The sequence below is a fragment of the Panthera onca genome, chromosome C1 (genome assembly GCF_046562875.1).
Source record: "Panthera onca isolate mPanOnc1 chromosome C1, mPanOnc1 haplotype 2, whole genome shotgun sequence".
Lineage (NCBI taxonomy): Eukaryota > Metazoa > Chordata > Mammalia > Carnivora > Felidae > Panthera > Panthera onca.
The window spans coordinates 79,008,593-79,152,771 of record NC_138346.1 but is presented as its reverse complement, the minus strand read 5'-3'; the positions used below and the strand labels follow the sequence as shown (position 1 = coordinate 79,152,771).

The 144,179-nt window shown below is 38.2% G+C and overlaps 2 protein-coding genes and 1 pseudogene across 6 annotated transcripts in view; all 3 read right to left on the bottom strand.

Moving 5' to 3' along the window:
* CACNB4 (calcium voltage-gated channel auxiliary subunit beta 4) overlaps positions 1 to 13,134 on the bottom strand; it is a 256,942-nt gene extending 243,808 nt beyond the window's left edge. Inside the window, exons 1-2 of one of the 2 annotated variants that reach the window (XM_078451292.2) lie at positions 12,852 to 13,134; positions 12,263 to 12,346 (exon numbers count right to left, since the gene is read on the bottom strand). In XM_078451292.2, coding sequence (XP_078307418.1) covers positions 12,263 to 12,346; positions 12,852 to 12,911 — 144 coding nt within the window. In that variant the 5' untranslated portion in view covers positions 12,912 to 13,134. Of the gene's footprint in view, positions 1 to 12,262; positions 12,347 to 12,572; positions 12,800 to 12,851 lie in introns of those variants that run through there. The other variant, XM_078451293.2, reaches the window with a different exon arrangement.
* Positions 13,135 to 26,767: 13,633 nt separating this feature from the next.
* STAM2 (signal transducing adaptor molecule 2) lies at positions 26,768 to 76,845 on the bottom strand. Of its 4 annotated transcripts, XM_060626566.2 has the most exons (15): positions 76,297 to 76,845; positions 59,978 to 60,089; positions 55,416 to 55,500; positions 53,979 to 54,054; positions 53,762 to 53,860; positions 52,689 to 52,835; positions 50,464 to 50,533; positions 49,685 to 49,871; positions 41,360 to 41,454; positions 38,701 to 38,783; positions 38,473 to 38,560; positions 37,407 to 37,461; positions 33,578 to 33,731; positions 30,775 to 30,944; positions 26,768 to 29,368 (listed from the first exon to the last, which is right to left on the bottom strand). In XM_060626566.2, exons 3-15 carry the CDS (start codon positions 55,451 to 55,453, stop codon positions 29,140 to 29,142), a joined length of 1,491 nt encoding a protein of 496 aa, XP_060482549.1. In that variant the 5' UTR covers positions 55,454 to 55,500; positions 59,978 to 60,089; positions 76,297 to 76,845; the 3' UTR covers positions 26,768 to 29,139. The 4 variants fall into 4 exon arrangements, with proteins under 4 accessions (XP_060482549.1, XP_060482547.1, XP_060482548.1 ...); XM_060626564.2 differs by lacking the exon at positions 59,978 to 60,089; XM_060626565.2 differs by lacking the exon at positions 59,978 to 60,089 and having other exon boundaries at positions 38,701 to 38,780.
* Positions 76,846 to 91,674: 14,829 nt separating this feature from the next.
* Positions 91,675 to 93,208, bottom strand: LOC132673760 (non-POU domain-containing octamer-binding protein pseudogene; annotated as a pseudogene).
* Between the last annotated feature and the right edge of the window lie 50,971 nt (positions 93,209 to 144,179).

Below are 144,179 nucleotides of genomic sequence, written 5' to 3'. Positions count from 1 at the left end.
CACCCGGGCCCGTGGGGTTCCAGTGCCCGTGGGGCACTTCCGCTTCTGGATGGCTGCTTCTTGGGTTTTCTCAACCAGGAGCCACAGCTTCGTGAAGCACTAAGAAGTCTGTTTTCTGCTGCTGCCTGTGCTTTTAACAAGGCCACAGACGTGGTGGGAGGCCTCTCCAGGTGGATGTTTTTAGCGTATTTATAAGTTGGATATATTTAGGTTTGCCTGCTTACACTTTTTAAACAACCCGCACATCCACTAAAAAAAAATAACACTGGTAAATGCACTTAATGCCACTGAACTATACATTTAAGATTGGCTAAGATGGTAAAATTTCCTGTTATGTTTTTTTTTTTTTACCACAATAAAAAAAAATAAACCTAATTTTTTAAAACCCAATGTCCTTCCTTTTTTTTTTTTTTTACAACCAGTACTTTTTACTCTTCTCATGTAGAAATAGTAAACAAAATACTTGGAATACGAAATTTGCATTTTATTCGGTCAATGTAAAAATAGCAATAGTAATAAGAATGCCCCTACAAGGTACAATTACTCTTACAATGTGTTTTTGACCTCATTTTTAAAAAGATATTATTTGGTTTAAAAAAATAAATAAAGTAAAAAAGATATTATTTGGTTTAATTTTCATTTTACAGGATCAAAAGCAATATTTATATCATATTAAAGTAAGTGAATAGGGGGGGCCTGGGTGGCTCAGTTGGTTACACATCCAACTTCAGTTCAGGTCATGGTCTCACAGCTTGTGAGTTTGAGCCCCATGTCGGGCTCTGTGCTGGCAGCTTGGAGCCTGGAGCCTGCTTCGGATTCTGTGTCTCCCTCTCTCTCTGCCCCTCCCCCGCTCATGTTTTTTTTTTTTTTTTTCTGTCTCTCTCAAGAATAAACATTAAAAAAAAATTTTTTTTAATGAAGTAAATGAATATGACAACCAATACCAAATGAAAAACTGAGCCTTCCCTACCAGAAGGTCTCCCTATAGCACAGAGACCAAAAGAACAAAAAAAATATCCCCCAAACTAAATCACCCCTCAAGCTTTCTGAAATTAGCAGAGAATATTTGCAGCTGACCTATTTCTCTCCCACACGACTGTGTTGATAATTGACTTTTGTCCCCCAGGGAAGTGCTCAAATATAATTGAGCAGCACCTGCCACATAAAGAGTACAGTTTTATGTACCCAATAAGTCCCATAAATATTGTACTTAGCTTGGGACTTGAGCACTCTCTTTCTCCTTAATTGTATCTCCCAAGGAATAAACATTATAATTACCAGAGTGGAGTTATTACAAACATCTAGATAAAATTTTGAAAGTATTTTGGATTGTAAGTATTCAAGATATTTCTATTATGAAAAATTATTGAAAATGATGGCAATAACTACTTACATTACTCACTTTTTTAATCCCAGTGATCTCATCCTATTATATAAATCCCCTTCTATAGATGACCGTAACTCAGTTTTGTTCAATCCTGATGACAAGGAGGCCAGGGTCAGGGACTTGATTTCCACACAGGTCAAATAGTTTTGCCCCTGACAAAATTGAGCTCTATGACCTGAGACTGTAGCTCCACAATAAATATAAATATAATTATCATTATCCCCATTCAACACCATGACTTGAAAAGCTCTCTGGAGCATAAGCTTAAGGAAAGGCAAGTCCCTTAACACAAGTGAGCCGACATCTGCACATTTAGACCAGGGGTTACAACTAGAAAACCTCAGGCTGGTGTAGAGAATATGTTAATGAAAAAAAAAAAAAAAAAAAAAAAAAACTGAAGCCAATCACAAAAGATCACATTTTCTTATATGATTCCAGTTATATGAAATGTCCAGTAGAGGTAAATCTATCGACATAGAGACTAACAGATCAATAGTTGCCTAGGGGTGGGGAGGAGCATGGAAAATGACTGATAATGGGTACAAGATTTCTTTTGGGGGTGATGACAATGTTCTAAAATTAGATTATGTTGGGGCGCCTGGGTGGCTCAGTCGGTTAAGCGGCCGACTTCGGCTCAGGTCATGATCTCGCGGTCCGTGAGTTCGAGCCCCGTGTCGGGCTCTGTGCTGACACCTCAGAGCCTGGAGCCTGTTTCAGATTCTGTGTCTCCCTCTCGCTGACCCTCCCCTGTTCATGCTCTGTCTCTCTCTGTCTCAAAAATAAATAAAACGTTAAAAAAAAAATTTTTTTAATAAAATAAAATAAAATAAAATTAGATTATGTTGATAACAAAAGACAGCCTCTGAATTCCTGTAAGAATGACTTCCCCCTCTCTGTTCCACACAGACACACTAAGAGGCCAGGTAAGAAAGTCATGCCTTCAGAGTGTTCTAACGACGGTGATTATTTTACCCACCTGTTTGATTTGGAAACATCACCAGCATCTGAGTTGTTGACATGAGCAGGGGCCATTCGAGAGGAAAGTAGAGGGTATCACACATTCACCTACGTAAGCCACTATGAACTTCCATTACTGCTGGTCTTTCCAGTACTAAAAAAGACACTGCAAACAAATTTTTCCTAAGGAGTTTAAAAATACTATTATACTATTTGGACACAGTGAACACTCCACAAATTCACCATTTCTAGTGATTTTGACAACCCAGAAAAAGGCAGATTCTTTCCAAGTTCATGTTTACAAAATCTTTCCTCTCCAAACGAAGGCTGATGGTCCAGCTATTAGATTGCAGCCCTCGAGAAAGATGCCCGCACCCGCAAAGAACATAAAATGAGAAATAACATGGGCCCCGCTGGTCATCCAAATGATTACAGTGATAGGATCAGACACATTCAGTAGTTGTCACATAAGCGGTACAGCCCCGATCTAATTAATGCTTTCGGTGCATAAAGTACAAATGCTGAACGCCCCCTTCAGAGTCAAGTAATCACCTCCGCTCTGTGTATATGGTAATAAGAAAGGACACGTTCAAGAAAATAAGAAAGTTTGTAGATGGGCACATTTACTCTAGTTCATACGACAACGATCTTCAAGGAATTTCAAAGCCAGTTCTATATTCAAGCCAGGTGTTGATAAAATATCAGCCTTCTATATTTCTTTTTTTTTTTAATGTTTGTTTATTTACTTGGTGGGGGAGGGGCAGAGAGAGATGGAGAGACAGAATCCGCACTGTCCCTGCAGAGCCTGATGGGGGGCTCCATCTAATGAACCGTGAGATCATGACCTGAGCTGAAATCAAGAGTCAAATGCTTAACCGACTAAGCCCCCCAGGTGTCCAAGCCTTATCTATTTCTGAAAGCAGGTTGCCATAGCACACAGCTTGTCATTATTGTTACCTGAAAGCCATAAAACTATTCCCTTAAAATGGAATAATTTCAACTTTTCCTTAATCTCAGCTTATATCTCTAGTCCTATCCCCACTCCCTGCCCCAGTTTACATGGTTAAATCCACATACAATTCCTGATGTGTTGCTCTGTAGTCAGGTTCACAACTTACTCTTCTAGAAGGCAGAGTGTCGTATTCTACCTCAATGTTTTCTTGGTTCACAAAGTACAAGAGCAGGTAACTAACTCTGTGAAGCAGGGCAATACCAGTTGCTCAGATCAGAATGTGTTTTTATAGGGGTTCTTTGTGCATAACAACCTAGCTCTTCTTGAGATTTCTCCATTGGCTGTATTCTAACCTGGAGAGGTATTATAAAAAGAGTGTGTAACTGGGATGGTTAAGGAAGTGCTCTGCACGGTCCCACAGAGGAAATGTTGGTGCAACACCCTGGATGCAAAGGGAGTGAAAAGCGTCCAGGTGCTCTGCATCTCTGTCAGGCACACCGTGAGGAAAGACAAACTCAGAGGATCTGTGTTTCCGAGGCCTGTAATTCACTCGGCGCACACACTCCTGCTGGGAAGGAAGCTCCAGCAAAGGTGTGAGCGACGGAGAACATGGCACTGTTCTAGGAAATACTCTGCTCCAAGACGTTGCCTTGAAAACAGCATGCAGAGGCAAACACTGAAAGAAGAATGGGGCCTGCACGCCCGCCCCTCTGAGCACACGCCTTCTGATACTTCCTAGGGTCTTCAGGGAATCTGAGTGAAATGCAAGCCTGCTCGCCCTGGTTAGTAGTCTGCACTGCAGAAATGAGACCAAGAAATGGCCAAACTAGGACGTAGGTGAGGAGACTGGATAATGCTACAACATCAGCCAGAAAAGGTGGGTCAGAACTAGGTTGGCTGCATCCAGGAACACCACTGGGTTGGTAGACTCACCAGAAGTAGGGGGACTGATTTCTACAACCAGCCACCCACACGGTTTGACTAAACCACATTCTCTGTAGTCCACCCTTGCTTCGGCCCTCGATGAAACAGGAGTCTCTGCTCCTTAGCACCTACGGACAGACGACACTGCCTGTGGCACCGTTGGAGTAAGTAAGGGAGGGGAGTCACGGTAAAACCGAGGTTATTTTCAACTTAAGTGTCTGCACAGCATCCTACAACTTTCTAGAAAGATTAAAATTTCAATCAAAATTTATCTAAGGTTCAATAAAATCTTACCATCCTAAAGTGAAGGGATAAATAGTTCTTTATTCTACAAAAGTGAGATTTAGGGAACTCTGTGAGCCAAGAACAGGGACTTAGAGAAATGTACAAGTGACTGGTTAATAGGTTAGTTGCCCAGTAATTGGATTTCTCAATAAGGAGCTTCGTAAATCCCGTTCCATTCCTTCAAGCCCAAGAGCAAGAACAAAGAAAGGACAGTTTGCCCGAGAGGCAGAGCTCTTTCTTGGTCTACCAGGTCTCAATTTGGGAAGATGCATTCCAGATGAAATTCACACAGGAAATAGGTGTCAACTTTTCCCTCGGGTTCATCTCAACGGTACTATCCCATTTAGCCAGGAAGTTCTACTCCCAGAGCAAAAGGAAACTTCCAATTTTGCTAATGAGACGGATTCATCATTGTCTTCCATGCAGCTAAAATATACCAATGGTTGTGCCGGTCCTGGCCAGTTTCCCTCAGGGTCATTCTCCCCTTCCCCTGTGCTGCTTTCTCTCTCAGGAGGGCCAAGGTCTGCAGGCTGCTTCGAGGCTCCCAGGTCAGCGGGCTTCCCGCTGGGCTCAGCCAAGGGCAAGTACTCCAGGAGAAGGGGGAGACAGAGGGTCACTCCTCATTCTCTCCCCTCAAGTGGCTTCTTTAGCAGAAGCTACATCTCCTCTGTAGGTGTGTGTCTCTCTCTTTTAATTGAGGTATGATTGGCAAATAACATTATATTAGTTTTAGGTATGCAACATAACAATACTTCTATATTTTGTGAAATGATCACAGCTCTAGTTAACATCCATCATCATACATAGTTATACATTTTTTTTCTTGTAATGAGAACTTTAAAGATCTACTCTCTAAGCAACTTGCAAATATGCAATACAATATTATTACTTATATGTACCATGCTGTACATTACATCCCCCATTACTTATTTATTTCATAACTGAAAGTTTGTACCTTTTGACCCCTTCACCCATTTCACCTATACCCCCATCCCTGCGTCTGGCAACCATCAGTCTTATAAGCTCAGTTTTTGTTTTAGGTTTTTGATTTGGGGAGGGTTTTTAGATTCCACATACAAGTGAGATCATACAGTATTTGTCTTATTTGACTTCTTTCACTTCGCATAATGCCTTTAAGGTCCATCCATATTATCACAAATAGCAAGATTTCATTCTTTCTTATGGCTGAGTAATATTCCATCGTATATATACATACCACAATTTCTTTATGCATTCATCCATCAATCAACACTTAGGTTGTTTCCATGCCTTGGCTATTATAAACACTGGCTGCAATGTATGTGGGGATGCACATATCTTTTCAAGTTCGTGTTTTCATTTTCTTTAGATAAATACCCAGAAGTGGGATTGCTAGGTCATATGGTACTTATTCTATTTTTAATTTTTGGAGGAATCTCCATACTGTTTTCCACAGTGGCGGCACTAATTTACATTCCCACCAACAGGGCATAAAACTTCCCTTTTCTCTACATCCTCACCTACATTGTTGCTTCTTGTGTTTCTGATTGTAGCCATCCTAACAAGTGTGAGGTGATGTCCTCTGTCTCTTGCTCCTATAAAACAGTACCCCAGTGGCTACAGTATCTACCGGGTGATTCTGGCCCCTGTGTTCCAGTAACAGTTTCCTCTACTTGTCCTGCTAGCCTGGAGGTAACAGTGGCTTCCTGCTGTTGCTAACCTCCAGGGTTAGTTTCCAACCTCTCCCACTGCCTGTTTAACCATGTCTCTACATTCAAGTTCCTCAGTTGCAAAATCGCAAGTAGTTTTATTTCCTAGTTAGTACTGGCTAATACAATGACTACTAATCAAACCAACCAACCACCATGAACCATGCAAACAAAAATTCCATCTCATGATAAAATTGGGGGAAAAAACTACAGTCTTGAGATTCTCCAGTGGTTGCTTTGTTCCTCACGGTAACCATATAAGGTAAGAATATTTCTAGGATCTAAGAGGAATAAGCTCCATATGTCTTTTCATGTGTCCACATCTTTGTGTTTGTATGTCTATCCTGATTATTCAGGGATGAAGTGTGTTGTGGTGGAAAAACTGGAGGATCTGAGTAAGGTCCCCTGTCTCTGTTCTACAACTACTGATGTGACGGTCCCCTGTCTCTGTTCTACAACTACTGATGTGACGTCGGTACAGCCTTTCTGTCCTTGAGTCTCGGTTTTATTTATCTGAAAATGAGGAACTGAAGTACTTTCCCTCTGCAATGTCTTCCTGTTCTAAAATTTTGTGGTTCTAAGTTTATGGATAAATTTTGCATATATGCATGTCTCTAGGCATATGATTATTCTTAGAGCTATGCACAAAGCATATACCTTCTGTTGATGAATCTGCATTTTATTGGAGAAATGTGTCTCCAAATTATAACCCAAAGAAGTTTTTGTCAGCTTGTTTTATTATAGTATCAACTTAGTAACTAAATATGTTTTAAATCTCTAAATACAGTGTGGGCTTACTGAATTATTATCATGATCGTTTGTTTAGCATACCTAAAAAAAGCCAAGGTTCTTTGATCTAGAGTAGATGATTCCAAAGACGGCTGCAAGAGTATCTTCCATTCTACATGCTCTTTTGTAAGGTGACCTTGTTGTACCCCATGGCAAGAGTCTATTTCTTCTTCCTTTGAAACTGAGCTAGCCTTTTGTTTTGATTTAAAGATTGTAACAGAAGGAATGTCATGTAGCTTTCAACAGCAGGTTTTACAAAATCTGCAGCTTCCTCCTTTGCTTCTTGGGATGCCCCTTCTTGGAACCCAGCCACCATGTTGTAAGGAAGTTCAAGCAATCATGCTGAGAGCCCAGGTGGAGGAAGACTGAGCCCCCTGCCAAAACCTCTAGTCGAGCTCTCAGCCAGCAGCCAGCACCAACTGCCAACCACACGTGTGAGGCTATTTTAGACCTTTCAGCCATGCCAGTGCCCAGATAACACCACACAGAACTAACTGGACAGCACACTGAAATTAAAAAAAAAAAAAAAAAAAAAAATGTTGTTGCTTTAAGCCACTAAATTTGGGGAAGTTTTGTTAGGAGGCAATTTCTCCCCATCAAACAAAGAGTTTAATGTTAGAACAGAACGCCATGCCTAAAATATATGAAGCTAGTCCTCATCCATCCGCTCCTTCATTCATCCAAATAAATACTTATTGAACATCTACTACGCTAAATGCTTAGGGTACAAAGACAATCAAGTGCCCCAAATGCAGGTATGTCCCTGCCCCAGTGGTACTTATTATCTGGATGAGGGGACAGACATTAACAGAGAAATCTAATTACTGAGACCTGGCAAAATGCACTCTGGAATGAGGTACGTGGTTAAGGAACTGACATCATCAAAGAGATTAGAAAAAGAAATGAAGACTAGAGGGTGCCTGGCTGGCTCAGTTGGTTGATCGTCCAACTCTTAATTGCGGCTCAGGTCATGACCCCAGGATCATGGCATTGGGCTCCACATCCAACACCGCATTGAGCATGGAGCCTGTTTAAGATTCTCTCTCTGCCTCTGCCCCTCTCCCCCACTTGCACTCTCTCTCTCTCTCTCTCTCTCTCTCTCTCAAAATAAATCAATAAATAAATACGTACATACATAAATACATAAGTAAATATAAAAAGTAGTAAAAAAGAGGTGAAGACTAAACCTAGGTCTCAACAAAGATTAAAAATTAACTTGGCAGAACGGAGAACAAGAGCCCTCCACACAGAGGGCTCAGCATGTACAAAGGGCCAATGGCAGAAGGGAAGGTGGTGTGTGCGAGACCTGTGTCCAAAGCTAAAAGATAATGGTTTAAGATAAGGCTGCAAACTGGTAGGGGCCAGGCCTTATAAGACTTGCAGTACTGATAAGGGCAGCCTTAACAAGGAGAGATCAACAGAATAATCACACTCTGATCAGATTTTCGCTTTGAACCCCAGAGGGGAGAAAACTGGGATAACCTCAGTGAGAATAACCTGGAGTACTCCATCACAGCAACTCTATGTGCAGTGACACCCAGAGTATTACAATATTCAGTGCATATGGCCATTTTGCCCACACCCTAATTCCTTGCTACAGTTCACTATGTTGTGTGTATATATCTATGTCTCCATAAGTAGATTATAAAATCCTTTGGGTACAGGGACTCCGTCTTTTCATTCCTCTTCCATAGCATCTAGCACAGTGCTGGGCACAGAGCAGATGTTTAATAACTGCTTCCTAGAGGAGCCTGGGTGGCTCAATCAGTTTAGCGTCTGACTTTGGCTCAGGTTCGTGAGTTTCAGCCCCACATTAGGCTCTGTGCTGACAGCTTATTTTTTTAAATAAGTGCTTCCTAAAATTTTAAAACATGAATAAAGAATCCACTCACAAATGGCCTGTCACAAGTGATCTCCTAGGAAAAAAATCTACGGCCTCATTTGGAAAGCCATTTCAATGATAGCAACAGTCTTAATGAAGTCATGCAGTTCTTGAGTTCCTTCCTCAATGAAAAAGGAGAACAGTCCATCACATTTCCAAAGAATGCCTTTGTGTACACTTTGAAGACCATTACTGGGTTACCCCCGAGCTCTCTTTATTCTTATCGTGGCAAAATACTTAATCTTCTCACCTTTCCTCAAAGAAACCATTTAGTTGTTTCCTGGATTCATTCCAAAATCTCCATCCCTCCTAGATTGCGGAGACCAGCAATCTAGTAGCCCACGAAACAAGGTCACAGATTCGAGAGAGACTTTGTGAGCAGTCCTCAGAGTGGAGGCAGGCTCACTTTCTCAGTTTGTTTTCAGCCCGACTCACATGTGTGCATGTGTATGCGTGCATGTACACACACAAACACTACAACTTTTTACCAGTTGGAAGAAGACTTTAACAATAATAATAAGTGGCGCCTGGGTGGCTCAAGTCAGTTAAGCGTCTGACTTCGTTCAGGTCACTATCTTGCGGTTCGTGACTTCGAGCCCCACATTGGGCTCTGTGCGCAGCTTGGAACCTGGAGTCTGCTTTGGATTCTGTGTGTCTCTCTCTCTCTGCCCCTCCCCTGCTTCCCGCTCTGTATCTCTCTCTCAAAAATACATAAACATTAAAAAGTGTTTAAAAAAATAAGAAGAGGGGCGCCTGGGTGGCTCAGTCGGTTAAGCCGCCGACTTCAGGTCATGATCTCGCGGTCCATGAGTTCGAGCCCCGCGTCCGGCTCTGTGCTGACAGCTCAGAGCCTGAAGCCTGTTTCAGATTCTGTGTCTCCCTCTCTCTGCCCCTCCCCCATTCGTGCTCTGTCTCTCTCTGTCTCAAAAATAAATAAACGTTAAAAATTAAAAAAAAAAAAAATAAGAAGAAAAAGAAAAAATAAAGATTAAACAATTTTACTAGGTGACAATAAATAAACTGTTTTATTTTATTTGCCAACTGTCCTCTGTGCTTCACCATCAGCCCCATATGACCCATCTGATTCGACACATCATTTTTTTTTTTTTTAAGTGAACGCTTTCCCTCTCTAATTTTGTAAATAACAAGATACAAAAATGAGCAGCACTATTTTACTGGCATCCCCACTGTCTTCTTCATGTGAGAAGGCATCACACAGACTGTGAGATATCACCAAGAAATCCCATCACTTCAGTGTACCAAGAATTCAAAAACAATAAATCGTTAGTCATTCTACAAATAAGAAGGCTCTAATAACATAAACAGCTATTGTGCTTTTTTAAAAAATACTTCTTTGGCACTCAGGTGAAAACTCTTCAATTTTATTTCAAAAAACACAGTTAACTTCCATTTGCAGTAACTTTCCATCGCTTGTCAAAGAAATAAAATCCCTCTGTTATTTTTATTGTAGCCATTACAGAAGGGTCCATTATGTCATTTTTAATCAAGATCATGTGTAGGATACTTACTCAACTGTAAGTGTTCACAAAAATTATGTATTATTTTTACACAGAAAAGAAAAAGATTGTATATATCATACAATTACAACTAACTTCTAAATTTAAATTAGACCATTTTATTAAATCAACAAATCCCAGTTTCAGAAAGATTAATGAAACATATTTGTCCTATACATTGCACTGGTTTAAATTACTCCCAAAATTATTAGCATGCAATACTTTTCACATTTTTAAGACAATACATAGCAACACACTTATCAAGAACTTATCCATGCATTATCTCATTTATTGGAGTAAACTGAGGAAAGAAGGATATTAGAAAAAATATTGATTGTTTTGTTTGTGGTTGGAAGTCTAAAGCATTAGTGAAGTGACAGTTAAGATGAACTCAAAAGTTTTAGTCAAACAGCTCACAGAATACACTGCTGTATAATTAGTATTTCTAAGAATTTGCAACAATGAAACACCACCAAAAATAGGCACCTACAAAATAAACATCAACAAGATCTCAGTCATATAAGTCAAAAATTTTTTAAAGATGAAGAATGTCTTCGCTTTATCAAATGCACAAATGATCTAAGCACTGCAAAGGGAATAGAATGCACTTTTAGAACAAATTCAGGATCCAAAATATATTTACTTTAAGAATGTAAATACTTGGTGCTCACTGAATTAAAAACAGTAGTGGTAACAATCTGTTTGCAGAAAATGAGTACTGCATAATAAATATTATCTAAATATGCTTTATAAACCCTTTAGGAGAAGTGTGAGTCCAATTTTGAATCTAAAGCCCATTTGTCCTAGATAATCTGTTTAAATTGACGATAATCACTAAGGAAACACACCCCAGCTGCCATCATTGGTTAAAAACATATTACACAATGCTCTGTGACCTAGAGGGAAAAGAACTTCCCAAGGTCACTCCAGCAGCCCACAGCAGAGCCTGGGATAAAAGCGTCTTGGGGCCACAACCAAAGTATTCCTAAGCCACCCTGAAAGCACACACCTCCAGAGTTTTTCCGCTCCAAAGAGAGATCAAGGTGACTCACTTTTGCATGATCTCGCTAGCACCCAGCAGCTATGTAGAGATGGTTTCATTTACAGCACATGGGCAGTAGAAAATTAAGGACCAATCTCCTGTGTCAAGGTGAAAGAGACCTAAGCATTCAGTGTAATCGGCGATGTTTTAGCACACAGAACGCTCACTAGAACTACACAGACGGAAACTACAAAGAAAACAAACACGAAGTGTAGTACCACCCAGACCCTCGAACTGAGTGCCGACCTTTGCTTATTTCAATAGAACCAGGTCTGGGCAGTCTTTTTTCCCTAGTTAAGCGAACCAAAGCAGAGGTCCCAAGTGACACCAAACTTTCTGCTCAAAGCGTCTTTCATTTGACCAGAGCTGGCAGATCTCTCCCAAGACCCACACTAAGAAGAGTATTCGAAATACGACAAACAGCAGAGACCGCGACCTGTCGGCCAAATTAAACCGTGTGCGGGGCCCCTGGGGCTCTGGTTACTCAAAGTCAAGTACGCGACTTGAAGACGTTACCACACACGGAAAGTGCAACTAGAAATACTTTCAGTCTTAAATTCAACATCCCTGCCCTACACCGGGTCCCCAGCAACTCGCATTCGAACGCACAAACTTCGAGGGCGATGCGGAGCCGCCCGGCCGGGAAGACTTTGCCCGCAGGGGGATGCGGAAGCAGGACGCAGCGGGAGCTCCCGGCCCCGGCCGGAAAGGGGCGCGAAGAGACTCTACCCGCCGCTCGCACTCTGGGTGGCAGCGCTCGGCTCCCGGACCCCCGCGCCCCGCACCGGGCCTTCTCCCCAACCTGCCGCCCGCGCGGTCTCCCCGCGCCCGCCTCCTACCTGTCTGAGGATGAAGCTGGTCGAAGTGGTGCTGCCATCGGATCTTTTCAACCTGCTCCTCCGGGTCGTGGTGCCTCGGGCCACCTGGACTCGACACACGGGGCCAGAGAGAAGCCGGTGAGGACCGCAGCGCGGAGCCGGACGACCACCCCGGGCCAGCGCCCGCCTCCGGACCAGCTCCCCAGGGTTTCCCAGAGCCCGTACCCCAGTCTCCTCGGCGGTCCCCAGATACAGCCTCCACCCCCACCCCCCCACCACGAGCCTCGACGGCTGCAACGATGCCCGAGGAGAGCAGCCCGCGAGCACCCACCACATCCATTAACAAAGACTCTCGGGGCGCGGGGTCCGGGTCCCCGGCATCGGCTGGGGAAGGCTGCGGGCTCCAGAGCGGGAGCGCTGAGACGGACGAGGTGAGGAGGAGGAGGAGGAGGAGGCGGCGGCAGAGGAGGAGCTGGAGGAGAGGGACTAGGAGGAGGGGTGGGAGCGCGCGGTGGCCGACTCTCAGGACTGGGGGCCCCGCGCTGCCCGCACGAAGGCGGGGCGCGCTCGGGCCGCCGGGGCGGGAGGGGGGAGGAGGAGGGGGCGGTACCTGAGCGGTGGGGGAGTGCGGCCCGTCGGCCGGCCCGTTCTTGGCGTAGGAGGAGGACATGGTTCACAGCCGCATGGCGGGCCGGCGCGCGGCGGGCGGAGGGCGGGCAGGTCCCCGGAGGCCGGGGAGCGGGAGGAGAGGAGGGCGGCAGCGAGACCCGCGCCGGCTCCCGGGCTCCCTGCCCGCACCTCGGAGAGCAAGACACCTTAAAGGGACCAAGGCGCTTCTCCCGCGCCCGCAGCGGGGTCCCCGGGTCACGGCCCGGCAGGCAGAGGTCCCGCGGAGGGGGCTTCTGGGGATCTCGCCTACCCGAGCCGACCGGGAGAAGCGCTCCCCCACCTAGCGAGCGCCTTACATCAGAGCTTTCCAGAGGATGGAGAGGGGGGGAATCTGGGGTGGGGGTGGAAGGATTAAAATAGTCTGCACGGTTTCAAATGAGACAAAGGTGGCACGGTTCATGAATCAGGACTTGGGGAGGGACGCTGGTGCAGTGTGGCAGGGAGTGGGAAGAGCCGACCGGGCGCGCGCGGGTGTGTGTGTGTGTGTGTGTGTGTGTGTGTTGCACTGGAATTTTAAAAGGGCACGAGCAGAACCTTCCTTGCACGACTTCACTCATCAGCCCGCCATGGTAAGGCATGGGGGTTTCTGGTTTGTTTTTTGTCTGTGCTTTTGTACTGTTTGGTCGACTCTATTTTCACAACCCGGAGCCAACACATCCAGGCGGCCGCAGGAGAACCTGCCAGCCTAATGGGAGATGCAGCCTCGCAGGAGACTGGCGTGTCCTAAGGAGTTTTGAAGGTCATGTTAGACCTGCTAAAAAGCCAGAGTTGGCCACGTGCCTCCCATTTCTACGCGGATAGCTGTTTTCAAGGGAAGAAACTCATCCTTGAAACCATCCACGATCCGTGCCATTGTTGCACCCCTTGGTTTCCTCCTGCAAATACATATAAGAGGTTAATTTGAAATCAAAGCAAAAGCAAACTGTGGAGAAGAGGAATTTGAAGTAATAAGAAGAGGGAAGAAAAATATGTGAGAAGTCAAAAATAAAGAGACCTCATTTAACTATAGATACTGTATGAAAAACCCATCAAAATATATATAGTAAGTCAAACTGCTAAATCAGCCCATGTCACCTTGTATCCTAGTATTATTTTTGGTGGAAACAATTGGCCGCATATTGAGGTCCTGATTATGTTACCACCCACCAAACACTTCCTTTCCATTCCCGCCTTCTTCACTTAATCCAGACCTTCATTTCTTTTTAACAGTCTAAAACTAGTCTGTCTTCTTGCTTCCGGACTCTGCGCGCGCGCGCGCGCGCACACACACACACACACACACACACACACACACACACACACACAGATTTCATTCCAACTACACGCTACACACAAAGTCATTTTCCTAAAATCTCTTTGCCCAAGTCACTCCTCTAAAAAGCACTCATTGCTCTCAGCAGCCTACAAAATAGGGTTCAGACTCCATAGTCCCAAAGACCAAAGCCCTCTCCTCTCCCCTGCTTTTTGGTCACCACTTCATTTCTCACTTAATCTCTTCATATAGACCTTCCAGCAACTAGGCAGGTCCACTCATTATTTCTCAAACATACTAAATGCAATCCCATTTTAGCACTTCTGCTTTGGAATGTGCCCTACCCCCAGCCCACCCATCCAGCTGAAGCCTACCTTCACCTCCAAACGTGCCCCAGCCAACTCTTCCCCCGCAGAAATCCTCCTTGGCCACTCACTCCAGTCCTGGATAGTTTCTCATGCCTATGAAAAACTGGAGTATTTTTCCCCGGGAATTTAGTATAGCTGCCTTGGTTTATTAGTTCTCTTTTTTATGAAAATCTCCTAATTTCCAAAACAGATTTTTAGCTTTTTATCTTATATTTTTATACCTTACATATAGTAGACACTTCCTAAAGCTTATGGATAGTAGTACGTCTGCCAATGCAGAACTCCTTCCATTTTTAGCTCTGAGCCATTTTAATAGCTGATATCTAATCAATATATATAGAATGAGTTATTCTGTGGTTTGAGTTTTCTGGTTTTTCACTGCCCACAGTCGCTGACTTGGAGTTTTCAAAAAAGAATCTACAGCAGCCTGACAGTTGAGGTGCACTCTGTACCCACCCCCACCCCACAGCAAAACTGGTGAAAATTGTTTTTGTTTTTGTTTTTTTATTTAAATCTCTGGAATGGCCCTAAGGGTACACAACAAATGAAGAAACATTTATTCAAGAAAATTTACTAAAACTCCGTAAGGAAAGTGAGAGTCTGTGGTATCTGAACCAAGACCCGCTCCCTCTTTCCCTGCTTCTGTCCATCTCGGCAAGGGAGACACTCCGTTCCACACTGGTGCAGCCTGGAACACAGGGCTTCCTCTCCCGTCAACTCCAGTGGGAGGGTTATCTTCTTTGGATGGACAGGACATTATAATTTCTCATCCTGCCCCCAGCTCCTTGTTGCTAAGGTTGAACTCTCATCAAATACAGCAGGGAGGAGGGGCTTCCTTCGTTAGCCCAGCCCCCACTTGTAGGATGGAGGTCTACCCTTGGCACCCTGCCACCGAGGATACTGGGGCCCTGACTGCTCGGTCAGAGGCGAGCCTGGGGGCCTGGGACTGCTGCCCCTCCCTGCCAAGGGCTCAGCTCCTAAAGGGGTGCTGTCACTCAAAGAGAGGTGCACCTTTTTCCCTGCCTCCAGCACCAGAGCTGAAAGAATGAAGGTGGACCCTTACTTCTTACCACATACAAAAATTAACTCAAAATTGACCAAAGGGCTAAGTGAAATAGTTAAAAATGTAAAACTGTTGGAAAAAAATGTACGATAAGGGTAAGGCTTCATGACTCAGATTTGGCAATGGATACTTAGATATGACACCAAAGTACAAGCAGCAAAAGAAAAAATAAATAAATTGGACTTCACCAAAATGAAAACCTTTTGTACTTCAAAGGGCACTGTCAAGAAAGTGAAGGTAAAAATTTTTTAAAAAGAAGGAAGTGAAGGCAACCCAAAGAATGGGAGAAAATGTTTGCAAAGCATATACCGGGTAAGGGACTCCTATCTATAATATATATAAGGAAATTTACAATGCAGTAATAAAAATAATTTAAAAAAAAATTTTTTAATGTTTATTTTTGAGAGAGAGACACAGAGTGTGAGTGGGAGAGGGGCAGAGAGAGAGGGAGACACAGAATCCAAAGCAGGGTCCAGGTTCTGAGCTGTCAGCACAGAGCCTGATGCGGGGCTCAATTTGCGAACCACAAGATCATGACCTGAGCCGAAGTTGGACACCCAACTGACTGAGCCACCCAGGCGCCCCCCCAAAAATAATTTTTTAAACGGGCAAAGAATCTGAATAAACATTTCTCCAAAAAAAGATAGCCAAATGACTGATAAGGACATAAAGAGATGTTGGGCATCATGAGTCACCAGGAGAATGCAAACAAATCAGAACCATGAGATACCACTTCACATGCACTAGGACAGCCGTAATCAAACAGTCAGATAATAACAAGTGTTGGCAAAGATAGAAATTGGAACTGCAATACACGGCTGATGGGATTGTAAAATGGTACAGTTCCTGTGGAAAACATTTTGACAGTTCCTCAAAAAGTTAAACACAGAGTTACCACAGCAAGTCCACTCCCAGGCATATAGCTAAGATAAATCAAAGAATATGTCCGTGCAAAACTTATACAAGAGAGCGCCTGGGTGGCTCAGTCAGTCAAGCATCCAACTTTGGCTCAGGTCATGATCTTACGGTTTGTGAGTTCTAGCCCTGTGTTGGGCTCTGTGCTGACAGCTCAGACCCTGGAGCCTGCTTTGGATTCTGTGTCTCCCTCTCTACCCCTCCCCTGCTTGCACTCTGTCTCTGTCTTTCTCTCTCTCAAAAATAAACATTAAAAAAAATTTTTTTAACTTATACAAGAATGTACATACCAGCATTATTCTTAACAGCCAAAACCAGAAGCAACCCGAATGTCTACCAACTGATGAATGGATTTAAAATGTGGTATATCTATACAGTGGAATATTGTTCTACAATAAAAAGAATGAAGTATTGATACATGCTACAACATGGATAAGCCTTGAAAATATTATGCTAAGTGAAAGAAATCAATCACAAAAAGTTACATATTGTAAAATGCCACTTATATGCAATGTCCAGAATAGGGAAATCTTTAGAAACTAAAAATATGAGTGGTTGCTTGGGGCTAGGGAGGCTGGGAGGTATCGAAGTGATAATTAAAGGTACAGGGCTTCTTTTGGAGGTGAAGAAAATGTTCTAAATTGATTATATTGATGGTTGCACATATCTGTGAGTATGCTAAAAACCACTTTAAGTGGATGAATTGTATGGTATGTGAATTTTGTCAATAAAGATGTTATTTTTATAAGGAACTAACTGTGAGACCTAGAGGAGAGCACAGGCAGTAATTTCTCTGACATTGGCTATAAGAACATTTTTCTAGATAGGTCTCCTGAGGCAAGGGAAACAAAAACAAAAATGAACTAGTGGGACTATGGTCAAAATAAAAAAGCTTCTGCACAGCAAAGGAAACAACAAAACTAAAAGACAATCTACTGAATGGGAGAAGATATTTACAAATGACGTATCTGATAAAGTTAGTATCCAAAATGTAGAGAACCTATACACAAGCTGGAGAGGAGCAAAGGAGGAGGGAGAGAATCTTAAGCAGTCTTCACCCTCAGTGCAAAGCCCGACGAGGGACTACATCTCATGACCATGAGATCATGACCTGAGCCAAAATCAAGAGTCAACGCTTGACTGACCAAGCCACCCAGGCACCCTTTTCTGGAATTTTTAAAAATTAAAAAATAAATAAAGGGAACAGAGTTGATTTCCCAGCTCTACCACTTACTTTTTAAAATAAGCAAGTAGATAAAACTATAGTTATGAAAGAGAGGTGAGAGTGTATGTGCAGACTTAGACATCTAAGTGAAAAAAAAGTTTTAGAACAACGATCACATTTGTGCAAAATAATGTCTGTGCATGTTTGTATGTGTATATATGTGTGGGGAGAGGGCACGTTTTAAATTATATACTTCCATACGATATGAACATTTCACCAAGAATAAAAACTTAATAAGAAGTGTTTTTATCCTATGTACTTAAAATGCTTGGATATTATTTAAAACTACAAAGCAAGTTTGAAGTTTTCCAGAAAAATTAAATTATACCAGGCATGGGGGGGAAAGCTGTTGTTTTTGAAAGTCTTCAGACCTTATATAAAATTAACTCAGGGCACCTATGTGGCTCAGTTGGTTGAGCATCCGACTCTTGATTTTGACTTAGGTCATGATCGCAGGGTCGTGGAATTGAGCTTCGAGTTGGGCTCCGCACTGAGAGGAGTTAAAAATGGTAAAATTGAAAAAAATAAAAGTTAAAACAAATAAAAATAAACAACTCAAAATGGATTATACATCTATGTGTAAAGTACAGAACTATAAAACTTCTCAGAGAAAACCTATAGGACCTTGGATTTGGAGATGAGGTTTTAGATGCATGATCAGGGGTGCCTGTGTGGCTCAGTCCATTGAGTGTCTGACTTTGGCTTAGGTCACGATCTGGCGGTTTGTGGATTCAAGGCCCATGTCAGGCTCTGAGCTGTCAGCACAGAACCTGGATCCTACTTCGGATTCTGTGTCTCCTTCTCTCTCTGCCCCTACTCCGCTCATGCTTTGTCTCTCTCTGTCTCTCAAAAATAAATAAATGTAAAAAAAAAAAAAAAAATTAGATGCAAGTATGATCCAAGAAAGTAAATATTGGTATGTTGGGATTTATTAAAATTAAAAATTTTTTGCTCTGTTAAAGACCTTGTTAGAGAATGAAAAGACAAGTGATAGGCTGGGGAAAAATATCTGTAAGACAAATCTGGTAAAGAACTTGCAAACAAAGGGGCATCTGGCTGGCCCAGTCAGAGGAGCATGTGGAGCTTGATCTTGGGTTCATGAGTCCAAGCCCCACATTGGGTGGAGAGATTACTTAAAAAAATAAAATCTTAAAAAAAAAGAACTTGTTGGGGGTCCTGGGTGGCTCAGGTCATGATCTTGCAGTTCATGAGTTCGAGCCCTGCTGACAGCTCAGAGCCTGGAGCCTGCTTCAGATTCTGTGTCTCTCTGTCTCTCCCCTGCTCATGCATTATCTCTCTCTCTCTCTCTTAAAAATAAATAAAAACATTAAAACATTTTTCAAAAACTTGTAGACAAAAATATAAAAATAACTCTCAAAACTCAGTAATAAGGGGCACCTGGGTGGCTCAGTCAGTTAAGCATCCCACATCAGCTCAGGTCATGAGCTCGCAGTTTGTGGGTTTGAGCCCCATGTCTGGCTCTGTGCTGACAGCTCAGAGCCTGGAGCCTGCTTCAGATTCTATGTCTCCCTCTCTCTGCCCCTCCCTCGCTCATGCTCTGTCTCTCTCTCTCTCAAAAATGAATAAACATTTAAAAAATTTAAAAAAACAAACAAACCTCAGCAATAAGACAACAAACAACCCAGTTAAAAATGGAGAAAAGATTTGAACGGATACCTTACCAAAGAAAACCTATAGATAGCAAATAAGCATGTGAAAAGATGCTCAACATCATTTATCATTAGGGAAATACAAATGAAAACAATACAATACCATTACACTCCTATCAGAATGGCTAAATTAAAAAAAAAAAAACTGACAATGCTAGTTGTTAGTATTAGGAGCAGCAGGAATTCTTATTCATTGGTGATGGGTATGCTAACTGGCACAACCACTTTGCAGACAGTTTATCAGTTTCTTAAACTTTGTCAGGTTCTTCATAAGCTAAACGTAGACTTTCCATACAGTCCAACAATCATGATCCTAGGTACTTACATGATTGATTTGAAATACCACACGAAACCCAGCCCACAAATGTTTATAATGTTATAATGTTTTATTTTTAATTGCCCAAAACTGTAAGCAACCAAGATATCCTTCAATAGGTGAATGGTATAATCATACCATGGAATACTACTCAGGGATAAAAAGGAATGAGCAAGCAAGCCATAGAAAGACATGGATAAACCTTAAATGCATAGTGCTGAGTGAAAGAAGCCAGCCAGTCTGAAGCTTCATATTTTATGATAACATTTTTTTTTTTTTTTTGAGATTCTAAAAACAGTAAACAGGTCAGAGGTTTGGGAGGCAGAGGGTTGAATTTGTGAAACATAGCAGGGATTTTCTTAGGGTGGTGAAATTATTCTGTATGATACTATAACGGTGGATCCATGACACTGCATCAATCAAAACCTGTAGAACTTTACAGCACAAAGTGAGCCTTACTTAATATGTGCAAATTTTTAAAAATTCACTTGGGAAGTTGAGAAGTTCCAGAATGGAATGCAGAATGTAACAAAAGAATATAACTGTATGACAATATATGAAACAACCTCACCGAAGAAGGCTGGTGGGGGAGCAAAGATTGGGAAGGGTGGTGGTCTAAGTATCTTTGGAGATGAGTGGAGTCTGTGAGACTAAAGGCCAAAGGAACTGTGCCTAAGCACTCTACTGCTGCTGATAAAGTTGCTTCCTGAGGTATGGGTTACCAATTCCGAAATCACTATGCATATATACTGGAATTGAACAATTAGGTAAATCGATGGCACATGATGGGAGCCACGTTTTCTATTGTTGGAGTGGACAGTTACAGATAAATAAGGAGAAGAGGCTAGGATGATCCATGTGGTAATGGATTCAAGTTAGAAACATCAGTATGAACCCAGGTGTAGCTCATATAGATAACTATATGGATAAATATTTATAAATTTGTATATATATATATACACAGGTTAATCTACACACCTATTTTCTTGCTTTCAGCCAAGGGCCGAGAAATAACATTATCAGTAGCAACAAACACATGTAGTACCCAGGTCTCGGTTTGTAATACCATCCTTTACCAAAAGTAACCAGGGCACCTTGAAGAAATGGCTGATCCTAAGACTGGGGCAGGAAATATACAAGATGAACCCCGAGTGTCTTGTAGTGCCAGAAAGTAAAGAATGCTTTCAAAGCAAAACAGAACAAAAAGCACAATGACTGGGGGTATGTCAAAGGGACACAGGAACAAACTGAAAGAGCTCCCAATGACCAAAGTTGGAACAATTTGAGCAATAAAATAAAGTAGTATCGGGATGCATCCCAAAGTATAAAATAGTATCCATGAGTCCATAGTGATAAAAATAAATGACTGAATAAATAAATAAGCAAACAAACAAACAATGGAAGAGAAGAGACAAAGCTCCCATGTGGAAGAATTCCAAATAACTTATGTAGATACTCCACCCGTAAGGAGGGAAAACATGACTCCCCCTTCTCAAGTGTGGGCTGTGCATTAGTGACTTCCTTCCAACATAGCATGGAAAGAGGAATTGGAGAAACTTGACAAACACTCCCTCAGTCACGTGATTAAGATGAACATCAACCGTGATGTCAGGCTGATAATATGTACCCTTGATATAACATGAAGAGAAGCGTACTTTACCTTTGTGGCCTGCCTCTCCCAAACCTATAACTCTACGGTCATCATGAGGAAAATACCATACGAATCCCAATTGAGGGGCAGTCTACAAAATATTTGACTGGTACTCCTCAACACTGTCAAAGTCATCAAAAACAAGTAAAGTCTGAGAAAATGTCACAGCCAAAAGAAGACTAAATACCAAATCAAAAACCAAACCAAAACCCAAATCACCAAATGGACACATACCACTCCAGGATAACGTTTAAAGGAAGAATTGTTTTAAAAGTTCACATGAAGGTGCTGGATGATGTAAGTTAAATGCCAAATAATATTCAAATTCTGGTTTTTCTACTTTTCTGTCCCGGGAAAGAACATAGACTTACAGGGACTTAAAATTGGAAGACACCTTGAACAAATCTATACAAATCGGGCTATGTGTGTGTGTGTGTGTGTGTGTGTGTGTGTGTGTAGGGGAGGGTGCCTGTATTTTTAGGCTTCAACTCAACTACTCTCCTAGTTCAAATCAGCCTCAAATAGTTGTCACCTGTTGTTTTCCTTAGAAATCCCTTGAATTTTGCGCCTTTCTGTTCAGAAAACAAAGAACTCTACATGCTTCATTAACCTCCTGCTTTCCCAGATGTTTGACCCCTCCTCCTTCCTCACAGATTCTCACCAAGAGCCAGTCTGTTTACATCAAGCCCTGGTCTGATCAACCCACCTGTATGACAGAACTAATTGTACTACAGCGCACACATTAACTTGATCCAGCCACTATTATGCTGTTCCTCACAGGAGCGTTGTCACATCCGAGGGCATTTTGTAACCATGTGAGCCCTTAGGGGCCTCATCAATCTCAGTGATGTATGTGAAAGGAAGTCATTACATGGTATTACCTGACAACCACAATACACAGATTATTTCACACCAGTACAGTAGAGAAATGCACATGCTTGAGCATCGGATAGACCCAGATTTATAATCCCAGCTTTGCCACTTACTAGCTGTGTGACCTTACCCTCTTCTCCTACCTCTCTACCTAACAAGTGTTAAGAGAATTCAGTGACAATGTGTATGAAAATGTTTGGTTTTTTTTTTAAGTTTATTTATTTTTGTGAGAGAGAGCACACAAGTGGGGAAGAGGCAGAGAGAGAGGGAGAGAGAGAGGGGATCCCAAGCAGGCCCTGCACTGTCAGCGCTAAGCCCCATGTGGAGGTTCGAATTCATGAACCAGGAGATCATGACCTGAACCTAAATCAAGAGTTAGATGCTTAACCGACTGAGCCATCCAGGCACCCAAGTATGGTTTTCAATCAAGCCAAAGTGCAATGTCTGACACTATACAACTAGTTAGTGCATGGCAATGCCACAAATACAAGTCCGGCTCGGAAATTCAAGTCTTAGCATCCCCAGCATATAATAATTGTTATCGAACGCATTAATGAATGCTAATACAGCTTTAATTTTTTCATTTTTCAAAATAGAACAGACAAGAGTAGTTTGGAGCTTTTATCCCCATCTCCATTTTCAGGATCTTTTCTATATCTCATAAGGTTAGAAAAAGAAGTCCCAGTTTTAATCATTAAGTTGGATGCAAATATATTAAATCTAGCCTTATTGACAAAAAACTATGGTATACTCATATTAGAGAATCTTAAGAAGAGCTTATTTGACCATGGAATAATAGACCAACTTAACTTTGAATTTATTTACCAGGCACAAAAATAGTAACACCAGGTTGTAAACACATGTGGACATGTCTATCTCTGTGGCAGATTATAGCATGGCCCACTCTATATTCATTCTCAGTCATCTTGTCCCCTGCCTCCCTCTCTCTTTATAGAGGCTAGAAAGCAAAATACTCACCTTCCCAGACTCACTGGCTCCTAATGGTAGCCTTTTGGGACAGTTCTGACCAATAACATGTAGGTGGAAATCCCGAGGGGAAGGTTTCCCAGGAAAGAAATATGGTGAAGATTATTTTTGGCTGGGGTTCTAAATCCCATTTTTTTCTTTTTTAATGTTTTTTATTTTGAGAGAAAAAAAGCATGAGCAGGGGAGGGGCAGAGAGAGAGGGAGAGAGGATCCCAAGCAGGCTCCACATCTACATGAGGCTCCACATCCACATTGACATGAGGCTCAATCCCATGACCCTGGGATCATGACCCAAGCGGAAAACAAGAGTCGGCTGCTCAACGGCCTGAGCCACCCACACACCCCCTAAGTCCCATTTTTCTATTTAGACAATACGCTTTTGGGGCACCTGGGTGGTTCAGTCAGTGACACATCTGACTTGGGCTCAGGTCATGATATCACAGCTTGTGGGGGTGAGACCTGGGTGGGGCTCTGTGTTGACAGGTCAGAGCCTGGAGCCTGTTTCAGATTCTGTGTGTCCCTCTCTCTCTCTCTCTGCTCCTCCCCCGCTCATGCTCTGTCTCTCTCAAAAATAAACATTAAAATTAAAAAAAAAAAATGCACTTTTCACACTCTGGTTACTTGGAGGGGAAAAAAAATCTATGACAACTGAAAATCACCTCTACATACACTGACACCATTATCATATCTGTTCACCATGGCGAGCTATCTCCTAACTAGATAGCACTGACTCCTGTTTAGGTATGTGACAGAAGTGATGACAACAACGCTGTTACCTTTCAGGACTATAAACTATATAGCTATGGAGTTGATGCATTACAATTATAGCAGTGTCCAAAAGCAGCTGGTAAAATAAGTCTTCAACAAATGGTGTTGGGACAACTGGATATCTATACGCAAGAGAATGAAGTTGGATTCCCTACCTCACATCGTGTATAAAAATTAACTAACAGTGAATCAATGACCTAATTACAAGAGCTACAACCATAAAGATCTTAGAACAGGAGGAAATCTTCATGACTTGGATTTGAAATGGACTCTTTGCAGGAGCAACAAAAGAAAAAAATACATAAACTGGATGTCATCAAAATTAAAAACTTTGTAAATCAAAGAACATCATCAAGAAAGTAAAATGACAACCTACAGAATGGTAGAAAATATTTGAAATAATGTATCTAGTACAGGTTTAGTATCCAGTATATATTAAGAACTCTTACAATACAACAAAGAGACAACCCAGTTAAAAAATAAGCAAAGGATTTACATAGACATTTCTCCAAAGAGGATATACAGTGGACAAAAAGCATGAATGATGCTCAACATCATTAGTCATTGAGGAAATGGAGATAAAAATCACAAAGAGGTACCACTTCACATCTCCTAAGATGGCTATGATTTTTTAAAATTAAAAATAAGTGCTGGTGAGGACACAGAGAAATTGGAACTCTCCTGCATTGCTGGTGGGAATATAAAATGAATGGCTCAGCTTTGGAATTTTGACAATTCCTCAAGAAATTAAACACAGAATTACCACATGACCCACCAATTCCACTCCTAGGTATATATCCAAAAGAACTGAAAATAGTACTCAAATACATATACACACATATTCATAGCAGTACTATTCACAATAACCAAAAGATGAAAACAACCCAAGTATCCATCAACAGAGGTATGGATGAACTGATATATGAACCTTATATACTGTGGTACATGTGGAGACGAACCTCAAAAGACATATGGTACGTGAAAGCAGACACAAAAGGTCTCATTCTGGAACTAGAGGTAGTGGTTGCACAACATTGTAAATGTACTAAATGATACTGAATTGTTTACTTTAAACGGCTATTTTATGTGAGTTCACCTCGGTATCTTAAAAAAGGGAGATGGCTCCCTAGACGAAAAGGTGATCAGTAGAGGTCACTGACTTGCTGTAAAAGTATTGGAAAGCCTTTATTTTCCTCATCAGGATATGAAATGGTGTACAATAAGAAGACCAAATTCCATTCTTTAGTAGCCTTTGTGGGAAATACCCATCCACCAGTTTTGTGTCTTCTGTTTGTCTGCTTGCCTTTGAACAGTTCTCCTTTTCATTCAATACTCACTACTCAAGATGGACAGAAGAGTGGATAGTCATAAATTATAATCTTGTTACCATCTCTGACATAAGGAATTATTGAGATGTGATGTAAAACAAAACAAAAAAAAAAAATACCAGTAAAATGGGATTATGAGGTTGACAGAGATCAGTTTCATTTATCCATGCAATTTCATTAGAATATAGAAAAGATAATAAAAGTGCTACTACTGGACTGCAGACATTTGTCTCTGAACTCCTGCAACAATCTTACCCACTCTTATGGAAGTTTGAAATGGTTGGTACTCAGATTTTGCTGTATACCTTTATCTATGTTTATTAGATTCCTAGGGCTGCCGTAACAAATTTAGTGGTTTTAAACAACATAAATGTCTTCTCTCTCAGGTTGAGGCTAGAAATCTGAAATCAGGGGGTCAGCAGGGCTGTGTTCTCTCTGAAGGCTCTGGGGGAGAATCCTTCCATGCTTCCTCCAGCTCGTGGCGGCCCCAGGCCACCACTGACCCGTGGTAGCATCACTCCAGTCTCTGCTCCATCTTTACATGCCTCGTCTACCTTGTGCGTCTGGGTGTCTCTTCTTATAAGGCTGCCTTAAATCCAGAATGATCTCACCTCAAGGTCCTTAACTTCCAACATCTGCAACCTCTTTTTCCAAATAAGGTCACATTCTGACATTCTAAGCAAACATGAATTTTGGGGGGACACGATTCCTCCCACTACACTATGTAAGCTACATAATTTCTTTTTTTTGACACAGTAAGGTTTTTAGAGAACTCTAATTCAAACTTAGTTTGGTAAAATTAGAAAAATTCTTCTGGGGAAAATGTAAAAAAAAAAAAACAAAAAAAAAAACCCAACTTTAATCTCCAAAAGAAACTAAATTGTACTAACAACAAAAAAATTAAATACCTAGAAATGAATCCTCCCTTCATTTACTGACTAAAACTGATGTAAGTAAATAAGAAAAATGTCTTTTCACAGAAACAAAGCATGATAGGTTGGTGCTCTATTATTTATAATTTATTACTTACAAAAATAACTTGAGCTTTCTCATAACAGTTCAATAAATCCTCTCCTAGAAGTCAAGAGACCAGACACTTATGATTTTTACAATGAAAACTTTTTAAAAGATCTAAGCCATAATATTTTTAATATTCAAAATAAATTTTTAAAAATTTTGGAAGGTGAAACTTTATAATCATCTTCAAAATGTAGTGAAATTTGTTATGTGGTCAAGTTATCAACTACTTGAAATAGAATCAGATGACAATGTATCTGCAAATAATTTAAAATCCTAATTGATAAATATTGTAATTATTTAATATTCAGGTAATTTTGTAAATTACCAAATTACAAGACAATGTTGGTAGACCGTACATTTTCCAAACTATTTTATATATCCCACCACTCCATATATTTTAACACCCAAGGGAAATTCTACATTGATGAAAAGTGATTTTATTATAAATTTTCAGAAATTTTTTCTAATGTACCAAGATTTCATATGAAAATGCAGAAGTTGTTTTTATTTTTTTATAAAACAGCAAGTATGAACCCAATGTAGAAATCTGATATTAGACAATTCCTTTGGCAGAAAACATTTAATTATAAAGAGATCTTAAAATAAATATAACCCATAAGATCATGGAAAAGAAAGAAAAATAACCCTGTTATTTCCTATTAACACCAAAAATATCATCTTAGTACACAGATTTAGTAACATTTTTATACTATCAACAACCTGCAACACAAAATTCATTACAGTATGGCCAAAATAAAATTGTTTTTAATTTAAGAGGGAGAAGAAACTTCTGGATGTATAAAATTTCACAGATAAATGCCAATATACAGTATTTATATACATGTCACCTGTTATGTTATTCCAAAACTACATTTGGTGAACTTAATTGGCTGATCCCAATTTAGTGGGTGTGCCATATTTCTCCTAGTTCAAAGACTTAAGCGGAGTTAAGCTTTTACAATTCAGAACACAATTATACATGAAATATTTACAGAAACATTAAAATAACTTTATTAAATACTGTTTGGGAGGAAAAAAACGTTAAGATTTTCGATATATATGCAAACATGAACTATTATCAAGAGCAGCTTCGTAAATGCTTTTTATGTTTTTTCTTTAAAGAATAGAAGTTTCATTTCCAAAAAAATAAGGTGCCATTTTAGAAGTTTTTTTATAAGTGTATAAACGAATTCACATGGAAGAAAAATACTGGATGAAAAAAAGAACGTGACATACTCAAGGTTAAAACTTTTTCAGCTACTTCTATCTGAAATGAGACAATGACAGAAATTAGGCTTTCAAATACTGCTTGTTTTTTCCTTTAAATGTAGACCAAGTAGTATGTAGACTTTTATTTTCGGACAGTTTCTTTGAAAAAAGAACATACTTATCATTAAATTTCTGTAAATAGATAAATGATAAAAATTTCCAGCACACTGTCTTCAAATGGATCCTTGGCAGAAAGATTAAGGGCTTTCTTTAAAAAAACAATTTAGAAATCTTGCTTCCAGGCAAGTAACCACTTCTGTCCTTTGTTTTCCCAGTCTAAGTACCAAGTACCTGTAAGCATATGTATTCACCATCTTCTATTCCATTGTCTAAAAAGTGGTAGATGATGCAGTAGTGTATGAATTTTTAGGAGAAAACATTCCCTACTGGTTTACTACCTAACTCCTACAGTATGTGGAATCTATTAGCACTATAAACTAATTTATAAAATGTAGGCTTCAGAAAAACTGTCTTGATAGCTTCCCTATCAATCTATTGCCTGCTATTATCCCACAGGCTCAGAATTATCTCTGAAAGCAATGGCCAAATTTTTCAACAGCCTGGCATAGCAATGGTACTTGAATTGCCTCTTTAAGGAAACAACACAGCAATAAGAACACTTATTAATCATGCTTGGGATATATCACATCAAATTACTAGGAATGTCTCATGGCTCAAATTCACATGTAATCCGTAAAAGGAAAATGCAGCATCTCTGCACACACCACACTTATTAGAGGATGGCCAACGTCACTTTAAAAGGTCATTAGTGGCAATTCTAAGTACAAGGGAGCCTTGTTAGAAAAGAAATGTTTATCTGCAGGGAATGGGGCATTCCTTAGCTCACTGCTGGCAGGACTGGGGACTAGCTAAATGCTTTATCATATATCTGCATTTATATGGTCTTCACTGTCAACTACAGAAAACATCTTTGTTCCTTCCAAACTGCTCTTGCTTCTGTCGACAATTATATGCTAATTATTACTCAACATAACCGGAGAGCAAAACTGACAGGACTGCAAACACAACCGCAATTTAAGGAGCCAAGGGAAATATGTTGGCAAGCTAAATGCTCACCCAAAAGGAAGTTCGCCTTTTAAAATAATGGTTTGTGGGGAATACTGAAAAAACATGCAGACAAAAAAAATATTCAAAGGTTTGAGTGCGCTCCCAATTATCATGACATTTTAAGGATTAATGGTTTCTTTAAAGTAAAATTTTATCTCCTGCTGTTCAGTGTCATAAGGCTACTGATTGGGTGTCCAGATTTGTGTAGAGAGATCTGAAAGTAAGACAGGATTAACTGGAAGCTACCTGAAGCTGCCTCTCATCAAAAGTTGACTTCAAACAAATTGGACTGAAAAAATCCTTTCATGGCCTAGCAGAGTAAGGTAAGTTTTTGTGCTTTACTTATTCATGGTTCTTTTGAGTTGAGAAAAACTATTTTTTAAATATTTTCAGATTTGAATCACTGGGGTCAAGTAATACACATACGAAGGCTTTGGAGAAAATGCTTGCCTTGTTCTAAAGAAGAGGCTGCTGATGGTAATTTGTTTGCTGCTGTGCAACTGAATGAGCGGGAGCCGCCACCGGAAAGCCTGCCAGTTGCGGCAAATTGGAAGTAGCGTTCCGGTACGATGACATATCCACAGACATCCCCATCTGCTGTGTGTAAGCAGCTGTACCAGCAGCTGATTGAAGGTTAGAGTTCTGGTTCATGTAAGTAGGGTTGGAAACAGTGTCTTGTCCAGTGCTACAAACAAAATTTTGAAAAGAAAACCAGATTTACTTTGCATTATCAAGGTCATGGTCAGAGATCAATCCTGAGACAATAAAAATTCCTTTTTCCATCTTTGTAAGTTTATGTAACTCTGCTGTTCCGATTATGACTTCATTATTCCAACTAGCCAACACTGTGAATGTAATTTTTAAATTTGGTAAGGAGAAAGTACTCAAAAATGAAACAAAATATAAGATTATATGGCCTATTTAATTTTGTTTTCTCCAAAATCTATCACTGCAAACATATAAAAAATCTTTTGAGGAGATGCAGACTGTGTTTCTCACAGTGGTATCCTTGGTCAGCTATAACGAGAACCGAACTCCGCTCAAGTATACCTTCTGCCATATTCTCCCTTACGCTGTCTCTCAATCCAGCATGGAGGAGACCATCTCTTTTCCTCACAGACTCTTTACACTTTCCTTTGATAGGACACTTTCAGAGCTGCCCTGCTAACTTAATCTGAAATAAGGGCAAGGTGAACAGTGTAATCCACACAGGACCCTGAATCTACCCTCAAGGTAGTCTTGACCTATAGTTTACTTATTAACACGACACCAAAACAAACAAAAGAACAAGTTGAGAAATCACACCAAACTGCAGGACTCTGCTTGTTCTTGTAATTACCATGGCATACATTTTTTTTTTTTAAAAGCTTTGTAATATGTAATTTCAAATTACTCAAATACACTGCTTACAGTATAGGAAGATTAATGTCTATACCGCTCCAGTTTTTTTCTCCATAATTTCTAGTCTCACACAGAATAACAAAATTTTACATTTTAATTGAACTAAATACCAATGTGAACAGGTTTACTTAATTTTCAGTTAATATCTAAAGTTTATGCTTATGGAATTTGGGTGGGAAGAGACCTTAGAGATCATCTACCCATGACTGTATTGAATGAACATTTTGTATTGCTAAGCAAAGTTAATAGAAGGCAATAATTTAAATATGATTTTCAAAACAGAAGTGTTAGTATAAAAAAATCAGACCACAAATTCCACAGCTTACACACACTTGGGAGTCAAAGTTTTCTGATATTCAGGAATGTATGCAAATCAATATGCCTGGGACTACTTTACGAGGCTGATTACAGCATAGTGCTGAGTGTATCATGGGCTTGGTCCCTGTAAGGGACAGTTATCTTTATTTTGTCCCAGGGAACCAGACTTTAGGCCATGTTTGGAGTACCATTTTAGTAGAGGTATCAAAGCTAAGAGCAGCACCATTCTGACTTCATGGGTTTACGAATGGGAAGTTCTGTAACTTCATCTCAATTATTATTATTATAAAGAGGTCAATTTATTCTCATTATGAAAGTGTGTGAAACCTTAATGTATGTAATTACAAAATAACACAGCTCCCCAAAACTTACCTTAAATATGGAGTCTGTGCAGGCTGTGTTGTCACTGAGGAATTTACATTTGGAGGCAGAGATCTCAGTGGACCAATCTGATCTGGTCCTAGGCTGTAGCTTTGGGCCACAGTGACTTGGTGAAGGCTTTGACCCATATAGTTTCCACCATGCGATTGAACTGGGTATGTCTATTAACCAAAGAGAAAAAGTTGACTCACTGATTTCCCAAACATCTGCCTAACATATTTAAAACTTTAAAAAACTTAAATGAAATAAAATGTTACCGTTCTTCAGGGAGCAATCTGGTTCTACCAATCTATCTACCCTAGTACAAAAAGTAGACAGCTTCGAAATTACAGTGCCAAATCTATGGAAATTTGTGATTTATTTGGTTTTTCTTTTATTCTGCGGGAGGTTGAAAGGAAAGGAGGTGGCATATTTTTCAGCAGCAGGCTGGAGTCCATCCAGGTTGCCTATTGCTCAGTGACCTGCCTTGCTGCAGAGCCACAGGAAACTATACACTCCTCGAAGGGCAGCCCATCATCACTTCAAGTCACCATCCAAATGGTGAACTTCACCCTCATCCCAGGATGACTTATTCAACTCCTTCCTAAGAATGAAACTTGAGAGGATAAGAATAAATGGTATCAGGGCAGGGCGCAGATGCTCTCTAGTAACATCTCCTTTATTTTCTGCCTTTACAACAAATAGGACAAAAGCAAAGATGATTTTTAGGTAAAGGAGAAGATGTATCCTCCCTCAGGAAATAGCAAAATGGTCTAAGTCTCTTTGGATATTTCATGTGCCCTACCTAACTTTCAGGGTAGTATCTCCTTTAAGGACCTGTCTACCAAATACAGCATTCAAAACAATGCACATACTTAATAAATAAATATTAGAAGTGATTATCATCACTCCAATTTTAAACAAAGCTATTTGTTTTTTGTTTTCTTTTTTATCTACATACAAGTTTTTAGTTCACTTACACAGTTATGGGGATTTCTGGAGGCAGTTTGAACTCCACGTAATAAACAGAGCTATTTGGAAAGCCCACTGACATGAAAACAGCATGCTAGAAGTGCCAAATCAACTTTAATGTAGTTGCAATCATACCGCTTCCTTTGTCAACATGTAACAATCCACTGACAATAAGCTGGGACTGGGAACTGACCTCTGCTGCAGTGTAGGGTTCCTGAGTAGCCTTTACAGATTCAACTAATGGTGTGTTACTCCAACTTTTTTACTATGGAATTTTCTTCTAATTAGAATAGGAACTTTGAATAGTTTAAATGCTATTATACATAAATAGTATATAAAGAAGTTATGTGAAAAATCAGAGAGACAGAAAGCTTAACTTTTTAAAACCCTGAGTTGTGCTTATTAGCAAAACACAGATTGTAAGTAGTATGCAACTAAACACAGAAACCTGATACAAGAATGACAAATAACCCTTTATAGACACACAAAGAAGCAAATAAAACACAGTTCCATCATACAATGGTGGAGACACTTCTTTTTTGTTCCACTTTCACAGGAGCAGCAAATTAACTCGTTGAAAACAGAAGCACTACTGAATAAACTCCAGCTGTCTTTTGCACCCAGAAATCCTTTCTACCCTCACATATAATGATCCTTTCACCATTTTCCAAAGTTTGGGACATGGCATATTTGATAAATGCATCTTGTCTGATGTGACAGTTACCATAGTAACCATTCTTTTTTACTTAATTATGTCATGTCAAGTCATCTAGATTATGCACCCACATTCTATCTTTTCTCCTTGGTGTCTCCTTCACACCCTCCTTTACATATCAGTTCCCATAAATTAACATGAATTTTGTTCATCCAAATTCATTCTGAATTCAATTGCAAACTGAGTAAAATTTGAAAAAGGCTTCACAATGCTTGATAACGATTATAAATATAAGTATTCACTTCAGCAGGAAGCACAGACAAGGTGTAAAGTCCTGGAAAAAGAAGCTGTTCATGAATGGCTTACGGACCCTGCACCTATAGGCCTGCATCATACCTTGCCACACATGAATTTTTGACAATATAAGTCATTCATCAAAGGAAAAACAGAGAACATGATCTCAGGATAAAAGAAGTTCATTAACTAATAAGCCTTCCACTAATCATGTAAGTCAAATAAACCTTGAGAGAAATTTTTTTTTTTTAACGTTTATTTATCTTTGAGACAGAGAGAGAGAGAGAGAGCATGAATGGGGGAGGGTCAGAGAGAGAGGGAGACACAGAATCCAAAACAGGCTCCAGGCTCTGAGCGGTCAGCACAGAGACTGATGCGGGGCTCGAACTCACGGACCGTGAGATCATGACCTGAGCCGAAGTCGGCCGCTTAACCGACTGAGCCACCCAGGTGCCCCAATCTTGAGAGAAATTTTAAAAGAAATGGTAAATCTTGCTTGTTGAGCAACAGGAACTGCATCAGTATCTCATAGAGAGGACTTGTGATGGGTCAAGCATTGTCTTAAATCAAAGGACTTAAACTTTTAAATAAAGGATTTGTGCTTTATATTTACAAAAGCAAATGAAGAACCAGAACTCCCATCATATATTTAACGATCTCGTTGTTCACATTAAAAATGAACTAAAATTATTTGTAAAATATCAATATCTAATTTCTCCTGGCAAACGCTAATTGTTTAGCCCATATATTTTTTTTTTTTTTTTTTACTATAAAAGATGAGTTTTATGATTTTATTCATGGACCACAGACATTTTGATATTATGCTTTAAGACATTTTTTTGAACTTAAAACTGTTTTCCTCATTTTGAAAAATGTGCTCAAAAATACTCTCACCTGCATTGGAACCCCAGCTGATGAAGGTGGGTAATGTGCTGGAGGATGGAGCTTTGAATAGACTGGATATACTGGTGCTTCATTCACCAACCTGTTATATAGTTCCAGGGCTTCCAAGACTTTTACATTCAATTCAGACAATTCTGAATGCTTCCTGATATAGAAAAAGCACTTTAATTTTCTTCAATGCTTTTCAGCATGTATTTAGGAACATAAACTACTTTTTAAATTTAGCACGTTTTCTATTCATATTTTAAAAGGTTCTTTACATACAATGAAATATTCATCATGAAAAATGGGAGGAGGAATTACTGAATTCTCATAATAACTAGGCTAATATGACTTCATAATATTAGGGAAAGTCCCTTCCACACTTCATAAAAATACAATCAATTCATAATTTTGGTGCCAGGACAATTCTGTTTCACATGTTATAGGTTTCTCTTGAAATCTCAAGTACAAAGAATAATAATTTCTCAATTTTGGAAAAGCCCAAGCTTTAATTAAAAATCTAAGTAAAAGAAAGTACTCAGGCAAGGTCCAGAGCCTGCTCTGAAGCACGATATGACTGAAATCAAAACACACCACAAACAAAATTACACATTTTCATTTGCTTATATTCACTAATGGATCCAATGAAAAAATCCTAATAATTATCCTTGAAAATGCAAATGAAAACAATGTACATATAAACTAGTCTCTACTACTCTTGTTTGTTGGTTTCTTTTGAGAAGGGGAGTGAAACCAGATACCTTACTGTGTAAATAACAAATCCAAGTAAGAGCATTCTCAAATTTGCCCAAGGAACTCTAGTTCAAATCCTTCTGACTTGGTACAACTTTGTCTGTTACCCTGGAGAGTAATAAAGAACTCCCATTGCAACTGACAAGTTCATACGAATTAAATGGCCACATCATGTGGCACCCACAAGCCTATTTATTAAATATAGCTCTTTTTATATATATACAAGGAGGCTAAAAAGACAAGAAGCAGAGGCAGATGACCAGACACAGGGCTACCAAATAAATGACCTGGATTGAGTCATGTTAAGACTTATCATCTTTCCTCTCTTATAATCTGTTATGTCTGAAATAAACAAAAAGATGCAGTTTCCTGTCTTCCATGTGTAACTATATACAGCAAGTCAAACTGTTTTCAGAGATATCATTTGTAAACCATACAGAAAGGATGAGAAATTAGTGTCCATGCTAACAAATATGTGACTAAGAATTAACCATGGGTATTTGGTCCACATAACCCAGTATACTGATGAAACACCAAGGAGAACACAGAAATCACCTTTAAAGATTCAAGACATAACCCCAAAGCAATTAAATTTTTACTGAACTGTGTCCAAACACTATACTATCACAAAGAAAATGGAGCAGAAGGTGTGGATCTCTCCTTCAAAGAGACTGCAATCTATTAGACAAGGCTAAGTACATGGAAAATAGCAAACAATATAAGATGGCATATAACTGCAAAATTATATAAAATTATAGGAAACAGAAGAGTTTAGAGGAGGAGGAGGAGGAGACTAACTTGGGTTGTGGTAAACTGAAAAGGCTTTATGAGAAGCTGGGACTTAAACAGGCACCTGAGGAAGGATGGATAGGCCCAAGTAAAAAGGAAGACTAAGATCAGTGGGACAATGCAAATCAAGTCAGGCAAAAGGAGTGAGGTTACACAATGGAAGAATGAAAAGGGCAATTTGATCACGGTGGTAGAAAATGATTTTCAGAGGGCAGTAGGAAATAAGGTTAAAATAGTCTGGGATATCGTTAAGTTCAGACTATGGATCTCTTCAATAAATCTATCTAAACTTTTTTGGAGTCAATTTACATGTTTGCCTGACATAATTTCTCAGTGTGATAAAGTCTATAAAATCTCATTCCAAACAATTACAGATAGAAAAGAAATGTAAAATTTCTTTTTCTGGCAGTAAAGTTGTTTTTATTAGGGAAAACAAATTGATGGTGATCCAGTCAAGGGAAAAAACGGTATTTTATTCATCTTTGAATGCCTGACAAAGATAAAGAGTCAAAATTTGTTGAAGAACAGCAAGCGTTTTCCAGAACAAGAGCTGCATCTATAGTCAGTGACCATGGGAAAGGAAAATGCCAGCTGGACTACTCAGAAACTGAAACTGAAGAGAGAACTGGTTAACAGGTGAGCTATGACTCAAAAAATTAACTCCTATCAGAAATGGTCACTCTGATTTTTAACTGTGCTAGACCTTTTCCTTTGAAAATATTCCTTTTATCGATAAAAAAAAAGATTATATATACTGTCATATCCTCTGCTTTTTCATTACATAGTATGATATCTTTCTATAATCAATAGATATTTATCAATGATAATGCTTTTTATTGTAGAATGTATGGATGTAATTATTTTTAAATCAATCTCACACTTAAAGACATTTTAGTTACTGCCAACTTGGTTGCTACAAACCTAATTTCAATAATACTGTGAAGAATAAGAGTTAAATCTTTGCGTATGTCCCTGTATACTTAGTATGGGCCTGAATTTACTGGGTTAAAGATTATGGACTATTTTTAAGGTCCAGAAAGGTTTATGATAATTGTACTCCTAGCCACACCTAAGGTAATACTGGCATTTTTCTTCTTTTTTTCTTCTTTTGTAAGTTTATTTATTTTTGAGAGACAGCACATGCAAGTGGGAGAGGGGCAGGGAAAGAGAATTCCAAGCACACTCAGCTCCGCCAGCACGGAGCCCCATGTGACTCAAATCCATGAACCATGAGATCATAATCAGAGCCAAAATCAAGATGCAGACACTTAACCCTGAGCCACCTGGGCGCCCCTGACATTTTTCTTTTTAATCCTCTCCAGTTTTACTATTCACTGACCATTAACACCCTTGCACTGAAATAAAAATAGGAGATGTGTTAAGTAGACATTTAATGCTTTTTCCAAAATAAAAATATGATGAAACTACCACCATCATTTCATTAATTTTTGATGGGTATTTATTTTTCATTTCTGTAGAAGATATAAGGAATTTATAAAAAATGTCTCATGGAAACAGATTATAGTCTTCAGTGACTAGAAAAAATCTTGCTGCTATTACCCTTCTCTGGTAAACGCAGATAAGAAGTAGTTCCTGTTCTTTTTGTGCAGTTTTATACTGTAGTTCAATAAACAGATTCCAGAAAGGGATGACAATGGAACACTAAAGCCTTGTCCTTGTCTTCCATTCACCATAGGTTCTCCCTGAGACTTCAGATAGAAAGCTCTGAGGAACCACAGGAGGCAAAAATCAATGAAAAGTTCCAAATGCTGATAGTCTATCCTTCAGTGCTGTTGCTGTTTCTAAGGAAGAGTAAGACTACATGGAATAAGGAGATTAAAAGGTAACAGAAATACAAGGGAGAAAAATGAGGAGAGGTATGTGGACTGGAGTTAGCTTCACAAACCCAAGGGAAATTTCATTTGAAAGATTTACAAATACTACTTCTCATCACGGAGTAAGACAATGCTTGCCCAAGATCCCAGTTCTCAATCTGTGCTCTATTCAGTTTTTATTCCTCATTCTTCATTATCCCTCAATTCCAGTTCAAGTAAGAAAATGAAAGTTGGCACCATAAGAGCAAGAGCCCACAATTCTACGTATACTATATGGCCATGGAAGAAAACTGCTACCAAAATAAAAAGTACCACCTTACTATTCACTTGTAAGAGTTTTGGAAACTGAGAAACAATTTCAACAGATTGAACAGTTCCACAAAACTCAGTCTAAAATTTTGCCAAAAAACAAGTAATCAAAAGAAAATTATACTTGTTATTCCCTTAACAAAGAATCTCACCGATCAATCTCTTCAAGTTTTTCATCTATCATTGGACCCATCTGTTGGCAGATATCTGTAAATACAAAAATACTTTTGAATCTTGAAGCTTAAACCAGTTTAAGTCAATTTCAAAAGCTTTTGACAATGGACCACACCAATATACAACACCATGCATAATACAAAGAAAATGAAATTTATGCTAGAGAAACGACTATGAAAGACCTAATTTTAATACTGTTCATCACCAATATTAATATCATACAACCAAAGGCAAAGTCATAATCAAAAGAGAAATCCCACCATGTCCCACCAAGTAAGTGCTAACATTACAGACTATGAAATCTGGAGTTATCTTAAAATCTGGAAAACTATTATTAGCTACGTATATTAACTTGAGTCACAATGTATAAAATATATAATTATGTACAGATTAGATGTGAACTTTTTCATGTATTTAAGCCATTTCAAAATCAAACATTTTGTGCATTTCCAAATGTAAACACTGATACAATGAATAGAGTAGTATCCTGTATTTATAATTAGACTTTATTCTACAAAAAGATTTAAGAAGATTTATCCATTTATCAGAGATTTTTCTGATTAAAGGATTAAAAAAAGGCATAAAAACATTTGTTTTAATTGTTTCAAATTTCTGGGGATTAAAAGGACACAGCATGCATCAAATGACTACATTACAAAATTAACACAGACCATATATAATTTCGCCCTTTAAAATCATGATACAAGAGAATTAAAAGAGAAATAAGAATTGCTAAAATTTTAATTTAATTAATTTAATATGTTCTTATTCTTAATTCTGTCCTTTTTTGGATTGCAAATCTCTTCATCCAGTATCCCTGGTGGGTTTACAGAAAAACAAAGACTTCCTTCTTGAACAGGATAGGCAGGTTTGTAACAACATCTTCCAAATCATATATTTACTATTTTACTATACTTGTCTGTTTTCCACCAGAGAGAGAGTTCTAATTTATAGAAGCAAACACAAAGCAGAAGATATTTAAGACATTATAAATAACTAAAATATTAAATGACAATGAAGTAATCCCTAACACTCATTAAGTACCTTCTAAATCCAAGAGGTCTTGGGAGTCTGGTTTTGAATCTGTTGGATCTATACTCTGGAGTACCTGCAGGGCTCTATCCATCTTATCCTAAAAAAGTAAATGGGCACTTTAAAAACGCAAAAGCTTTCATTTCAATGAACATAAAAATTACTCTTTCCAAGTATTCTCAAGGATAATAGATTTTAAAGTATTGATAGTTTAACTATTAAACAAAAGAAGAACTCTACCTCATCTATATAAACAGGCTCAGGCTCTGATTTCTTAACTTCCTCCTCCTCCTCATCAATTACATTCAATTTGTCCACAGCTGCTATGGAAACAAAGTAAACTTTAAGTTCCTCAGCATTTACTTTGGTATTTTAGTTACTAATATATAAGTAGCCTGTGATTATCCGTAAGAAAAAAAAAAAAAGGAACTCTTCAGTCATCACATTTCATAAGTAACATACATTATTTCATGTGTTCATCCACTCATGCCACAGACATTTATTAGCCCTTACTACTATGTGTCAGGTATTGTTCTAGGCATTGGATATACAGAGTGAATAAAACAGACCAGAATCTCTGCCCCAATGGAACTTACCTTCTAGTGGAACAAGTGAGCAATATTAACAGGAACTGTCATTATAGGCATTTTCTGAAAAACTGAGTGTTTTTAACACTAGGGTTAGAGTCAAATATATGAGCTCCTTCAGTACACTTTCCTTGCTATAAAAATGTATTTCCCATATGAACAAAAAAACACTTGATTTCATCTTCACAATAAGAAAAAAATATCCAATTTAAACCTAACTTTGATAATAGGTTAAAAAAAATTTTTTTAATATTTATTTATTTTTGAGAGAGACAGAGAGACAGAGTGTGAGGGGGGCGGGGCGGGGCAGGGCAGAGGGACAGAGACACAGAATCGAAAGCAGGCTCCAGGCTCTGAGCACAGAGCCCAACACCGGGCTCCAACTTGTGAACTGCAAGATCATGACCTGAGCCGAAGTCGGACGCCCAACTGACTGAGCCACCCAGGCGCCCCACTTTGATAATAGTTTTAAAGCAATGGAAAAAAAAAAAAAAAAAACGCCTTTCATAAAGAGAAGGTTAAAAGATAATTCATAAACATACATATCCAGAAAACTATTTAAATGTTCACTAGAGTGCTGCTATAATGTACTGTATTTTAATAAATTTTGATAATAAAATTACAATAAAACCTACCTTGCCCCTAATCCAAAAATCTCTGTGCTCTGTAGGCCACATTGAAGACACTGTGTTCTCTCTGAAGAGTATATAAGGTTTCCAAGAAAATGTATAAATACCCCCCCCCCCCCCCGGAAAAAAGAAAAATCTCTATAACCAAAGGATTTTTGAGTCCTGACAGCTGCTTACTTCAAATGTGTGGCTAACTTTCAAACAGGTCCTAAGGAGCAGAGCTCAATATAACATGAGGATGTACTGAAAAGCCAGAGTATTTTTTACTTTTAAAACCACAGCTCAATCTCTCCAGCCTATGCCAACAGGAAATTTCTATGTAGGATCCCCTGAGCATGGTCTCACCAAGTTATTAAAAACAGTGCCTCCAATTTTCATAACTACTTAGTTTACAGGAATAAAAAGTACAAATACAGGCAAAGTGCTCAGTCTTTAAATGAGTCTTTACATCTTTCAACTTTAACTGAATGCCATCACTCCATACAAAGATGATATTACACACAATGCACAGAGCTTTCACAATTTAAGTTTTTTCCCTAAAACTGATAATACAGACTAGCACTGACATGTCCCACAAGTCAGTATAAGTACATCTAAGAGCAGACCAGACTTTAGAATCATGGCTCTAGCACCTACTAACCTCATAAACCCTCAGCCTCGGTTTCTTTATCTGTAAAATGGGGTAACAAAAGTACCTATCTCACAGACTTGTGAGGATTAAATGAAATAGTGCAGGCCAAGGACTTTGCACAATACCTAATAAATGAGTACTCAAGAGGAGCCTGGGTGGCTCAGCTGGTTGAGAGTCCAACTTCAGCTCAGGTCATAATCTCATGGTTTGTGAGTTCGAGCCCCACGTCAGGCTCTGTACTCACAGCTCAGAGCCTGGAGCCTGCTTTGGATTGTGTGTGTGTGTGTCTCTCTCTCTGCCCCTACCCAGCTCGTGCACTGTCTTTGTCTCTGTCAGCTGTTCTTTACATTCAGATCCCCCCCCACCTTCCTGCCTGTGTAACAAATGGAAGCTTTCTCTGCATGGTTGACAGAAGATCTGAAGCAGGAACCTACAGTCTTAATTATACTGCTGTATTCAAGGTCCCAAGTTCCCTGATCAAATCAAGGTGAGGAAAAGTCTAAAATTTAGGAGTACTCCTAACCCTTGTAATCACACTTGGCACTTGTCAACAAGCCCCCCACCATGCCACCTACTCCCTTCAGTACTATGGTTCAGTGATGAATAAAATCCATATTCTACACTGAACTGACACACACTGTCTCTTAAACCATAATTATGCTGATTTAAATATTTACATGGTCATCACAGATTGTTTTATGCCTTCTATGTAACTATGTACATTAATTCTCAAAGGGTTTAAAATAAAATAAAATAATTCTTGGAAATGACCTGGGATAAATTAACCCCTTAACTTGTTAAGAAGTAAGCTAAACTGTAGTGTCTATAAATAATTTAAAACAAGAGTTAAATGCCAATCTACTTTGTATTCAAAATTGAACCAGGGCACCTGCCTGGCTTAGTCGGTAGACCATCTGACTCTTGATCTCAGGGTTGTCAGTTCAAGCCCCACGTTTGGTGTAGAAATTACTTAAAACAAACAAACTAAACCGTAAACTTCAAATGTAAAAAATTTTAATAGATTTACTCTTCACCCTTAAAATTTAACTTACCTGCCTCAGACTCTATGTTTAAATTAGTTGTTACAAAATTAGATGGGAAGAGTCCTGTTCCTCTGTGATTTTCTCCTTTCCACCAATTGGCATCACTGAAAATACAGTACAAAAATGTCATTTGTTCCTCTACATTTTAGTACTTAATGGCAAGAAGAATTAAAATAAAAATTAAATTTAGCTTATTTTGAAAATAATACCTCATATCCAACTATATTTAAACAGTTCTTATACTTAATAAAAGATACAAAAAAGCACAAATAAAGCAAACATCCATATTCCTATATTAAAATTTAGAACCATTAGCAAGTGATCATATCGGATTCTGGGCTTTAAAATAGTAATAGGGGCGCCTGGGTGGCTCAGTCGGTTAAGCGTCCGACTTCGGCCCGGGTCACGATCTCTCGGTCCCTGAGTTCGAGCCCCGCGTCGGGCTCTGGGCTGATGGCTCAGAGCCTGGAGCCTGCTTCCGATTCTGTGTCTCCCTCTCTCTCTGCCCCTCCCCCGTTCATGCTCTGTCTCTCTCTGTCTCAAAAATAAATAAACGTTAAAAAAAAAATTTTTTTTTAAATAAAATAGTAATAAAAATTATAGGTAACACTGAATCCTCTTTATCAACAACCCCAAGTCCCAATCCCACATCTAACCTGCCAAACCACTACCATAAAGCTGGTATGTGGCCTTCCTGTAAGTGTATTTTTTATTTGTTTATAGATACTTATAGCAAAGTCTATAGGTATATTAACCATTATAGATTTCTACAATTCACTTTATTATTTTCATATCTTATTTATCCCTTTTAAAGACTCATTATACAAACACAGTATATTTGATTTACTGATCTCCATAATGATGGACACTTAAATGTTTCCAGCCTTTTACCATTATAAAGACTGGAGTGATGATCATTCTAGATTCTAGTGCACACAAGCAACAATTCTTTAGGCTTATTCACACACATGGACTTGCTGGGCCAAAGGATACAAACATTTTCCATTTTACCAAATATTGCCAAATATTCTCAAAAGTGGTTGTAGCCATGCACCATCCTCCTTCCCTGAGCAACATGTAAGAATGTCTTTTTCCCTCACCCGTGTTAACTGTCCAAGCAACACTTGCTATCAGACAGGAGAGAAATCCTATCTCATGGCTGTGCTCATTTGCACTTCCTGAGCATGTGCATGTGTTGCTGGCCATTCAGACTGCCTCTTCTGTAAACTGCTCATTCATGTTTTCTGTCCATTTTCCTTTTCCCACTGGGCCATTTATTTGTTTTTATGGATCTATAGGGGTTCTTTATATATTCTGGATAGCAACTGTTTGTCTGAATTATGTAAATGCCTTCTCTCAAACTGTTACTTGTCTTTTAACATACATTTATGGTTTCTTTTATCGCATGGTGTATTTCGTTTCATGTAATCAAATTTAGCAATCTCTTATGGTTTATAGTTTTCTTAAATCTTTCACTATCCTTGAGCTTCTAAATCTGTTTTCCTATATGTTTAATAGTTTTAGCTTTTCTTTTTTATCTCTCCCCTGTGTGTAAGTCTTTAATCATTTGGAATGAAACTGTATGTACTATGTGAAGCTGAATCAAAGTTTTATTTGTACTGTATAAAGAGCTATTAATCTCAGCAAAAATTTATTGAATAGTACATCATTTTTTCTACTGATTTATAATATTCTATCTTAAGCAGGCTGCTATCTGTTCATGAGCAGATGGATCTGGATTTCATTCTGTTGAACAGTCTATATATTTATTTACTACAGCTTGTTAATATGCCTTGATACTTGGCAGGGAAAGTACTCTGTCTTGCATACTTTCATATTTCCATATTAATGTTAAAATTAAAATGTTTTCAAGTTCTCTGGGGGGAAAAAAAAAAAGTCCTGTTGGGATTTTAATTAAAAATGCACTGGGGTGCCTGGGTGGCTTAGCCAGTTAAGCACCAACTTCAGCTCAGGTCATATCTCATGGTTTGTGAGTTTGAGCCCCATGTTGGGCTCTGTGCTGACAGCTGAGCCTGGAGCCTGCTTCAGATTCTATGTCTCCCTCTCTCTGCCCCTCCCCCATTAACATTCTGTCTGTCCCTCTCTCAAAAATAAAATAAACATTAAAAAACTTAAGGGGCAACTGAGTGGCCCAGTTGGTTGAGCATCCGACTTCAGCTCAGTTCATGGGTTTGAGCCCCACATCGGGCTCTGTGCTGACAGCTCAGAGGTTGGAGCCTGCTTTGGATTCTGTGTCTCCCTTTCTCTGCCCCTTCTCTGTTCATGCTCTGTCTCTCAAAAATAAATAAATATTAAAAAAAATTTTTTTAAGTTAAAAAAATAGTAATTAGAAATGCACTGAGTTTATGCATTAATATGGGGAAAATGACATCTTTAGAACATTAAAGTTTTCTTCACCATGAACATGGTATCTCTCTCCATTTATATTTATCTAAACGGGTGCCAGAGTGGCTCAGTCGGTTAAGCGTCCGACTTTGGCTCAGGTCATAATCTCACAGGCTGTGAGTTTGAGCCCCGTGTCAGTCTCAGAGCCTGGAGCCTGCTTCAGATTCTGTTTCCTTCACTCTCTCCGCCCTTCCTCCACTCATGCAGTCTCTCTCAAAAATAAAAAATAAAATAAAAACATTACATTTATATAAACATATTATATGTATATATTTCTTTATATCTTTCAAAGAATTTTATAACTTTCTACATAAAGTCCTTATATATCTTTATTAGGTTTATTTATCCCTAGATCATCTATATTTTTTATTACTACTGAGAATGGCAATTTTTTTCTATTTTCTAAAAGCTGTGATCAAAGCACCCCCTGATTTCTGTATGTTGAGCTTGTATCCGACAACCATGAACTCTTACCAATTTTAATGGTTTGTCCATTGATTCTCTTGGATTTTCTATATGGACAATCATAGAATCCAGAAAGGGTAATTTTGTCCACTCCTTTCCAAAAATTTAACTTATTGAGCAGACATTCTTAAAAATGAAACTTCAGGATGAATTAACTTGTACGATTCTGAAACATAATTTGACTTAAAAAGTACCACAAAGTGGACTCCTGGGTGGCTCAAACAGTTGGGCATCCAACTCTTGATCTTGGCTCAGGTTATGATCTCGCGGTTCATGGGTTCGAGCCCTACGTCGGGCTCCGCACTGACAGGAACCTGCTTGAGATTCTCTATTTCCCCCTTTCTGCCCCTCCCCTGCTTGTGCTCTCTCTCTCAAAATAAATAAATAAACTTAAAAAAAAAAAAAAGTACCATGAAGATGCAAGCTATGTATCATCCAAATTTTTAAAACCAGAAAATAATTGATATATTGACAATTGTAATATATCATGTCTGCTGTCTATTTAGAATGAGAAATTCTCTCTTACACACATGCTTTTTTAAATTAAACCTTCCATGTTAAAAAGGACAGCTGAACTCAGAGCAATTTTTATATAAAACCAGAAACTTCAAACCTATGAAATGGACACACAGATTTGAACTTATCAATAATTTTATGTGTAGCCTTCCCCAGGCTTGATGAAACATAAAAGTAGACAAAACAACCAAATGCCATGTCAAAGCATGATGACTCCTTCCTAGCCCTAACCCAGCTCTACATTCTCTCCACTGACAATGAGTTGATTCTTTGGAATGTTAATGATACAAAATACTGTTCAATTTTTAAATTTCTAAATTAAGGTAATTCAGCACGGTAATTTTACACAAACTGATCATTAAACACAGCATTTATATTTAGCTTTTTATATTAAGTAAAAATAAATCACAGCTGAGTGAAAAATGATAAACACAGAAACTCCACTGTCAATGAACTGATCATTCAGCTAACACTTAGAAAAGACTACCAAAGAGAGGACAAGTGACATTAGACTAAGCAATGAAGTTACAAAGCTAATGGAGATAGGGTTTCTGCCCTCAAGAACGAAAATCTAGTGCAGTATTTTTCAACCCTCTCATACCAGTTAAGAACATGTTACCTTGCTTTACCTTGTAGGATTTGTTTTCTCCTTCTCCCTTCCTCTCAAAATCAACTCATGTAGCAGGACAGACATGTAGAGCAGTGACTGCAGTATAGTATGAAAAATGCCACTATGTTCAGGGATGTATAGCAGCAAAGAGAAACTATTTCTAACTACCGGAAACTAACAGCAGAGAAGATTTAAAGGCTTCTAAGAAGATATAAAATCTACATGGGTTTTGAAGATTAAGCAGGCAGTGCCAGGAAGAAAAGGAAATTAGGGTTATGGAAATAAAAATGACATTCTCTATTACCATTATGACTAAGCAAGAAAATAAAAATACAAAGAAACAGAAAACTGCACACTAACAAAAAACAAAGTTATCCTGGCTCATTTTAGGTCTCAAAAAATGAAAGCCTGAGCCTCTCCTTTAAGCTACTGACTTCCCAACTAAGACAACTTATTTACTGTCTTTTGTAATGACAATGGCTGAAAATAACTGATGCTCTATTTATGGATATGATAATCATGTGAAAAAAACAGAAACATACAAGTAGTGAATCTGGAAATCTTAGTGATCTTGTGGGGATCGTTTCCTTAATGTACGTATTTTTTAATTTAGGGGACCAATCCTTCTAAAGCCTGGACTCCCTTGCAAATCTTCCTTGCAAGTAAAGTTCCTTTTCTTTTCTACGTTTTTTTATTTATTTTTGGGACAGAGAGAGACAGAGCATGAACGGGGGAGGGGCAGAGAGAGAGGGAGACACAGAATCGGAAACAGGCTCCAGGCTCCGAGCCATCAGCCCAGAGCCTGACGCGGGGCTCGAACTCACGAACCGCGAGATCGTGACCTGGCTGAAGTCGGACGCTTAACCGACTGCGCCACCCAGGCGCCCCTCCTTTTCTTTTCTAAATGTGTCTGCCTCTTTCGACAGGAGTTTCCAGGAATAAAGAATCAAATGTGCAATGCCGCAGAGGATTTAATCACAATATGGCATTTTTGGAAATGCAAGAATTCTACTTGATTATTTGAAATAATACATAAAGAGTCAGCAAGGAGTGGTGAGATAAAGCTAAACATGTAGAAAGTGAAAAGCTTTTTTCGTATACTCTGTTAATAAGAAATGTGTGCCTTTTCTATTAGTTCAGTGTTTCTTAAGCTGAAATCCAAGAATGATGTAGCCTCAAGCAACTTCAAGTTCTGTATGTGAAAATTTTAATTTTGTGCTTTCATTTCCACAGCAATATGAAAACAATGAAAATGGTCATATTCTGAATCATTTAGGTGAACTTCTTTCAACTGAAGACTGCCATTTAACTTTTTTTTTATTTTTTATATTTTTTGCCATTTAACTTTAATACCCAAGTTTGCATTTGAGCTTAAAAACCTTTGCAAAGATAATCCATCATCCAGAATGATAACATGTAACCTATAGGTGTTAATGAGGAGGTCTATGGCAATTTTAAGATTGGGGTAGCCAATCAAATGACTGTAATCAACCTACATATTCCACCATATTCATGTTGAGTCTCTTAGAAGTTATTAAAAAGTTCTTTTTTATAGTGTTAAGTCTCCACTGAAAATAGTTTTATGAGTCTAAGTTGTTAAATGTATTTGTGCCTAATTAAACATGTGTGAAAAGACACATGCAGCACAGCAACATAACCCTTTACTCATGGCAAGCCTGTAGACTATAATAGGAGTATAATGCCACGTGAACACCAAATGATGTCAAGGGATACAGTATGCATGAAGGATTCATGACAATTACAAAAGAAAAAGTCAGAGAATTGAGTTATTATAGCACAGAGTAGTAGAAGCCTACTGAAGATAAGTGATAAAGTATCTGTGCCATTAATCAGTACCCTGTAAGTAGCAATTTATTTTCGAATATTTTCTCACTAGATCAAATACTCAAAATTTGAATCTTAGAGCAAAAACTACTCATTTTATAGTTTTCTTTCCATTTATTTTATAAATGTCTTTAATTTTCTAGTTGCATAACAGTATTTAAAGTATAAACTTAAGTTCCTTTGTAAATATTCTAACTAAAACTACACTAAGAAGCCTGACATTTCAGACTGTCAGTGTTCAGAGCCCACACTACTTAGTTGTCGTCTTCTTTTTTTTAAATGTTTATTTACATATTTCTTTAGAGAGGGAAACAGAGAATGAGCAGAGAAGGAGCAGAGAGAGAGGGAGACACAGAATCCAAAACAGGCTCCAGGCTCCGAGCTGTCAGCACAGATCCCGACGCAGGGCTCAAACTCACAAACTGTGAGGTCATGACTTGAGACAAAGTTGGATGCTTAACCGACTGAGCCACCCACATGCCCGTTTATTTATTTTTGAGAGAAAAAGAGACAGAGCGTGAGCAGGGGAGGGGCGGAGAGACAGGGAGACACAGAACCTGAAGCAGGCTCCAAGTTCTGAGCTGTCAGCACAGAGCCTGATGCAGGGCTCGAACCCACGAACCGCGAAATCATGACCTGAGCCAAAGTCTGATGCTCAACCGACTGAGCCACCCAGGAGCACCAATATTTATTTACTCTCATTCAGGAGTCATGTGTTCCATTCTCAATGACTTAAAAAAAAAAAAAAAATTCTTAAAAAAAAAAGATTATTTTCTTGATCACCTAAGAGACCTTCCTTTTCCTACTCTCAATTTCTTGCAAAATTTTTCCTATCCCATCAAAACCAAAGTTCACCTGAAATGAACTCTCAGCTTAAGCCTTCTTTCCCAGATGCTTGCATCCAGTACAAATCTGGTCTCTTCTGGACCCCAACATTGCCTCTTTTATGGCATTCACAGTCTGCATTCCATACTAATACCTGTATAGAAATTTCAACTCCCTTACTTTAGATTTTATAAGACAGAACTGCATCCTCATTCATTTTTTATATAAACAAAGCCTAGTACATAATACTTTTTCAATAACTATTTACTGCAGCAAAGTAACACTATTTTGTGTATATACTCATTTAAAAATGCACCAGACTAAATATCCTAAGTTATTTGTAATGGATACCAAATGCATCTGCAATCTCTGTTCACAGTAATAAGCTATTATGTCCACCCTTTTACTAAATTTCATCAACATTTTTTTTTACGTTTATTTATTTTTAAGACAGAGAGAGACAGAGCACAAGCGGTGGAGGGGCAGAGAGAGAAGGAGACAAAGAACCCGAAGCAGGCTCCAGGCTCCGAGCTGACAGCACAGAGCCCAACATGGGGCTCAAATTCCTGAACCGTGAGATCATGACCCGAGCCTAAGTCCGACGCTCAACCAACTGAGCCACCCAGGCGCCCCTCATCAACTTCTTTTAAAGGCAAAGTAAAAAACAGAATTAGGCCCAATAGAGACAGACCTACCTACCTACCTACCTACATACATTTATTTATTTTAAGTTTATTTATTTTTGAGAGAGAGAGAGAGAGAGAGAGAGAGAGTAAGAGGAGGAGGAACAGAGAAAGAAGGAGATACAGAATATGAAGCAGGCTCCAGGCTCTGAACTATCAGCACAGAGCCTGACGCGGGGCTTGAACCTACAAATCGTGAGATCATGACCTGAGGCGAAGTCAGATGCTTAACCAACTGAGCCACCCAGGTGCCCCATGATCTACCCTTTTTTAGAAGTTGAAGTGTAGTTGACATACAATACTATATTAGCTTAGGTGTACAACAGATATATTCTTTACTGCAACTTTAAGTGATAGAGTAATTGATTAGAGAAGACCTGAGCATAGCTTTTGGTTGCTTTTACCAAAGATAATATAGCTGTATTTCTTCCTAAATTTTTTTACCAGTTTTTTTGATATACACAACTCCCAGTGCAAATGGATTCAGAGGACCAAATATTTATGCTTCACAATTGTGATAAGTAACATTATTTAATACATCTTTTATCCAAGATACAGAGAATACTACCAAATTTAACAAAACAATAACAAACTCACATTACCGAGTCTAACTAACATTTATTTTTATTTTTTAATTTATTTATTTTGAGAGAGAGAGAAGGAGCATAAGCAGGGCAGGAGCAGACAGAGAGGGAGAGAGAATCCCAAGCAGGCTCTACGCTGTCAGCACAGAGCCCGATACAGGGCTTGATGTCACGAAGCATGAGATCATGACCTGAGCTGAGCTCAAGAGTCAGACACTTAACCAACTGAGCCATCCATGCATCCCTGATTAAATTTTATTTTAGAAAAAAATTAAGGTATGAAAAGGCTCTATTATGATTTAAATATACTAAGTCAAAGACCTTAATATCCATATTCTAAATTAAGAATATTATACTTAATAACTTCAAAATATTCCAGAAATAAAGATAGAAAACTTACCTGTCATCCAAAACAATAATAATTTCACCGTGTTTAAAAGTAAGTTCATTGTCCTCAACAGCTTCAAAATCGTATAAAGCTCTCACTTTCCTTGCAACTTTATTATTTAACTGAATTTCTGCAGATGGATATAAGGATTTTGTTTCTGTGTGCTGCTGCTTCTGCTCTTGTAATGATAATTCAATAGCTAATTTGAAAAATTAAAATGCAAAAAACAAGATAGCCAAAATTAATTCTGATTTTTTTAAAGCAAAAAGAAATACTTTTAATGTAATACTTAATAAGAATAAATCAAGTTGAGTATTTTATTTGTCCAATTAAATGCTAAACAGTTAACTTTTTTGGAGTGTGGGAGGACAGGGCAGAGAATCATGACATTTTTTAAAATAAAGTTTTTGCTCATTCCTTATTATCACAGTCTGTCATATACAGCAGCTATTATTTTTATAGCAAACAGATTGTGACATTATAATATGGGTAGCTTTCCATATAGGACAAGCCGTGAACATATTTCTGTGCTTGACTCATAACTTTGGCATTAAAGAAAAGGTGAAATGAAATCTCTCCAAAGGTAAGACATTAAATACGTATTATTGACAATGATTATGAATTAAATCATTCTTGTATCATGTTAATTGTTTTCCTTACTTTTCAGACCCTACTAGATATGAGGCAAAATTGTAAAAGCATACCCAGTTTGATTATAATTTTTATTTAAATAAATTGTTCTGGCAAGGATGTTTTAAGCAATATTAAATTATACACGCTTGAGCATTTACCTTTAGCTATGTCTTCATCTTCTTTGTTTTTGTTCGATGATGAACCATTCTTGGCAGCAGCTGAGACAGTCTGTAAATGTATGAGTAAAATGAACACAACTACTGTTTCAAAGAAAACACAAGCTCTATAATTATTCGCACATGTTAATTTTTAAAAAGCTGACAAGAGTTTCTTCTAAAAGTGAAGTTCTTTGTAAAAATTTAAAGTAGCAGTTTTCAAATACTAAAATAAAATACCATGGTTTTCAAGAAAACATAATAAACTCACAAGGCACAAACTGGCTTACATTTTGCATAAATCTTAGTATATGACACAGATCATGGCATACAGAAAATACTTAAACACAAATCTTTCCCAATTGGACTTTCCTAACCTCAACTGTCCAAGGTATTTTATTCAGTGAGGGACACTGAAGTCTAGGAGAGGCAGCAAGAAGCCATAATAATTACTGAAAAGAAGAGGGTGGATGGAGACAATAGGTGCGGTTCTAGGAATACTTATTAAGCTCTTTTAGTACCATTGTACTTGAATCATGGTGGCACCTCAGGCACATCAGAATTAGGAGGTTCGTGCTTAAATTTAAAGGCATGGAAGACAGGGGTGCCTGTGTGGCTCACTCAGTTGAGCTTCTGACTTCAGCTCAGGTCATCATCTCACGGTTCATGAGTTCGAGCCCCACGCTGGGCTCTGTGCTGACAGCTCAGAGCCTGGAGCCTGCTTTGAATTCTCTCTCTCTCTCTCTCTCTCTCTCTCTCTCTCTCTGCCTTTTCCCTGCTTAGGCTGCCTCTGTCTCACAAAAACAATTTTCAAAAATAAAAAATAAAATTAAAAACAACGTTAAAGCCATGGAAGACAGAGATGTCCAGGATCCTGAACCATCAACCAGTTCGTTAAACACAGGTTTTTACCATAAGAGACTCTCCTAAAGACTGAGAACAAACTGAGGGTTGATGGGGGTGGGAGGGAGGGGAAAGTGGGTGATGGGCATTGAGGAGGGCACCTGTTGGGATGAGCACTGGGTGTTGTATGGAAACCAATTTGACAATAAGTTTCATATTTAAAAAAACACACACACAGGTTTTTAATGACATGCAGAAAGGACAAAGCAGAAAAATGCTTGCTTTTATTACTTATAAGGTTTTTGTCCCCAAATTCTCCCTTGAACCCTTAGTTCTGCTCAGCTATAAAGATTCTTTTTGACTGTGTAGTCTACAGTCTAAAGTAAAATAAAATATACAGTACTTCTCTTAGTTTCTTTCCCTAGTCCATATCCCAATATTAACTGGAAGGAAAGAGGCACTGAAGCAAAACTTAAGATAGTGTTTTTCTCCCACACTTAGACAGCCCACTCTGTGGCTTATTATGCTGACCTTCACCCCTGTCCTACTAAAGCTATCTTCCCATCTCCTCAAATAAATTTCTAGTCTTATAGTTCCCCTTATCTATTTGTAAACCATTCCCTGCAGGCATATTCACTCTTCAAAAAATTGGTGTTGAGCTTTCTCAATTCCATAAACTTGTTTGTATCATTCTTCCCCCAGTAGGATCTCCTCTCCTGTGTACATACTGAAATGCATTCCAGTCTAAAAATTCTACCTCTTTACCATCCCAGTCTGTAGTTGCCTTTCTCTCCTGGCATCCTGTCTTTGTTACCCATCCTACCCATCCCTCATCCATATGTGTCACTTATAATTTAGTTATTTTTCACCTGCCTATAACAATCCAACTTTACTATAAATTTCTTAAACATAAGGGCTCCCTCATACATATATGCCTTTTGTATGACTCTAGACTTAGAGTAGCTTAGAGTAGCATTAAACAGATTATTTACGGCTGATTCACTTTTCAAAGTTCTGATAAGTATAAGACATTCACTCAAGAGGGGCGCCTAGATGGCTCAGTCTGTTAAGCAGTCGGGTCATAGTTTCGGATCAGGTCATGATCTCACGGTTTATGAGTTTGACCCCACACTGAGCTCTGTACTGACAGTGATAAGCCTGCTTGGGATTCTCTCTTTCCCTCTCTCTCAAAATAATAAACTTAAAACAAAAAAAGAAATTCACTCAACAATTAGAACATCTACTAATATAAGGCGCTATTTCAGATAGGCACCCGGAGAGTGGAGGTGGGAAATGATGATTAAGACAGACTTTGTCCAGCCTTTATATGATACGTACCTTCAAAATAGTATAAGATCAACCATGGGTGTAAGTGAATCTCTTACCTGAGAACCTGCTGGAGGAAAAGTAATTCCTTCTTCTTTCATAGATTTAATAGTTGCAGATATTAGACTAAACTGAGGATCCTTCTGAAATTCTTCTGACCACTCCACCATTAAAGATTTCAGTTTTTCACACACTTTAGGATGAGCCTTTTAAGGGCAATGCAAAGAAAGAAATAAAACTATGGTTAAGTAATGGTTAAAGAACTTGAAACATTTAACAAAGAGAATTACCACCAAAATTAAACATCAACGAAAGTCCAGCAATCCTCAGCCTACATAAGTACTTGGTAAATGCCTATTTTTGCTTTAAGATAGAGTTATTTCTTGTAAAATTACCCTTTTAAACATCAATTTCTAACTCTTACTATAATGACAACAGATTTTTTATATTCAGAGGTTATTTCTTGTTTTCTTAATATGCTCAACATTAGACTAAGCTTTTTATATCAACCAAACTAAAATTCTGGAATTTTACTAATAGCAAGAGAATGGTGCTTCAGAGTTTCTATCCCAAGGAAATCAATAACAACCCTATTGTGAAGACACCCCCGCCCCCCGTCCCGGCCCTGCTCTAAAGTAAAGGCCCCCTTTGCTTGTTATCTCTAATGTGAATCTGGACAGAATAGTGGTAGTTTGGACTTTGAAGGTACAGAAACCTAGATCTGAACCTCAGCTGTGCTACTTACTAGTCACATGACCTAGGACAAGTTACTCATCTTCTCCCTAAGGCTCAGTTTCTGTATTGATAAAAAAGGAATGACAAGAGAATCTAACTTCTAAAAGCTATTAAGAACATTAAACAAGATAGTATATGTAAAATTCTTAGAGCAGTGACTGCTTACTAACTCTCAATAAAGAAGAGCTATTATCACTAGTATATATGTTTTGGGAAGAAAAACAGGTTTTGGTGCTTCAAATGAAAACATCAAGTTTTAGAAAAGGAAGTTTATTTCATCTCAAACTTATCTAAAAATTATTTCATTTATAACAATTTTATTAACGCTATATAGTTAAAATGACATACAGTATATGCACTTTTTAATGATTTAAATTCTTCTCTTTTTAAAATTTACCTTATTTTTTATCACAGCACGTACTTCTGTTGCAAAATCACGGGAACATACTTCTAAATGAAATATCTTTCCACAGTTTGCCACACAAGCCCCAAGAAGCTATTAATTAAAATAAAAATCAATATACAAATGTTGAGATATTATCTTATTTAACTTACTGAAATAAATACACATTTAAAATTTGGGTCAAATAATAAATAACATGACTTTTACTTACAGTTAACGCCTGCAGAGCAACATGAGGAACCTTATGATTTACCCTTTTCATTATGGCTTTTAGGCAATCTTTTGCTCTAAGAAAAAAATGAAGAAGGTTAAGGATTTATTCAGAATTTCAACTTAAACATTAAAAATATAAGGCATACCAAATAACTTTAAATTTAAAAATAAAATCCTGCAAGGGCACCTGGGTGGCTCAGTCAAACTTCTGACTCTTTGGATTTCAGCCCAGGTCATAATCTCACGGTTTGTGAGATCAAGCCCCATGTCAGACTCCATGCTAACAGCTCCCTGGAGCATGTTTGGGATTCTCACTCCTTTTTCTCTGCCCCTCCCCCATGTGTGCATGTGCTCTCTCTCTCAAACATTAAAAAAATATTTCCTAAATTGTACACCATAAACTAGTATTACACTGTGTATTAAATAACTGGAATTTAAATAAAAACTTTGTCCCCCCCAAAAAATATTTTCCACTGGCCACTTTCCTGTACCTTAATATTTACCAATGCCTTCCAGTGATTTAGCACTGTCCTCCCCTGCTTGCTTGCATACACGTGCGCACAGGCTCTCTCTCTCTCTCTCTCAAAATAACATTAAGTAAATGAGTAAATAAATAACATCCTGCAAACTTCATTTCATAAAGGATTAAATCTGTAAATGATTCTACACAATCTTTCGTTCATAGAACTGCAGAACTCAAAAAAAAAAAAAAAAAAAAAAAAAAAAAAAGGAGCTTGCTGTAAATGTTGTACATTACCCAATCAAGAGCCAAATCATTTCCAAAAGATCAACACAAAAAAACTATGTCATATAAATTACCTTATTTATTCAAGACAGATTTAGTGTTCAGACAACAAATTCTTATAAAAAAAATTACCGAGACATAGTCTTCAAAGTTTTCAGTATAAACATGTATGAAGGTACTTTGAAAAGTTGTAATGTTAAAACAAATACTTTCATCAGTCTGCTAAACTTCTAAAGTTTAGATCAGTTCAGCTTACTTATTGCATTCTCTCCCAAAAGCACTCTTTTTTATATTCACTTTTTCATATTATTATTTTCATCTATTCATTATCAAAGAGCTTTTTCAGTATATTACCTATTATATTATTATATTTATCTACTTTATTAAAAGGCTCCCATACATGTCTAAGTCACAGGGGAATTCCCTAAACAACTTTCATTGTTAACACGTGTTCCTATTGTGTAAAAGCCCTAATTACATATTTTAATATGTCTCAGGTTTTCAGTTGAACTCTTTTCCATTTGTTCTTTCATGATAAGGTTAGTCCCATAAATCTGGCCACCAGGATCTCTTTACTTTTGTCCCCCAAAAGTAAACAGTAAAATCCCATTTTCCTCTCAAAGTTGTATCAGGCAAAGAGACAGGTAATTAAGCTCCTAGACATTCACCATGCATGACTGGGCATCTTACCCGTTAGGAGTGCTCCCAACTTTGTCACATATGTCCATAATAAGACTCCAATCTTCTGTAGTGTTGTACTCATTTGTGGCTTTTTCTATAAAATATCAGCACACACGAAAATTAGGACATGTCTCAATTAACAATAAAATACCAAAAAAGGCACAGTAGTTAAAACCTTTTCTTTTGCCAAATATAAAAGAACTACAGAAAAATTTCAGAAGATAAAGTATTTTCAACTTTAAATTGTATAGCTATATGAATTAAATGTTCTAAGGTACACCAATAAAATTTCTTCTAAACAGTGAAATAATACTAAATAAGTTACAAATCAGCAGTAATTCTATAAAATTCTAGGGGCGCCTGGATGGCTCAGTCAGTTAAACGTCTGATTCTTGATTTTGGCTCAGGTCATGATCTCACGGTTCACAAGATGTGCTGTCAGCACAGAGCCCGCTTTGGATTCTCTGTCTCCCTCTCTCTCACGCTCTCTCAAAAATAAACAAACATTAAAAACAACAACAACAACAACAACAACGCTTTGGGGCTCCTGGGTGGCTTAGTCGGTTAAGTGTCCAGTTAAGCATCCAACTTCAGCTCAGGTCATCATCTCATGGTTTGTGAGTTGGAGCCCTGCGTCAGGCTCTGTGCTGACAGCTCAGAGCCTAGAGCCTGGAGCCTGCTTCGGATTCTGTGTCTTCCTCCCTCTCTGCCCCTTACCCACTCACCCTCTCTTTCTCTCAAAAATAAACATTGAAAAAAAATTTTTTAAAAACCATTGCTTTTGCAAATAGTGAACAGTAATCCGCATTTTCTTATATGATGACATATATTTTTAAGGCTTTCTTTCAAATTAGAATTTGATAGGATTTTTTTAAAGCTTATTTTTGAGAGAGAAAGAAAGACAGAGGGCACAGAGGAAGGGCAGAGAGAGAGGAAGAGAATTCCAAGCAGGTTCAGCGCTCACAGCATGGAGCCCCCAACATGGGGCTCATCTCATGGTTCATGAGATCATGACCAGAGCCAAAGTTAGAAACTTAACCAACTGAGCTACCTGGGTACCCAACAAAAGCATTGTTTTTAAAGGGCAAAAAAGGAAAATGATTAATAAAATAACAGTAAATTCATACAACAGAATATGAAAATTGAGTTATATATAACTAAATGTTCAAAAAATGTATAAATCCCAAAATATAATGATTTGGTTTATACTGAGTTTAAAAAGCTAATGGCAGAATATATGACATCCACATAAACTTTCTAAACAGTTTTACTGAGATACAGTTCACATCACAATACAACTCACCCAATTTAACGTGTACCATTTGATTTTTTTAGTGTATTCAGAGTTGTGCAACTATCACTATTATCTAATTCTAGAACATTTCACCACCCTAAAAAGAAATCCATACCCATTGGCAGTCACAGCCCAATCTCCCCCCATAATCCCCACCCTAGATAACCACTAGTCTACTTCATATCTCTATAAATTTGCCTAATCTGTATTTCTCATATAAATAAAATCATACATGGTCTTTTGTGACTAGCTTCTTTCATTTAGTAGAACGTTTTCAAGTTCATCTATGCTGAAGTATGCATCAGTACTTCAGTTATTTTTATGACTGAATAATATTCCATTTGTAGATCTACCTCATTGTATTTATCCATTCACCAGTTGAATATTTGGTCATTGTTTGGTTTTATTTTTTTTTTTTAACTTTTTGGCTATGAGTAGTGCAATGCTACTATGAACATCTCTGTGCAAGTTTTGTGTGGTTTATACGTCTCTCTTTGGTATGTACCTAAGAAAAGTGCTGCGTTGTATGGTAAAAAAAATTCTGTATTTAACTTTTTTAGGAAATGGCAAAAGTTTTCCAAAGCAGTTGTTCCATTTTACATTCTCACTAGCAATATATGAGTGTTTCATATGAGGTTGTAAAACATTAAAAAATACACTATCGTCTTTAGTGATACATACATAGGTAGTAAAAATATTTATAGCATACACATAAGAATGATAAATACCAAACTATCCCTCATCCTAGCAGACTAGGATGAGGGATCAAAACTGGGTACACAGAGGGGCGCCTGGGTGGCGCAGTCGGTTAAGCGTCCGACTTCAGCCAGGTCACGATCTCGCGGTCCGTGAGTTCGAGCCCCGCGTCAGGCTCTGGGCTGATGGCTCGGAGCCTGGAGCCTGTTTCCGATTCTGTGTCTCCCTCTCTCTCTGCCCCTCCCCCGTTCATGCTCTGTCTCTCTCTGTCCCAAAAATAAATAAAAAATGTTGAAAAAAAAAAATTAAAAAAAAAAAAAAAAAAAAAAAAAACTGGGTACACAGAGGCTTACTTGTATTTATAAAATTTTATTTATTAAGTTGTACATGAAATATCTAGAGATTATTTTATTCTCAGCATGTTTTTGTGGTCTGAAGTATTTCATAATCAAAATAACAATTAAAAAGTGAATTGTTAAAAAGCATGATAAGAATATAATCACTGAATTATGTTGCATTTTTACTTGATTGACTTTTACAAAATTTCAAAATCAGGAGATACTTCTTTTCTGCTAATATAGAGGGATAAGGATATAAAAATTATGACTTTAGCAATATTTTAAATCTAATCTCTTTTTAATAAACACATAATTTCGAATATGGTCAAACCTGAGTATTATATTCATATGGACTTATCACGGTGATAAGCAGGAAGGATGGTAGAATTCTAGAGCTGTTCCTTTTTTAAAAGGAATAATAAAAGCCAAAAAATAAACAGGCTTAGCAAACAGCTATACTTTACAAGTAGGAGAGAAAAATACAGAATCTAGTTAACCTCAGTTAAATGCCAGAACTCACTTTTAAAAACCATGCAAACTGCTTCACACTATTATAATGAATGGAAAGCAATTGTTGTGACAAGTGTAATGACAAGCCAGAGATTTAAGAAACGTAATAGATTTTTGCCTAGTATAAGTTCTAGACTCAAACACTAGGCTATGACATGGAAACTATTCGCGTCCAGCTTTTGTCCTTATACAAAGATGACTAATTCTTCTACATGGGAAGTCAGACCAGGCTGTATATTTTAGAGGTTTAAAATATTTAACCACTTCTTTTCTTTTCTTTTTTAGAGAGAGAGTACAAGCACAAGTCAGGGAAGGGGAAGAAGAGAGAGAGAGAGAGAGAGAGAGAGAGAGAGAGAGAGAGAGAGAGAGAAATAGAATCTTAAGGAGGCTCCACTCAGCATGGAGCCCAACGCAGTGCTCAATCCCCCACCCTGCGGCTCGTGATCTGAGCTGAAATCAAGACTTGGACACTCAACTGACTCAGCCACCCAGACGCCCCTTAACAATTTTTTTATTTCATATCTAATAAATTCAGGGGGCCAAGATGGCAGAGCAGCATGGAAGTTCCCGGCTTCTCTCATCCCTGAAATGCAGCTAGATCAGCACCAAACCATTTTGCACACCTAGAAAATTGATCTGAGGATGAACACAACGATCTGCATAACTTGAGCCATAGAACTCGGCAGATACAGAGCTCAGAGAGGTGAAATGGAGGAGAGAAAAGCCACAGGGGGTAGGGAGCTGTTTTTGCGGAGAGGGGACAGAGAAAGCAGGGGAGAGTGCAGGAGAAGCACTCTCCCCAGAAGTAAGTGGAGAGAAAGAGAAAGAGTGGAAACACCCACACGGGACTGAACAAGAAAGGGAGAAAGAGGCTTCAATTCCATTAGGACTCTATAAACAGGTGACAGCAGAGTCAGAAATTCTGTAGCTCAGTATCTAGCAGTGCCCTGGTGGGAAGGGCAAATTCCCAGGAGCAGGCAGTGAGATCTGAGGGGTCCGTGGGCCACACAAGGAGAAGTGGTTCCTCTGCTAGGAGGGCATTTGGTAGAGGCCATATGGCCTCCTCACAGGAAAAGGTCCCAGTGGACCCTACCTGGAGAACAGCCACATGTGCTCATATTGGAACAAAGACGCAAGGGTGTGGTGAAATCTGGTGCCGGCTGTGTGTTGTTTTGCCATAATCTCCGAACCTCTGCTGCCGGGCAATCGCACAAACTTTTTCTGGGGCAAGCAGGCACCCAGCCGCAATCTCGGAACCTCTGCAACAGTGACCGCACAAACATTCCCAGGGGCGAGCCAGGACCCAACCACTGCTTGGCAAGACCCTCCCCAGAGTGCTGGAGTCAGTCCAAACCACAGGGCTCTCAGAAGTAAGGGGTTTGGAAACAGCCCCATATGAGATATAATTCAGGAGGGAGGTGCTGCTGCCAGGCTGACAGCTTGGAAGCAGACAGCATAGATGTGGGGAGTGAATGGAAGCTGAAGACAAAGGAGGGGTGCTTGACTGCTGGTCACAATTGCTGAGCGCAATTATTCTGGTACCAGAGACTGGGAAGCTGGGTGATACCATTTTCACCTCTCCCAAGCAGGCACACACACCTGCACGTGCACCACACCAATCCACCTCAGTAAGCTAAGCAGCACCATCTAGTGGAGAACAGCTGTTACGCCAAGCCCCATCCAACTGCGCCAACCAAGCTCAGGCCCTAGAGGACCACCACAAGTCTCTCCACCTGCTTAGTGCTTCACAGTTGACTTCCAGGGGAAACTAGATGTAATTTCATTCGGATTTCATTCTGTTCACGGGTCCATCTATTCATTTCTTGTCTTTGTTCTTTTCTTATTCTTGGATACAGAAAGAGAAAAATTTATTTTTATTTTCTGGAGTTTTTTAAATTTTTATTTATTTTTTTTACTATTTTAACTTTTTAAAACATTTTTTGTAGTTTACTTTCTTCATTTCATTCTATTTTATTGCATACATTTTTTAAATTTTTAAATGTTTTCTTCCTTTTTTTTTTCTTTCCCACATCTAATGAATTCGGTGAATTCAAAAGTACAGACAAGAAAAAAAACTTCTACCAACCTCTTTTGAAACCATGATGCTTATCTTTCCAGACATTTTTCTACATGAATACGGAAAAATAAAAATATATGTAAACTAAATAAAATAGAATCGTATGTATGAGGTGCCTCCAAAAAGAGCACCCAAAAGCTGATACGTCCTTCCCTGCCAAAGTTATGAACAAGTTGAGAAACAAAGAATAAAATATCATTGCTATTACTAAAAGAAGCTGTAGGTTTATTAGATAAATGGGCTTGCTAATTGTGAACCTCAGAGGAGAGCATGTCTTAGCACTAAACAGGCACAGACTGCTCCCTGCAGGATAAGCCTCTGCACAACTTATTCCATGGAGGAGATGAGAAATCACTCGATGGCTGTGGAAAGACTCGCTAGCTCTGACACATCAATGAAGTGCATCCACTGGGCCAACTAGTCTCAAATTTACCAATCAGATAAGTCATTACATCAAGGTTGAAATGACTAAGGGAGCCAGAGCAGACTCAGGGTGAACACTAACGGAATTCCCTTCTCAGGAAGGAAACCTCAGAGGTAGAGAAAAAGTATTCCTCACTAATACTTGTGATCATATTAAATGTATTATTTGCTAACTTGCATTTCTACTTATATAAACACCTATGTTCATAATTATACACCTATAACAATATTTTTAAGTAACAGTGTGATGTACCATATATACAGAGTGGCCACAAAATACCTATACAATCAACACATTGATTTTTTTAAAATGCTTTCTCTGCCTTAAGTGCATTGTTTTTTACTATTTTTTTAAGTTTATGTATTTATTTTGAAAGAGAGAGCATGTGCACATGGGCTCATGAGTGGGGAGGGGAAGAGAGAGAGGAAGAGAAAGAAACCCAAGTGTGGAGCCCAATGTGGGGCTTGATCTCACAAAACATGAGATCATGACCTGAGCCAAAATCAAGAGTTGGATGCTCACCGGACTGAACCCCCCCAGGCGTCCCAATACACCGTGATTTTAAATCCACCACGTACTCAGCCTCTCTTATACTCACTTGTATCACTCATACTGATGCCCCACATAGAAGAAATATAAGATAATTAACAGTGGTCAGGATTTCACACAGAGGCCCTTCAGCATACTTTGTCTTTCATATGTCTCCACCCGACCTCTCTTCCTCTCCTCAACCCCAATAATGAAGGTAAGCTCCATGATGGCAGGAATTTTTGTTTTGTTCACTATTATTTCTAGTGGATGGAACAGTCTGAAGCACACAGTAGCTACTCAGTAAATTCTGGTTTGATAAATAAATTGAATGATGCTGGTTGCTCCTCCATATCCTATTACTGTGGGTACAATGATGCCCAATGTGGTCTTTCTAAAGTGTGCACAAAGTTTTGGACTAGCAAGAGCTTCTGGCCAGCTAGTTTGCTGAGCAAACCTCCAAAGGGGCTATACAGGATCAAACTTCACTAGCAACACCATGTGGCAATAAAAGGCAATAGCACTAGTGGGCTTATGAGGTTCCAGTTCTCTGCTTGTTTACTAAAGAGGAATGACAATACCTTTTTGGGAGTCTTAACCAAAACCCAAGGTAAGTAGGGAAGGGACTGTCTCAAGAAGGAGGCAAAGGGCTTCCTGTGCTGTGATATACAGGTGACTTCAATGGAGTCTGGAAAGCAAATCACATTTATTATACATGACTTGCCAGTCTCATGCTCATCCTTCTCTTTGCTTATGACAGGGTTTTGTTTTTGCTGTACAGATCTAACACTCCTTTTCATACTGTCATTTGATACAGTGTTTAGAACTACCTGATGATTCGACATTCAGCTATATTCTCTTTCATATATGTATTATTTCTCGTTAATAGGTAAATCTTTAGTCTCTCTGGAATTTCATTTGGTACATGGAAAGAAGCAGGGATAGAAAAATATTTTTACTAATTATTTGTCAGTAGTTCTAACATCTAAGAATCTATCATTTCCTCTTTGATATGAGAAGCCAAGCATCATCATTTACCAAATTTTGTCAGTACACATATGCATACAAAGAGTTGAATCTGATTTGAGACCATCTAATAACCTACCCATTATTGATTACTCGACTTTTAATGATTATTTTTTCAATTTCAGTCCTGTGATACACAATTAAATGTGAAATCTATTTAATACCTACCAAAAACCATTCCAACAATTTTAAGTATATCTAAACAGTATTTTTTATTTTATTTAATTTTTATAGAAAATGGAAAAATCCTGATTTGAATACTCTATCCAGCATAGTTTATGGTCTACAAATACAGGGCTCACTCTTTTAAAAAAGTATAAAATCTGAAGACTTTATAATGGTCTGCCAAAAAGGATTTCATTTTTCAAGTGAACTAAGTAACAGTCAAATTATGTACTTAGCATTTTAAACTCCTGGAAAAAAATTTTAAATATTATAATTAAGGAACCATTCTTTTATAGCACTGTCACTTTGCCCAGTGTTGGGGGCATACTTCACATTATCCTGTGTCAAATGCATAGAGTGGGAGAGAGTTTAAAAAGCCCTCCTGCGGCCTAAATTCTAAATTTCCAGGGTTTGGTGGGTGTAAGTCATAATGTTTCATCACCAGGTTTTGATTATTGTATATAGAAAGCCTCAAATATCCTGAAATATTTCAGAAAGATTCCAGCAATATCATATTCCGTCCATCAATACCTATAAAGAACAAAAAGGCACCCCCTCTACACAGTTCATTGTGTTTAGCATAAAACTTTAAAAAGAATTCAAGTCTACCCAGAAAACTTTTAATGAAATAGGCTCTACCAGTAATTTTTAAAATTTAACTATATAAAAGAAAAATGCTCAAAAGAGATTTATAAGGTTCCTCCTACTATGTTTGCAAATAAAAACTCATGACTGGTCTGCCTCCAACCATGGCAGAGTGTCCGCTATCAGATTTGCTATTCTACCAAAAACAAGAACAAAACAGGCCACAATATATAATGCAATTGTGTTCAGGAAATGAATAACAGGCAGTGCAGGTCTGAGATCTTTTGAGGGAAGGGAAATGTGAAGTAAGCCCCATAATGTCCCTAGTTTTTGCCTGGGAACACTTTCCTGTCCCAACACAAGGAGAACTAGCCCAAGTAGAGCAACAGACCAAATTTCTGAGCACAGGGACTTACCATGGGTCCTCGGTCAAGGGCTAGGCTACTTGAGTCTCTAAGAAGTCTAGCAGAGATCACCAACTATGGGGCTGAAAGGCTGTGCAGTGCAGGGAGTCTTTGCAGTTCTTGTTTGTGTTCCCACAAAATTCAGATATTGAAGCCCTAACCCACAGTGTTGCTGTATTTGGAGAATAAACCTCTAAAGGTTAAATGAGGTCATAAGGATGGGATCTTGATCCAATAGGATTAGTATCCTAATAAGAAGACAACACAGAGCTCACTATCTCTCTCTCTCTCTCTCCATACATGCGCCAAGAAGAGGTCATGCAAGCACACAATGAAAAGGTAGCCATCTGCAACCCAAGGGCAGAGACACCTCACCAGACACCAACCCTGCTGGGACCTTGCTCTTGGACTTCCCAATTTCCAGAACTGTGAGAAAATAAATTTGTTGTTCAATTCACCTAGTCCAAGGTAATTTGTTATGGCAGCCCAAGCAGACTAATACTCCACCCAACTAGAGTACAGAGAACATTTCAGGCATTCAACTGAAACACCAAAAGAGAATAAAGGCCCCCTATAATTTAATTCAATATCAAAACAGACCTGTCACACAAAGAAAACCAAAACGATCCTCTAATAACATAATTACCTGACAGAAAAAACTCAAGACTCTTTAAAGGAAGACAACATAACCTAACCTCCTTGCAAAGAATAATCATAGTGAACAGCATAATATAAAAAATTACCAGTATACGAGAAAGTATCCCATAATCAAGATAAAAGTAATCAATAAAAAGAGATAATAACATAACTGAAATATCAGAAATAGCAAAAGAAAAAAGTACTTTAAAGCAGGTGTTACCAAGAACTTAAACCAAAGGCTGGTGAGTGCTCAGCAGGGAAAAGGAAACTATAAAATTGAATTTGTAGAACTAAAAGGTACAATATCAACCAAAAAATTCACCAGATGGGCTTAAAAGCAGAATGGAGACCACAGAAACAGTGAATGTGAAGAAAAATCAATAGCAGTTATCAAATTTGAAGAATAAAAAAAATTTTTTTAACTGAACAGTCTCCATATATTGATTTTTTAAAACTTGCTATGTAACCAATTACTGCAAATTAGTAGTTTAAAACACCCATTATTAGTTCATAGTCGTACAGTTAAAATCTATGTAGCCTTGGCTAGGTTCTACGCTCAGAGTATTACAAGGCTTATTGTTGGTGTTTGATGTTACTTAACTAAAACATGATAACTAGATTCATGCATATTGGAACTATGTAAAGTGAGGCCTACCTGTACATTAAAGAAAGCCAAGTTTAAATCTTTCCTCAAATGTGCATGAACTATCAAAACCTAGAAATAATCTAGGACAATATACATAATATATTCTCTAAATGCAATGCTTTTTTATTAGACCAAATGTAATACCCAACCAGATGGAAATTAACAATGAGACATATAAATAATTAAGACTGTAACAAAGCAATACAAAAACTTGTTATAAATAGGATATGACATATCAGTATCTTGGGACATAACTAAAGCAATGCTTAGAAGGTAGACAAAATTTGTTTTTTATGTATTAGTAAGAAAAAGACTAATTATTTTTATACCTTAAAATTGTAGTAGGAGAATAGGAGAAAACTGGAAAAAACTTTTTTCAATAGCAAAAATAAACTGGAAAATGGAAAGTAAATGAATAGAATTCATTTTTGGTTTGTAACAGGAAACCACAGCTGACAGCTTTTACTAAAGATATAAACATGTTCTTTCTTTGGACCAATTCATTATGAACTAAATAATTACTGAAAATATAGTAGAGCCAATTCTTTCTAGTTTGTAAACAAATCATGGGGCACCTGGGTGGCTCAGTTAAGCATCCGACTCCATCTCAGCTCAGGTCATGATCTAATGGTTTGTGAGGTTGAGCCCTGAGTCAGGCTCTGTGCTGAGAGGCTACTTGGGATTCTCTCCCCCCCCCCCCCCCCCGCCCCTTCTCCTCTGCTCGCACTCTCTCTCTCTCAAAATAAGTAAATAAACTTTAAAAAATAAAATAAATCATACATGTTTAATGATTAAAATAACAATATATACTTGTTATTAAGTTTCCAGACCATACAATTTTTGTGTAAATTTAGACTAAAAATATTTAAATGTCCAAAGCCTCAACCTGACGTTTATAAATATTTCACCTCTTTCTCTGACTTCAATAACACCCATACTTAGCATTCTATAATACTTGGGTTTAACATACATTTTCTCATTTACTCCTCATTTAATGTCTTGATTTGTTTGGGTATATTTCATTGCTGTAAATCTTCAGTTTACTCTGGGGAAAGCAGTAATATAAATTTTACCTTAAAATACACTGTTCATGGGGAGTGACTCCGTCAGTTAAGCATCCCACTCGTGGTATCAGCTCAGGTCATGATCTCATGGTTCCTGAGATAGAGCCTGACATCAGGCTCCACATTAGGCTCTGTTCTGACAGCATGAAGCCTGCTGGGGATTCTCTCTCCCTCTCCATCCCTCTCTCTACCCTTCCCCCACTTGCATGTGAGTGAACATGCTCACTCGCTCTCTCTCAAAATACATAAACATTGAAAAACATACACTGTTCATTATCTTCTAAAATGAAAACCTACTTACCACTCTGAGTGCTGAATGATAGGTAATAATTTTTTTTAATGTTTATTATTTTTGAGAGAGAAAGAGAGACAGAGAACAAGCAGGGGAGGGGGAGAGAGAGAGAGAGAGAGAGAGAGAGAGAGAGAGAGAAAGAGAATCAGAAGCAGGCTCCATGCTGTAAGCTGTCAGCATAGAACCTCACGTAGGGCTCAAGCCCACAGCCTGTGAGATCATGACCTGAGCTGAAGTTGGCCGCTTAACCCACTGAGCCACCTAAGCGCCCTGGTAATTTAATTAAGAAGTAACAACTTCAAAACATTTTACATATACTAAACCAGTTACACTTCAATCCAACAAAGTAAGGATTCCCCATATTGTAGATGAGGAAACATACACAGAAAAGTAACACAAGATCACACAACTACTAAGTAGTAAAACAGGGATTTCAATTTGGGAAGTCTAGCTCAGAGTATCCTCTCTAGTGTAAATATTAAACAAACTGCCTCTTGAGTGCAATTTTTGTTCAAAACTGCTAACGTAACTCTTCCCAACAAGTTAATTTTCAGTTTCCCTATATACGAGTATTTTAAACATATTGAATAGGACAAACACAAATTCAAGTCTTATTTATAAGGAAAGGATCATCCAGTATCATCTAATCTACAGCCACATCATCTAATAATACAATATATTTATAGCTTCTTGCTCTGGTAGAATACTCAGAAGAGTGACTGCCACTCTTTTGATTTCACGTGTTACCACTAACATTTTTGGGGGGGACTAGGAAGAGTTAGGTGAGTTAGGCACGTAAGTAAGTTAGGGAGGGGGAAAACCACATCAAAATCACCTTTTACTGCCTTCTAATATTACAAACCATCTGTTAAAAAAGGCAAAAGGTCTGGACGCCTGTGTGGTTCAGTTGGTTAAGCATGTGACTTCGGCTCAGGTCATGATTTTATAGCTCATGGGTTCGAGCCCAGCATCAGGCTCTGGGCTGACAGCTGAGTCGGGACCCTGCTTCGGATTCTTTGTCTCCCTCTCTCTCTCTGCCCTTTCCCCACTCACACTCTGTCTCTCTCTCAAAACCAAATGAAACATTAAAAAAAAAAAAATTTTTTTTTTTAAAGGCAAAAGGTCTAAGACCAACCTTTATATTCCTGCAAGTTCACTTTCTGACTGGCTATTACTTCCAAGGTCCCATCTCTAACCTGTCAGGTGAGACCCATGCCACCTCCCAACTCCACAAAATGGGCATGCTCATTTCCGCAAACACACTTACATTAGGGAAAAAAGAAGAAAACAGAAAGGTAGTAAGCATAATTGTAATTGACCTATCAGGAAACCTCATGTGCAAGCTGGAAAAAAGGAAAAATGAGTCTCTAAAGTAGCCAAAACGTCATAAGCAGAGGAGAATCAAAAGCAGTTAGACTGGACAGGGGATCACATGACCTCTGCAAACTAAGGAAATCATCATGCATACTCTGTATGCACCTGTGAAGTACACATATCACCCATTAAACACTTAAGACCTGTCTTCTATAGACCCAGCTCTGAAACTACCTTACTAGCCTAAGGTCTCTAGGTAGGTCACATCAGCTCAGACACAAATCTGAATCATGTTCTTATTTGTAAAATGGAAATTAAGATGGCTGCCATGCTTAAAAGAGGAGTTGTGAAAAGATAAGTAGATGAAACACTTAAACAGATACTTCAAAAAAGAGGCTATTCATTCATTCATTTTTTTAAGTAAGCTCTACATTCACCATGGGGCTTGAACTCACAACTCCAAGATCAGCAATCGTATGCTTCATCAACTGAGCCAGCCAGGTGCCCCTCAAATACATATGTTCAAAGGTGTCCAACATCAACAGTCATCAGATAAATGCATATTAATACAATAGTGAGATAACACTAGAATGGCTAAAATTCTTAAAGTATACCACCAGTTACAAATTTCTGACATGAAATTGAAGTCATATGAGCTAAAAATAAATAAATGGCATACTTCAGAATACTGACTATGTTATGTGGGGCACCTGGGTGGCTCAGTCAGTTGAGTGTCCGACTTTGGCTCAGATCATGCTCTCGCGGTTCCTGAGTTCAAGCCCCACATCGGGCTCACTGCTGTTAGCACAGAGCCTGCTTTGGATCCTCTCTCTCCCCTCTCTACCCTTCCCCAGCTTGTGTTCTCTCAAAACTAAACAAACAAACAAACATTAAAAAAAAAAAACAACAAAACACTGATTTTCAGAGGACAATGTCTGATCTGTGTCACACTGACCTTCTTAAGTTCAATCCCTAAACTAAATACAAATAAATATTTATTCACTATCAAGTAAAGCAACAGAGCCTCATTAGGCAATAATGTTAAAAAAAAAAAAAAAAAGTTCTTCCCCTTCCACCCTGAAGGGCATAGCACTACTAGGAAAACCAAAACATGTCTATGCTAGATTTAAGCAGAGTTTTTAGAAAAGAATGTTAAGATAATTCATCCCATGACATATGAAAGCAAAAGAAGCTGGTCAGATTACAATAAAAAATCCCTTCTGGTTCAAATGAACTAAATTCTGAGCCACTACAATTATCATATTGCATGTGAAAATTAATAAATGCTTCATAAAAGAATATTTACTGACCAGAGTCTGAGAGTTTTTAGATACAATAAAAATTTCACTAGCAAACAAGTTTTTTTCATCCTATATCATTACTATCATTTAAAAATTCTATTAAATAGAGATACTGCACATAATACAAATTTTCAATTTTTCATTTCTCTTCATACTTTTATAAAAGACCTATTAAATATAACTTCTGAGGATGCACTGAAAGTCAATCAGAACTGTAAGTACTTCATGGGATCTTCAGTTTTCAACATTCCTTAACCAGAGGAAACTAAAGAAAATCCTCCTTGAACGGAACAGTGATGGCTGATACAAGCAAGTCTCAATGGTAAAGAAATAGAAGTCTTTCACAGGGTGTTGTAGGAGAGGTGCTTATCCTTCAGACACCAGCAGATATACGCCCATTAAAAAAAATAACGTTAAGGGTGGTCTAAAAGATGGGAGCAAAATTTATTACTCCAAAAGAAAACTGAAGGTGCCAATGAGCCAATGTGAAACTCAGCCCTAAAAAGGAAAGGATACGGGAAAAAGAGGAGCAACATCAAAATGTCTCAGGTTTCTAGAAATATTCTCACCAATGGAGATTGACAAATATTGCTGATTGACAGATATCTGAAATAGGAAAGAAGACTATAGGTAAAAACATTTTTAAAAACTTTGTAAAAGACAAAGTGAAAAACCAAAAGGAGTCAGGAGGGAAAAGGCTAGATCTGGGGATAAAGGCAACCAAGGAAGGAAAAAAATAAATTTGAAAAAAAATACATATCCTTAAGTTTTATTTTGATATTTAGGGGACAGATGCTCAGAATTATCAGTTGTCAAGTAACCAGACTTTGATATTCTATACTACACACTATAAATAAGGTCTACTCTTTTAACACTCAAAACACCTTTACGTTTCTTTCATTTAAACAAAAAAAAAAGTGGCGTCGAGACACATCCACCTAAGAACACTTCTATGGTATTATGTTGTATATTCATTCACTTGTAGAAAAATTATCCTCTTGCCCTCTTGCCTTACTTTCAAACTATAATCTAAGTAAGCTTAAAACTAAATATTATTGTAAGGAATAAAAACATCTATTTTTAATTACCAACATCATCAGTTCACATGAAACAAAAATTATAATGCCTTTTCTCTTAAATTCTAAGAGCATAAAAGAAATTTCCTTTTAGGATTTCACCACTCTGATCATAAACCCAAATGAAAGAACAAAGGCCAAAAACAGCTAAGACAGAGGAACTTGCCCAAGGCCACTGGCATTTCAATGTGGTATTGGTGCAGAATAGATAGAGAATAGTGTAGAAGGACAGGAAGCAGAGACAAAGACTTCATAAAAGGAAATGTACTGTAAGGAAAGAGTGTTTCCAAAGTCATGGGGAAAGGACAAACAATGCAATAAGTAGTGATTAGACAACTGATTGTTGCCTACTATACACTGATTATCCAAATTCCTCCTCAGATCCTATGCAAAGATCAAGTCCAGGTGGATTAAAGACCTAACTATGAAAATCAAAACTCTAAACTTTCAGAAAAAATATGAGAAGATCCTTATAACCTCAGGGTACAGAAGGCTTTTTTTTTTTTTTTTAAAGTTTATTATTTATTTTTGAGAGAGAAGGAGAAAGAGAGAGAAAGCAAGCAGGGGAGAAGCAGAGAAAGGGAGACAGAGGATCTGAAGCAGGCTCCACGCTGTCAGCACAGAGCCCAATGCAGGGCTCGAACCCACGAACCGTGAGATCATGACCTGAGCTGACGGTCCACGCTTAACTCACAGAGCCAGCCAGGTGCCCTGAGAAGGCTTTCTTCAAGTAAGAAAAATGAGGGCACCTGGGTGGCTTAGTGTCAAACTTCGGCTCAGGTCATGATCTCACGGTTCCATGGGTTCAAGTCCCACTTGGGGCTCTGTGCTGACAGCTCAGAGCCTAGAACCTGTTTCAGATTCTGTGTCTCCCTCTGTCTCTGCCCCTCCCTCATTTGCACTCTTTCTGTCTCTCTCTCTCAAAAATAAATAAACATTAAAATAAATTAACAATAAATTTAAAAAACAAGAAAAATGAAATCAGACAGTATCACTGAATTAAAACTTAGATTTTCAGGGCACCTGGGTGGCTCAGTTGGTTAAGCGTCCGACTTCAGCTCAGGTCATCATCTCATAGTTTGTGAGTTCAAGCCCCATGTCAGGCTCTGTGCTGACAGCTCAGAGCCTGGAGCCTGCTTCAGATTCTGTGTCTCCCTCTCTCTCTGCCCCTCTCATGCTCTCTCTCTGTCTCTCAATAATAAATAAACATTAAAATTTTTTTTAAAAATTAAACTTAGATTTTCTTAATAAAAGACATCAGAAAATAAAACACAACAAATTGAGATATACACCTGCAACTGACATAATCAACAAAAGATTAGGAGAGAATGTACAAGGAACTCTAAACTCAGTAAGAAAAAATAACCCAACAGAAAAATAAGTAACAAGCAGATAATGTATAGAAAACAGAATAACCACGAAATAGATGAAAAGATGCTCAACTTTACTAACAATGAAGTTGAAATGAAATGAAAACACTGCCTACCCTATTTCACACCCATCAAATGGGAATAAATTTTAAAAAATATGGCAATACCCAGTGTTCGTAATGATGTGGAACAAGAACGAACTTCACTACCACTGCAGGTGGGAATAAAATCTCCCACAAGCACTTGGAAAGGCAGTTCTACACTAATATTTTGCAAGTTTTCACTATCTAAACTTTAATTAAGGCATTCCCCTTCAAGACACAATCCCTAGACAATCTCTCACTCACGTAAACAAGAAAACATGAGTAAGAGCCTTTACTGCACTGTTGTCTATAGGAAAAATGGAAAAAACTTCATGTCCATTAATAGGAGAATGAACAAATAATGTGGTACATTTGTACAGTGGAATATTACACAACTATTAAAATTAATGGAAGTAGAGCAATAAATATCAACAGAAATAATCGACAAAAATGCTGAGGTGCATTCACAAAATGCAAATAACAAAGAATGACACTTTTTATAAAGTTTACAAACAAATACAATACATACAGTATATTTGTATGTATATTATATCATAAAACAGAGTTGTATCTTTTTGGAGTGTTTAACTCTGAGAAGGAAGGAAAAAGAATTGGATCAGGTAGCTACTAAATACACCAGAGAAATTAAACTCTATCAGGAATTTTTCTTAAAAAAAAAGTGTATAAAATATTAGGCTGGACAGAGTTGGCTGATAGGAAAAGGACTTTAGGTCATAACCTATACTTTATGTTAAAATACATTAATTAAAATTTGTAACTATCTGAAAGCTTAACGCTGTAAGCAAAATACAGAATGAAATTGGCTGTTAAAGCTACCATTCTCATCCATAAGCAAAAAAATTTTTAATTGTAAGTTTTTGCAAAGATCACAGCAACCTCATTGTGTTCAAGCAAGTATGTTAATAAGTATGTAAATGGTATAAATTTGAACATATTAAGTAAATTGTATTATAGGAATACTATCCATTTTTTATGTAAACTTTTTTTTTAAACTTTTTAATGTTTATTTATTTTTGAGAGAGAGAGAGAGACAGAGCGTGAGCAGGGGAGGGTCAGAGAGAGGGAGACACAAAATCTGAAGCAGGCTACAGGCTCTGAGCTATCAGCACAGAGCCCAACGCTGGGATCATGACCTGAGGTGAAGTCGGAAGCTTAACAGACCGACCCACCCAGGCGACCCTCTTTTTTTTTTTTTTTTTTTTTTTTAAAGTAAGCTCTATGCCCAACCTGGGGCTTGAACTCAGGACCCCCAGATAAAGAGTTGCATGCTCCACCCAATGAGCCAGCCAGATGCCCCTATAAGCATTTCTTATAAAACTTCACTGGAGAAGATTCCATGACCAAAAGCCCAAGTTACCTCATGGTCAAGCTCGTCTAACACAAATGAAAGAAACAGCAATATGTGCATTCAAATGTCACTTAAAAAAGTCTACTTTTAAGACGAAAGTTCGCCCTTCAATGCACTGTGTCAGAAGCATTTTACAGAGGTAGAATTTGAGCTCAGCTTTGTGAGACACAAGTTAGTGTATCTGTAAGGGAGGCAATACCAAGGTTGTTGAAAAAAGAAAAAGGTGGGGTGCCTGGGTGGCTCAGTCGGTTAAGTCTCCGACTTCGGCTCAGGTCATGATCTCATGGTTCGTGAGTTTGAGCCCCGCGTCAGGCTCTGTGCTGACAGCTCAGAGCCTGGAGCCTGCTTCGGATTCTGTGTCTCCCTCTCTCTCTGCCCCTCCCTCCCTCCCTCCCTCCCTCTCTCTCTCTCTCTTTCTCTCTCTCTCTCAAAAGTAAAGATAAAAAAAAGAAAAGAAAAAGGCTATCACTGAATAGTAAATGGTACAAAGGCAAAGAATGGCAAAAAAAAAAAAAAAAAAAGAAAGAAAAGAAAAAGAAAAAGGTTGTCTGGCTTGAGTATCAAGAAAAAGGATGTCCGAGTAAGAACCAGACGTGCAGAGTAGAACAGACGTCCTGACTTGGGAAGCAATGTAGGGAAACTGAGAAAATTGGTACAAAATATAAGGAAATGACATCTTCCTTTTTAACACTAACCACTTAATCCTCCTACTGTGGCTCTGTCCCTCATGTTTCACTCTCCCCTTGGAATTCCCTCACAATGGCTGCCCCAACCAGGCTCCACCTCAAGAACGCTTACGCACCTTGGGGGTGACTGAGGATGGTGGCATGTGTGTGGGTGTATTTTTTACTTCAGCCCAGCTTCAAAGGAATTTTATGGAACAAAAAATAAATGCAGATTTGAAGAAATCCAATAAAATATTTAAAGATCTCTAATGCTACGACAGCTAACATACCCTTCAGGGTTTATAGGATCTGACTCCAAGAAAAAAATAGGAACCTGCCAAAGATCCTTACTTCCTAGGCTTTGGCCTGCTTCCATCTGACAAGTCATTTACCATCAACAACTTATGAATGCCTTCGTAGACATTCTGACCCACTACAGCTTTTTCTCAAGGTCTGAGGAAAGAATTTCTTCCCCACATGAATAAGGTCAGAAAGAATTCTCAACCTCCAGTGAAACTGCACCTACAAAAGGAATGTAGTTTCATCTCTAAAAACCCTTAATTATAAAATGACCATATACAATTCTGCAGGCAGAATTGCTGTCAGGAAAGGAGTGGGGGAGAGAGAGAATAATGTCAACACCTTTACAGAGAAAGCATGTGCCTGAAAAGTCCTTGCTGTCTCTTCAGGGAAGTTGACTTTTAAAGAAAAAAGGAATGTAAAGCATCTTGTGTATTTCTAGCACTGTATTTATCACACTATATGACAATTATCTTTTTATATGTGTATGTATCCTCCATTAGACTGAGAGTTCCTTGAGGGCAGGGATTTTTGTGTCCCCAGAAGTTAACACAAATCTGAAACACAGTAATCACTCAATGCCTGTGTGCTGAATGAAAAGTGAACAAAAGAATGACAAAGAAAATAAATATGAACAAAAGAATGACAAAAAAATCTGACTGAATCACAAAGGGTAAGTGAAAAGGCAACGACACTGCAAAGGAACATATTCCTGTAGACATTTTAAATTAAATAATAACTTTCTTATATTACTTAACTATTTCAAATTTAAAAGAGATTTAAGTTCTGAAAAATGTGACATATAACTTTTCTTCTGTGATACAGAGTTAAGGGCAATTTAAACTCCTTCCTATTTCATTCCACTTTTTCTTCTAATTCCATTCATTTGTCTAACAGAAGTTACCGGTGGGCCTTGATCAAACTTGCTTTTACTATCAAACTGACTTTTGGACGGTGACTTCAATCATACTTAAACTAACAAGGACTTGAAGCTCTGGTTGGTGGCACTGCCCATGAAATGATCTCTACACAGCAGTGGTTTTTGTTTGAACAGCAGTGCCTCTTTTACTACAGTGGCATTAAACTGTGATCCACTAAGACATTCAGGGACATCAAGAGTCACTGAGGGGAAGGGTTAGGAAGGCAAAACAGGCAGAGCAACTCCGCCCACTTCTACCAGTTTTCAAACAGAAAACAATAGGCTTCTGGGAAAGATTTCCCTTGAAGAAAGAGTTCTACAGATTTTCAAGTCAGAAAATAATGTCTTATTCTATTTTGACTTGTTTTATTTCACTAAGACAAAACGAAAGTCTTCAAATCAGCAATAAAAAGGAGAGGTCTCACTGGAACAACAGAAGACGTCCTTAGGTGTTCGTAAAAGCAGAGCCTGTGAGCCTCGACCTGATGCTTCCTAGATTTATGCCAGTCACCTGTGTTAATCCACCAAGAAAAAAGCTTAAAGAAATTATGGAAATACATATTTTTTTTAATTTTTTTTAATGTTTATTTATTTTTGAGACAGAGAGAGACAGAGCATGAACGGGTGAGGGTCAGAGAGAGGGAGACACAGAATCTGAAACAGGCTCCAGGCTCCGAGCGGTCAGCACAGAGCCTGACGCGGGGCTCGAACTCACGGACCGCGAGATCGTGACCTGAGCCGAAGTCAGCCGCTTAACCGACTGAGCCACCCAGGCGCCCCTGGAAACACATATTTGAAGACTATATAAGGGTCAAAAGATACTAATAAATTTTTTAGGTCTCTAGGAATACTAGAAGGTTCTAACATACATTGTATTTGATTTTTGAACCTGTTTTTGGAATCACATAACACACCAAAATAGGGCACTTTCTATTAAGTCTACTCATCATTAGAAAAATGTAACTGAAAAGGTGGCTCACCGCTTTGATGTGCTGTATTCTATGCGACTGGCAATTTTCAGCCATGGGTTTTTCCATTCCACTAAGTCCTAAAACTCTACCTAGGGTTCTGTTAACTCCTGCTACAGAAATGTGTACGTGGCCAGTTTATTTTACTGTTTTTCTCATTCCACAATCACTAAAGACAGCAGCAGAACTCTTACAACTCCAACAAATAAAATAGTAGTTGTTCTGATCTGTTTTGACATTCTAGGGTTTTCCTTTTCATACCCTAAGACACAGCATCTCGTAGCACTTGCGCCGTCCATGGATAGAGAGTAACACTCCCAAGCATTGTAAATAAATCCCAAAGCTATGCTATCAGAGCTTGGATGCGTTTGTATATGAGTGAGGTGAAATGGGTTTCTCCTATTGAACGGAGGCAAGTCGAGGTCCCTAGTGTTGCGCTGCCTCAGACAGCTGGGTCTGTCCACCGCTGCACCATCTCAAAGCCGGGGGTGAGGGGTGGGGGGAACGGGAATGAACCAACTACAGAGGGAGCAGGAAGTTTGTATCATAAACTCCGCAATTGCTTAATTAGTCCAGTCCCCTGCGAGCCACAGGCTCTTCCCTATTCCTGCGATTGGCAAAGAGAAATAACCTCTTTTTCAGGGTGTCCAATCTCAGGTAAGAGGTACTCTCCAGACTGCCAGCGACGCGCCAAGGTAGCCCCACTGAAACGTCCCCGCGACTAGGCAGCGGCGCCGCCCCCTTCTCTCCCTTTGCTTGGCTTTCCAGTCCTCGGAGTCGCCACCGCCCACTTTCTAGCACGACAAACAGCGTCCTGTGCGCGGGCCCAGCACTTACCCACGTCTTGCTCGAAGGGGTTTGCAGTGAACAGAGACATCTTGCCGGTGCCCGAGCCCTAAACGCTGTGGTCTGGCCGAGGCTCCGCGGCTGCTCGGAGCTGGGTGACCCGCGGCTGCCGCTTCCTAGACGGCTCCGCTCCGACCGCGTCCTCGCACTTCCGCCACCGCCACTGTCCAGCCCCCGCCTGACAGGCCAGCTGCCGATTCGCACTCCACCCCCTCGCTTCGGCCTAACTCCTCTCCCGGAACGAGGTCCCGCCGGCGCGGGGATTCTTTCAGCGCACCTGTCGCCTCCGCCTCTCAGGAAGAGGCAGCAGCCCTGTCCCAGACTTTCGTGGGGGGTCAGGCGACCGCCGCGGACACCTTTCCATCGCTAGGACCCCGGCAAGCCACGGAGCAGGGGACCTTCGGGACCGGAAGTTGTCGCGCCTAGAACAGGGCAACCCTAGAGGCCCGGAAGCCGCTGTGCGTGCGGCGATACCCGGAGGGCCGCGGTGTTGCCGGATTTTCCGCCTTTGGAGTCTCTAGTTCTCGCTAATTTAATTCGTTCCTAAGCTGCAGCCTAGTCCCTCGAGGGCGGACCAGTGGCTGCGTTCGCGTCACAGTCCCGTTGCCTTGGAAATGGATGGAGCCTCCGCACCCCACCCCTGCTGGAATAACCCTCCTGGAAATCGGTGGTGGACCTATGGCTCTGTGGGGGACTCCCTAACTTTTCGCTTTCCATCGTGTTCTCTGAACACGTGATCACACTGCTTGACTCTGGGAATCCAAAGACGAATGAGGCATAAACTCCCTGTTTTCAAGTGGCAGACAGTTTTGTAGGGCCAGTGTATAGCTTACACAAGACCGTATATTACGATCCTAATAGAGGGGTCACAAACTCATATCCATAGGAGCCAGCCAGATACTTAGATGAATGTAAAAGTGCAAGCATGCTTCCCAACCACACACTCCCTATCCCTCGTACCCCTGCTTTCTTTCTCTGTAGCATTTATCACTTTCTAATAATTTACGTAATTACTATGTTTTCTGTCTCTCCTCTTTAGAATACAAACTCCGTTACCAGTTTTGTCCCCAGCATCCAGTACAGTGTCTGGCAAGTAATGGGTGCTCAATAAGTACTTTTCGAATGTACTTGTGACTATCCAACTGAACAGTACATATCTAAAGATGGCAGCTGCTAGTACACTTTAGCCATTTGTTGCAGTGTGGGCCCCACTAGAACTTAAATGATTTAAAAATGTTTAGGATTACTTTCACATTTTAACAATGGGTCAAACAAAACCATTTTACAACCTTTAGTATAAAGAGGATGTATAGAAGAGTGAACCCTTGCACATGGAATACTTCAGAACAGTGGTTGCATATACTATAAAGATAGGTGCACAAATAAACATTTGTGCTGGTTTTCAAAAACTGAACTTAGGATATTAAAGATCTGTTTGGAGACTTTGTAGATGGTTTTGTCTAGGATTAAGACTTAGTGTTGGAAGGGAAAACTAGGTAAAGAGGAAATAGATTTGTAAGAGCCTTAAAGAAGCTAAGATTTTAATTTTAGCATATAAGGCACGAAATACTCATTTAAAGATTTTGAGCAGCAGAGTAACATGCGAAAAAGAGTTCCTGGACAGTAATCTGACATCAGCATGCATGATGTATTTGAAGAAGCAGACCCTGGCAGAACAGTTTCGGAGGCTATGGCAGCACTTGAAAGCCATTAGAAGAGGTACTGTAGAGGAGCACGTGTTGAGACAGGAAGGAGCACAGGGCTGAGGATTAGCAGTGGAAACCATTAACATTTTAAAGACAGTCCTCTGCATCTTTAAGAGCAAGCATACCCAAGAATCTGTAGGTATTTATCTTTCTCTGGGTGTCCTCAGTCTCTTCGTGAGTTCCTCCAATTAACAAATTTCCTAATGGTCACTAAGAGCCAGACTCTGTGTTAGAAACGAGAGGATACAAAGATTGTCTGTTGCTACTTCACCTAATGAAGTTATTGAGGAATTAAAAGATATGTTAGTGACTGCTCACAAATTCTGGTGTGTAAAGAAATGCAACTTTTTCATTTTTCTATAATGCAACCTCTTTTGAGGCCCCTAACAGGGGCTCCCTGATAACAGAAAATGATCTTATCAATTTCAGTTCAATTCAGTTCTTTAGTTTTCTTGGTTATTTTGGGTTTACGCTCAACAAATATATAATATCCTGACGTCAGACCACTTTCCCTGAGCATATACCAAGATCCATCCCCAGCCATGTGTGTTCTTCCAGTTCTGCCAGTAAATGTTTGGTGAAGAATCCTTTTTCTTTCAAAACAGGGACAGTGCTTCCCCAGTAAAACCATAATGAGAGCTGACCCTAGTTACTGGTCTAGAAACACTGGAGATGGTTGTGGCAAATCTCAAGAAGGGAATCTTTTGGAAGGCATCTTCATAAGGTGAGACTTCTGTGTGGTCTTCAAAACGAGGTCACTATTCTGTAGCAAGGGTGAGTGTCCCTAGTCCAGAGGACTGAGGTAAATCTATCCACTAAAAATTCTCAAGAGTATCCACCCAGGTATTTCCATCCTAGGTCTTAGGGTGTCAGGGTCTCAGTCTTCTCCCTTCGGAGCCCTGACTTTAATTTAGGAGATATGTGGTGAGTTTCTGAATTCAACCTTCTTCTAAATTCTGCAACTCTCAGAGTCAGGTCCTGAGTTTAATTTTTTTTTTTTTTTTAACTATCATCTGTCCCTCTGGCTATAGTAAATAAAGCACTCTCATCCCCCCTCCTCATTTTTTTCTTTGTGTTTCAGTTGGATAATCTCTCCCTCTTTCTCTGATGAATGGTATATTCTTTTCCATGAATCTCCAAAGCATTTTTTTTGTGTTATTTTTTAAAATATTTTTTTTTGGAATAATTTTAAATTTACAAAAAAGTTACAAAGATAGTATAGAGAGTTCTCATTTACCCCTCATCCTGTTTCTCCTGTTAAGATCTTATGGTTCCATGATACGTTTGTCAAAACTAAGAAACCAACATTGGCTTATTGCCATTAACTAAACTCCAAACTTTATTTGTACTTTACCAATGTTTACATTAATGTCCTCTTTTTTTCCCCAGGTATGTCAGGGTTCCCCAAGACCATCCCAATTTCAAAGACTTGCCAGGACTCAAGAGTCAACATGTAGTCATCCTCATGACAATGATTTATTACAGTGAAAGGATTAAAAAACAAAATCAGCAAAGAGAAATGGTACATGGGGTGAAGCTCATTGTAGATTCAATGCCTAGGATTTTTATTAGGGCTAATCACACAGGCACCCTCTAGCTAACATGCACCCAAATTTCTAGACTCGCAGAAGGAAAGCAGGTGTTCTGCATAAACCGTGTTGTTTCTATAGTTTAGGTGCCATGAGTCATTCTTATAAGGGAATTGTGGGAGTTCTCCCAAAAATCTAAGCTCCCAGACACTAGTCAAGGACCAACCTTGCAAGCAGGCCTTTTATAAGGATAGCAATCTCAAGACTGCAATATTATCTCATTTCTGCATACCAAGGTACCACATATCATTTAGTGGCCATGCCTCCTTAGTTGTCTCTGGTTTGTGGCAATTTATTAGTCTTGTTTTTCATGACCTTGATAGCCTTGAGGAGTGCTGATCAGATATCCTGCAGAGTGTCCCCGAATTGAAGTTTGTCTCATGTCTTTTTTGTGCTTAAATAGGCATTACAGGGTTTTGGAAAGAATACCTCTGAGGTGAGGTATCCTCATCACATTATTGTAGGGGGTACATGATGTCCACATGATTTCTGGTGATGGTAACTGTTCAGCACTTGGTAAATGTACCAGCTGCCAAGTTCTTCCGCTTTATAGTTAATAGTTTTCTCTTTCCATACTCTATTCTTAGGAAGCAGGTTACTGATGGGGTACTGGGTGGCTCAGTCAGTTAAGCATTCGACTTCGGCTCATGTCAAAATCTTGCAGTTCATGAGTTGAAGCCCCGCATCCAAGCCCTGCCTAGGGCTCTGTGCTGACAGCTCAGAGCCTGGAGCCTGCTTCTGATTCTGTGTCTCCCTTCCTGTCTGTCTGTCTGTCTGTCTCTCTCTCTCTCTCTCTCTCTCTCTCTCTCAAAAATAAATAAACCTTAAAAAATATTTTTTAAATTTAAATTTAAGGGAATCAGGTTACTGAGTCTAGCCCATCATTAAAGGGAAGAGAGGGAATTAAGCTTTACTTTCTGTAAAGGTGAATATCTAAATATATTATTAGAATTCTCCTGTAAGGAAAATTTGTCTCTTTTCTCCTATATATGTATTTATTAAATTGTTTAATTATGTCCAGGATGAACTCATGTATTTTATAGTTTGAGTTGAAATCCAATAATATGTTTTGTTATTGTTGCTGTCTTGTTTGGTTTTGCTCAAATTGTTCCAGCTTTGGTCACTGGGGGCTCTTCTAAATGACTTCTAAGTCCCCCCCATTTTTTTTTTTTTGAGAATTTCTTTACTTTCTGGTACTACAATGCTTCAGGCTCATCTTGTATTTTCTCTGCCTCAGTCTTAGATGCAACCATTTCTCAAAGGAACCCAGGTTCTGAAAGTCTCTTTAAAGGCTGCCATAGATGATTTCTAGCCTTTATGATATGCTTTGAGTAGATAGCTGGCTAACCTGAGCTTGTCATTTCCTGCAGCACATTAATAGCAATTAATAATAACCAACTCCACAGTACTTATAATTGTCTTTATCTTCCTCAACTGCTAGTTAGAGCTATTATAAAACCAGTGCATGCCCTTCACCTATGCTTAACCCCAATTTACTATGGTCTTAGTAATTGTGATGGTACAGAGGTAGTTCTCAAATTTGGCATCCATCAGAACCAGCTGGTGGGGGTTGTTAAAAACACAAATTACTGGACCCTACCTCATAGTTTCTGATTTAGTAAGTCTTTTGTGGAGCACAACCTAACCCCTAAGCAGACAAATATAAAACCTTCCCGCTACAGACCTATTTTCTTCAGTTTCTTTTACTTAGCATATCATGTCTGGCTTTTCGCCAATGATTACAAGGTGTACTGAAAGACAAAACCAACACAAAACAGTAGAAAGAGCAAGCATTAGAACCAGACTCAGACATGGCAGGGATGTTAGACATTTCTTAAACTCACAGATTCTTCAGCCATGTCCAGGCTATGGATGACCCCATTAAAAACATTATTTTCTGTACAGTATTTTCGGTATTTAGTATTTCCTTTTGATTCTTTCTTCGGGTTTCTGTTTCTTTGCTAACATTACCCATCTGTTCTTTTTTTAAATTATAGTTGACATATAATATTATATTAGTTTTAGGTGTACAACACAGTGATTTGACAATTACATTTGACCTTTGAATAACATGGGGCTTAGGGGTGCTGACACCCTGCAGAGTCAAAAGTCCACATTTAACTTTTGACTCCCTAAAAACTTAACTACTAATTGCATTCTGTTGACCAAGGCCTTACCAATAACATAAACAGTTGATTAACACATATTTGGTATTTTATATATACATTATGTGTTGTATTCTTACAATAAAACCAGAGAAAAGAAAATACTATTAATAAAATATAAAGAAAAGAAAATATCTTTACACTTCTGTACTGTAAAAAAAATCTGCATGTAAGTGGACCCATGCAGTTCAACTCATGTTGTTCAAGGGTCAACTATATATCCATTACAAAATGCTCACTACTGTTTAGTGTAGTTACCATCTGATTTACCCATCTGTTCTTGCATGACAACTCAGAGCCTGGAGCCTGTTCCATTAGCACCTTTACATATTAATATAGTTAATTTAAATCCTGGTATGATTCTAATATCTCTGCCATATCTGGGTTTAGTTCTTTAAAAATATTTACCTTGGGGGCTGGGAGGGGTAGAGAGAGAGAAGAAAGAGAGAATACCAAGCAGTCTCCACACCATTATGTGGAGCCCGATGCAGGGCTCAATCTCAGGAACTGTGAGATCATGACCTGAACCAAAATCAAGAGTCAGACACTTAACCCACTGAGCCACCCAGGTGCCCCTGAGTTTAGTTCTGATGCCTATTTATCTGGTTAAGGGTTAGGCTGTGTTTATTGTTTGCTGTAACTGTAGGTGTCAGAGACTAAGTTTCTTCTGATGTGCTTGTTTTTGTCTCCCCTGTTGTCTTTGGGTTGGTTCCTGAGAGACTTTTTTAAAGCATTTATTTAAGTGTAATTGACATACATTGTATTGGTTTCAGGTATACAACATAATTATTCCAATTTGTGTACATTGCAAAATAATCACCACAATAAATCTAGTTAACATCTGTCAGCATACAAAGTTACATATTTTTTCTTGTGATGAGAAATATTTTGAGATTTACTTTTTTTGCAGTTTTTAAATTTACAATACAATATTATTGATTATAGTCATCATGCCATATATATATATATATATATATATATATATGTATATATATCTCCATGACTTACTTATTTTATAACTGAAATTTTGTACCTCTTGATCCCTTTCACCTATTCTGCCTGCCCCCTGCAACTATCAATTTTCCTTTTTTTTTAGAGTAATCTTTGATTTTAATTTTTATTTATTTATTTTTCTTTTTTCCCCTTTTTTTTAAATTTAAATTTTAGTTAACATACAGTGTAATATTGGTTTTGGGAATAGAATTCAGTGATTCATCAGTTACATACACTACCTAGTGCTCATCACAAGTGCCCTACTTAGTACCCATCACCCATCTAGCCCATCCCCCACCCACTTCCCTCCATTAACTCATAGTTTGTTCTTTATCATTAAGATAAAGATTGTGTTTTGTTTCCCTTTCTTCTCTTTTTTCCCCACCTTCCCATATGCTCATCTGTTTTGTTTCTTAAATTCCATATATGAGTGAAATCATATGGTATTTGTCTTTCTCTGATTGACTTATTTTGCTTAGCATAATACATTCTAGCTTGATCTAGTTCTGTGAAAAATGCTATTGGTATTTTGATGGGGATTGTATTAAATGTGTAGATTGTTTTGGTTAGTATAGACATTTTAATAATATTTGTTCTTCCAATCTATGAGCATGGAATGTCTTACCATTTCTTTGTGTCACCTTCAATTTCTTTCATTGTTGTTTTATAGTTTTCAGAGTACAGATCTTTCACCTCTTTGGTTAAGTTTTTTCCCATGTGTTTTATTATTTTTGCTACAATTTTAAATGGGATTTTTAAAATTAATTTTACTTTCTGTGGTTTCATTATCAGTATATAGAAATGAAATATATTCCTCAACAGAGATACTGTGTCTTACAACTTTACTGAATTGATTTATCAGTTCTAGTAGTGTTTTCATGGAGTCTTTAGGGTTTTCCATATATAGTATCATGTTATCTGTGAAGAGTGGAAGTTTTACTTCTTTCTTAACAATTTGTTTGTTTGCTGTGCCTAGGACTTCCAGTACTGTGGTGAATAAGAGTGAGTAAACATGTTAAGAGTGAACATCCTGTCTTGTTCCTGACCGTAGGGGCAAGCTCTCAGTTTTTCCTCATTGAATATGATGCTCAGTGTGAGTTTTGCATATATGGCCTTTATTATGGCCTCTACACCTACTTGGTTGAGGTGGGGTTTTTTGTTGTTGTTTTGTTTTGTTTTGTTTTTAGTAAGCCCTACTGCCCCATGTGGGGGTTAAAATCATGACACTAAGATCAAGGGTCATATGCTCTACCATCTGAGCCAGCCAGGTGCCCCTTGTTGAGGGTTTTATTTTTTTTAATCATGAATAGATGTTGCACCTTGTTAAGTGCTTTTTCTGCATCTATTGAAATGATCATATGCTTTTTATCCTTTCTCTTATTGATTAGATGTATCACATTGATTTGTGATTATTGAACCAACTTTACATCCTTGAATAAATCCCACTTGATCATGATGAATGATTTTTAATGTATTGTTGGGTTAGGTTTGCTAGTGTTTTTTTGAGGATTTTTGCATCTATGTTCATCAGAGTATCGCCCTATAGTTCTCCTTATTTGTGGTGTCTTTATCTGGTTTTGATATCAGGGTAATACTGGCCTTATGGAATGAATTTGGAAGATTTCCTTCCTCTTGTATTTTTTGGAATAGTTTGAAAACCATAGGTATTAACTCTTCTTTAAATGTTTGGTATAATTCACCTGTTAAGCCATATGGTCCTGGACTTTTGTTTGTTGGAAGTTGTTTGATTGCTGATTCAATTTCATTGCTGGCAATCAGTCTGTTCAAATTTTCTATTTCTTCCTCATTCACTTTTTTTTATAACGTTTATTCATTTTTGAGAGACAGAAAGGGACAGGGCATGAGTGGGGGAGGGGCAAAGAGAGAGAGGGAGTCACAGCATCCAAAGCAGGCTCCAGGCTCAAAGCTCAGAGCTGTCAGCAGAGCTGACAGAGCTGCAGGTGTCTTTAGCTGCAACCCACGAACCGCGAGATCATGACCTCAGCCAAAGTCGGGCACTTAACCGACTGAGCCACCCAGGCACCCCCTTCCTGATTCACTTTTGGGAGGTTATATGTTTCTGGGAATGTATCCATTTCTTCTAGGTTCTCCAATATGTTGGCATTGAATTTTTCATGATATTCTCCTATAATCCTTTGTATTTCTGTGGTATCAGTTGTTATTTCTCCCCTTTCATTTCTGATTTTGTTTATTTGAGTCCTCTCTTCTTTCTCTCTCCCCCTCAATTAGTCTGGCTAGAGGTTTATCAGTTTTGTTGATCTTTTCAGAGAACCAGTTCCTGGTTTTATTTATCTGTTCTATTGCTTTCTTAGTTTCTATTTCTTTTATATCTCCTCTAATCTTTATTATTTCCTTCCTTCCGCTGGTTTTGGGTTTTGTTTATTTTTCTTTTTCTAGCTCCTTTACATGTAAGGTTAGGTTGTTTATTTGAGACTTTTCATGCTTTTTTTTAATGTTTATTTATTTTTGAGAGAGACAGAGACAGAATGCGAGTGGGTTAGGGGCAGAGAGAGAGGGAGACACAGAATCCGAAGCAGGCTCCAGGCTCTGAGCTGTCAGCACAGGGGCTGACACGGGGCTCAAACTCACGAGCTGTGAGATCATGACCTGAGCTGAACTGGGCATTTGACCGACTGAGCCACCCAGGTGCCCCAGAGACTTTTCATGCTTCTTAATGTAGACCTGTATTTCCATAAACTTTCCTCTTAAAACCACTTTTGCTGCATTCCAAAGATTTTGGACTGTTGTATTTTCATTTTCATTTGTTTCAATGTAATTTTTTATTTATTGGTTGACCCATTCATTGTTTAGTAGCATGTTATTCGACCTCCATGTATTTGTGCTCTTTCTAGTTTTTTTTTCTTGTGGTTGATTTCTAATTTTATATTGTTGTGGTTAGAAATGATGAATGGTAGGACTTAGATCTTTTGAATTTGTTTAAGACTTGTTTTGTGGCCTAATAGGCCATCTACTCTAGAGAATGTTCCGTGTGCACTTGAAAAGAATGTGTATTCCGCTGTTTTAGGATAGAATGTTCTAAATATATCTGTTAAGTCCATCTGGTCCTGTGTGTCATTTAAAGCCACTGTTTCCTTGTTGATTTTCTGTTTGGATGACGTCCCTATTGATGTAAATGGGGTGTTAAAGTCCCCTGCTGTTATTGTATTACTATTGATTACTTCCTTTATGTTTGTTATTAGCTGCTTTATGTATTTGGGTGCTTCCAGGTTGAGTGCATAAATATTTACAGTTTTTATTTCTTGTTTTTGGATTGTCCTCTTTATTATTATATGGTGTCCTTTTTTATGTCGTGTTACAGTCTTTGTTTTATATTTTGTCTGGAGACTCTTAATGATAGAGAACAAACTGAGGGTTGCTGGAGGTGGGGGGCGGGTAAGAGATGGGCTAGATGGGCGATGGATATTAAGGAGGGCACTTGTTGTGATGAGCACTGGGTGTTAGATGTGAGTGAAGAATCACTAAATTTTACTCCTGAAACTAATATTACACTATATGTTAACTAACTAGAATTTAAATAAAAACTTGAAACAAAAAATAAAGTCTATATTTCCGACATGAGTTTTGCTAACCTAGCTTTCTTTTGACATCCATTTACATGATAAATCTTTATCCTCTTAATTTCAATCTGCAGGTGTCTTTAGGTCTGAAATGAGTCTCTTGTAGGCAACATATAGATGGGTCTTGTTTTTTTAATCCACACAGTGGATTAACAGCTTCTAAGCTCCATAGATGCTATACTAGAAATCTTTTTCTCCCTCTCTCCTAGCACAGGCACCACAGTATTTTGGACGAATGTACTGGAAACCCTGGAGTAAGCGCTAACTCCACTATTCTTTCTAAATTTTTCACTTATTTTTTCAAAACTTTTTTGCTGTTCCCTTCCCCCTTTCTCCTTGCCATTGCTTCCATTATATCCCAGGCCATTGTTTCCTCCATGTCTTACAATTCTTCCTGTTGAAAAAGGGTGCCAAATGTAGGGAATACAAAGAGGCTGAGATCAACTTTATGCTTTGTTAACCAAGTCACAAGCCCATAAGGCTGCATGTCTCTCAGAAAGGTCTTTTCTCTTCTAAAGACCTCTACGTAAAACCAACTTAATTATCCTGAAACATCATTTTTATCATTTTGTTCCCGTAGTCAAGAGCTTACTGAATTTTTCCTGCCACAGAAAGTTCAATCTAGGATGCCACTGTCTGGTAAAGAACTCATTTTTCCTTACCCAGTAATTTATTTTCCATGGCTTAGTGCATCTGTTTTTATTTATTTATTTATTTATTTATTTATTTATTTTTAATATGAAATTTATTGTCAAATTGGTTTCCATACAACACCCTGTGCTCATCCCAACAGGTGCCCTCCTCAATACCCATCACCCACCTTCCCCTCCCTCCCACCCACCCATCAATTCTCAGTTTGTTCTCAGTTTTTAAGAGTCACTTATGTTTTGGCTCCCTCCCTCTCTCACCTTTTTTTTTTTGTTTTTTCCTTCCCCTCCCCATGGTCTTCTGGTAAGTTTCTCAGGATCCACATAAGAGTGAAAACATATGGTATCTGTCTTTCTCTGTATGACTTATTTCACTTAGCATAACACTCTCCAGTTCCATCCACATTGCTACAAAAGGCCATATTTCATTCTTTCTCATTGCCACATAGTACTCCATTGTGTATATAAACCACAGTTTCTTTATCCATTCATCAGTTGATGGACATTTAGGCTCTTTCCGTAATTTGGCTATTGTTGAAAGTGCTGCTATAAACATTGGGGTACAAGTGCCCCTATGCATCAGCACTCCTGTATCCCTTGGGTAAATTCCTAGCAGTGCTATTGCTGGGTCATAGGGTAGGTCTATTTTTAATTTTTTGAGGAACCTCCACACTGTTTTCCAGAGCGGCTGCACCAGTTTGCATTCCCACCAACAGTGCAAGAGGGTTCCCGTTTGTCCACAGCCTCCCCAGCATCTATAGTCTCCTGATTTGTTCATTTTAGCCACTCTGACTGGCATGAGGTGATATCTCAGTGTGGTTTTGATTTGTATTTCCCTGATGAGGAGTGACGTTGAGCATCTTTTCATGTGCCTGTTGGCTATCTGGATGTCTTCTTTACAGAAGTGTCTATTCATGTTTTCTGCCCATTTTTTCACTGGATTATTTGTTTTTTGGGCGTGGAGTTTGGTGAGCTCTTTATAGATTTTGGATACTAACCCTTTGTCTGATATGACATTTGCAAATATCTTTCCCATTCCATTGGTTGCGTTTTAGTTTTGTTGATTGTTTCCTTTGCAATGCAGAAGCTTTTTATCTTCATGAGGTCCCAATAGTTCATTTTTGCTTTTAATTCCCTTGCCTTTGGAGATGTGTCGAGCAAGAAATTGCTGCGGCTGAGGTCAGAGAGGTTTTTTTCCTGCTTTCTCCTCTAGGGTTTTGATGGTTTCCTGTCTCATATTCAGGTCCTTTATCCATTTTGAGTTTATTTTTGTGAATGGTGTAAGAAAGTGGTCTAGTTTCATCCTTCTGCATGTTGCTGTCCAGTTCTCCCAGCACCATTTGTTAAAGAGACTGTCTTTTTTCCGTTGGATATTCTTTCCTGCTTTGGCAAAGGTTAGTTGGCCATACTTTTGTGGGTCTAATTCTGGGGTTTCTATTCTATTCCATTGGTCTATGTGTCTGTTTTTGTGCCATATTTTTATTTTTTTATTTTATTAAAAATTTTTAAATGTTTATTTTATTTTTGAGAGAGAAAGACTGCGCATGAGTGGGGGAGGGGGAGAGAGGGAGACACAGAGGCCGAAGCAGGCTCCAGGCTCTGAGCTGTCAGCACAGAGCCTGACGCGGGGCTTAAACTCACAAACTGAAAGATCATGATCTGAGCCAAAGTCGGACGCTTAACCAACTGAGCCACCCAGGTGCCCAGTGCATCTGTTTTTAAAGTCAGATGAAACTTCAAGTTACAGCCCTCCCACTTACTATGTGATTTTGGGAAAATACTTAAGTTCTAGGAACCTCAGTTTTCTTATCTATAAGTGTATACTTCATCAGTTTGCTACAAAGATTAAATGGGATCAGGAGAGCTTTTCATATAGTAAGTGCTCAGAAGCACTTACTGTAGCACTTAAAAAAGAACAATGGTGGATGACAATGGTGGATGTGTCTTATATTTGCACTTTTCTATACAGTAACCATTAGCCACCTGTATCTATTGATCTCTTGAAATGTGGCTAGTGCAGTTAAAGAACTGAATTTTTAATTTTATTTCACTTAAATTAATTTAAACTTAAATAGCCACATTTGCCAGAGGCTGGCATATTAGAATAGCACTAGACAATATCATTAACATCATTTGAAGGAGAAATAGAAGTGGTTTTTTTTTGTCTGTATCACTTGTGCTTTGTGATATTTCATTTCCAAAAACGCATGCTTTCTTCTTTCCCGTATCTTCATCTTTTACCTCTTTTTGTTTCACACCTGGGAATGTAAGAGCTGATTCAATACCCGCATTGCTCAGTTGCTCCCAATTCACATGTCTTCCATGTCTCTGAAACTTTTATTGAGCACATGAACACCATTGCACTACTTGGCAATCAATGTTCCTTTAACCTATTGCATGTGATAGTTGTAACTCCCCAAGAGAACAATATAAGGATCTGTGTGGGCTTTTTAAATTAAATTTTATTTTATTTTATTTTATTTTATTTTATTTTATTTTATTTTATTTTAAAGAGAGAGTGAGCAGGGGAGAGGAGCAGAGGGAGAGAAAGAGAGAACCCCAAGCAGGCACTATACTCAGCATGGAGCCCAGTGCAGGGTTTGATCCCATGACCCTAGGGTCACAACCCAAGCTGAAAACAAGTCAGATGCTCAACCAACTGAGCCACCCAGGCATCTCAGGATCTGTGTGGTTTTTAAATTCTATGCCCCTCCCAAGAAATTAACCCATTTCTTAGAATACTGTGAATACTGAATTATAGATTGAAGGTTTGTGCCCCACCCCCAATTCATACTTTGAAATATAACCCTTAGTAGAATGATACTAGGAGGTGGGACCTTTGGGAGATAATTAGGTCATGAGAGTGGAGTCCTTGTGAATGAGATGAATACTCTTATAAGAAGAGGCCAGGGAGCTAGCTCCCTCTCTTTTCACCATGTGAGGATATAACAAGAACTTTGCACTCTGTAACCCAGAGAGGACCCTCACCAGAACCTGACCATGCTGGCACGCCAATCTCAGACTTCCAGCCTCCAGAACTGTGAGAAATAAATTTCTGTTGTTTATAAACCACCCAGTCTATGCTATTGTGTTATAGCAGGCCAACCGAAGACACACTGAATAGGCCTATGTTTGATTGATTACTTGTCCTTTATTTCTCTAATTCCTTCCTCTCACCTTCCAGTCCTCACTATTGTTCTCCTGAAGTTGGCTGAAAAGAACAAAGAAGTGCCCAAATATTCAATAAAATTCTTATTACTTTTTTCTTTTCTATCTTTGTATTACTTTATTTTCCCCACTCCATCACAATGAATAAAAGCATTTTTCAAGTGTATTATATTTCTCACATTTCATATAGTAAATATTGGGTGCCTACTATTTGCAAAATACTAGTGGTGGGATAAGGGTTGATGCTGAGGAAGCATGAAAATGATATAATAACTGCCCTCAAATGAGTTATATTCAGATAGGAGGAGTGATTTATGCAAATGACTGATTAATGGAAGAGAATACATAGGCAGAAGACAGAGAAATACTAAGTGTTGGTTCAAGTGAACAATGGTATGTACACATTTAAAATATTTTAGTTGCCTAGTTGAGGGTAGTTAGCCCAACAAATATGGTGTTGGGAATAGTTCTGATTGTAATTGAAAAGATGTATCTCAAACTAAACTCTCACAAATTGGGGGCATCTGGGTGGCTCAGTCGGTTGAGCATCCCACTCTTAAACTTGGCTCAAGTCATGATCTCAGAGTTCGTGGGATCAAGCCCCATGCGGGGCTCTGCACTGACAGCATAGAGCCTGCTTGGAATTCTTTTTTTTTCTTTTTTTTAAAGGCTTAAAATATATTTTAATAAGTTGATGCTGCATTACTGCTCCATTTCTCAGAAAAGCTCCAAAGATATCAGGAACAAATCAAGCGTGGTACACCAATAAAAAAATGCACAGCGTAACTACCTAAGATAGGCAAGACTAAGAGCTACTGTCCAACCTTCAGCATACAGCAACTCTGTTCCCAAGATTGTATTAGGCCTATCAAGAAAAGCTGTGAACAGCAACATCATAGACAGAAAAGGGCCATTCCTGGGTTACCCTTACCCAAGAAAAAAGATGGAGGCAACTTAACACAAGATTTTTTTTAAAGATACACTAAAATGAATATCTCTAAGAGAAAAAGTCTTCTTTAGGACACGAAGGGGTAATATATGGGATATAACAGAACCGTATGTATGTTGTCTGTGACGTCTGTGGACATTTGCCTGAATTCCCACCTGCAAGTGGAGCAATGGGGCTAAGGTCATTGGGGGATGTTTGTTTTTGTGGTGTAGGTGGCGGTGTCTCTGGGTTTGGAGGGTGTAAGAATGAGAAAGCAAATAGAACAGGATGGACAAAGAATGGAGTGAGCAAGATTAACAGGGGGTCTAACTGGCTCCATTTTGTCATGATTCCCCCACCCTCACCCCAGGCCCTCAACAATCACAAGAGACTTCAGGAATGCACTACACAGAATCAATTAGCTAGACAATATACCACACAGAACTGATTTGTTAAATTTTATCGCCCCCCACCCCTTGCCCTCGGCCTCCAGCATACTCCCTTAGAGTAGTATAGGCAAGGAAGACCTAACTATTGGGAGAAATCCCTAACACTCTTCCAGGGCAGAATTCTGGCTAGTCCAGAAAAGGTCCTTCTTTTAAGAGTTTTTGGGAAACGAGACACTGAAATTTTTATTAGTATCGGCAACGTTTGTTTGGAGCAAATTCAGCTCCGGGAGCTGCACGGTTGAACGCAGGAGGGGTTCCATCAATGGCCCCAATTCCTTCCATGGTAGTAGCTTGGCCAAAGCGTTCAGTTGTTGGTGGGGTCAATCCCAAGGTTCCATCTGGCATCATAGTGGCAGGTCCTGGAGGAGCTGGGGTACCAGCTGGCACTGGAGCAGGGGGCATGGCGCCTCTGTTGTTTATGCCCAAAGCACCTCCCATAGCCATCTGGCCCATCCGTATCTCCTGTTCTCTGCGTCAGGGAATGTTCCCTTGAATCCTTCCTGCTGTCGCTGCATCATTTCTTCCCGTTGCCGCTGCATCTCTTATTCATGGCGCCTGCGCTCCTCCTCCTGCCTGAGCTCCAGTTGCTTTCGTTTTTGCAGTTCTTGGTTGTGCAGCTCTTCCCTCCTCCGGAGTTCTTCTGGACGCCTCATCAAATCCTGTCTCATTAACATGACTTGGTGTTCATGGCGAGCAGCCTCCATCTCCATCTCCAGCTTCTCACGAGCTTTCTTGATATTGCGATCCACTTGGTCCTGCTGCTGCTTCTCCTCTCAATGAGTGCCTTCCAGTGTATGGCATCCTCATACTCAAAGGAGCCAGGCTGTGCAAATCTGGGTGCCTTTTCTCGCTCCTTATGAAATTGCTGGTTCTTTATAACCAGCTTCTCTGGAATCCCTCTTCATCATCCAACTGGTCCATGGGCTCCACAGCCACAGGCTGAGGAAATGTGGTTAACAAGAAGGAGCCTTCACTGCACCTGTCCAGAGCTTTCCGAGCAGCTGGCTTCCCTGAGAATTCAACAATGCCTTTTCCTGAGGGCCTTCCTCAATCATCCACGAAGACTACAGCCCTTTCCATTTGGCCAAACACAGAAAAAGCTTCCTCCAGCAGTTCATTGGAAACATACCGAGGAAGGTTCCGGACATGAATGATGCACTATGGCGGGCAAAGCGCACACGCAGCTGCTTTCCACGAAGTGGCATGTTGTCCAGCTCTACTTTGGCAGTCTCCGCTAGGGTTCGCATTTCCGAGTGGATAAAGCCAAAGCCCTTATCCTTATAAATGAAGATTTCACCTGCCTTCCCGTATTTCTCAAGTAGTTTCCTCATCTCCTCCTCAGTGATGTCAGCAGGAAGATATTCACAAAGAAACGGCGACGTTGGGTGAAGGTGTTCTCTCCTGGTTTCCCAAAATTCTTCAGGTCAATAGTCAAGCCTTCATTCTGGCTGCTGGCTTCCTGTCCATTTGCAGGTATTGGTGGCGGTGGTGGCTGTTGCTGTTGCTATTGGTGGTGCTGCTGGTGATGATGCTGATCATGCTTCCTTGGAGTATGGTTTTGTTCCTCCAAGTTAAAGGTTTTATTGCTCTGCATTTTTGCACCCCTCTACCGACTGTTCTCCTCAGAGTAACGGCAATGCTACACGGCCTCCACCGTCCTGAGACTGCGTGGAATTCTCTCTCCCTCTCTCTCTCTCTCTGCTTCAACCCTACTCATTCTCTCTCTCTCTCAAAAAAACTAAACACACACACACACACACACACACACACACACAAACTCTCACAAATTGGATAGATTGGATCTTTAGCAAAATAAAAAGAGAAACTGTATGGGAAGTCTAGAAAGAAAAGAAAAAGACCACTTTGGAAATCAGCTTATGGAAAAGTAAAGGATAAATGGACCAATACTAACATTAAAAGGTCCTGATGAAAGGGTTGGAGAAGAGAAAAAGACACAAATTCAGAAAATTGTGTGTGTGCATATGTGTGTATATGTTTTAAAGAAAGATCCTGAGGAATTACAGTCCAAGATGGCAACATAGGAAGACGTTGAACTCACCTTCTCCAGGGAACATACCAAATTAATAGAACCAATTAATAGAACAATTCCTGCTGAGGAAGAACTGAGGGCTGACTGAATAGTTACTAAACAACCAATGATAGAATGACAAGAGAACAGCAAGAGAAATGCAAACAAGGTAACAAAGGAAACTTCCAACCCTCTAAACTGTGAACAGCAGTGGGGAGGGATAGTACTGGGGGATGGGAACAGATCCCTCTGCTTGTGCACAGAAAAAATAGCGGTGGTTTAAAAGGGCAACTAGTATATAGAAGACAACAGTAGAGCTTCACCAAGAATGAAGGAACTACAGGAAAGCTCTCCAGGTCAGAGGGACTAGAGAATGACAGAGTTTATGTTCCCACCCCACCTTAAAAGCCCAGACCAGAGCAGGGTCTGGACACCATAATGGGCGGGTCTGATGCCCTGACAGGCAGGCCGAATGCCATAACTGCCAGGTCTGGTTATCACAAGGAGCTGGTAACCTCAGCAAGCCCAGGGTCCACAAGCCCACACCAGCCCTGGTAAGCACTGGGATATAGAAATAGAAGTCTCAGTTTTAAAGGGCTGAGGAGCTGCAGGGATACTCTCTCCCACTTCACCTTAAAAGCTCAGACTGGGACAGGGTCTGGCTCACAGTGACCTTGAAACTTCAGCACCCAGTGGGAATGCAAATTGGTGCAGCCGCTCTGGAAAGCAGTGTGGAGGTTCCTCAGAAAATTAAAAATAGACCTACCCTATGACCCAGCAATAGCACTGCTAGGAATTTATCCAAGGGATACAGGAGTACTGATGCATAGGGGCACCTGTACCCCAATGTTTATAGCGGCACTCTCAACAATAGCCAAATTATGGAAAGAGCCTAAATGTCCATCAACTGATGAATGGATAAAGAAATTGTGGTTTATATACACAATGGAATACTACGTGGCAATGAGAAAAAATGAAATATGGCCTTTTGTAGCAACATGGATGGAACTGGAGAGTGTGATGCTAAGTGAAATAAGCCATACAGAGAAAGACAGATACCATATGGTTTCACTCTTATGTGGATCCTGAGAAACATAACAGAAACCCATGGGGGAGGGGAAGGAAAAAAAAAAAAAAAAAAAAAAAGAGGTTAGAGTGGGAGAGAGCCAAAGCATTAGAGACTGTTAAAAACTGAGAACAAACTGAGGGTTGATGGGGGGTGGGAGGGAGGGCAGGGTGGGTGATGGGTATTGAGGAGGGCACCTTTTGGGATGAGCACTGGGTGTTGTATGGAAACCAATTTGACAGTAAATTTCATATATTAAAAAATAAAAAATAAAAATAAAAATTAAAAAAAAAAAAAAAAAAAAAAAAAAGAAACTTCAGCACCCAGGCTCCATAAGCCCACACCAGCCTCTGTGGTGCTGGAGCACAGAAAATAAACTGTGTTTTTTAATGTTTTTTTTAATTAAAAAAAGTTTTAAATATGTTTTACTTTTATTATTTATTTATTTATTTTTAAAATTTTTTTAAATGTTTATTTTTGAGACAGAGAGAGACAGAGCATGAACGGGGGAAGGTCAGAGAGAGAGGGAGACACAGAATCTGAAGCAGGCTGCAGGCTCTGAGCTGTCAGCACAGAGCCCGACGCAGGGCTTGAACTCACAGACTGTGAGGTCATGACCTGAGCTGAAGTCATACGCTCAACCGACTGAGCCACCCAGGCGCCCCTATATTTTACTTTTATAATTCTAATTTGTCTTGTTTTAATTTTTGTTCTTTTTAATTTTGTTTTCTTTCTCTTTTTTTCGTATTTTCGTACTTTTCTTTCTTCTTTCTCTCTTCTTCATTTTCTTCTTTCTGTAAAAAGTCACAGTTCAAAAGAGGTAACTAGCATACACAGCCACAGCTCCAGCCAGCTAGCAAAACTCACCAGGCACACATAGGGACACCATACACAAGATCGCTCCTTCAATTTTGGACAAGTAGCGATTCTGCCTAATCCATAGAAATAAATAGAGAAAGTCAAGCAAAATGGGGACACAGAAGAATATGCTACAAAAGAAAGAACAAGAAAAAAACCTCAGTTGGGGTGTCTGGGTGGCTCAGTTGGTTGAGCGTAGGACTTCCGCTCAGTCATGATCTCAGAGTTCCAGCCCCGAGTCAGGCTTTGTGCTGACAGCTCCGAGGCTGGAGCTTGCTTCAGATTCTGTATCTCCCTCCCTCTCTGCCCCTCTCCTCCTCATGCTCTCTCTCTCTCTCAAAAATAAATAAACATTAAAAAATTTTTTTGAATTTAAAAAAATAACAAGAACTAATCAGAGCTGAATAATACAATAACTGAAATAAAAAGCACACTAGAGGGAATCAACAGTAGATTACAGGATACACAAGAACATATCAATGATCTAGAAGATAGGGCAGTGGAAAGCACACAAGTTGAATAGTGTTAAATAATTAAAATAATTTTAAATATAAAATAATTTAAAAAAAAATTTTTAATAAGGATAGATTGGGGCACCTGGTTGTCTCAGTTGGTTAAAGCATTCGACTCTTGATCTCGGCTCAGGTCATGATCTCACAGTTCATGGATTCGAGCCCTGCATCAGGCTACATGCTGACAGCAGGGAGCATGCTTGGGATTCTCTCTCTCTCTCTCTCTCTCTCTCTCTCTTTCTCTCTGTTCCTCCTCTTCTCATTTTTTTCTCTCTCTCAAAATAAATTAATTAATTAATTAAAAAATAAACTTAGATTAAGAGATCTCTTAAACAACATCAAGGAAACACAGATTCACACTTATAGAGGTCCCAGAAGAAGAAGAAAGAGAGAAAGGTGTAGAAAGCATGTTTGAAGAAATAATAACTGAAAACTTCCCTAAGCTAGGGAAGGAAATAGACATCCAAGTCCAAGAAGCACAGAGAATAAGATGAAGCCAAGGAGTTCCACATCACAGCACATAATAATTAAAATGTCAAAGTTTAAAAATTAAGAGAAAAATCTTAAAGACAGCAAGAGAGAAACAAAAGTTATCTACAAGGAAAAACTTAAAAGGCTGTCAGCTGAGTTTTTGGCAGAAACTTGGCAGGCCAGAATGTAATGGCATGGTATATTCAAAGTGCTGAAAGGAAAAAAACCTGCAACCAAGAATACTTTACCAGGAAAGTTTATTCAGATTGGAAAGTGAGGTAAAGATGTTCCTAGACAAGCAAAAGTTAAAGGAGTTTATCACCACTACACCAGCCTTCCAAGAAATGTTAAAGGAAATTCTTTAAATGGAAAAGAAATAGTTCTAATTAAACATGAGAAAGTTATGAATAAAAAGATGTAAAATATGACAACATATATGTAAAATGTAGAGAACGGAGTTAAAAGGGAAGGGAAGAGGGTAAAGAAAAAGAAGCCCCCCCCCCTTTTTCTGTGTGTTTGTGTTTGGCACGTGTTTGAACTTAAATGACCGTCATATCTATATAGACTGCTATTTACTTCAGATGTTATATATCAACTTCACAGTAACCACAAACCCAAACCTTTGGTAGATATACAAAAATAAAGAGAAAGAAAGCCAAATGTAACACTATAGAAACTCATCAGTCACAAAGAGAGCAAGAAGAATCGAACAAGGAACTACACAAGTAACTAGAAAATAAATTTAAAATGGCAATAAATACATACCTATCAGTATGCCTAAATACTCCAATCAAAAGACATAGGGTGGGGAATGGATAAAAAAGCAAGACCTATCTATATGCTGCCTGCAGAGACTCCCCTCAGACCTAAGGGTGCAGACAGACTGAAAGCAAAAGGATGGAAAACACTCACCAGGCAAATGGAAGAAAAAAAAAAGCTGGGATAGCAATACGTGTGTCAGACAAAACAGACTTTAAAACAAAAACTAACAAGAGACAAAGTCCTTACATAATGATAAGGGGTCAATCCAACAAGAGAATATAACAATTGCAAATATCTATGCACCTGACACTGGAACGCCTAAATACATAAAGCAAATATTAACAGACATAAAGAGAGAGATTGATAGTAGTAAAATAATGGTAGGAGAAGTCATGAGAATAAAAGGGACGGAGTCAATGGTATTATAACAGTGATGTAACAGGTCAGATGGTAGCTACACATGAACATAGCGTAATGTATAAACCTGTCAAATCGCTTAGTTGAATACCTGAAACTAATGTAACGTTGTATGTCAATTACACTCAAAGTAAAAAAAAAAAAAAAAAAAAAAAGAGAGAGGAGGTTTACCTTAAAAGCACACGGCTACCAAGGCCTAGCTTGACAAAACTAGGATCAATTGTTTGGTTCTCAGTAATCCAGTACACTGATGATACAATTGAGGAGTGGTATAATGTAATCACAGCCAAAATTAGCTTAATATTTACCTCATAATTTATTTAAAACTGGAAAATTATTCATTTTTCCCTTTATCATCATCATTACCATGGTCTGCACAGTAGGTGGCGACATTGCCTCACTCCTGGAATCAACCAGGATGGCCTTAACTACAATACACAGATGCAAACTTTGAAACAAGTTTCAGAGACCTAAATTGGCCCAAATTAAAAACATTGCCCTTTTGGTGAGCCTGGCTAGCTCAGTCAGTGGAGCATGAGACTCTTGATCTCAGGGTTGTGAGTTTAAGCCCCATGGGCGTAGAGATTACTTTAAAAAATAGCAATAATAAATACATACATACATACATACATACACAGCCCTTTCTATTTACCTTAAGGTCATATGGATAATACCTCATTATAACACATCAAATTTTTATATATTTTACATAGAGTTTAATAAGTATTTACTGACTAATTCATTTTGCCGGTGAATGTCAATAAACTAGTTTGCTATTTTTAAAAATAATATTCACTTAATCTTCATCATGCGAATGTAATGAACTTTTTTTTAGTTTTAATGTAAAGAAATTATTTATTTATACTTGATTTCATTTTGTATTCGTCATTTAATGATGTTTATTAGGCTATGATGATTGAACTCCATGAATCTCTGTAGAGGTACAGTCAGAAGAACAAACACCAGGGCAGGGCGCTAAAGACAGGTAAAATATCAACACACAATTGAGATTTAAAATGTCACTTTAAGGCAATAGATAGCCACATTTACAGAGTCTATGGAATAGACAATTATCCTAAAATTTACCACTTTTTACTTTAAAAGATACAGCCTAATTTTAGTATTCAGAATTTATTCAATATTTGTACTCAGTTATATCTTCCTAAGATCCTATTTTTTAAGTCTTTCTCTAAAATACATAAGAATTATTTTTTTTTAAGTCTGTCTTTATCTCTGTCCAGTTTGGGTTCCTTTTTTTTGATCCTTTCCATGATCACTGTAGCCTTATTTGAAGTGAAACATTCTAAGTAGAGACATAACATGGTTTTATAACAGGCAGAATTATATTCCTATTTTGCTTCCAGTAATTTCTAAAACACTAAATGTGAACTAATAGCTTTAGGAAACCAACTTCAAAATGCTAAGATCCTCTTTTGGGGCATAATTAATACACTCCTTCTAACCCAGCATACATGCATCTTAAGTGGATTTTCCCCAAATATCTTGTCATGTTCTCACTTTAGTTGAAGTTTATCTATTCTTTTTCATCAAGGGCAATTGTCAGTTGAAGAAACATTCCAAAGATTTACATAAGGAACAAGAAATTGCATTTGTTGCAAGAATTCACCGTATTTTCTACAAGTATATTCACATTTTTAATAAGACATTTTATGGGTCTCAAGTTAAGTGTAGAGACAAGATGTCCTAAAAAAGCTTTAAGTTTTCTTTGCACCAAAAAAAAGGTATATATAATATCAAATAATACCTCTCTAATGTACCAAAAACGTGACTTACAGTTTTGGATCACCTGCACTGAGTGGACATGTAAACAACTGTTGGTTGAACAAATGCACCTGAGCATTCTCCATGTCCTGAGTTGCTTTGATTCCGTCCATGGACAGGGCCTCAAGTACCCTATTAGAAGCTCCCATCCATCTTCAAGCCTTACACAGAAAGAAAAAAAAAAAGTCTTGCTAGGCATCTCCCTCCTGCTTTCTCTTATGAACTGGCTTATTCCACTCAGTACATCTGATTCCCAGCCTGTGTCACATTCCCTCTACTCTGCTGTTCCCCTTCTAATTACCATTTTGGCAAACACATTCAACATTCATACCAGTTCAACTCTCTGCCAGGCTTGTCCCAGATTTGCTGTCAGGTCTGTGTTTCAGATCTTCTTAGACATCAAATTCTGTGACCGTCACACATTAACCCAGTCTTGGGTCACCAAGGCCCCACACCATCTGGGAGGGAAATTCAGGGCAAATGTATGAAGATGAGAATGAACTAGCAAAATTTTTTTTAATTAATTAATTTATTTTGAGAGAGAGAGCATATGGTGGGAAGGGCAGAGAGAGAGAATCTCAAGCAGTTTCCTTGCTCGATCTCATGCACTGTGTGATCATGACCTAAGCCAAAGTCAAGAGTTGGATGCTTAATTGACTGAGCCACTCAGGAGCCCTGAACTAGCAAATTTTAAACAATGGAGAATATTAACGACTTCAGGAGCGGAAATAGTTAGACTAGAAATAGAAAATCTGTAAAGATTATGGGCCCAACTAATTAAAAAAGTATAAGGGAAGAAGTTATAAGTAGTGTCAATATACTAAAGGAGGGCCCAAACAAGCTTACTGTAGGTCTCTCTCCTAGAGATATCAGGGCAATCACTGTAAGAAAAGATCAAGGCAAGAATTGGAAGGTTTTCTTGTGGAGGAAACATTTTACCATCTCTATTTATTATTATACTATGTTAAATTGCCTTATTCAATAAGTTTAATAGGGGCGCCTGGGTGGCTCAGTGGGTTGAGCTTCCGACTTCATCTCAGATCATGATCTCACAGTTCATGGGTTCAAGCCCTGTGTCGGGCTCTGTGCTGACAGCTCAGAGCCTGGAGCCTGTTTCTGATTCTGTGTCTCCCTCTGTCTCTGCCCCTCCCTCGCCCTTTCTCTGTCTCAAAAATAAATAAAAACGTTAAAAATTAAAAAAAAATAAGTTTAATAATAAATACCTTTAGACATGGTAGCATACCAAAGTGGAAGTGCCATGAATGTTAAGTGACATTGTTGAACTCCATGACAAGCAAATGTAGTGGTGGATCACCCTCCACACTTTAAGGTATTTAAGATTTTTAAAATATTTAATATTTTTAAATAGAAAAGACATTATTTTTTTATCTTATTTTTTATTTTTTAAAATTTACATCCAAATTAGTTAGCATATAGTGCAACAGTGATTCCAGGAGTAGATTCCTTAGTGCCCCTTACCCATTTAGCCCACCCCCCTCCCACAACCCCTCTAGTAACCCTCAATTTGTTCTCCATATTTATGAGTCTCTTCTGTTTTGTCCCCCTCCCTGTTTTTATATTATTCTTGTTTCCCTTCTCTTATGTTCATCTGTTTTGTCTCTTAAAGTCCTCATATGAGTGAAGTCGTATGATTTTTATCTTTCTCTGACTAATTTCACTTAGCATAATACTCTCCTGTTCCATCCACGTAGTAGCAAATGACAAGATTTCATTCTTTTTGATTGCTGAGTAATACTCCATTGTATATATATATATATATATACCACATCTTCTTTATCCATTCATCCATCAATGGACATTTGGGCTCTTTCCATACTTTGGCTATTGTTGATAGTGCTGCTATAAACTTGGAGGTGCATGTGTCCCTTCGAAACAGCACACCTGTATCCCGTGGATAAATGCCTAGTAGTGCAATTGCTGGGTTGTAGGGTAGTTCTATTTTTAGTTTTTTGAAGAACCTCCATATTGTTTTCCAGAGTGGCTGCACCAGCTTGCATTCCCAACTAACAATGCAAAAGAGATCCTCTTTCTCCGCATCCTCGCCAACATCTGTTGTTGCCCGAGTTGTTCGTGTTAGCCATTCTGACAGGTGTAAGGTGGTATCTCATTGTGGTTTTGATTTGTATTTGCCTGATGATGAGTGATGTTGAGCATTTTTTCATGTGTCAGTTGGCCATCTGGATGTCTTCTTTGGAGAAGTGTTTCTTCATGTCTTTTGCCCATTTCTTCACTGGATTATTTGTTTTTTTTGGCAGTGAGTTTGATAAGTTCTTTATAGATTTTGGATACTAACCCTTTATCTGATATGTCATTTGTAAATATCATCTCCCATTCTGTCAGTTGCCTTTTAGTTTTACTGATTAGAAAAGACATTTATAAATAATAGAGAAAACATTTACTTACTTTTCTATAAAACCATACTCTAAAAGCTGTGAAAATAGTTTTATGGTTGCAGTATATTGTACCTCAAGAAGAATGGAGAAACTCTCAAAATAAATCCAGGAAGACATCATCAAAAAACAAAACAAAACAAAACAAAAAAACAGAAAGACATCATCAGACTGATAAGCTATATTGGATCTTATCTGAAAACCAGCCCAATTATTAAAGCTATAACTTAAGAAACATAGATGTTAAGAAGAAATATGATCAGAGTTTAAAAACTGTATCTCATACATGCATAACCCTATTTTTCAAAACACACAGTCATGCATTATTTTTCATCTGATTATAAAAGTTTAGTAAATAGTAAGTATTATAATCATTTAAAAAACAGCATATAAAACTATGACAGGAATTGGTAAATTGATAATATATCTCTTAATGAAATATTAGTGTATTAAAAGTGGGGAAGATTTCTTTGTAGTTTGTAGGAGATACATTTAAGACAATGAGCATAACTTAATTAAAATGAAAGTTATACAAAGGACGATAAATTTAAGACACATTTTAAAATTCAGGCTGGGAAAGTCCTCAAAGTTAAGTGATTCCAAAGAAGGTTAAGATCAATTTGTAGGGATGACTGGGTGCTCATTCGGTTAAGCGTCCAACTCTTGGTTTCTGCTCAAGTCATAATCTCACAGTTTGTGAGTTCAAGCCCTGCATCAGGCTCCATGCTGACAGTTCAGAGCCTGCTTGGGATTCTCTCTTTCTACTCTCTCTGCCCCCTACACCCCCCCCCCCCCAATCTTGTGTGTTCTGTCTCTCTCTCTCTCAAAATAAATAAATAAACTTTAAAAAAAGATCAATTTGTAGATGATATATCCATAATGAGTTGCATAATCCATCATGAGGTCATCCATAATGAGAAAATAGAGAACAATATTCTTCCACAAAACACCTCTGTGTCTAAGAATCAAATCTTAGATGCTGAAAACAAAGATCATGAAATCAAATGCCATATTCTTCTAAATACCCTGTATGGGAGTCTTAATCTACTACCAAATTACTATTTAACCTTTCGCCACTAAGATTAACATCTTCCATATTCCACTTAAAATGACATCGCCTTTGTGTTCCACATTAATTCGCACACTAGCAGAATCCAGGCAAATCAGTTATCAGAGAAACGGCAAAATGAAAACCTAAGTGTAACAAATGAATGACTTTACCACTTGAATACCCAACACATGTTTCTTGCCCTCATTAGAAAATAAAATGTGGAGCGCCTGGGTAGCTCTGTTGGTTAAGCGTCTGACTTTGGCTGAGGCCATGATCTCCCAGTCCGTGGGTTCAAGTCCCACATCAGGCTCTGTGCTGACAGCTCAGAGCCTGGAGCCTGCTTCAGATTCTGTGTCTCCCTCTCTCTCTCTGCCCCTCCCCCACTTGCACTCTGTCTCTGTCTCTGTCTCTCTCTCTCTCAAAAATAAATAAACATTTAAAAAAAGAAAGAAAGAAAGAAAATAAAACGTTTGGGGCACCTGGGTAGTTCAGTCAGTTAAGTGTCCAACTCTTGATCTCAGCTCAGGTCTTAACCTCCAGGATGAGTTCAAGCTCCACGCTTGGGTGTGCTCGGGTGTGAAGCCTATTTAAAAAAAGAAAATTTAATTGGGGCACCTGAGTGGCTCAGTCGGTTAAGTGTCTGACTTTGCCTCAGGTCATGATCTCACAGTTAGTGGGTTTGAGCCCCACATCGGGCTCTGTGCTGACAGCTCAGAGCCTGGAGCCTGCTTCGGATTCTGTGTCTCCCTCTCTCTCTGCCCCTCCCCTGCTCACATTCTGTCCCTCTCTCTCAAAAATAAATAAACATAAAAAAATTTAAAAAAGAAAATAAAATGTTCATGATCTTTGTCTTCATAAAGGGATCTGAAGGTTTAAACAAAGGCATATTAGAAGCACATCTCTTTCTTTAGCTAGTTCCCAAATACCTTTAAAACATTTTTTTTTTGTTTAGGGGTGCCTGGTTGGCTCAATTGGTAGAGCATGCAACTCTTGATTTCAGGGTTGTGAGTTCAAGCCCTATGGTGCATGAAGGGTTCACTTAAAAAAAAAAGAAAGAAAAAAATTTTGTTGTTGTTTATTGACTTCATCTAATCCAACTAGTACAAACTCTGATATTGAGTCAGAGCTAAGAAAGAAAAATATAGTTCTAAATACCCCACCATAATATTGTTTTTAGTTAAATGACATTAATGAGGTTTTGTTTCAGAAAAATCTTTCAAATAGGACTCATTTAAGCAAATCAGAGAAGGTTGAGATGGCTTTCCAACTCCTTTAGGCAAAGATTTATATGTCAGACAAGACAGTGAAAACAAAGTATTTACCTATTTTTCATAAATTATCTTACAGTTCTTAAGACATAGGATAGGGGAACACAGAAGAGGCTCGTTAAAGTGTTGATTGTTTTTGATGACACAAATTGTGTATAAAATCTCAAATTACTGAAAACAGTGTGACTTAAAAGGCTATAAAGCTATAGTTCCACACACATCTATGTAAAGTCTATGATAATCCAAGCCGTATGTCTGTTTCATGCTTCCTACAACTCATGAAAAAGTTGAGGGAAGATTCCAGAAGATGGACAAGGGCCAGAAAGACCAGAAGTAAATGCGCTCTGAGAAACAAGTTCAGACTCCCTGAGAAGTAAAGGCAAAGGGCCAGTAGGAGGCATCCATCCAGCTCAAAGGGAAGAACCATGGAGAGGAGATCTGGCAAGAGGTTAGGAGCAGAGGAAATGAGGAGACAGTGGCAAGACAGTATGAGCCAAGACAGAGCGATGATACTAGAGGCTCATTCCTGGGTAGTGGCTGCAGGTTTACACACACAGAGTAAAGGTAGACAGTCTGGAAGATCTGAACAGGATAAAATGAGGTTGCCGATCTCAAGAAATTAACAATCTAATTGGAGAAATTTAGCTTATACCCAAAGAAAGTTAAATAACAACATAGGACAATAATTCAAGTGGTGTTGCAGAGGAATGTACAATTGATGAAACACCAAATTATTTGTCAGGGAAATCTTCAAAGTAGAGGGGAGCTTTGAGCTCGGTCTTGATGGATGAGAAGACTATAAATAGGTACAACAAATTTAGGGTTTAAGAGGACTGAGAAAAGGGATGGGGCCAGAATATATCTGATATACTATGAGAAAGTAAGTAAACCAATCTGAAAGGCGTATTAATCATGTTTTTAATTTTAATTTTTAATTTTTAATTGAAGTCTAGTTGATCCGCAACGTTCTATTAGTTTCAGGTATACTTATTTTTTGTTTCTTGATGCTTTGACATCCTGGTGCCTTGTTGTCCTGAGGACAGACTTCCCCTCTAAGGGGTAGGTAGCTAATTCCTACGGATAGCAAACCACTGGCCTTCAGAGGACAAGCACACTTTCGATATGTAAACCAACAAATCCCATGCCCCTACCCACCATCTGCCTGCTTTTATCAGGCTCCTGCACTTCAGGACACAATTTTCCTGCCCGAAACCACCCAAGGGCCAGGTAGCAGACAACCAGAGAGACCACACCTGTAGCCCCGAGCCCACAGAAGTTATTCAAACTATCTGATCCTAAACCTGTTCAGCTGCTCACCCTGCCTCATCTGTTCTGTCCCATGAAAACTGCAATCAAGTCTTTTGGCCATGCTTTCCCCTGGCTTGTTGTGCCTCCACACTGACCATGGTGCTTCCTGTGGCCCTGGGTAGCATGTTGTGCCTCCTCTCCCTGGGAACTGTAAGTAACCCACCATCTTTTCAGTGGCAGTCGTCTGCTGATCAGTTGGCTTTACTGAATAAAAACAACAAAATCCTGGGTTTATTTTGTTTTATTTTATTTTATTTTATTTTATTTTATTTTATTTTATTTTGAATGTTATTTATTTATTTGGGGAGAGAGAGAGAGAGAGGCACGGGAGGAGCAGAGAGAGGGAGAGAGAGAGAGAGAGAGAGAGAATCCCAAGCAGGCTCTGCACTGTCAGCACACAGCCCAATGCCAGGCTAGAATTCACGAACTATGAGATGATGACCTGAGCTGAAGTTAAGAGTCGGATGCTGAACCGACTGAGCCACCCTGGTGTCCCCATTTTATTTTATTATGATTTTTCCCACCCACACAGTGTTTTTATTTTATTCAACTATAGCAAAGAGCAGAATTAACACAACATTCTGCAATTCCAGATTGGCTTTTCTTACACAAAGAGTGACCAGTTTAACAGGCACAGACAAGGATTTCTGATGACCTCTCACCCAGCCCTGCAGTTCATCTACATGGCTGTGCCTTAACTGCAAAGCGACTCTCCCTGTTGCTTTTTCCAGTACTGCTCTTGAAAGGAGCCAGAGCAGGACCCTGACCTTTAGTAACCGGTCTGAGATGTACCACATTGGGGGTTAGTGGACAAGCCAGCCTCTGGCTGTCTAGGTGAGACACAGCCATGAAAACACGACTGGCTACACTTTAAAAACAAGAGATACAGAATGCAGAGGGTTTATATAGAACAGAACTTGGTTCTTGGAGTGCAGTGTAAGGAACCCTGGGGTGCCTGAGACCCTCTAGGGAGTCTGAGAGATCAAAATCATGCACCTAGTAAAAGATCCTCTCAGAGTGCAATGGATTGTAATGTAGCAGAGTACAAAGACCATCAATTTGGTCTCAGATTACTCGTTGTAGCTAATCTTTGAGAAAGTTTACCACTTGTTGAATATTGGTATCAGAAGAGAATATTTATGGTTATCTATAAAGCTTTTAAAATACTTTTCCCCTTTCCAACTGTGTATCTGCATAAGGCCATATTTTCTTCATATACTTGAACTAAAACAACATTGAGTGCAAAACATATCAGAATCAGCTGTCTTCTATTAAGACAACTAGTCAAGAAACTTGCAAAAATAAAAGTGCTATTCTTTTCACTAAATTTATTTAATTTGGAAAATACATTTGGTTTTGATAAAAAGATATTTATAATAGCATGTAATGTGCATATTGTTATTTTTTAAATATTTTTTTAAGTTCATTTTTTAAGCTTATTTTCAGAGTGAGCAAGTGGGGAGGGGCAGAGAAAGAGGGAGAGGGAGAATCCCAAGCAGGCTCCATGATGTCAGTGCACAGCTGGATGTGGGGCTTGAAATCCTGAACTATGAGATCATGACCTGATCTGAAATCAAAAGTTAGATGCTTAACTGAATGAGCCACCCAGGTGCTCCTGCTTATTATTATTTTTAAACAAGTCAATAAATCTTTTCTACATTTCTCAGTTTTAATTTCAAATATGGTAACTTTCAATAGGTATCAGCTACGCTTAAAAATGTAAAGGGGTCATGAGACCAAAATTTTGAGAACTGCTGGTGTAAACAAATAGCAACAAATAAAACTGGAAAGGCAATGAATAACCAAGCTACAAAACAACCTGAATTGCAGGCTAAAATTGGGATTTTTTTGTGGAGGTAAGGGAGTTTCAAATAGAGAATATGATGAAAGGAACTCTTTAGGAGGAGAACTTCCATGTATGTGCTTATGTATGTAGGGCAGTTTGGAAAAGGCGTATGTGTCTATTTGGTGTGTTTTAGTGGAAAGGGAGGTGGTGTCTGAGTCAGAGAAACCAGGCAGGAAGCTGATGGAAAATCCTAGACACGTGATAATCAAGGTCTTAATGAGGACCAGGGGTCCCTGGGTGGCTCAGCCAGTTAAGCATCTGACTTTGGCTCAGGTCATGACTAAGGTCATGATCTCACAGTTTCTGAGTTCGAGTCCCATGTCAGGCTCTGTGCTGACAGCTCAGAGCCTGGAGCCTGCTTCAGATTCTGTCTCCATCTCTCTCTGCCCCACCCCTGCTCGCGCACTGTCTCTCTCTCTCTGACTCTCTCTCTCAAATATAAAATAAGCATTACAATTTTTTTTAAATATAAAAAAATTTAAAATGTTTAAATGTTTATTTTTTATGTTTATTTATTTTGGAGAGAGAGATTGCAAAGGGTGGAGGGGCAGAGAAAGAGGGAGATACAGGATCTGAAGCAGGCTCTGGGCTCTGAGCCGTCAAAACAGAGCCCGACGCAGGGCTCCAACCCATGAACTGTGAGATCATGACCTGAGCCGAAGTCAGGTGCTCAACCGACTGAGCCACCCAGGTGCCCCTAAATATAAAAGAGTTTCTTAATGAGGACTGTAGTAAGGGAATGAAAATAAGAACTAGTATTTGCTAAAATTTGTTGAGTGCTTCCTATATGTACTAGGCACTGTGTAAAACACTTGGTTTGGATTATCTCATTATCTTCTCAACAGTCTAGTAGTTAGCTTTATAAATTCTATTTTATTTTTTAAATGTTTATTTATATATTTTTGAGGGAGGGAGAGAGGGAGAGAGAGAGAGAGAGAGAGAGAGAGAGGGAGAGAGAGAGTAAAAACAGGGGAGAGGCAGAGAGAGAGAGGGAGACACAGAATCTGAAGCAGGCTTCAGGCTCTGAGCTGTCAGCTAGAGCCCAATGTGGGGCTTGAACCCACAAACTGTGAGATCATGACCTGAGCCGAAGTTGGACACTTAACTGACTAAACCACCCAGCGCCCCTATAAATTCTATTTTAAAGATGAGAATACTAAGGCACAAAGATCCTCATGTAAGGCAGCAACTAAGGGATGAAGCTGAGGTCTGCATCCAAGCAGTCTAACTGCAGAGTCTTAAGAGTAGAGTCAGTGCAGCATAAAGGAAGAATCACCTCAAGCATTGAGCGTGGCAGATGCCTTCGGTGTCCTCTCTGATCCCCTTACCAGGTAGTGTACCCATGCCCAGCTACCATGAATGTTGGGTGCTACTGGCTCACAGCTGCACCCCTAAGAGGAGGATGGCACTTGGCTGGCAGGGGATGGTTAGGAGAGCCTGGAGGCTGCTGCTGCTGGCTCCTGGCCAGTCACTGTGCAGCTGTGCAGGAAAGCCTCTGGGGCAGGTGCTTGACTCTTGCTTCATGCTCAAGTGCTCCCAGAAGGGTCTGGCCAGGCTAAGGCTACACCTCTCCTGAAACTACACCCTTGTCTGGCTCCTTCCCCTGTCCTCTCTTGCTACCCTCCCTCTCTTACAGTGTCTGGGGAAAGTGCTTTCTCAATAAACCAATTGCACATGAATCCCTGTCTCAGGCTCTGCTTCTAGGGACCTGACTGAGACACTGAGGAAATTCATTTAAAAATTCCTTTTGGAACTCTTTTGGTGGGTCTCAGACTTTATAGCTGTCTCTGTGATGGAGTGACTTTTTTTTTAACACTCAGATACATTGAGAAATGCATTAAAATTAAAATCTGAGACACATTCAATCCAAATCGTAACTCCAAATAGAAGCTTTGGCGCTTTTTTTTTCTAATCAAACTATTCTGGGCACTCCAGTCTTTAGCAGAAAAGAATCACCTTGAAGAACTTTCATGCTTTACTCATCTTTATATCCCAGCAGTACCTAGCATGGTGTTTTGTATTTAGGAGATATATACTAAATGTATCAAATAAAAAGAAAAACCCGTGGAATTTATTAAATCACTTTACTGTCATCTTTATGTGGAAGAATATCCTTCTGAGGATCTACTATAGTTCTTCTCTTGCATCTGCCTGAAACTCTCCTGGGGGAGCTTGACAAAAATGCAATTTGTAGGGCCTCATCTCTCCCACCCTCCCTCTTGTGATTTTGATTGTCTAGGGCTGAGGTAAGGTTCCAAATTTACATCTTTAGCAACACCACACACACACACACACACAAAACATTTAAAAAATTAGAAAAAAAATCAACACCACAGATTTTAATGCAGGTTGTCTTTGGGCCACACTTTGAAAAACACTGCTTTAAAATACTTAAATATGACCTGAAGCCACTTATTTAAACACACACACACACACACACACACACACACACACACACACACAGGATTTGGGATCTAAGGGGCACAACCTTCTCTCACAGTCATGAACATTATCTCTTACCCATAACTATCATTATAAGAAGTACAGGACAATTTCAGGATCTTGGAACATTTTCAGACTTGCCAAGTTTTATTGAGATTACTTTGTTGCTGAACACAGGAACAGTGAAAAAATAATGTTTCTGACAAGCTTGGTATTTAAATGTATGTCCAACATCCTATACAGTCTATCATTAGATGTCTTCTAACATGCTATTAGTACTCCTAGGGGCCTTGGCTATCCCACCACACATTAACCACAGTGATTTGTACAGCCTTCAGGCAATTCGCCCTTCCATCCTTCAAAACAAAAATACATCAATGAATGCTTTTGAAGTGTCTCTGAGGTAAATGACCTCTGCCACCTAGAAAGCACTATTAAAGTGATGTCTGCCCTGGGAAATTGTTGCTACAACAGTATAAAGCTGTCAGTGATCATGATGACCATGAAAAAGCCAGAGGTTCTGCACTGTCTCAGAGGGGTTCGTTCTCCATACTGAAAGTCAGTGATTTATGATAAACCATGCTGTGAGGGACATCTGAAAAGCTTATGACAGAATCATCCCCAGCTTATTCACAGTCTTTCTTGCCTCTAGGAACAACCCTAAAAAGACCGTGAGTAGGTTGGCCAGCCATGGCATTGCCACAACAGTGGGAAAAAAGCACTTTTACCCTCTTATCAATGATTATGTAGTAACATTCCACGGCCTTTTTCTTTTCTTTCTTTCTTTTTTTAAATTTTAAGTAGGCTCCATGCCCAACATGGGGCTCAAACTCACAACCCTGCAATTGTGAGTTGCTTGCCCCACTGACTGAGCCAGGCAGGCACCCCAGGGGGCAGATTTTACTTCTGCCAGTTGTCATCAAATTTTAAGTGTCTATTTAGCAAACATCTTGTCTTTAAATATGACTTTATAACTTAAGATATGGAAAGGTTTCTGTCCTAGCACAGAGGAGTGAGCTCCTAACAGACTGAAATTCCAACCAGATAACAAAAGAGAAAAACTACCTGAGAGCTCTGCAGAGTGAACAAAAGGCAGCAAAACTAGGGGGAAATTAAAATTTGAAAGACATGACCAGTGTGAGGTGAATCCTGTTCTGTTTTACAGCTTGACCCCAGAGGTAGACTGTAGATGAAGCAAGATGTGAGCAGCTAAAACTCTGATAAGTAAATCAGCCATCCTCTGTCCTGAGCAGCCGAGGGACAGAACCTCACATAACAAGGGCTTCCAGAGACTGAGACGGAAACCCCAGAAAAGACAGAGCCTAAGAAGTGGAACCCAAAATTCCTGTGTGTAAATTCTGCCCAAGGCTGACCTCTGAACAACATACATCCGTAGGGCGGACTATCGCAGTGCTCCTAAAATAAAATATCTGAACTGGGATTTGAGCTTCCACTGGTTACAGGCAAGAAAGAGCTTGTGGTATAAGTTTAACCAATTTGTATCCTGCTAAAACAGAATCTCAATCCTCTTTGGAGAACTATGAAAGAAACCAGAGTCCAGAATCCACAGCATAGCATTTACAATATCTAAGATATCACCCAGATTCTCTTGACATTCAGGGAATTAAGGGCATATAAGAGAAAAAAAAAAGTGATCAATGACAGCAAATCCCAGATCCCCACATGTTGGAAATGCCAAAGGCCTTGAAGCAGCGATTATAACTATGCTCAGTCAGGTAAAGCACAATATGATTGGACTGAAAGGGTAGGAGGAAATCACTGCAGAGAAATAGAAGCTATAAACACAAATAAGATGGAAATTCTAGAGTGAAGAATTCAATACGTGGAATAAACATGTCACTGGGTTGACTTCATAGCAGAATGGAGATGACAGAGGAAAGAGTCAGAGAACTTGAAGATACATCAGTGGAAATTATTCAGTCTAAAGAGAGGGGAAGATCAAAAAAATAAAAAGAATAGAACCACAGGGACCTGGGGATATAACAAGCAGTCTAGCATAATGTGTAATTCATAAATAAAAGTTGACAAAATTGACAATTCCGTAAATATAGTTGAAGAGTTTAACACAATTATGGTTGGGGATTTTACACAGAAATTGATGAAAGTGCTAGAAAAAAAATCAGTAAAGACCTCCCGATTATGAACAACACTGCTGACTATCCTGACCTAATTCACAGTGTTGAATGTTACATTTTGGGGTTTTATTTAAATTGTTTTTTTACTTTTATTTATTTTTGATAGAGAGAGACAGAGCACAAGTGGCGGAGGGGAGTGAGAGAGGGAGACACAAAATCCGAAGCAGGCTCCAGGCTCTGAGCTGTCAGCACAGAGCCCCATGTGGGGCTGAAACTCACAAACCGCAAGATCATGACCTGAGCTGAAGTCAGATGCTGAACCGACTGAGCCACCCAGGTGCCCCATATTTGTGGGTTTTTTTTAAAGCTTATTTATTTATTTTGAGGGTGGGGGGGGGGGAGAGAGAGAAAGAGAGAAAATGAGTGAGGGAGGGGCAGAGAGATCAGGAGAGAGAGAGAATTCCAAGCAGGCTCCACTCTCTCAGCATGGAGCCCAGTGTGGGGCTTAAGCTCATGAACTGAGAGATCACGAACAGAGCCAAAACCAATAGTTGGATGCTTAACCAACTGAGCCACCCAGGAGCCGCTGAATATTTGTATTTGAAAAGAACTCTGAAATCAATGGCCTAAGTTTTCACTAAGAAACTAGAAAAAGAGCAAATTAAGTGCAAGAAAAGAAAAACTTAAAAGGACAGTGTGAGAAAGAAAATTTACAAGTTAGTATCATGCATGAAGTACAAAACCCCTAAACAAAGAATTAGCAAATCAAATCCAGCTAAAAAAGGATAATGTGTTCCACAAAATCGGGTTTAACTCCAGAAATACACAGTTTAAATGACCATTTTAACAATTGAAAGGAGGAAGTTCATATGATTGTCTTCATAAATGCAGAGAATGCATTTTATAAAACATCATTTATCTTCATGATAAAACTCTTAGGAAACTAGGAATAACAGAGAACTTTCTAAATTTGACAAAAAGTATGTATAAAATCATATACCAAGTTTTATTCATGAAACAATGGAAGTTTACTCTGGCATTAGGAAAATGGCAAGGATAGCCACAGTAGCTATTTATATTCAATAGTGTATTGAATATTCTAGGCAAACAGAAAGAAAAAGAATAGAGATGAAAAGGAAGAAACTTTTTTTTGCAGGTGAGAAGATGATTGTCCACATAACAACCAAATTTAATCTATGGATTAATCATTAGAATTAATTTCAGAAACTTAGCAAGTTGCTAGGTACATCAATATTATTATGTTGATAAATGCATTTCTATAAACCATGGGAAGGAGTAATGAAATTGCACCCCGTACCTTATACCATACATACAAAAAAAAGATGGATTACATACCTCATAGAAATGCAATACAATTAAACTTTAGAAGACAATATTGGATAATATCTTTATTGAATTATGGTAGGGAAAGGTTTATTAAAACAGAAAAATATAAAAAACAATGAACCAACTACATTCAAGTTTAGAACTTCTGTTCATCAAAAGACAACATTAAGAGAGTGAAAATACATACCATAAGCTTACAGAAGATAATTGCAACACATATAACCAATAAAGGATTCATCCGAAATGTTTAAGTAATTCCTGTGACTCAGTAAGAAAAATACAAATGCTTCATTAGAAAGATAACAACAGAAATAACCAGAAATTTTGCCAAGATGAAGCAGACATGGCTCATAAGTACATGAAAAGATGTTCCAAATCTTTTGGTAATCGTGGACCTTCAAAATAAAACCAGAGTATGGAACCACTTCACACACCAGATTGGAAAACACAGATCACTAACTTCATTTATTTTCTCTGCAGATCCATTCCTTGTGATTCGACTGCTTTAATTTTCATGAGAAATTCAACATTGTCTTCAATTCTCTTCTTAATAAATAAGTGTGAGGAAACTCACTTTACGTATTGATGATGCTACTTTCCCTGTTTTTACCCTTGTCTTGATTGCTAAGTGGGAAAAGTGTTGCCAATGCACTTTGATGACAGTTTTCTTTCTACTCCCCCCTCCTTTTTTTTTGAGGGAGGTTGGAGGGGCAGAGAGAGAGGGAGAGAGAATCTTAAGCTGGTTCCACACGCAGTGTGGAGCCTGACTTGGGGCTCGAACTCATGACCATGAGATCATCACCTGAGCCGAAATCAAGAGTCAGACACCTAACCGACTGAGCCATTCAGGTGCCCCTCTTTCTACTTTTAACCGTATCTCTGTGCTCTATTTATTTCTAGGCTGATGGTATTTTCTTATTTAACCCCTTAACAGCTATTTCAAAATAAACATTATATAGTTAGACTTATTGTTTAATTGTGATTCTTTTATCATGCTGAGTGACAAAGTAATTGACTTTGCAGAATTTATGTGTCAAGATTTTACCTGAAATATGTTCCCCACATAGGTCTCGAGTCATATTTTTTTTCCTTGGGAGAGGACTGCTTTTTTTAATGTTTATTTTTGAGAAGGAGAGAGAGAAAGAGACAGAGCGTGAGCCAGTCAGAGAGAGAGGGAGACACAGAATCTGAAGCAAGCTCCGGGCTCTGAGCTGTCAGCACCTAGCCCAACGCAGGGCCTGAACCCACGAACCATGAGATCTTGACCTGAGCTGAACTCCGATGCTCAACCGACTGAGCCACCCAGGTGCCCCAGGACTGCTTAAAAAAAAAAAGATTTCTGGAGGGACAACTTCAGGCCACCAAGATCTTAATGTGAATTTATTTATAAGAGTTTCTCCTGCAAAACAGAGAGTATAAAGCCTAAAATGGATGCAAGGTAAAGGAGGCATATGCAGCAAAAGGAAGAAAAGAGAATCAGGAAGCAAGTGGAAACTGCTAAGAGCACAAACTTCATGATGTGCTTAGCCCTCCTCTCAAAGCCTACTTTCAACTGCTGCTTTGTCTCTGCTAATAGTCTCCATGAAAATATTGTAGATGAAATAAGTTAAAAGACATTTAAGTGGTAACTTTATCTGAGGAAATGGAGGTGGGTTGCCAGGATATAGGCACGTCTAGCACTGCTGTTTTACAAAATTTTTAATCATATTTTATGATCATGTGGCACACCAGTGTTCTCAATGAAAATAATTCCCAGTCTTCGTTAGCCCAAGATTATATGAATTCTCTTCAATGAAGAAACTTCTTCCTGATCTAAAGACCTCAGTAGGAAGGAATAAACAATTTTAGACATTAGATAATGACTGCAGTGACATGGACACATGATGTTGCACTAAGACCGTGAAGAAGAGCCTTGATTCAGGTCCCTCCGAAGAGATTATTCCTCATAGATCAACGAATTCTGATTACAGACTTCAAGTCCCTGGTCTTCCATTCTGGCTCCTAAAACAAGTTACTTTCTTCATGTATACTTGTATTCCCCAAGTGATAGGTGAATTGATTCCCATTTTAATATTATTTTAAAATATCAAACCTACACCAAAGAGCTAGAACGTGAAAAACCAGACCAGGATCTTATAAAAAGTACTCCTGGAGTCCCATATTTATTTCATAATATACACCAATGAATCAAAGTTAAACCGTCAGTCATTTTCAAAGAAGCATTCAAGTCCATTTTTATATTGCATTCAAAACACACAACACAAGGCTTATGATTTGACTTTATAGCAAGTCATAATATTCAAAACGTAAGTTTCAGTATTTGATGCTACCCTTATAGCTATGTTGGAACAAAATTGAATGCATTACCAGGAGGATGTCTCAGTGTTCCTACTTACAACAAGCTGGTTCTGGCCCTAGTTATTAGAACGACATACGTTTCTAAACCTCTGGGAATATTTTTTCTGGGTTAAAGATTTTTATGATCTATTCAGCTAGCTATACTAACTGTAAATAAGCAGCAAAAACTACCAGCACATTTTCTATTGCTAAGTATATAGGCAATATAAAAGTGAAAGCTCTTTTTTACTGAAATTACATGTATTCTTTTTCCTTACCTGCAATCTCCAGTAAGTACAGATTCTCTTCACCTTATTTTTTCCAGATTTTGTGTTATTTAGATCAACTTTCAAGATGTATGACCTTTACCATTATCACTTTCTAATCTGACCATGGTATGTCAGTATGAAAAGGCCCATGTTTTTTAGGTTTTATTTTGAGAGAAAGAGAGAGAGAGAGAGAGAGAGAGAGAAAGGCGGGGGGGAGGGACATAGAGAGAGTGGGGGAGAGAGAATCCCAAGCAGGCTCCACGATGTCAGCACAGAGCCCGAAGAGGGCTTGATCCTATGAACCACGGAATCATGACCTGAGCCGAAATCAAGAGTCAGTCACTCAATTGAGCCACCCAGGTACTCCTCAAAAGGCCCATCTTTTGATATCTAATTTTTTTGGTAACAGTTTTATTAAGATATACTCACATGTAATGCACCTAATTAAAATGTACAATTCGAGGGGTGCCTGGGTGGCCCAGTGGGTTAAGTGTCCCACTTTAACTCAGGTCATGATCTCGAGGTTTGTGAGTTTGAGTCCCTGTGTCAGGCTCCATGCTGACAATGCAGAGCCTGCTTGGGATCCTGTCTCTCTCTCTCTCTCTCTTTGCTCCTCCCCCAGTTTTGCACATGTGAATTCTCTCTCAATCAAAAAATAAACTTAAAAAAATAAAATGTGTATTTCGATGGTTTTTACTATGTCACTTATATAGGCAACTATTATCACAATCAATTTTAGAACATTTTCATAGCCCTAGAAAGAAACACCTTCACTCTCACTTCTCAATTTTCCCACCCTTAAGCAACTGTTAATCTACCTTCTGTTCCTATAGATTTGATTATCCTGGAGATTTCATATAAATGAAATCATGTAGTATTTGGTCTTTTGTGACTGGTTTCTTTAACTTAGCATAATGTTTTCAAGGTTCATCTATAATTTGTATCAATATTCCTTTATATGGCCAAATAATATTTCATTGCATTCCATTGTATAAATATACCACCTTTTGTTTATCCATTCATTAGTTGGTGGACATTCGGGCTGTTTTTACCTCTTTGCCATTATGAATATGCTGCTATGAACATTCATGCACAAGTTTTTGTGGTAACATATGTTTTAATTTCTCTTGGGTATATATGTAGAAGTGGAATTGCTGGGTGTTTAACTTTTGATGAAATGCCAAACTGCTTGCCAAGGAACTGCAGCACCTTACGTTCTCACCAGCAACATGCAAGTGTTGTAATTTCTCCATACCCTTACCAGTGTTCTTCATCATTTCTTTTCGATACTAGCCATTCTCAGTGGGTGTAAAGTGGTATCTTATTATGGTTTTGATTTGCATCTTCTTGGTGACTAATAATATTGAGCATCTTTTTGAGTGCTTATTGGCCATTTGCATGTCTTTTTTGAAGATGTCTTTTCAGATTCTTTGCCCATTTTTCAGAAATGTTTATTTATTTTGAGAGAGAGAGAGAGGGCAAGCAGGGAAGGGACAGAGAGAGAGAGAGAGCGAGAGAGAGAGATCCTAAGCAGGCTCCATGCCCTCAGTGCAAAGCCCAACATAGGGCTTAATCTCACTAACCATAAGATCATGACCTGGCTGAAATTAAGCATTGGGTGCTTAACCAACTGAGCTACCCAGGTGCCCCTTTGCCCATTTTTTAATTGGATTATTTATCTGTTTATTATTGAGTGGTGGGAGTACTCTACATATTCTAAATACCAGTCCTTGTTCAATATTTGAATTGCTAACATTTTTGCCCATTTTGTGAGTTGTTTATTAATTTTCTTGATAGTGTTGTTTGACACACAAGTGTTTTTAATATTGATGAAGTCCAGTTTATTTTCTTGTTGCTCATGCTTCTGGTGTCATATCTAAGACAATATTGCTGAATCCAATGTCCTGAAGATTGACTCCTATATCTTCTTCTAATATTATTTTAGATCTTAGTCTTTGGTCCATTTGACTTTATTTATTTATATGGTGTTAGGTAGGGGTACAAAATCATTCTTTTGTATGTGGCTATCCAGTTGTCCTAGCACGATTTGCTGAAAGACTATTCTTTCCCTATTGAATTGTTTTGGCATCCTTGCAGGAATTGAGTTAACTGTGAATGTGAGAGTTTATTTCTGGATTCTCAGTTCTGTTCCATTGATCTTTATGTTTGTCCCTATGCTAACACCACACTGTCTTGATTACTGTTGCTTTGTAATAAATTTCAAAATTGGGAAGTGATTCCTCCCACTTGCTTATTATTACTTTTTAATTAATTAATTAATTAACTAATTAATTTTAAAATTTACTTGTTAGCATATAGTGCAATAACGATTTCAGTAGAATCCAGTGATTCATCGCCTACATATAACACCCAGTGCTCATCCCAATCAGTGTCTTCCTAAATGTCCCTTGCCTGTTTAGGCCATCTCCCACCCAAAACCCCTCCAGCGACCCTCAGTTTGTTCTCTTTATTTAAGAGTCTTTTACGTTTTGTCCCCTCCCTGTTTTTATATTCTTTTTGCTTCCCTTCCCTTATGTTTTTCTGTTTTGGATCTTAAATTCCACATGAGTGAAGTCATATGATATTTGTCTTTCTCTGACTAATATTGCTTAGAATAATACCCTCTAGTTCCATCCATGTCATTGCAAATGGCAAGATTTCATTCTTTTTGGTTGCTGAGTAATACTCCATTGTGTATATATACCACATCTTCTTTATCCATTCATCTGTCAATGGGCATGGTTATTATTTTTAAAGATTGTTTTAGCTATTATGGTCCCTTATGTTTCCAGATGAATTTTTTTATATAAAAAATTTTTAATGTTTATTTTTGAGAGAGAGACAGAGCATGAGCAAGGGAGGGGCAGAGAGAGAGGGAGACAGAATCTGAAGCAGGGTCCAGGCTCTGAGCTGTCAGCACAGAGCCCAATGTGGGGCTCAAACATATGAACCGTGAGATTATGACATGAGCTGAAGTCTGATGCTTAACCGACTTGGCCACCCAGGCTCCCCTTTCATATGAATTTTAGGATCAACTTATCAATTCCTATAAATAAGTTATCTTGGATTCCAAGAGTAATTGCATCAAACCTGTAACTCAATTTGGAGATTATTGCCATTTTAACAATATTAAGTCTCCTGATCCATGAACATGAGTTGTCTTTCCATTGTTTAAATCTTTAATTTCTTTCAACAAAGTTTTGTAGTTTTCAAAATATTTTTTTAATTTCTTTTGTTAAACTCATTCCTAAGAATTTTATTTTTTGATGCTATTGTAAACTGAATTGTTTTCTTGATTTCATTTTCAGATATTTGAACTTGATTTCACTTGTTTATTGCAAGTGTATTGCAAAGTGTATTGTAGAAATACAATACTGATCACGTATCCCACAAACGTGCTGAACTCATTTATCAGATGTTTTTTAGTGGATTCTTTAGGAGTTTCTATGTACAATATCTTGTCATCTATGAATAGAGCTGGTTTTACTTCTTTTCTGATCTTTCCTGACTAGAATATCTATTACAATGTGGAATAAAAATGGCAAGAGTGAAGATCCTTGCCTTGTTCTTCATCACATAGGGAAAGCATGTAGTCTTTCACTGTTAAAAATATATTAGCCGCAGGTTTTTTACAGATGCCCTTTGTAAGGTTAAGGAAGTTTCCTTCTATTGCTAGTTTTTTGGGAATATTGTGAGTTCAGAAAAATATCCCAACATATATCCTTTATCATGAAACAGTGTTGGATTTTGTCAATTTTTTTTCTGTGTTTATTGAGATAATCATATAGGTTTCCCCCCTTTACCTTATTCATATAGTATATTACATTAATTTTCTTTCTTTTTTTTTTTTCTATTTTAAACCAAGAACAGGGGCTTATATAACATTTATAGTCAAGTTAGCTAACATACAGTGTATATAGTGTGCTCTTAGTTTTTGGGGTAGATCCCGTGATTCATCACTGATTGATCCATCCCATGATTCATCCCATGATTGAGCACTGAACACCCAGTGCTCATCCCAACAAGTGCACTCCTCAATGCCCATCACCCATTTTCCCCTGCCCTAGCCCCCCATCAACCTGCAGTTTGTTCTCTGTATTTAAGAGTCTCTTATGGTTTGTTTCCCTCTCTGTTTGAAACTAATTTTTCCCCTTCCCTTCCCCATGGTCTGCTGTTAAGTTTCTCAAGTTCCACATATGAGTGAAAACATATGATAACTGTCTTTCTCTGACTGACTTATTTCACTTAGCATAATACGCTCCAGTTCCATCCACATTGCTGCAAATGGCAGGATTTCATTCTTTCTCATTGCCAAGTAGTATCCTATTGTATATATAAACCACATCTTCTTTATCCATTCATTAGTTGATGGACATTTGGGCTCTTTCCATAATTTGGCTATTGTTGAAAGCGCTGCAAAAAACATTGGGGTGTATACATTATTACATTAATTTTCAAATGTTGGGGCATTATATAACATATAATATATAGCAGTATATATATATATACATGTATATATATATATATATATATGTACATGTATATATATATATAATCCTTTCTATGTGCTGTTGAATGTTGAATTAAGGTTTTTGGTATTTTATTAAGAAGAAAATTTTCTTTATAAGGGATGTTGACAAATACATAACATTTCTATACATTATAGGCATATAAATATTTAAAAGCAGTATTGTATGTGTGTGTGTATGTATATATATATACACACACACATACAATACTGCTTTTAAATCACATAGGAGGAAAAAGATAAAGAAAAGAACATCTGTAATATTTTGTGTCATATTCTTTGAATTTCCTATTGTGAGTTCAGAAAAATATTACAACATATTTCCTTTCAGATTATTATGGTTTGATTATTTCCACCAATAGTTCCAATCCCCATAATTCATTTTGGTGTTTGGTCAGAGATAATAATTATTTTTCAAACTGCTAAGCAACTATGCCAGATAAATCATTGAATAATTCTCCCTTTATTGACTTTCATCATATTATAAAGTAGTATACATAAAAAGATTTGCTTCTCTACCATTTTGTTTGTGGTAGACATCTGCTTTCTTCCTTGATTCTGCCCCTCCACTTTCTACCAAGTTATGGTATAGCTGCCAAACATTTTAACACCACTATCACTGGCTCTAAAATGCACACATGATGGTTGGTCACCAATTATAATACTCTAATCCCTTGTTTCAAGAAGTTGGTGCAAGTAGTAGGGGTAGGACCCAAGCAGGTGCCTAATCCATTCCTTGGATTAAATATAACTTTTTCAGAGAAAGAAATTCCCTCTGAGATTGCTGACTTGGACAGTGTCATTTATATTTCTTATAATCTAGTAGTTTGATCTGGAGGCTTAATCAGATTCAATTTTATTTCGCTAGGCTACTTCATGGGTGGCATTGTATACTTCAACGAGAAGACATCCAATGTCTGGTTGATATTTTTTTGGGCTAAAACCAACAATTGATGTTCAGTGCTTAGATTTGTTAGTTCATGGGGGATATAAAATATAAAAGTGATACATCAATTCTATCATCTCTTTGTCGTATTATCTTGACTATTTTGAAAAAAATATTTTGTGGCTTTTTTAATTCAAGTGTAGTTGACGTATAATGTTACATTAGTTTCAGGTGTACAACATATTGATTGGACAAGTCGATATGTTATCTGTGTTCACCACAAGTATAGTTACCATTTGTTACCATACAACACAATCACAATATCATTGACTATATTCCCTATGCTGTATCTATTATCTTCATGATTTATTCTTTCCCAAACTGGAAGCCCATGTTTCCCATTCTCTTTTACCCATTTTACTCAACCATCCACCCCCATTTCATCTGACAACCACTGGTGTATTCTCTGTATTTATCGGCCTATTTATTCTTTTTGTTTGTTTGCATGCTTATTTGTTTTGTTCTTTTATTGTTAAATTTTTAAATTTATATTTGTTTTAGAGAGAGAGGGAGAGAGGGTCAGAGGGAGACAGAGAATGTTCAGCATGGAGCCCGATGAGGTGCTCAATCTCATGATTCTAGGACCATGACCTCAGCTGAAATCAAGGGTTGGATTCGCAACCAACTGAGACACCCAGGCACCCCTGTTTTGTTCTTTTAGATCCCACATATAAGTGAAATCATAGGGTATTTGTCTTTTTCCATTTGACTTCTTTTTTTTTTTTTTTTTTTTTTTTAATTTTTTTTTTCAACGTTTTTTTATTTATTTTTGGGACAGAGAGAGACAGAGCATGAACCGGGGAGGGGCAGAGAGAGAGGGAGACACAGAATCGGAAACAGGCTCCAGGCTCCGAGCCATCAGCCCAGAGCCTGACGCGGGGCTCGAACTCACGGACCGCGAGATCGTGACCTGGCTGAAGTCGGACGCTTAACCGACTGCGCCACCCAGGCGCCCCTCCATTTGACTTCTTTCACTTAGCATGATACCGTCTAGGTCTATCCATGTTGTCACAAATGGTAAGATCTCAACCTTTCTTTTTATGACTGAGTAATATTCCAGTGTGTGTGTGTGGGGGGGGGGTATCATCCATTCATCTATGAAAGGACACTTGAGTTACTTCCATATCTTGGCTACTGTAAATAATGCTGCAGTAAACATAGGGGTGCATATATCCTTTCAAATTAGTGTTTTCATTTTCTTTGGTAAATATCTAGTAGTGGCATTACTGGATCATATGATATTTCTATTTTTAATTTTTTGAGGAAATTTCATACTGTTTTTCACAGTGGCTATACTAATTTTACATTTCCACCAACCGTGCATGAGGGTTCTTTTTTTCTCCAAATTCTTGGGTACACTTGTTCTTTCTTGTTTTTGACTTCAGCCATTCTTACAGGTGTAAGGTAATAGCTCATTATGGTTTTGATTTGAATTTCCCTGACGATTAGTGATGTTGAGCATCTTTTAATGTGTCTGTTGGCATCTGTATGCCTTCTTGGAAAACACATCTGTTTTAGAAAAATATCTGTTCAGGTTCTCTGGCCATTTTTAATTTTTTTTAACATTTATTTATTTTTGAGACAGAGAGAGACAGAGCATGAGCATGAGAGGGTCAGAGAGAGAGAGAGGGAGACACAGAATCCGAAACAGGCTTCAGGCTCTGAGCTGTCAGCCCAGAGCCCGATGCGGGGCTTGAACTCACGGACCGCGAGATCATGACCTGAGCCGAAGTCAGACGCCCAACCGACTGAGCCACCCAGGCACCCCACTCTGGCGATTTTTAAATCGAATTGTTTGTTTTTGTGTTAAGTTGTATAATTTCTTTACATATTTTGGATATTAACTACTTACTGATATATCACTTGCAAATATCTTCTCCCATTCATTAGGTTGCCTTTTCATTTTGTTGATGGCTTCCTTCGCTGTGCAAAAGATTTTAATTTTGATGCAGTCCAAGAGTTTACTTTTGCATTTGTTTCCTTTGCCTGAGGAGACATATCTAGAAAAATGTTGCTAAAGTTGATGTTAAAGAAATTATTGCCTGTTTTCTTCTAGGAGTTTTGTGGCTTCGGGTCTCACGTTTAGGTCTTTAATCCATTTGGGGTTTATTTTTGTGTGTATGGTACAAGACAGTGGTCCAGTTTCATTGTTTTGCATGTAGCTGTCCAGTTTTTCCAACACCATTTGTTGAAGAGACTGTCTTTTCCCCAGTGTATGTTCTTGCCTCCTTTGTCATACATTAGTTGACCAAATAGGTTTATTTCTGGGCTCTCAATTCGGTTCTATTGATCTATGTGTCTATTTTTATGTCAGTACCATACTGTTTTGATTACTGCAGCTTTGTAGTATATATGAAATCTGAGATTGTAATACCTCCAGCTTTGTTCTTCATTTTCGAGATTGCTTTGACTGTTTGAGGTCTTTTGTGATTCCACACGAATTTTAGTATTATTTGTTCTAGTTCTGTGAGAAATGATGTTGGTATTTTAATAGGGATTACAGTGAATCTGTAGATTGCTTTGGGTAGTATGGATGTTTTAACAATAATTCTTTCCATCCATACACATGGAACATCTTTCCATTTGTGTCATCTTCAATTTCTTTCTCTAATTCTTTTCATCTTTTATAGTTTTTAGAGTACAGGTCTTTCACCTCCTTGGTCAATTTTATTCCTAGGTATTTTATTCTTTATTTGGTGCAATTGTAAATGGAATTTTTTAATCTTATGCTATTTCATTATTCTTGTATGGAAATGCAACAGATTTCTGTGTATTAATTTTGTATCTTACAACTTTGCATTCATTCTAATAGTTTTTGGTGGAGTCGTTAGGGTTTTCTTTAAAAAAATGTTTTTAAATGTTTTATTTATTTTTAAGAGAGAGAAGGAGAGCACAAGTGGGAGAGGGGCAGAGAGAGAGAGGGAGACACAGAATCTGAAACAGGCTCCAGGCTCTGAGCTGTCAGCACAGAGCCCAACATGGGGCTCAAACTCATGAACCACAAGATCATGACCTGAGCTGAAGTCAGATGCTTAACTGACTGATCTACCCAGATGCTCCTAGGATTTTCTATGCGTAGTATTATGTCATCTGCAAATAGAATATTACTTCTTCCCTCCCAATTTGAATGCCTATTATTTCTTTTTCTTGTCTAATTGCTATGCCTAGAACTTCCAGTACTATGTTGAATAAAAGTGGTGAGAGTGGACATCCTTGTCTTGTTCCTAACCGTAGAGGAAAAGCTCTTAGTTTTTCACCATTCGTGTTAGCTATGGGTTTGTCATATATGGACTTTATTATGTTGAAGTCTGTTTCTTCTAACTCATTTTTTGGAGAGTTTTTTTATCATGAATAGATGTTGAATTTTGTCAAATGCTTTTTCTGCATCTATTGAGATGATCATATGATTTTTATCCTTCATTTTTTAAAAATTTTATTTAGAAAAAAAGTTACAGAGAGGGAAGGAGGCAAACCATAAGAGATTCTTAAATACTGAGAACAAACTGAGGGTTGATGGAGGGTGGGGGAGAGGGGAAAGTGGGTGATGGGCATTAAGGAGGGCATCTGTTGGGGTGAGCACTGGGTGTTGTATGGAAACCAATTTGACAATAAATTATATAAAAATAAATAAATAAACATTAAAAAAACCAACTTTTTAAAAAAACATAAGTACTTTAAAGGAGTCTAAACACTGTTTTAGCTGTATAAATTTTGATATGTTATATTTTCATTTTCTTTGAAACATTTGCAAGTTTCCTCTCTGATTTCTTCTTTGATCCATGGGTTATTAAGATGTGTGTTCTCTAATTTACAAATATTTGACAATATTGCAGATATCTTTTTGTTGTGATTTCTAATTTAATTTTGTTTTGGTCAGAGAACATACTCTGTATAATTTCAGTTCTTTTTAAATTTATTGAGACTTGTGTGATGGCCCAGCATATAGTTTATCTTGGTGAATGTACCGAATGTACTTGAAAAGAGTGTATTTACAGCTCTTGGGTGAAAAAATCCATAAACATCAATTAAGTAAAAAAATTTTATATTAGAGAGAGCACACAAGCAGGGGAGAGGAGCGGGGGGGGGGGGGGGAATATCCATGCTGAGCATGGAGCCCAATGTGGAGCTTGATTCCATGACCCTGAGATCATGACCTGAGCCAAAATCAAGAGTCAGACACTCAATCAACTGAGACATCCAGGTGCCCCTATCCTTCATTTTGTTAAATTTGGTGTATCACATTGACTGATTAGTGAATATTGAAACATCTTTGCATCATTGTAATAAATGTGGTTTGCTAATATTTTATTGGGGATTTTTACAACTATGTTCATACTATGTTCATCAGGGATATTGACCTGCAGTTTTCTTTTTTATAGCATCTTTGTCCGGTTTTGGTATCAGGGTAATGCCAGCCTTGTATAATGAATTTAGATGTTTTTCTTCATTTTCTAATATTTGGAATAGTTTGAGGACAATAGGTATTAACTCTCCTTTAAATGTTTGATATAATTTACTTGTGAATCCATTCAGTCATGGACTTTTGTTTGTTTGGAGTTTTTTTTTAAATTGCACTTTGGGGTGCCTGGGTGGCTCACTCAGTTGAGCGTCCAACTTTGGCTCAGGTCATGATCTCACCGTTCATGAGTTCCAGCCCTGCATCAGGCTCTTTGCTGTCAGTGCAGAGCCCACTTCAGATCCCTTTCTCTCTCTGCCCCTCCCTCATTCATGGTCTCTCTCTCAAAAATAAATAAACATTCACAAATTACAATTTGATTATAGTTTTTAAACTACAATTCAATTTCGTTACTAGTAATGAGTCTGTTCAGATTTTCTATTCTTCCTGATTCAGTTTTGGAAGATTGTTCTGATTCTAGAAATGCACCCATTTCTTTTAGGATTTGTTGGCATATAATTTTTGTAGCATTCTCTTATAATTTTTTGTATTTCTGTGATACTGGTTATTTCTCCTCTTTCATGTCTGATTTTATTTATTTGTGTCCTATCTTATTTTACATGATGAATCTGGCTAAAGGTTTATCAATTTTGTTTATCTTTTCAAAGAACCAGCTCTTGGTTTCGTTGAATCTTTTCTATTGTTTTTTAAGTCTCTATTTCATTTCTTTCTGCTCTGATTTTTATTATTTCCTTTCTTCTGCTAATGTTGGGTTTTTTTGTTGTTCTTTTCCTAGTTCTTCTAGGTATAAGCTTAGAGTATTTAGTTGAGCTTTTTCTTATTTCTTGAAGTAAGCCTGTATTGATATAAATTTCCTTCTTAGAACTGCTTTCTCTTATTTTTTAAAGTAAATTCTTCAGGAGACAATTTTTAAAACTTTAAAATTTTCTTTAAACCTTCATATGAGACTCCTAAAACCATTTATATGGATGTGAATCTCTTGTATTTAAGGATTTACAGAGATGAAAACTGAATAAATTTAATAACCAATACTAATACCTAACATCTATTGTATGTAATTTTTTCTTTACCTTCAAATAAAATCTGTCCTTCTACAAATAAAGGACATTATTCATTCTTTTTCTTAGATAATCATCTGTTTATCATCCTCCAAGAATTTTATTTTTCAGTTTTCTCTTCATGTCATATAGTGAACCACTGGTTTCTCTGAAACATTGTTGTGCAAGTCAACAATCTAATTAGGCTTTAATTTTATGAGACAAACATGTAGGCAAAGTCTATGCATATCTAGCAGTCAATTTTAATGTAAAGAATGCCAAATATAGACAGTTAATGCAGAATACCCAACTTCACAGTCTCTTGAGAATAGACATTCAACTTCCAATGTGTCCATTCCAAAGCAGGACAATGGTGTTAATGGTGTCCTAAATCAACTTCCATTCCTGAGCAATTGGCAATCTCTAGGAAAATATGTTAGACTGAGCATGAGGTGATGGTTGGCAATCTCCAAAACTTATGTATTTATCTTTAGCTAACTGTGTCTAAAATATCCAACTACCAGATAAACTTCTACTTCAAGTAATTAGAAACTAAGTAATTTTAAATTTTTTTAATGTTTAATTTTGAGAGAGAGAGAGAGAGACAGAGCATGAGTAGGGGAGGGGAAAAGAGAGAGGGAGACACAGAATCTGAAGCCAGCTCTAGGCTCTGAGCTATCAGCACAGAGCCCGATGCGGGGCTCAAACTCACGAACCTTGAGATTATGACCTGAGCCAAAGTTGAATTCTTATCTGATGAGCCACCCAGGCACTCCAAAACTAAGTAATTTGAACTAATTCTCCTGCTGAGGACAATTCTAACTATTGGGGAAATGCTAAAACCATATCAAACAAAAATAAAGAAAAATGCCTTTTTGCTTAAAGATGTAAAAAGTCAAATGGACTTTCACAGCAATATTTGAGAGAAACTGAAAATCCAAAAATGTGTACTTATCATTTACAGTGACTTTTCTTCTGGAAACATCTGCCAGTTAAAGAAGAGAAACCAAGATTCTGATTGGTTCATTTAATAGCCTAATGGAGCTAGTATGATAAAACTTGGAGTCCAAGATCTGAAAGGGAAGAGTGGCCATGTTAAACCTCTCCCCATGTTCTTGCTGGAATCTTAAAGGGCTGAACCTTGGGGAACTAGTCATCACTGGGATTAAGTTTTATATCATGTTAATCTCCAGAATTTGATTAAGTTTATTTCAGATTAGGGGGATCCTGGGCAGCTCAATTGGTTTCACGTCTGACTCTTGATTTTGGCTCAGGTCATGATCTCACGTTTCGTGACATCAAGCCCCATGTTGGACTCTGCACTCACAGCGTGGAGCCTGCTTAGGATTCTCCTTCTCTCCCTCTCTCTCTGCCCCTCCCATGCATTCTCTCAAAATAAATAAATAAACATTTTTTTGAAAAAGTTTATTCCAGATTGGTAGTTTCCCAGAGCTTGGCAGAAGGAAAATAAAATCACTATGCAGTATTGTAATATTATCCTAAGCGTCAAATTATTTTTGTAAGTTTTTCCAGTATAATGTCTAGCACACAATTAAAAGTAACCAGGTACCCAAAGAGACATGATAACACAATTGAGAACCAGCAGGAACTATAGGCAATAGAAAAAGGCACTCAGAGTCCATTAGCATTATCAGGAATAGACCTTAAAATAAATGTTTATTATCTTCAAGCAGGTAAAAGACAAGATTGAGAATTTTTAAAGATATAGAACATAAAAGACTTGGAAGCCAGAAGACAATGATAACTGTAAGGTGCTAAAAATAATAAGTACCAAACTAGAAATCCATATGTAATGAAAGTAGTCTTCAACAATCAAGGGGATATAAAGACATTTTCGGACAAACAAAAACTGAAAATTAGTCATGTGCATATCTGCACTAACAGGAATAATACAGGGTATTTTTTAGGTAGAAAAAAAAAAGATCCCAATTGGAAACGTAGATAAGAGTGAAAATAATGAGGTGTAAACATTTGGATAAATCAAAATGTGTATTTACAACATAAATAGTAATTATAACTTTTGGTCTTTAAGATACAGAGAAAATACATAACAATAGCATATTTGTTAGAACAGAGAAAATATCGTTGGTGTTCTAAGGTTTACACAATTTGGGGAAAGAGGGTAAAAGTAGTGATAAATGTCAGATTTTGATAAACCACAAATTCATGTTGTAATATTATGGTAGCCACTAAAAGTCTGATAAAACAGTAAATACTTTTCCAGCTAAATATGAGTCAAGGTTAAATATTGAGATTGAGTTCATTTTAATAATTGGAAATTTGACTAAACCAGAGAAATTTTAATGAAATACATCCTTCAGAAAATATGGCCTCATTTTAGGTAATCAAAATGTGAATAATTGCCACTTCCTTAAGCTTCTATCTTTCATTTATGGCTATTTTATCTTTTCCTTATAATTTCTAAGAAGACAATTGTTTCCTAAAGGATTTGTTTAACATTTTTAAATTTCACGCATTTTATTCTTAACCAAAAATAAAATGGAATTAAACATGTGCAAAATAACTGAATGTCAAGTAACCAGTTATGCAGCCAGCTCATTTACACTGAATTAGTAATTTGCTCAGTCTGCAATTTATGTTAATTAAGGAAAGATTATCTTATGTTATACATTTACATAATGACATAAATGTCTCCTCTGTAAATGTTATTATTATCTTAAGTTTCAGTTCTTTTTCACTATTAGTGTCTTAGATAATTCCATATAAGCTATTTTCATTATACTTTAGCTGGCACTGTAATTGGGAGACTATTCAACTTAAAAGCTAAATAAGTATTGAAAACACATAACATTTTCTTGATTTCCACAAGCTGTGTGATACTCTGAATAAAATGATTACGACAACCACTATGATATATTCATTTAAAAAATATAAGTAGGCTTTTATATGCCTTATAAACTTTATATATTTTAATGTAATTATGCTTTTATGAAATCTTTTTGATAAATATATTAATAGTAAAATACTTATGAAATATGTTGGGTTTTCCCCCCTATTTTGCAGAGATTAAGCTGTGGTTTGGTTGTATGTATTTATTCTGAATCTCTAGCTAATTAATTTTATGTGCATAGTTTAAGGCCCCAGTGACTGGTCAGGATGATCGGGGGAGAAGGGAGTGGGGAGGACATTTTATTAGTTGTCTACAGTTCCTACATTCATCAAATAATTGTCATCTTTCTGAAATAAGTGAAGACCAAACTTTCAGTTCCATCTTAGCTACTGACTTGTTTTGTCAACTGAATTTACTTCTTTGGGCTTTTCCATTTTCCTCTTAGTAACTTATCCTTGTCTATAGAGTCCTTGTCTATTAGAGCAACTTGATCCTGGTAGAAAGGAGTTTCTGCAAATCCAAAGTATATTTGTCATCCTTCATGGAATACTGATATCTAAAGTTTTCAGCTAAACAAAACAAAATAAAACAAGTGTTTCCCTGGGCATATTAAAGGCCTCAGCAGAAAGCTAGACCTAAATGCAAAGCATGTGCAGAACCCAGAAACCTGTCTAAATCAATGAATCTGTGGTGTTTGCCATCTTGTTGTCCATTGTTTATTGTACTTGTTGACGGTAAGAGGCTGTTTTTGCAGTATTCCCCACTAACGTTCATTTCTGCTGTCATGGCATCTTTCCACCCAATACCTTGTTGTTTACCGTGAGTCAGAAAAGCATCTGCAATAGAAAACTTAGCTGATCCCACCAGAGACTTTAGGCCCAGCTGAAGCACCAAAGAAGCTTTGGAAGGAGCAAAGTCTAGACATGAGCAGCTGCTAACAGACATCCCTGTGTTTGTTCTGTAGTGCCCAAGGACCTCAGTGATTGCTGCCTGAGCTGTGAAGGGTCCTGGTTCTATGTACGAGCTGAACTTGCAGAAATTGGAGATGAGTTAAATGTTAAAAATAGATCATTGACACCACTAAATTAGGAGTATATGTAAATCACTAAAATGTGAGTTTCAGAGTCATTGTCAAAAGAGTCTTTAATAGTAAAAAGTTAATTTTTCTCAGTGAAGATAGGGTACTAGAGAGTGAGATCAATAAAGTCACAGAAACAGGACGATAAATGATATAACTAAAGAAAGAAGTAGGTACTTTAGGCCTAGGAAAAAGTCATATTTGTGCCCTGTGAGTGCTTATGGCATAAAAAATATCCTGAATATGGGACTTGAGCTTTGATTTTAATGTTTAAGATTAGAAAGTGCCAGGATAAGAAATATTGTATGTACCATTAAAGAAACAGGCCTTAAAAAGTGTTCTAATAATGAGAATAGAGAGGAAAGGAAGGCTTGGGGAAATAGAAAACAGAATCAATTGACATTGCATAAAAAGAGAAAAATATCAAAAGGGAAAGGAATCGAAGGACAGAAAAGAGAATTAAACATTAAATATACTGACGAGAAATGTACATTCATCGTAGTGACTTTGCAGTGTTATTGCTACTATGGTTTAGAAGATGCCTTGAACAAGAATCAAGTCATAGAATTTCACCTTCTTTTATATCTGTTTATGGAAGAAGGAGTTTGCTATGTAAGCAAAGCAGGGTGAGCTCGAGGCATACTAACAAAGATATCATGATTCCTCAAAGTTAGAGCCTGGTAAGATTAAGCCATAGCCCAGAGACACTTCTGTCTCAGAGAAACAAATATGATGGGCTCCCCTGCTGGGATTACTATCCTAATTATCAGAGAACCATTGTTTCTTTCCACTCCTGGGCATCAAATAGGCTAACCCCCTCAACTTCAAATAACCTCCCACCAGTACTGAGAACATTCTCTGGCTCGTGCTTGCCTTCTCGAAAACCAAAGGCACTTGGCTGTAGGCCAGATTTTAGTATTACAGTCCTTGGCACATTTCCATCAGCACTGGATTTTAACACACACACACACACACACACACACACACACACACACATACACACACATTTTAACATAGACAATTTAAAAGAAGCCTGGTTTACTTTTTTTAAACATTAGTATAAAAAAGAACTTTCTAGTATTTCTTTTAACAATAACTTTGATCTCTTGCCACTGAACTGTCTTATAGGAAAAGTCTCCTTATGATGGATTTTTTAAAATGGAAATTCTAAAGTAATATCTTTAAAGATAAGGAACAAAAAAAGAACTCATCTTTGAGCAAATTGCGTTACTACAAAATAGGAACATAAGCACTGTTGATAGCCACGTTTCCTCTGAAATAGAACTTTATCCCAAACTTCTATTAAATCTCAAATATTTTAGTAAAACTGTATGAGGTATACATGCATTTATTTTCTTTGGCCTTAAATGAGACCTACCTTCATCTTTCTCTTCTCAAGAAAAATTCACCTCCCTTATGAAAAAGAGTTACAATTCTAGATATTTGCTTCCTGGGAATAGAATTGCATCCACCAGTGGATATTTGCATTTTATACCTTTTGATAATTTATTTACCACCCACTTTGTTTTTCTTCTTAGTACAGCTGTGTTCCCTCCACACCCAAATATGGTCTGAGTCCTGATACACAAGGGTACACTAACTTCATTACAGCTGTTGTCTGGCCAACTCTTCTCCTCCTCCACCAGACTCCACCCTTCTCAGGGATCCTAGGTCACGACTGATGCAGTGAGGGGTAGCAAAGAGATCTGGAAATCTGGAGTCTCAAATTCCAGTCAGCTAATGAGACCAACTGTCTGTGTCATCTAAGAAGTTCAGTCACATTCATAGGTCTTGGAAAATAATGACATTGGACTGTTGGTCATCTAACATTTCTTCCCCTTCTAAATTCTATGATTTGAACACTGTTTCTTGGTTCCACTGTTTCTAGAAGAGGAAAAAAAAAAAAAATCTGAAAGATGTCTTTCTGAAAAGAGACCATGTAGCAAAGAGAACTCTAATCTTATTATTCATTTACCACTCAACAAGTGTTTGTTGAACATCTACTATGGTCCAGGCACTATGCTGACTAGGCACTGAGTCTTAATTAATTACATTTATGTTTGTTCATTCCCAAACTATTTTATTGAAGCGAATTTTACATAACATAAAACTAACCATTTTAAAGCGCACAATTCAGAATGTTCACAATGTTGTGCAGCCACTACCCCTATCCTAGGTCCAAAACATTTGGAAGGATGGAAACCCCATACCTGCTAAGCCATCAGTCCCCACGGTTCCCTCTCCCTACCCCTGGTAACCACCAATCTGCTTCCTGTATCTATGGATTTATTTATTCTGTATATTTAATATAAATGGAATCATGCAGTATGTGACCTTTTTTGTCTGGCTCACTTAGCATAATGCTTTTGAGGTTTACCCATGTTGTAGCATGTATAATTATTTCACTCCTTTTTCTGGCTGAATAGTGTTTTATTGTATATATATACCACAATTTGTTTACCCATTCATTTATTGATGGACATTTGGGTTGTTTCCACCTTTTGGCTATTGCCAATAGTGCTGTTTTGAACATGTGTGTACCTCAAACAACTTTTCAAATCAACAATTATGGCTCAAATACACAGTTTATGGCCAGGACTCTTACAAATACTTTTGGAAGCAGTTAACTGTCTTCCTGAGCTGGATTCAATCAAAGCTGTTACATTGTCATCTAATCTCTGACTTTTTCATTTCTTTGTTCCTAGTTTTATTGCTCAATAAATTGAGAAAATCTATAAAATATCTTCTAATCCTTGCTGTGTTCCTATAAATGTATAAGTATAAAACTAGAATCCAACAAATGTCTTTATAATCAATGCCACATACAGTCATATAAACAAGGAGCCATTAGTATCAGAAAAAGAAAAGACCATGTTTGACTTTAAAATGTTTCCAACTGATCAATTACTTACCAGAAAGGGGAGCGGGGCAAAAGTGCCAGGCTATTTGCTATTCAGCTCAGTTAGGGCAGCAAAGATATCTGTGTTATTTTTATTCTTTAAATTACAACCGGTGGAAACCATTTCTTTTCTTCATTATATAATAACTGAATAAGAATTGGTTATTTAATTTGTGTTTTTCTGTTCATAGGCCAAGTTGCAAAATCACTTGAACTGATGTTATAATTTTTAGATTCAGCTTAATAAATACTTCGTGCCAATTCCTGGTCCTCAATATCTAAGACATCTGTGGTTTTCTTCCAATTTCCCTGCTTACCAGTCTTAAGGATCCATGTACTGTTTCCATTTTTAGATTCCTTGGCTCAGTGTAAATTTGTAAGAGCTAGTGATGACAAAAACCAACCCTCAACATTCACACACACACGCGCGCGCACGCGCGTGCACACAGATACACGCACACACCCCGCACCCATACATACACACACATTTAGTGCTCTTTTATTCTCTTCATCGACTTAAAGATTTAGGCTTCACATGATTCACCAATTTAGAACTATTTTTTAAAAAATATTTCCCAATAAGTTCTGGCTTGGATTAGGTACAGGCTTAAAAATGATACAAAGAAATTTTTGCAAACTGACAAATGGATAGTGCCTTTGTGAGTCAAAATCTTACTATTTTTCTAAAATAATAGACTTCATTCTTTCTAGTGTGGTACATTCACTGCTCTGTCCAGTGATAATTCTTTCAATCCAATAATAAGTGTGTGCTGTCTTTATATACACAAAGTACTACTGCTGTCATCCGTCCATTCGGGTTTACAGTAAATTAGTAACAAACAGTTTTATGTAATACTTGTGCTTATGGGAAGCCATGCTTTAATTTTTTTTTTTTTTTTTGGTAATGTTTATTTATTTTTGAGAGAGACAGAGTGCAAGTTGGGAAGGGGCAGAGAGAGAAGGAGACACAGAATCCGAAGCAGGTGGGGCTCGAACCCGGAACCGTGAGATCAGGACCTGAGCCGACATCGGATGCTTAACCAACTGAGCCACCCAGGCGCCCTGGGGAAGCCATGCTTTAAATGTAACTTTTTCATGTTGAATCATCTTAAACACATTAGAGGACTTTAATAATTGAAGAAATATCCTAATATCTCTTATAAAGCAAAGGATCATCAAGAAAAGTAAATTATTTCTTAATTATTAAACTATTTTGCAAAATTAGATTTTCCTATTGAGTTTGTCTCAAAAACAAGGTGCTAATATCTTAAGTAATAAAATTTCCATTTACACAGTTCTTTACTTTTTCTCTTGCATTTTCTCACCTATTATTTTACTCACACAGTTACAGTGCTATTATCTACACACAAGTGAAATACCTTAAGGCCTTGCTGCTCTCAGTGTGGTCTGAGAACCAGCTTTATCACCAAATGAGTTGGTTAAAAATGCAGAATCCCAGGTCCCACCATGGACTTATTGAATTAGAATCTTCATTAAGAAATATCAAGTGGTTTGCCCTGAGTTTTTTAATAGTAAATCTGGGGCCGGAACCTACATATTCTACTGATCTGCAGCTCAGAAATCTGTCATCTGACTATCCTGAGTGATAATGAACAAGTAACATGAACGTAAGAGAATCAATCTGGCATTGCTACTATGTCCATGATGTATGTCATTGATTACATCAAACAATAAAACTTGTAGGATCCAGGAAACAAGGCCTGGCTGCAGACAGAATGGTCTGATGAATCTTTAGAGGACCATCTGTTTTCTTCGTCAGATATTCAGCAATAATTTTATTAGTACTGAGAACAAAATAACTGCTTTGCTTTCTTTAACATAAAAATAAAGGTAACAGGAATTAAATAGTAAACCAGAAGTTGGAAATAAAGTGCTCATTAAGTTTACCAACCGACTCTGAGCACAAAACAACATACTAGCATTTTCCATGGATCGGTTAATGCTTTTTACAAAGATAATGCTTTCTTTCCTTAGTTTCTCATTGCCATGAGTAAAATATTAATGAGACCCACCTTTCTGAACAAAAAGTTATCTTCCCCTCTGGCTTGCCAAGGTGCTTTTTATGATAAGATTTTATCTCAAGAAACTTCCTTTTAAAATGCAAATATGAGTGCTGATGTATTAATATGATAACGAATAATAATTGCATTTCTGGAGTTTATCTGATTGGTATAAAACAGCGTCCTCTAGAAATTATTCCCAGCTCCAAAGGTTTATAAATGTACATCAGGTGGGGGCACCTGGGTGGCTCAGTTGGTTAAGCAGCTGACTTCAGCTCAGGTCATGATCTCTCGGTTCACCGAGTTTGAGCCCTGAGTCGGGCTCTGTGCTGACAGCTGAGTGTGGAGCCTGCTGCAGATTCTGTGTCTGTCCCTCCTCTGCTCATACTCTCTCTCTCTCTCTCTCTCTCTCTCTCTCTCAAAAATAAATAAACTTAAAAAAATTTTTTTAAATATACATCAGGTGGTAGTGGAAGGAGGTGCACAGAGAAGAAAGATGGAAGGTCAGAGGGATCCCTGGGGTTGGTGATAAACAAGAAAGCCATTCAAATTCTATATGGCTTCACACTTTCAGAGTGTTTCCCCTTATTTGCTTTGTGTGGTAAGGAGATCTCTGGGATGCTACTGAAGATAGGGGAAACCAAATGCAGGGCAAGCCTTTGGGTGGGCAGATGCCGGAAACTACCTAGGAAAGACACGCTGCGCATTTGGAGCTACCTTTCCCCAGGATTCTGTCCCACAGAGCTCTTTGGGATGAATGCCTGGTTCCTGACCAACAGAGATCCCATGTGCATTCACAGGGGAAAGCACTGCTTCCCAGGTACTTTCCTGTACAGTCTTCCTGCTCAAGCCGACTCTCTCTTAATTGACTCAGGACAGTAAAATTCCCTAAAAGACCATTTGTTTAAAAAAAAGAGAAATGAATATTTTAAGTCCTTTTAGTTTTCTTTTACTGTTTCCTCCTAGTTTACCCTAGAGAAGGGAATCCCAAGAAAAAGGACATTTAAATACTGGAATAGTTTACAAGGGAGGTTGTAAAATCATCATAAACTGAGATATTTAAAAATAAAATAGCATCGAAGGCCTTTGGGATGATAAGATAGACATTGTCTTAAAGGCAGGAAAATGGACAAAATTATTTTTTAGTACTTCGGCTCAGCAACTCACAGAAAAATGCAATGTCTATGTTTCAAATTAGGCTTGGGACGCCTGGGTGGCTCTGTCTTTTAAACGTCCGACTCTTGATTTTGGCTCAGGTCATGATTCCAGGGTCACGAGATCGAGCACCGCGTCGGGCTTTGCACTGGACGTGGAGCTTGCTTAAGATTCTCTCTTTCTCTCTCCTTCTGCCCCTCTCTTCTGCTCACACTCTCTCTTTAAAAAAATACAAACAAAAAAATAGTTTAGTGTTGAGTCCCTAAACATTTTAAAATTTCACAAAAGCGTATGTTTGAGATTTTGTGCTTGATTACAGTTTGGTTTGCAAGGGCTAACTGTAAGTGTAAGGACACCTAACGAAATAGTTTTTACATTCAAGATGATTCTTAGGTGTTATGTATTATCAGAAATCAACACTAGTTTTTGTGTCTTTTTTTAAAAAAATCCGGTTACTCTTTTTATGTGCTTCTGTGGTGCTTCATACATTTTAATTATAAATTATATTTATAATTATATAAACATCATATGATAAAAAAGGATGGGATCATAGTGAATTATACACTAATTAATTCACTAAAATTATAAATTCACTAAATTTATTTATACACTAAAAAAAAATTTTTTTTTAACTCAGCCCTAAAGTCCTTTCTTGCTTCTTGTTCTTTCAGGTCTTAGATACTTTAACTTAACTCTGGTGAGTGACTCAAGTTAATAAATTACTCTTAAATTATAAAGTATGTAAATTTAGCAGATTTGATCCAGGCTGATTTATACATTCTATCAACTTGATCCATTTATAAAAGCTAAATGCAACCTCTTAAAAATCTTATGGAAAAGATTTTAGAAATATATTTAAAATCCCTTTGTAGCATTTTAAGAAAGTTCTGTAATACATTCATTAAGATATTTTAATTAATTAAAACAATAAAAGACAGTATGCTATTATGGTTATTCCTTTTTATTAAAATTAAACTTAAGGTACTTAAATATGAAAAGGAGCCTCTTAAAATATCTTACATATCATATCTGCTTAAATTTTGTAATTTGTATATGATAACATATTTGGAAAATGGTGTGAATTTTAGTGACTAAAAATATTAAAATGGATGAGATGATCATTTTTATATGAATAAATATTGAGAATTATTTTGTTTGGGAAAAACGTATAAACTAATCAATTTATAGTTCCATGTAAAACTATGTAGATAGAGATGCAAAGATTTTAAAATAACAGGCTGTTTGCTTATAATATTTGCATACTGAAGTCTTCCAAAGAGAGAAGTATACATTAGTTTTATAAATATGCAATGTAAATACATTTGTAACGTACATTTGTGTGTGTATCCATCCCCCAAAATACACACATATACGTGCCATACATATGCCAAAGTGATGGAAAATGAGTCCATGAATTCTGGACTATTTTTCATCATTGCCTGGTTTAAAATAGAATCTATGCATTAATTTAAGAAGTAAACAAAGCTAATAATCCAAGAAAGTGCTCACTGGGCATAGATCTTTGATAAGTCTATACTAAGTATGGGAACTCAAATTAGATGAAGTATTCATTGAGGAAGGCTACCACGTTGGGTATGTCTAGAATTTGACTTAAGATCATAGGATAATTGTTCTGCGCTTCAGAAGAGTGAATGTGACCATTACACCTTGGCCTGTTGTGATATTATCAATTTGCCTGACATACTCCGGAAAGCAGTTATTTTATAGATTCAGCTTTTATATTGGGTTAGGTTTTATAAAATATCTTTTTACACGAAGTGAAAGGAAGGTTTAGTACCTAACCGGTTGTTTCTTTTTTGTTTTTTTTTTTTTTTTTTTTTTTTTAATTTTTTTTTTAACATTTATTTATTTTTGAGACAGAGAGAGACAGAGCATGAACGGGGGAGGGTCAGAGAGAGGGGGAGACACAGAATCGGAAGCAGGCTCCAGGCTCTGAGCTGTCAGCACAGAGCCCGACGCGGGGCTCGAACCCACAGACCGTGAGATCATGACCCGAGCCGAAGTCGGCCGCTTAACCGACTGAGCCACCCAGGCGCCCCTCTTTTTTGTTTTTAACTTGAGATACACAAAAAGTGAAAGCCCCTGTAACCCCACTATTTGTTTCACCCTCAGCCCTATCCTCCTGCTTCCACCATTTAGCCACACGCCCAAAGAGAGCTCACCATTAACAATGTGGTACTACAAATTCTTTTCGACCTTCCTCTTTCATACAACTATATTGATCTATCTACACAGGCTTTACAAAAATGGATCAGGCTAGCCATGCTGATCTATAATGGGCTTCTTCCCCGTATTTGTAAATCTGGACATCTTTCCATATCATCATAATGGATTTTTTTTTTCACTTTCAATGAGTGGATTGCATACCAGTGTATATCATAATCTGTGTAGCTATTCCCTATTGATATTTAAATTATTTTCAGGTAGATGTTTTTCTTTCATGCTACTGAAATCACCATTTTAGGGAATATCATGTCGCTTTACGTACTTGAGCAGCATTTATGTAAGACAGATTCCCCCATAGACCAGTTCCAGTTCTTGCTCGGGTCACCTTAACTGGGATGCTATTAGAGCCAATGGTGCTTTTTTTTTTTCCCCGCATGTTCTTGACCATTTTCTCTGTTCCTTGGAAGGTCCTCTGCTTTTCCTTCTACCTCTTTTGTAGTTCCTTCTCTATGCAGTTTGCTACTACATTTTCCTCAATGCAACCTCCTCAAGTTCAACCTAGATACTCTTCTCTTTGCATATCATATTCCATCTTTAGACACCTCATCAATGACCAAGGCTTCACTTACCATGTATACAAGAAAGGCATCTATATTTAGAGCTTCATTTTAGACCTCTCTGTATTCCAGAACCATGTAGATTGCAACACATTTGTTACTTTTTAGATTACTTTTGATTTATTTTTCTGCTCTGTTCCTTCCTTCATGACCCAAGATGCATAAATTCTGCCACAAACTCATTTTATCTAAAACTGAACTCATAATTCTATCAAACCCAGCCTACCCCAGTATTTTCTTCTTTTTTTTTTTTAATGCTTATTTATTTTTTAAGAGAGACAGAGTGTGAGTGGGGGAGGGGCCGAGAGGGAGGGAGACACAAAATCTGAAGCAGGCTCCAGCTTCTGGGCTGTCAGCACAGACCCCGACACGGGGCTCAAACCCACAAACCGTGAGATCATGACCTGAGCTGAAGTTGGAGACTTAACTGACTGAGCCACCCAGGCATCTCCCACAGTATCTTCTATCTGAGTAAAGGGTACTACCATCCAAATGGTTGCACAGTAGAAATAATTACCCTTATGCAATTTATCACCAAACATAATTTTATGTCCTAAAGATTTCTTCAGTCCATCGGCTTCTCCCTATCTCTACTGCTACCCAACTAATTCATGCTATCATCTCTTGTCATTGTAAAATCTTCCTAATTGAGTTCAGCTGCCTATTCTTGCCCAGTTCTAATCACGTTTCCATCAGATTGACCTTTCTTCCTCACTTTTGCCTTTCAGCCATACCAGCCTTCTTACAATTCCTCCAATGTTCTTCTATGCTCCCTCTGTCTGCAGAACATCTTTATTTGTTTACTTCAAGACTCTGGGGTTTTATCAGTGAAAAAGACAGGAAGGTTTTCTTCTTCTAAGCAAGCTTATATTCTAGAGGGGTAGAACAATAAAAGATATACAAAAAGTCAATCACAAAAACAAACAAGACAAACATTAGACCAGTGATCATTGTTCATTGTTACTTTATGCTCTCATGCTGTACAAGAGAAGACTAACTGGCTCCTCCTTTTTGGGTAAGCAGGGAAGATTCCCTGAAGAGCCCTCTCTTGCAGTTGGGATTTGAATGAAAAAGTAGCCAACATGCAGAGATCATGAGGAAGAACATTTCAGGCAAAGGGGACAGAGAATACAAAAACCCTCATATGAGAATGAGCTTAGCTGTTGGACTAGGGTGGTAGGGGTGGATGTGGTGAGAAATGAACAGATTGAAGACATGCTTGTATGTGTTGTCCTCTCTATCTGGAATATTTCCCGTCCTTTTAACTCATTAACTTCTATAGTCCCTCCTTTTTCCCAGTGTAGTCCTACTCACTCTTTGATCTCACTTCCTTGGGGAGGCCTTTCCTGACCCTGCAGACATGATCAGGTTCCCCATGTACATATATAATGCACTTTTCCTTCAAAACATACATCACAGTGTAGTTTAGTAACATTAATCTCTTTGGTGATTTGATTAATTTTTCTGTCTGCTTCATAAATACTCATTCCATGAGGGTCAGGAGCTGTCTGTTTTGTTCAATATTAATTTCTTAGTTTATAACATACATGAGGCCCTCAATAAATATTTGTTAAAGTGAGATTGTTGGGTTAAAGGTATGTGCCTTTTAGATTTCAATGGATATTGCCAAATTACTTTCCTCAAAATGCATACTGCTTTCCATTTCCATTAATCATAAATGAAAGCATTCATTTTCCCTCATCCCCAACAGTCTTGTATGCTAGCATTCTGTTTAATTTCACCACTATAGTAAATGGCCACTTGCATTTTTTCTTCATGAGCACCTACATTTGAGACAAATCCAATTATAGTAAACTCATGTCCATAGTAGACTTTTAAGGCCAAAATTAATTTCTTAAATTATGGGAATGGCTTATTCCCATCTAACTCTCCAGTTTGCATGTAACACACTGTACACCTCCTATTCCATGTTTGGAAGTTTCTATGCTTACATATGCTATTTTGGCAGCCATACTCTATACAGTAAGGAGAGATTGGGCGCCAGTGAAAGACAGGTGGGTTCTGGGCCTCCAAATGAAGAGATAACAGAGAGGAGAATTAATTAAGAGGAGAATCCCAGAAAGGGATGAGAAAGAATTAGAACAGAGAAGAGTCTTGTAAAGGTTAGGGATAAGGTCGAATCTAATGGTGTAAAAGCCCTTCGGCAAGTATACATGAGGTCTTGATGAGTCCTTAAGAACTTGATAGAGCCACTATTTCTTCAATATTTATTCACCAAATGAAACTAGGAAGAAAAGACAGATTTGTTGGGTAGTAAAACAGAAGGGGGCCTAAATCTAAAGAGGCTTGGGTTGAAAGAATTAGACAAATATATCTGAAACCAAGGACCACTAAGATCTTACTCATTTGAACAAACTTGAACCTAGGTGTTTATAAATGTGCCCTAATAGAGTCTCAGACTTGTAGTAAGGTTGTGTTCTTGCAAAGAAACAGCACATCATCTTTTTAAATGTTTGTTTATTTGTTTATTTATTTATTTATTTATTTAGAGTAGGCACGTGCATGAGCGGGGGAGGGGGAGGCCCAGAGAGAGAGGGAGAGGGAGAATTTCAAGCTGATGGCACAGAGCCAGAGCTGGGGCTTGATCTCATCAATTGTGAGATCCTGACCTGAGCTGAAGTCAAAAGTCAGACACTTAACTAACCAGGTACCCCACAGCACATCCTCTTTTAAGAGGGGCCTTGGGAAATCCTAGAGGAGGGGCTAAGCACCTTAGCTCGTAAGTATAAGGCCCAGAGCCATGGGTGATGACAGAAGGAAGTGTCAGCAAAGTAGTTGTCATTATTTGGGACTTGGCCATAAGGCCTGCATGATCATGGTTGTTTACTTATGGCAACAACAGTGAGCAGGGACCCAGTATTCTAGACAAGGAACCCATGGGTAGAAGTAGTCACTGAGTCTCTATAGCCCTCACCTAATGATGGACTAAATATTAAGGGTCATCAGATTGGGGATGAGAGAAGGAGTGAGAGGGCAGGGTATTTGAATTAGCCTAAGGACTGAGACAAGGCTGAAATAAGTTATGTACCAAGCTGTTGAAAGCTGGAGAAAGAAGGCAGAGGGAAGTGAGGTGGAGTCCAGCAGTGGCAAAGACCAGTGATACACTGTGGGCTCCCTACTGAGTCTAAATTACTTGAATGTTTTCTATCACCTTCTCTATGCATGATAGCAATTTTAAAATTAATTTCTGCAGGTTTTTGGATTTAATAGTTTCCTGTGTTGTCATATGTATGAGAAGGAATGATTTATCTTGGAACATTAGGTCCTAGAATGCTGCAATGGGGTGAATGTGATAGAACCCCGAAGGTGTATTAAGCTTAGTTCATTCATTTCTCCTTTGGGAAGAATTTCACCGTACGTTTTCTAGTGCATTGTCTAGGCTGGTTTTCAATGCTTCATTGGTATGGATTTTTTTTTTCTTCACAGAACATACCTCACTATTAAATAAGTCTCACTGCTACAAAATCAGTTAGACTCCCTGCATTTTCCTATTTTGTTTTATCTCACCACTTGTAATTCGTGATAGTAAATAATTCCCCTCCCAGTATGGCACTTTAAAATAAGCACTATTTATTTTCACAAAGTTCTGTTAAGATTATCTTTTGTGTTTCAGTCCAATATTTTACCTACAAGCTCTCCTGGTTCCAATTATTAACAACCTATTTGAGTCAGCAGATACCCTTGAACACGCACTATCTGCTCCACCTAGATATTTTTGTAAATGCAGCACCTTTAGAATGGAGTAAAAAATCCTCCAAATAGGGGTGCCTGGGTGGCTCAGTCAGTTGAGTGTCCGACTTTGGCTCAGGTCATTATCTCACAGCTCGTGAGTTCGAGCCACGCATCTGTCTCTGTGCTGACGCTTGGATCCTGCTTCAGATCTGTGTCTCCCCCTCTCTCTGCCCCTAACCTACTCACATTCTGTCTCTGTCTCTCTCAAAAGTAACTAAACATTAGAAAATTTTTCTGAAAAAAAGAAAAAGTCCTCTGAATATCTTGAGAATTATTGATATTGTAAACGGGAAGAAAAATATGTATTTCATGTTTTTATACATGTTCAGAAATGAGATGGTTCTAGTGAATTTTGACCCTTTAAGAAGTGCTAGCAGCAATACAGCAACAATAATAGTAACAAATATTAACAGTAATAAATCACCCATGGCTTCACTGTTCTGCTTTTGTCATGAAGGCAAATATAATCTTCCTATCATATCTTGTATTCAAATGAATCCAGTATAATTTTCAGGGCTTCTTGGTAGCAACAAGAACATTTCAAATATAACAGTTAATTTTTAAAGACAGAATTAAGAGAGAGTATCTTCCTATAGAGAAAAAAATCGGATCTCTAAAAATGATAACTCACTGTCAAGACACAGAAGCTGGCCAAGTGCTGAAAAAAAGCATGCTGCTATATAGGCAATTTAGTTGGCAATCCTATCACTACCTGCTGTGTGTGTTTGTGTCCAGATGGCCAACATGCCCAGCAACTCTTTGAATCACAGGTGGTGTTGAGATGCTGATTCTGCTTGGGAGATTGTGGGTGGCACCCACCTGCCCCAGCAGGTAGGCTCTCTAAGTGA

Bases quoted from the DNA above. Each gene is read 5' to 3' on its own strand.
- STAM2 (XM_060626564.2), bottom strand. From the start codon at position 76,336: ATGTCTCTGTTCACTGCAAACCCCTTCGAGCAAGACGTGG. The intron at 55,501-76,296 runs GTAAGTGCTGGG...GATATTTTATAG, and splicing joins CCCCTTCGAGCAAGACGTGG to AAAAAGCCACAAATGAGTAC. The intron at 38,784-41,359 runs GTAAGTTAAATT...TTGTTTCCATAG, and splicing joins AAACATAGAGTCTGAGGCAG to CAGCTGTGGACAAATTGAAT.